Below are 144,179 nucleotides of genomic sequence, written 5' to 3' on the forward strand. Positions count from 1 at the left end.
CCTCTGAGCTATGTTTCTGCCTTAAAGATAAATCATTTTTTACATTAAAAATAAATTAATTAATTTAAAAGAAGCTCCTTTGAATTAATTGCTTTCCTTTACTTGTGAAGATCTGTTCAGAAGGAATTACTTTATAACCCCAGAATAAATGTTGAATTTTTGCATTGTCGGTAGTGATTTGGTTTTTTGGAGAGAGAACATCTTCGTGTATCACAGGTAAAATTAAACCTTGGTTTTTAAATGGAAGGAGTTATGTAGTTAGGATGATCTTTGCAGTACTCAAGTAAGGAAGTTTCATAGGAACTGCACATTTTATGATGGTTTTATTGGTTACTAATTACTGGTTATATTAACTAAGACTAAGCAATCTGATAAGTCTATGTGTGTTTTTCTAATGCAGGTTTAAGAGCTGGGTCTTTCCAACATTATACCTATTTGGGAACTATTTTGTAAGTGTGATTCTCACTTAATCTACTTTATTACAGCACCCAGAGAATGACTACCCGTATGGGTCAAGTCCACCTGGTCCAGATGCTGCTCTATACAATAACTGAAGAGAGTCTTCCAATTTGAAAATGTATTTGGTTGAGAATAATTAAACCTAATGATTTTATCACAGATATAGGCAGCAAGTTACAAATAATTGAAATCCAAGTCCAGCCTGGGTGTGGGATTATCTACTCATCTGTTCTCTCTTGGTGAAGACCCTGGCCAAGAGCAGTACAGCCAGAGTCATGACCTCACTGCTCCTATTTCGTTTTCTATTCCTGCTTCTCCATCCTCAACTCACATTCTTTAATCACGTGCTTCTTACTGGGGAGTGCTGGTTAGGTGGCTTTCTGGAACTGTCATTTACATGTCATTGCAAAGAGTTCTGTCTCATTATCTTCAATTGCCCAAAGTTTAGCCCTGAGAGTAAAATCTTTTGTCTTCAGAGTTCTTTCTATTACTAATGACTGCTGCACAAATCTCCACAATGTAGAAACTGCAGAAGTTGTGGCTTTTCTCAGGCCTTTCCAGCAAAAAAACAATGTAGTGTCACGTTTAAAAGACCTCTGTTTATGAAAATTTTTAACAGTTACTCTCTGTGTGATTTTGCATAAGTTATATAATCTCTCAGAACCTCAGGAATGTGAAGTCTGTTCCTGTGACTGCCACCCAATAAAGCACTCACGGAATGGTAACTGTTCCTATTACTTCTTCAGAGCGTCCCCTCCTGGAGAGGTGGGAGCAGGTTCATGGAAATGTTAACGGCTTAGTTGAAAAATAAATATTGCCCAGTTGAATTGTTGCCTAAAGAATCTTTCTTATTACCCCAAACCCTTTTTCTTAATGGTTTTCTGAGTCCACTGTAAATATCTTCTGTACCCACTCTTCCCATGCAAAGGAATTATTTGCTTCCAAGACTGGGACTCAGTAGGTTATATAAAAATATATGTTATATTGGGCTTCCCTGGTGGCCCAGTGGTTGAGAGTCTGCCTGCCGATGCAGGGGACACGGGTTCGTGCCCCGGTCCGGGAAGATCCCACATGCCGCGGAGCGGCTGGGCCCGTGAGCCATGGCCGCTGAGCCTGTGTGTCCGGAGCCTGTGCTCCACAATGGGAGAGGCCACAGCAGTGGGAGGCCCGTGTACCCCCCCAAAAAATATGTATATCTATATATATATATATATGTGTGTGTGTGTTATTTACTATTTATGTATCATATGAACAGTGGGAATTTGAAAATTCAAGTATAGTTAATTATAAGTTGTTTATTCAATAGCATTCACTACTTGAAAGGTTCTAGGTAGTTCTGTGTTGCAAAGTCACTGACAAATCACAGCAGTTCCTCCAAGTAGCCTACTTGAACCCACAGGACCTTACAGATGAAGGCCCAGCAGACCTATCATATGGATGATGCCATGGTTGCAATTGTGCAAGTTAAAGTGCATCCTGGGCCTTACTTACTAAGAGATCTGTTTCTAAAACACTGACAGCTAAGACATGGAAGCAACCTGAATGTCTATCGACAGATGAATGGATAAGGAAGATGTGGTACATATGTACAATGAAATATTATGCAGCCATAAAAAAGAATGAAATAATGCCATTTGCAGCCACATGGATGGACCTAGAGATTATCCTACTAAGTGAAGTAAGTCAGACAGAGAAAGACATATATCATATAATATCACATATGTGGAACCTAAAATACAATACAAATAAACTTATTTACAAAACAGAAACAGATTCACAGACTTAGAAAACAAATTTATGGTTGCCAAAGGTGAAAGGTGGGGGTGGAGGATAAATTAGGAGGTTATGATTAACGTATATACAGTACTATATATAAAATAGATAATCAACAAGGACCTACTGTATAGCACGGCGAACTCTACTCAATACTCTGTAATAACCTAAATGGGAAAAGAATCTGAAAAAGGATAGATACATGTATATGTATAACTGAATCAATTTGCTGTACACCTGAAACTAACACAACATTGTAAATCAACTTACTTCAATATAAAATAAAAACTTTTAAAAACCACTGACGAATCTGTGTTTGGTTTAAAAAAAGGGTGGGGGTGGTGGGAGGATGAAGAAAAGTGCCTACCAATAAAAAAGAAAATTGTGTAAGCACTTTGAGGGAAATGGACAGTAAAGAACTCTGTTAAAGAAAGTGCCTTTTTTGAAGCATAAAATTGGTGTCAAAATGAGGAATAAGGAGCAGCGTAGGAACCAGAGATGCGTTTGAAGGGAGCATGGGTCAGAGTCTCAAGTACATAACTTAGTGACAGTGAATCCGTTGTCAGTGAACATGTAATTAAAAGGTGTTCATTTGGGTGAAGGTTGATGGCAAAACTTATAATGGAGACATTAACCTAATACCACCTCCCCACCCCACCCAGTCTCCGCGTGACTAAAATAACTGGGACGACCGTCACCTTGTGACATGACACCCGAGGGAGCACCATACACCACCTGGGAAGGAATTGCGTCTAAAATATTCAACCTGAATCTAACCAGTTTTCTAGGCCTAAATTTCAGTTATAGAAAAATATGGAGGAGAGAAGAACAAATGTGTCAACGTGATGAGGTAGCACTGACCAAGTTCACAATGTGAGACATGCTTCAGGATAAATGTTTCTCTAACAAACTAATGGCGTGAATAAATGGAGCGGGTCAGGGTGTGTGGATTAAAAAGACCTAGTGTTCATTAAATGCAGCATGGGAACCTTGTATGGAACCTGCTAATAAATAAATCAACCAATAAAATAAATCAATCAATAAAAAGACAAGTTTGAGACAATCAAGGACATTTGAATGTTGTTTTGGGTTTAAATGAAATTAAAGAAATTATTGTTGATTTTAGTATCTATGGTAATGGCATAGTAGTTACATTTCTTTTTTTAAAAATAGGGGGAGAAAGATCTTGTTCGTTAGAAATGCATACGAAAGCTTTAGGTATGAAATAACATGATGTCTGTGATTTGTTTTAAAATACTGCAGCAAAAAAATGGGTGGAGGGATGGAGGCATAATTAGCTAAATGTTGGTAATTGCTGAAGTTGGGTCTATGTGGGTTTATTATACTATACTCTCTACCTTTGAGTATATGAAAATTTACATAATAAAAACTGTAAAAAGTGTTTGCTTTCCTAATTATCTGTATATTATAAATGTGCTTAAAGCTTAAAAATTCTATTTATTCACAACATACTAGGAACTATATTTAAGCTACATCTTAGTTTGGGCTGTAATAACAAAAATACTATAAACTAGGTGGCTTATAAACAAATATTTATTTCTCACAGTTCTGGAGGGTGAGAAGTCCAAGATCACAGTACCAGTTGATTTGGTGTCTGACAAGAGCCCACGTCCTGGTTTATAGACAGTGCCTTTTTGCTGTGACCTCACATGTGGAACGGACATCTCTCTGGGATCTCTTTTATTGTTTTTCTTCCTTTTTCTTTTTTAATTTTTTTTAAGTTCTCTGGGATCTCTTTGATAAGGACACTAATCCCACCCTCGTGACCTAAGTACCTCCCAAAAGCCCCACGTCTTAACACCATCACCTTGGCAGTTAGATTTCAACATATGAATTAGTGGGGACCCAAATATTTAGTCCATAGCAAGCTAAAAGTGGAAATTTCACCTAATTGGGGGAGCCAGCAGTCTAACTTTGGAGGTAGGAAAGTTGTCAAGAGCTGTAGTTTCTTGGGCATAACTGACATACACATAGATTTTCAGCATCTCATGAAAAGAATACATATAATGAGTCTCCCTTGAAATGTCAAAGTGAACCTTTATAATCCCCTCATGATAAATGTACTCTTTGTGTCCTGGAGATTTTACTAGAAGATGGAATGGCCCTGGCAAAAAAATTGACTGGTTTTGTTACTAACATGCTATGATAAATTGGAAGCACTGATTTAATCAGAGACCGAATTGAAAAAAACATGTCTCTTTGAAAAGGAGTTATTTCCAACCCTATCTGCCCCAGTATTATCCCTGATACCAGTGAAAGAGGAGGCTCGGCTGTAGCACTTGGTTTAATACGTTAAATACTTAAAAGATTCAAAAGTCTAAGGAGAAAAAGTAATCCCTGTCAAAAAAATAAGAATACCTTTGTCAGCTGGGCAGGGCATATGAAGAGAAAATGATCAAACAAGTTTCTGAATGACGCCTTTACAGTGAGGACATGGAATCTGTCGCATCCAGGATATTAGGGGACAAGGAGCATTCCCTTTACGGGGTCAACAGAAGAGGGGTGTCCCAGCTTGACGTATACAAATGGAGGCTACCTTGGACACATATAAATGGTGTTGACGTTTCCAGAAGGAATAAGATATAAGCCTTAATATACTTGATGGCTGCTTTAAACACACACGGGGTGTTGGTGTTAGGAATGACCTCACACTCCCAAGGTCATTTTTAGTATCCCTAGAGCTCCTACTGCCTAATTCTCAGTCCAATAGAAGAAGTTCTCCCAAAGTGCTCCGCTTCAGGGACAGTTCTAACAACCTCATTTCAAGATCATTATAAACCAGTACTAAGACCTTCTGTTAACTGGAGGCCCACAGTTGACAGTCCTTAAATTTTAAGACAGAGAAATGAGGTTCCACCATTCACGGCCCAAGCCACATCAGGAAATCTAAGTTATCCCACAGCGATTTTCTATCACTTAGAATTTCTACCTAATATTTTATACTTAGTAGGAACACAGTATTTTTAGAAAGAATGAATTTTCACACTTTCATAAAAAGTTTTGTTTGTTCTTGATAGCACATCCCATCCTGTTCCTACTGGTCATGACATATACCAGTCTCTCTAGTCTTTTCTTTCAATCAGTCAGACACCCCCATCACCTCCAAAAAAAGCACCGGGCCATAGTCATCATCTCTTTCATCATCAAGCATCTCCTCTTATGGAGATGCCCAGCAGGATCTTAGGTTTAGGAAGGTTTGGATGCGGAGAAGGATGAAGTATATGCTCTACCACATGAGGAGTTGGCAGGGACTGTCCTCCTGCCTCTGAAAAGCTTTACATCTTGTCAAATCGTAACAGTATAGGCTTTGCATTTAAATAGTTACTGACAATGATACATTTCAAAGCGCTTCTTTGTTAAACTGATGTGGACATTCACTGGTGACATCTGTCACTTGGAATTTTTCCCTTAATAAAATTGACTGTGGAGACTTCCCTGGTGGTGCAGTGGTTGGGAATCCATCTGCCAGTGCAGGGGACATGGGTTCAAGCCCTGGTCCGGGAAAATCCCACATGCCGCGGAGCAACTAGGCCTGTGCGCCACAACTGCTGAGCCTGAGCTCTAGAGTCTGCGAGCCACAACTACTGAGCCCGCAAGCCACAACCACTGAGCCCGCGTGCCACAACTACTGAAGCCCGTGCGCTTAGAGCCTGTGCTCTGCAAGAAGAGAAGCCACCGCGATGAGAAGCCCATGCACTTCAACGAAGAGTAGCCCCCGCTCGCCGCAACTAGAGAAAGCCCACACGCAGCAAAGAAGACCCAATGCAGCCAAAAATGCATAAGTAAATAAATAAATTTAAAAAAAAGAAAATTGATTGTGAACAAGTAACAAAGAGCGACTGCTTCAGGACACCTGGCATGTGAAAATGGGCCCTATGCAAAGAACTGGATGTTAACGTGTTTTCATTAAAACGGTACCTTACCTGAGCTACACAAGTGTTAACAGAGTAGAAGAATTTTTCTGCTGTCTAAACAAAGTCGCTATGTACAGTTCATGGGGCACAAATGCTTCATGGGAGAATGAACAAATTATGCCTCTGAAGAGTTGGTGAATATTTATTCTGACACAGCTTCCACAGGACAACCAGCAACCTCATTTGAAGTAAATTCCTTAGTCTGGTCCAATAAGAATAATTGTGTTGGAACTGTGCTCCCTGCTCTAAAGAGGGCAAATCCATTTACTGCCACAGAAAAGTCTCTGGGATGGATCTAACCTATTTGCTTTTGTGGGTTTTGATGCTGCTGAGTAAGCCAATGATATTTCAAGCGGGTGCTGGTTTGGACACAGTCTAGAGAGCTCTGTGGAGTGTTTTTTCTTCTACCACTCAACCATGACTGCAAAAACATGATCAGTATCAGAGACATGGAGTAACTTGTCTTGACAGCAGTGAACTAATGAACATCCATCATTAGATTGTTCGAACACCTTTCACAATTGAAGAGCTGACTTTAAAAGAAATTGCAGTAAAGTCTTCAGCATTTTCATAGGATTCATTTGGAGCAATCTGTGGTGTTTATCTGTAGTTTAAATGCAAAAAGAAAAGAAAAATCACACGAATGTTTCATGCAAGGCTGCTTCTGGAACAAAATTAATAATGGCTGCAATTTGCAAAATGGTTCTGTTGCATTGTGGAGGCTAAATCTGACTAATTTAATTCCCTTGCAGTGATGGCTTAAAATATTGCAGAAGAAACAGTCAAAAAACTGTGAACATGGCACAACTACACAGTCCTCTGCTGACCGAGAGCCTTCAGAGAATGCCCGCCAAGATTATTCTTAGCTCCATGATGTGTTTGCTTTTCCTCGTAAACCTCAGAGTGTTTTTCCAGATTCATCCATTTTCATTTTGGGGGGATTCTAATTGGCTCCCAGTGAGGCTGGGCAGCCACCAAACTGATCATATGCCAGTTTAATTGACTCCAGAGATATTTAACAAATTGTTCACTATTTCACTGTGTACTGAAGGGTAGCTGTAACTATTCTTTTTTCCTGTCATAACCATTGTGCCCGTTATGACAGCCCTGCACATGATTTATTTTGTGGCATTTTCTATGCAAGGAAAATAATAACGCTTCACCACCTCCACCTCCTCCACCACTGAAAATATGATTAAGATCAAAGATGGACTCCTGCTTATACATGAAAAATAATGATTGCTAGCCTGTCAATTTGTAGAGCAAATTGTGACACAATTCCATATAACACTGGACATCTATAAAGATGTATTGCAGTGAAATCACTGGGTGATTATTCATTCCATCCTTCCAAAACGAGCGTTTCATCAGCTTACGAAAATGTAATAGACCTATTCATCAGATGTTTAATGAATGAGTTTTAAATAACAAGTGATCATAGAAAACATCTTTGAAACATTTGAATCCAAGCTTTTGTTTCTTTAAAAACAAATCCATTAGAGAAAAAAGAATTGCACTTCACCATATTGTTTATAGACTACAAAGATTTAACTTCCTTGTGGTAATTTATAAAGCAGTGAAATGAAAATATGCAAATTTTCAGGAAGCATTCAACATAAGAGGCTTTTCTTGTTTGGAAAAGTTTAGTCTGTCTGATCCTTTCAATTCAGTGAGTTAACACTGAGCACTGCAGACATGTTACATTACAGGGAGAGCTGTGAGTTCTAGCTTGAATCTGGGCAAATGCGCAAACTGGAGGGACAGACGGGGGAGAAGCAAGCAAAGATCAGGAAAGACCACTCTTAAATGAGAATATGCTATAATCAGAGGCAGGAAGATAATTCTTCTGCTGACCTATGGGGCATAACGAGCTCTGTGACCATTACATTGTAAGTGAGCCCAAAAGCCAAATGGCAGAAGGTACAGGAAGCTGTCATAAATTGTATAACCCGATCTGCTCTCCTCAAACGAGAGTTTAGTATTATGAAGCTACATTTTCATGCAACGAGCACAAAAGGGCACTTCCCCAGACCTCCAGTAACCATTCATTCATTTCTTTACTTTTTCTTCTTTTGCCAGCTCTTTTCCTTCATCAACTTCCCAAGCGTGTGCCACAACTCCACTGTTCCCTGTGTTTGCTCTGCTGGAGACCTGGTTGGACCAGGGATCTGATATGTTGCCGGAACTCAGCAGTTTGGGGCGCCTGTTCATTGTTAAATGGTAGCAACCGTAGGAAGCATGGATAGAGTCCAGGTTCCTTAACACGTCTAGTAAGATCTTTCATGATCTGGTCCCCACGGAGCATCATTTTGCTTTGATTCTCTTTGTTCTCTTCCTTTTTCCTCATCCTTGCTACACTGGGTTTGAACATACTATATAAAGCATGAACATCACTTTAACGCTTGCCTTAGTATATTTTCCAGAGAAACCTGTGCTAAGAAAATCAGAATAGGAAAATTGTTCTAGAGCAGACACACAGGATAGGATTTGGGGGTTGAATTGCCGTTCATCTAAACCACTTCCTTCTACCTCTCAGGCTGCTTTTATTCCAGCAGAAATTTAATGCTGATCTCTTCTTTTCTTTTTGTTGTTTGTTGTTTGTTTGTTTGTTTTGACCATGCAACATGTGGGATCTTAGTTCCCTGACCAGGGATTGAACCCAGGGCCTTTGGCAGTGAGAGCTCAGAGTCCTAACCACTGGAACGCCAGGGAATTCCTGTTGATCTCTTCTTATATTCTCCATATTTCCCATAAATGAGCTCATCTCTTCTTGTAGCTTTGAAGACTGTACTGATGACGATGATTCTAAAATCTTATCTCCAGCTCTGACAATTCTCCGGGGCTACAGATTTACATATCCAGCTGCCTTCCAGACTCATGAACGCTTCAAATGCAATAAGTTCTGGACTGAATTCACCACCTTCTCCCCACAGCCAATCTTCCCTTACTATCCCTTATCTCAGCAAACCTGGAGTTGTTCTTGACTCCTCATCGCCTCCGCCTTTCAGATTCATCTAGGCATCAAGTCTTATCTATTCTTCCCCATAAATACATCTGAAAACACTATTTTCTCCATTCTCACTGCGACTACCCTGATTCACCCTATCAACCCACCATCCATTCTTTTTTTGTTTTTTGGGTTTTTTTTTTTTTTGCAGTACGCAGGCCTCTCACTGTTGTGGCCTCTCCCGTTGCAGAGCACAGGCTCCGGACGCGCAGGCTCAGCGGCCATGGCTCACGGGCCCAGCCGCTCCGCGGCATGTGGGATCTTCCCGGACCGGGGCACGAACCCATGTCCCCTGCATCAGCAGGCGGACTCTCAACCACTGCGCCACCAGGGAAGCCCCCACCATCCATTCTTGCCTGCAGTAATGCCATGACCCTCTCATTGGCTTCTCTTTTTCTAATCTTTCTCCCTGCAAATCTCTTCTCCATGCTACAGCCAGAGTGATCTTTCTGAACTGCAAACCTAATCATCATTCTGCTTAAAACGCCCCAAAGTTTCCCCCGCTGTTTTTAGGAAAGAGTCCAATCTACCTAACAGGTCTGCTAAGACCCTTCATGAGGCTCCCTGCCGAGATCACCAGCCATTATCATCTTCACCTTCTATCTTAGCCCTAATGACAGTATTTCAGTGCCTTACAGGTAGCTTGTACTCTCTCTCCTCAGAGCCTTCACATAGGAAGTTCCCTCTGCCAAGAATACTTTTCTCATCTCTGCCATTCCCAACTCCATCCTTCAGGTGTCAAATTTGGCATCACTTTCTCCCAGAAGCCCCCTAGACTAGATGTGACCTATGGCTCCTTGCTCTTTTCGTTCTGTAATACATCACACATGACTGTGATTGCTTGTGTAATTGTTATTTCCCCCACCAGGCTGTATCACTTGTTTGTCTCACTTACAGGCCTAATGCAGGGCACAGGGCCTGGTGCACAGGAAACATTCCATACATATTTGATAGATGAATGACCATCATTTTAAAGAGAGAGAATGGCTCCCAGGCAGGGCTAATTTCACCATGATATGATTAAATATATTGACATGTCTAAATAAAGAATGTATCAATCATTAAAAGGAGCTGGTCAGTTAGGAAATACAGAACAAGGTGAGTCACTGAGGTAGATGTTAGAATGCCTATCCAAGCACATCTAGGGATGAAGGAGTATTAGCTAATGGACTTCAAATACTGTGGTCCCATTGGTAAGAACATCCCTTTTATGAAATGGATACATCCAGCTCTTTCAGCCTGATGCTATTAACTCCCCACTTTCTAATTCCATACACATGTAGCAATTTTATAATTATTATTTGGCTTCCCGTGTAAGTCTGTTTATAGGGAGAAAGACATGCAGATTCTGAGTATTTCAGGTCTCTGTGACAGTGATTTCTCACTGTGAATTAATGAATTCCCTTATGACTGTGGTGTGCACAGATAATGAGCAGACCAGGATGGGGTCCCATCCTCTCTTTGCTCTGTGGACATTTCAACGGCTCTTACTTCACTTCTCAGTTTCAGTGGCCAACAGTTGCAGGAGCAAAAGTCCCTGGAAGCCCACAACAGAGGGTGGAAGGAGCTAGACCAGGGGCAGGGGTCATGCTCTATAACTGTCAGTTCTTTTCAGCCAGGACTCTTTGCCAAGAACCACAGCACACAAGCAGGCAGTTTTTGTAACATTTTGTTCTTTGGTACATAGAGTGGGTTATCTTAAAAATTTCAAACTCCTGAAGCCCGCGTGCCTAGAGCCCGTGCTCGGTAACAAGAGAAGCCACTGCAATGAGAAGCCCGCGCACCGCTACAAAGAGTAGCCCCCTCTGGCCACAATGAGAGAAAGCCCACACGCAGCAATGAAGACCCAATGCAGCCAATAATAAATAAAATAAAAGAAATTTAAAAATTTTTAAAAAGGGGCTTCCCTGGTGGCGCAGTGGTTGAGAGTCCACCTGCCGATGCAGGGGACACGGGTTCGTGCCCGGTCCAGGAAGATCCCACATGCCACGGAGCAGCTGGGCCCGTGAGCCATGGCCGCTGAGACTGCGTGGCCAGAGCCTGTGCTCCGCAACGGGAGAGGCCACAACAGTGAGAGGCCCGCGTACCACAAAAAAAAAAAAAAAAAAAAAAAAAAAAAAAATTTCCTCACCAACCTGAGTAATTTCTAACTCACACTGACCAAAATCACACAAAAACGAAAGATTTTTCAAAGCAATTTGTTTGAAAGTGACCACGTGAAGATCACAAGCAATATAGGCTCTTGGATCTGACTCTCCAGAGCAAGGTTTTGGGTACATTTAAAATCACAGAAATGGGAGTTCATACCAAGAGAAAATAGATGGTCTTCCCTTGTTGGCTGGAAAAAAGAGAAGCAGAAAAAAATCCCAAGAACACTTACTCATAATCATTCTGTATGATAAGAGATGGTTTGACAAGTAAAATACAATTTATCAGGTTTCCATATATTTTCAATATATATTTCCATATATATTCAATTTTCATAAAATGAATGAAAGTAGCTGCATCAATTTAGTAAAAGGACTAATGCAAGTAAGCCAGGTACAAAATTGTACAATTGATGCAGGAACCATGTAGAAATATATGCATTATACCTCACGTGCACTCTCCAGCAGCACGTAAAAATGTCAGCAATTAATGCTCTATTTCCTACAGGAAGGTACAACTCCTCATTTAGAGTTTCATCCTTTAAAACCAAAAAGGACATGGGATAATTGGAAACAGTCTTGAAATCACGTTACTTATGAATTTTTCTGAGAGTGGGTATTGGTCTATGGCCTTATTTCTATTCTCATATCAGAGAAGTGGGTCCAGTTCAATTAACGCAAAGTACAAGCATGTTTAGCATTAAATTATTCCTTTCAGGGCCTCCCTGGTGGCGCAGTGGTTGAGAGTCCGCCTGCTGATGCAGGGGATACGGGTTCGTGCCCCGGTCTGGGAGGATCCCATATGCCGCGGAGCGGCTGGGCCCGTGAGCCATGGCCGCTGAGCCTGCGAGTCCGGAGCCTGTGCTCCACAACGGGAGAGGACACAGCAGTGAGAGGCCCGCGTACCGCAAAAAAAAAAAAATTATTCCTTTCATTTCTCTGGTGACTTGAGCAAAACATGAGTTTCCTTTAATTAAATTGTGCATGGGGAATGCTAATGAAAATTTTGCTAAGATTACAATAACTTTCGAAAACAAATCTAATCATACACTTCCAAGAGACAGAAAAGAGGAGAAATAGAAAAGAGAAGAAAGGCAAAAAATTTTAACTTAATCAAAAAGTCAGTGACTTTCTTCAATCTCTTGACATTTGGCACCCCAAAAATTACAGCTTAGTGTTTCAAGAAGAGAAGACAGGGGCAAATACCCTGAGAAAACCATAATTCAAAGAGTCATGTACCAAAATGTTCACTGCAGCACTATTTACAATAGCCAGGACATGGAAGCAACCTAGGTGTCCGTCGACATATGAATGGATAAAGAAGATGTTGCACATATATACAATGAAATATTACTCAGTCATAAAAAGAAACGAAAGTGAGTTATTTATAGTGAGGTGGATGGACCTAGAGTCTGTCATACAGAGTGAAGTTAAGTCAGAAAGAGAAAAACAAATACCGTATGCTTAACACATATATATGGAATCTAAAAAAAAATGGTTCTGAAGAACCTAGGGGCAGGACAGGAATAAAAATGAAGATGTAGAGAATGGACCTGAGGACACAGGGAGTGGGGAGGGTAAGCTGGGACGAAGTGAGAGAGTAGCGCTGACATATATACACTACCAAATGTAAAATAGATAGCTAGTGGGAAGCAGCTGCATAGCACAGGGAGATAAGTTCGGTGCTTTGTGACCACCTAGAGGGGTGGGATAGGGAGGGTGGGAGGGAGACGCAAAAGGGAGGGAATATGGGGATATATGAATACGTATAGCTGATTCACCTTGTTATACAGCAGAAACTTAACACACCGTCGTAAAGCATTTATACTCCAATAAAGATGTTTTAAAAAAAAAAAAAAAAGAAGACAGGGAATTCCCTGGTGGCTCAGGGGTTAAGAATCCACCTGCCAATGCAGGAGACATGGGTTTGAGCCCTGGTCCAGGAAGATCCCACATGCTGAGAAGCAACTAAGCCCGTGTGCCACAACTACGGAGCCTGTGCTCTAGAGCCCGTGAGCCACAACTACTGAAGCCCGAGTGTCCTAGAGCCCGTGCTCCGCAACAAGAGAAGCCACTGCAGTGAGAAGCCCGTGCACTGCAACAAAAACTAGCCCTCACTCGCTGCAACTAGAGAAAGCCTGCATGTAGCAACGAAAACGCAACATAGCCAAAAACAAGACAATGGAATGAAGATTTTTCTTGAATTTTATATTATTTATTTTTTTATATAGCAGGTTCTTATTAATTATCCATTTTAAACATATTAGTGTATATATATCAATCTCAATCTCCCAATTAATCACACAACCACGACACCCCCGCCACTTTCCCCCCTTGGTGTCCATACATTTGTTCTCTACATCTGTGTCTCAATTTCTGCCCTGCAAACTGGTTCATCTGTAACATTTTTCTAGGTTCCACATATATGCGCTAACATACAATATTTGTTTTTCTCTTTCTGACTTACTTCACTCTGTATGACAGTCTCTAGATCCATCCACATCCCTACAAATGACTCAATTTCTTTCCTTTTTATGGCTGAGTAATATTCCATTGTATATATGTGCCACATCTTCTTTATCCATTTGTCTGTCAGTGGGCATTTAGGTTGCTTCCATGACCTGGCTATTGTAAATAGTGCTGCAATGAACATTGGGGTGCATGTGTCTTTTTGAATTATGGTTTTCTCTGGGTATATGCCCAGTAGTGGGACTGCTGGGTCATATTGTAGTTATATTTTTAGTTTTTTAAGGAACCTCCATACTGTTCTCCATAGTGGCTGTATCAATTTACATTCCCACCAACAGTGCAAGAGGGTTCCCTTTTCTCCACACCCTCTCCAGCATTTGTTGTTTGTAGATTTTCTGATGATGCCCATTCTAACTGGTGTGAGGTGATACCTCATTGTAGTTTTGATTTGCATTTCTCTAATAATTAGTGATGTTGAGCAGCTTTTCATGTGCTTCTTGGCCATCTGTATGTCTTCTTGGAGACATGTCTATTTAGGTCTTCTGCCCATTTTTTGATTGAGTTGTTTTTTTGATATTGAGCTGCATGATCTGTTTGTATATTTTGGAGATTAATCTTTTGTCTGTTGATTCATTTGCAAATATTTTCTCCCATTCTGAGGGTTGTCTTCTCATCTTGTTTATGGTTTCCTTTGCTGTGCAAAAGCTTTTAAGTTTCATTAGGTCTCATTTGTTTATTTTTCTTTTTATTTCCATTACTCTAGGAGGTGGGTCAAAAAAGATCTTGCTGTGATTTATGTCAAAGAGTGTTCTTCCTATGTTTTCCTCTAAGAGTTTTATACTGTCTGGTCTTACATTTAGGTCTTTAATCCATTTTGAGTTTATTTTTGTGTATGGTGTCAGGGAGTGTTCTAATTTCATTCTTTTACGTGTAGCTGTCCAATTTTCCCCACACCACTTATTGAAGAGACTATCTTTTCTCCATTGTATATCCTTGCCTCCTTTGTCATGGATTAGTTGACTGTAGGTGCATGGCTTTATCTCTGGCCTTTCTATCCTGTTCCATTGTTCTATATTTCTGTTTTTATGCCAGTGCCATATTGTCTTCATTACTGTAGCTTTGTAGTATAGCCTGAAGTCAGGGAGACTGATTCCTCCAGCTCCATTTTTTTTCTCAAGATTGCTTTGGCTATTCAGGGTCGTTTGTGTTTCCATACAAATTGTGAACATTTTTGTTCTAGTTCTGTGAAAAATGCCAGTGGTAGTTTGCTAGGGATTGCACTGAATGTGTAGATTGCTTTGGGTAGTATAGTCATTTTCACAATGTTGATTCTTCCAATACAAATTATGGTATACCTCTCCATCTGTTTGCATCTTTAATTTATTTTATCAGTATCTTATACTTTTCTGCATACAGGTCTTTTGTCTCCTTAGGTATGTTTATTCCTAGGTATTTTATTCATTTGGTTGCAATGGTAAATCGGAGTGTTTCCTTAATTTCTCTTTCAGATATTTCATCATTAGTGTATAGGAATGCAAGAGATTTCTGTGCATTAATTTTGTATCCTGCTACTTTACCAAATTCATTGATTAGTTCTAGTAGTTTCCTGGTAGCGTCTTTAGGATTCTCTATTATAGTATCATGTCATCTGCAGTGACAGCTTTACTTCTTCTTTTCCAAGTTGGATTTGTTTTATTTCTTTTTCTTCTCTCATTGCTGTGGCTAAAACTTCCAAAACTATGTTGAATAAGAGTGGTGAGAGTGGGCAACCCTGTCTTGTTCCTGATCTTAGTGGAAATGGTTTCAGTTTTTCACCATTGAGAACAATGTTGGCTGTGGGTTTGTCATATATGGCCTGTATTATGTTGAGGTAAGTTCCCTCTGTGCCTACTTTCTGGAAGGTTTTTATCATAAATGGGTGTTGAACTTTGTTAAAAGCTTTATCTGCACCTCTTGAGATGATCATATGGTTTTTCTCCTTCAATTTGTTAATATGGTGTTTCACATTCATTGATTTGTGTATATTGAAGAATCCTTGCATTCCTGGGAAAAACTCCACTTGATCATGGTGTATGATCCTTTTAATGTGCTGTTGGATTCTGTTTGCTAGTATTTTGTTGAGGATTTTTTTTTTTTTTTTTTTTTTTTTTTGCAGTACGCGGGCCTCTCACTGTTGTGGCCTCTCCCGTTGCAAAGCACAGGCTCCAGATGCGCAGGCTCAGTGGCCATGGCTCACAGGTCCAGCCGCTCCGCGGCATGTGGGATCTTCCCAGACCAAGTCACGAACCCGTGTCCCCTGCATCAGCAAGCAGACTCTCAACCACTGCACCACCAGGGAAGCCCTGTTGAGGATTTTTAAATCTATGTTCATCAGTGATATTGGCCTGTAGTTTTCTTTCTTTGTGACATCTTTGTCTGGTTTTGGTATCAGGGTGATGGTGGCCTCGTAGAATGAGTTTGGGAGTGCTCCTCCCTCTGCTATATTTTGGAAGAGTTTGAGAAGGAGGGGTGTTAGCTCCTCTCTAAATGTTTGATAGAATTTGCCTGTGAAGCCATCTGGTCCTGAGCTTTTGTTTGTTGGAAGATTTTTAATCACATTATCAATTTCAGTGCTTGTGATTGGCCTGTTCATATTTTCTATTTCTTCCTGGTTCACTCTCAGAAGGTTGTGCTTTTCTAAGAATTTGTCCATTTCTTCCAGGTTGTCCATTTTATTGGCATATAGTTGCTTGTAGCAATCTCTCATGATCCTTTGTATTTCTGCAGTGTCAGTTGTTACTTCTCCTTTTTCATTTCTAATTCTATTGATTTGAGTCTTCTCCCTTTTTTTCCTGATGAGTCTGGCTAATGGTTTATCAATTTTGTTTATCTTCTCAAAGAACCAGCTTTTAGTTTTATTGATCTTTGATATCATTACCTTCATTTCTTTTTCATTTATTTCTGATCTGATCTTGATGATTTCTTTCCTTCTGCTAACTTTGGGGGTTTTTTGTTCTTCTTTCTCTAATTGCTTTAAGCGTAAGTTTAGGTTGTTTATTTGAGATGTTTCTTGTTTCTTGAGGTAGGATTGTGTTGCTATAAACTTCCCTCTTAGAACTGCTTTTGCTGCATCCCATAAGTTTTGGATCATCGTGTTTTCATTGTAATTTGTCTCTAGGTATTTTTTGATTTCCTCTTTGATTTCTTCAGTGATCTCTTGGTTATTTAGTAATGTATTGTTTAGCCTCCATGTGGTAGTGTTTTTTATGTTGTTTTTCCTGTAATTGATTTCTAATCTCATAGCATTGTGGTCAGAAAAGATGCTTGATATGATTTCAATTTTCTTAAATTTACTGAGGCTTGATATGTGACCCAAGATGTGATCTATCCTGGAGAATATTCTGTGTGCACTTGAGAAGAAAGTGTAATCTGCTGTTTTTGGATGGAATGTCCTATAAATATCAATTAAATCTCTCTGTTCTACTGTGCCATTTAAAGCTTGTGTTTCCTTATTAATTTTCTGTTTGGATGATCTGTCCATTGGTGTAAGTGAGGTGTTAAAGTCCCCCACTATTATTTTGTCACTGTCAACTTCCTCTTCTATAGCTGTTAGCAGTTGCCTTATGTATTGAGGTGCTCCTATGTTGGGTGCATATATATTTATAATTCTTATATCTTCTTCTTGGATTGATCCCTTGATCATTATGTAGTGTTTCCTTGTCTTTTGTAATATTCTTTATTTTAAAGTCTATTTTATCTGATATGAGTATAGCTACTCCAGGTTTCTTTTGATTTCCATTTGCATGGAATATGTTTTTCCATCCCCTCACTTTCAGTCTGTATGTGTCCCTAGGTCTGAAGTGGGTCTCTTGTAGACAGGATATATATGGGCCTTGTTTTTGTATCCATTGAGCAAGCCTGTGTCTTTTGGTTGGAGCATTTAATCCATTCACGTTTAAGGTAATTATTGATATGTATGTTCCTATTACCATTTTCTTAATTGTTATGGGTTTGTTTTTGTAGGTCTTTTTCTTCTCTTATGTTTCCCACTTAGAGAAATTCCTTTAGCATTGTTGTAGAGCTGGTTTGGTGGTGTTGAATTCTCTTAGCTTTTGCTTGTCTGTAAAGCTTTTGATTTCTCCATCGAATCTGAATGAGATCCTTGTTGGGTAGAATAATCTTGGTTGTAGGTTCTTCCCTTTCATCACTTTAAATATATCATGCCACTCCCTTTTGGCTTGTAGAGTTTCCCCTGCGAAATCAGCAGTTAACCTTACGGGAGTCCCGTTTTATGTTATTTTTCATTTTTCCCTTGCTGCTTTCAATAATTTTTCTTTGTCTTTAATTTTTGTTAATTTGATTACTATGTGTCTTGGTGTGTTTCTCCTTGGGTTCCTCCTGTATGGGACTCTCTGCGCTTCCTGGACTTGGGTGGCTACTTCCTTTCCCATGTTAGGGAAGTTTTTGACTATAATCTCTTCAAATATTTTCTCGGGTCCTTTCTCTCTTTCTTCTCCTTCTGGGACTCATATAATGCAAATGTTGTTGCGTTTAATGTTATCCCAGAGGTCTCTTAGGCTGTCTTCATTTCTTTTCTTTCTTTTTTCTTTATTCTGTTCCACAGCAGTGAATTCCACCATTCTGTCTTCCAGGTCACTTATCCGTTCTTCTGTCTCAGTTATTCTGCTGTTGATTCCTTCTCACGTATTTTTCATTTCAGTTATTGTATTGTTCATCTCTATTTGTTTGTTCTTTAATTCTCCTAGGTCTTTATTAAACATTTCTTGCATCTTCTTGATCTTTACCTCTATTCTTTTTCCCAGGTCCTGGATCATCTTCACTATCATTATTCTGAATTCTTTTTCTGGAAGGTTGCCTATCTCCACTTCATTTAGTTGTTTTTCTGGAGTTTATCTTGTTCCTTCATTTGGTACATAGCCCTCTGTCTTTTCACCTTGTCTATCTTTCTGTGAATGTGGTTTCTGTTCCACAGGCTGCAGGACTGTAGTTCTTCTCGCTTCTGCTGTCTGCCCTCTGGTGGATGAGGCTATTTAAGAGGCTTGTGCAAGTTTCCTGATGGGAGGGACTGGTGGTGGGTAGAGGTGGGTGTTGCTCTGGTGGGCAGAGCTCAGTAAAACTTTAATCTGCTTGTCTGCTGATGGGTGGGACTGGGTTCCCTCCCTGTTGGTTGTTTGGCCTGAGGCGACCCAACACTGGAGCCTACCTGGGCTTTCTGGTGGGGCTGATGGTGGACTCTGGGAGGGCTCAGGCCAAGGAGTACTTCCTAGAACTTCTGCTGCCAATGTCCTTGTCCCCTTGGTGAGCCATAACCACCCCCCACCTCTGCAGGAGACCCTCCAACACTAGCAGGTAGGTCTGGTACAGTCTCCTATGGGGTCACTGCTCCTTCCTCTGCATCCCGATGCACACTACTTTGTGTGTGTCCTCCAATAGTGGAGTCTCTGTCTCCCCCAGTCCTGTCGAAATCCTGCAATCAAATCTCTCTAGCCTCAAAGTCTGATTCTCTAGCAATTCCTCCTCCCGTTGCTGGACCCCCAGGTTGGGAAGCCTGACATGGGGCTCAGAACCTTCACTCCAGTGGGTGGACTTCTGTGGTATAAGTGTTCTCCGGTTTGTGAGTCCCCACCCAGCAGTTATGGGATTTGATTTTATTGTGATTGCACCCCTCCTACCATCTCATTGTGGCTTCTCCTTTATCTTTGGATGTGGGGTATCTTTTTTGGTGAGTTCCAGTGTCTTCCTGTGGATGACTGTTCAGCAGTTAGTTGTGATGCCAGTGCTCTCGTGAGAGGGAATGAGCGCACATCCTTCTACTCTTCCATCTTGAACCAATCCCCGGAATGAAGATTTTTACTTGTTAATAAAAACAGGTAAAAATTATTGTTACAGGAAATCTGAGAAAGCAAGCAAAATGTATCAGCATTTAATCAATATATGAATAGTGTGGTAGAAGTTTGCTTGTTAATGTACATGGAGATGAACATAAGATTGCAACTTTTATTATTCCTTTTATATCTTTTGTAATTTTCTTACCTCCTAATTATCAATCTTCATGAAATCTTTAGTTAAAATGTGGGATCACTCACTGCTCTTTCCTTTAGTATGGTAGATACCATTACATAACCTTTCTCTTTCAAACACATCTGCATCCACCTGCTCACTCTTGTCACCTGAATACAGAATGAGTGGCACCCAGGAAAGACTTGTGGGATGGCTATTAGTGATAGAAAGAACTATATTTGGCTTTCCTGGTGGCACAGTGGCTGAGAGTCCACCTGCTGATGCAGGGGACATGGGTTCGTGCCCCAGTCAGGGAAGATACTACATGCCACAGAGTGGCTGGGTTCATGAGCCATGGCCGCTGAGCCTGCATGTCCGGAACCTGTGCTCCGCAACGGGAGAGGCCACAACAGTGAGAGGCCTGTGTACCGCAAAAAAAAATAAAAAAATAAAAATAAAGAACTATATTACCCAACTTTCATTTTGAAGGTTAAAAAAAAAAAACAGGAGACCAGAGAGAGGATTCAGGGTACCCATTGCCATGCAGATGCTTAGTGGCTGAGGTGGGGTGGAAACTCACGGGTCCTAAGTCCTACATCCCACATTCCCTCCAGCATACATGCTCCTCCAACCCTAACGGAGTACAGAGAAATAACACTGACCAGCGACCCCTGGACTTGAGATCAGCCATAGGTGCTCATCAGATGTGTGACTGGAGGCAAATCCAGAAAGCCTTGGAGGAACAGTTCCCCAACCTTTCAAACATGGGGTGGAACTCGATGTCTCTAGCTTCACTTCCACTTCTACATTAATCTTAAACTGTAGCAATCCTCCAGTTGAGAATAATCTTCTATGTCCTCTCTTTTTTTAAATCTCTGTTTTAATGAACGTAAATTGGATTTATGTAATAAAGGAAGCTTCTGGTTGATAGAGTTATAGAACCATTTTTACTACTGCTCTTCACCAGTGACTCATTCTCCTTGCGTGGCCCCGGCCACACCCAGAAGAAGACTTCATCTTTACACTATGCATCTGAATCTGGTGAGAGGCTGGGACACCACACTCTACCTCAGGAAGTCCTCCCTGGGAGGTCCACCTGGAATGTTTCATTCTGAGCTGTGAGTTAGGGACCATGGACTAGACAGGAGCCCCGAGTTCACTCTGGAGCAGACTCAAAGTGCCCAGGAAAACCTTGAACGTTGCTGTTTTCCAGAGGTGATTTAGGACAACCAATCTAAGGTAACCTTCATCCAAACTGAAATCTCCACTGCTGCCCATGCTGGGGCCAATGAGCCGACTTTCCAAGAGAGATACATGTCTTTAGTCTTCCTCAAGGGACTCTGCAAAGGGGCTGGAAATATCCCATTGAAGGGAAAATGAATGGACACGTAGTTTACCATATGGCTCAGAAGAGTAACACCCAGACAAGAAATATTATCAAATGATTTCTGTTATGGGCTGAATTGTGTTTCCCCCCCATTCATATGTTGAAGCCCTAACCTCCAGTACCTCAGAATGTGACTGAATTTGGAGGCAGGATCTTTAAAATTTAATTAAGTTAAATGACTTCACTAGAGTGGGCTCTAATCCAATATGACTTGGTGTCCTTATAAGAAGAGGAAATTTAGACACAGTTACAGAGGGAAGACCATGTGAAGACATAGAGAGAAGATAGCCAACTGCATGCCAAAGAGAGGGACCTCAGAGTGAAACCAACCTTGATCTTGGACATCTAGCCTCTAGGACTGCAAGAAAATAAATTTCTGTTGTTTAAGTCACTCAATTTGTGGTACCTGGTTATGGTAAGTACCGATTCCTCTGTTGATGGACACTTAGGTTGCTTCCATACCTTGGCAATTGTAAATAATGCTGCTATGAACATTGGGGGGGGCATGTATCTTTTTGAATTAGTGTTTTTGGACAAACTGTAATTTTTAACTATTCCCTTACTTTTAGACATTTTAATTGTTTCCATTTTTATCATTATAAAAAAGACCATGAAGGATATCCTTGTAAACGTATCATTATGCCTTGTTTCCTAAGAATGAATTTCTAGAAGTGGAATGGCTAAGTCAAATGTATACACATCATTAAGGTTTTAACATATATGTCAAATATTCATTCTTAAAGGTTTTACCAGTTTATACTCCCCTTTCAGTGTATTAGGATTCTAGCTTCCAATAATAATTACTATTATTCTAATATTAATTGGGTATTTACTATGTGCCAGATGATATATTCAACACTTTATTTCACTAATTCCCTCAAAAACCCTGTGAGGTGGTTACTAATATTAGCTACATTTTACAGATGACAAAACCAGTCTTCAAGACAATAAATGAAATGCCCAAGTTCCCTTTGTTAGTAAGAGGAAGAGCTAGGAAACAAAACCAGTCTATCTGGCTCTAGTAAATCCCCTTTATCCTTTGCCAATCTTGGGTATTATGATTTCTTATATCTTTGCAAATGTGATAGGCAAAAAATCTATTTTTAATTTGGATTTCTAGCCTTATTAATTAGTTTCAACCTCCCTTTTTCTGTGTTTTGGCCATTTTGTTGCCTTGCTTTTCCAGGGTGAATTGCCTGTTTCTGTTGTCTTTTCTGCTATTAGTGTGCAACCTCTCAGCAACTAAATGTGGAAGTTGCCACACACTTGTGGTACTCAGGCAGACTCCCTGAAACCTCGTCTCACTAAGAATTGGAACAGACACTTCTGATGACTCACTGCAGCCAAATTTTCAGGGTAGTCTCATCATCTTGCAAGCAAAACGTGTTTGGAGATAACCCACCCAGCTGCTCACTCCTTTGGTAGACTGTAAACTATTTTGATTGAGTGGTTTCCTAATTTTTCAATGAAATCCAACTTTATGGTTTTTAACAAATTTGACGCCTTTCCCTCAAATTTTGAAAAGAAAGGAAAAAAGGGGGGAAGCACCACCAACACTTCCTCAGGCTAGCTTTGCTTTTGTGTAATCACCAAAAATGTTACAGCACACCTGAAACTAACCTAATATTGTAAATCAACTGTATGTCAATTTTTAAAAAATATTTATTTATTTAGGCCGCCCCGGGTCTTAGTTGCGGCACGCAGGCTCTTAGTTGCAGCATGCATGAGGGATCTAGTTCCCTGACCAGGAATTGAACCCGGGCCCCCTACACTGGGAGCGTGGAGTCTTACCCACTGGACCACGAGGTAAGTCCCTATATTTCAATTTTTTAAAAATGTTACAGCAGCCCAGCCCAACCACCGGAGCAAGGATGCACGACTTGCCTGATGGTGGTAACAGGGAGCCGGTGGGGAGAGGAGGACTTATTGTTTGTACCTGTTTTGTGCTACAATCAGTGGTTAGCCTTGCAGAAACATTTACCTTGGAGATAGGTTCAATGTGTGGGATGGATAATTACACATTGAGGAGCTTAATTTTGGATAAGAGAAGCCACTAATTCATGGCAGTCACACAAGACTCCAGTGAGGCTCTGTGCTGTTGGGTCCAAGTGCTCCGTGGTGTGGGACGAAGTCAGGGTTCCATTAACCAAGTATAGATGAAGGTGGCAAAGAGACTCAAACAGCAGCTTGAGTCTGGGTGGTAATTAACAGCTGCTTCCCTGTTCAATATTTTAAATTCCAAATTTAGAATCAAAATATAGGGAAACCCCTTTAGCTCCCCTTAACAATTGCTTTGTTTGTTTCTTTTTGCTATATTTAAAGAGAAAGGGAAAGCTTCCCTCTCTGAAATCCCGTTGATTGGTCCTCAGTTCAGAGGATGTGTGCATTAAGACGTGTTGATCCTTTAATAATTAAGAGCAGTCTTGGGATTGTTGACCTCCAGCCTTATTCAGCTTATCAGCAATCACAGTCAGCAGTATCTGTGGGAAAACCAAGCTGAAGGGAGTTGAATTGTTTAGCCGGCAGCATCAGTGCCGACGTTGGCAAGTCCCCTGGCGCGGCTCCCTCACCTGCTCACAAGCTGCCATTCACGACAGCCAGGTGGCCGATAAAGCACACGCATGGGAGTCATTCAGTGCCAACGTTCCCCTTGGGTCACTGGAGGAATCGTGTCACGCTGGGAGCTTTAGTTTACATTACTCTGTAACCACTATCAAATCATACAAAAATTGGAGTTGAAGTTGCTTTCATCAAATTCCAAAGGAAATACCATTAATATGCAGCTGTGAGCCAAAGAATATGTAATTAGTCTCTTTAAAAGGCTTTATAATCAAAAATAGCCAATTAAGATGACCTTAAAGTAGTCGTAGAAAGCGGTTCATACTCATCATTAGTGCCTCCAAAAGAGAGCTTACAAAAGAACGTGGCTGACAGAATGAACACTGTCAAAAGTGCAGCAATGTTCTCATCCTATTGGCCTTCCTGGCAGGCCAGGGAAAGAAGGATGCCTACTGCACCCCATCAGGGTGCCCTGGTGCTTCTGCTCTTCTCAGCAAGGGCTCAGGGAGCCACACAGCTGTCCAGATACTCAGAGAAGGATCAGCTAAAGCCCTGCTCAGCCCGGCTTTGCCGTTGACCTGGATAAATCCAGATAATCACTTTATTTTCCCTAAGGGGATAAAGGGAGACCTGCTCACACACTAGATGAATGCTATAGTCCACAAATATAATGTTTTACTGGGGTCTGTGAACACAGGTGGACAGGGACACTGCACTGTTTCTTTTCCAGACACCAGATATGGTGTAACTGGGATTCGAAAAAGAGATTAATCTAACAAATGGATCCAAAAGGCCAACTCACTCAAATGTCTCTCCAAAGAGAAGGTTACTATGTCCTAAATTAATATCAATTTTATCTAGCAAATAATTTATCAAGAAACATTATTTTTTAATGCAATCAATGTGTTATCAGTAATCTTTCATAAGCAAAAACAGCTTTATATTTTAAGACAAAATGGAACACTATTTCCCTCAGAAGATACAACCACTATAAATTTGGATAGCCTGTTCTGTAACTGCTTGGAAATTATAAATATATCTAGGTTTAACTAGGATATTCTTTATCCAAAAGTATATCAAGTATGAAAACTGTGACTAACCTCTAATTACCAAGAAAAGATAATTACATGTAAAACAAATAAAACTAATCAAAATCATTAGCAGAACTTGCTAATCAATCACTGAAATCCGATTTGGCCATCCAGAAGCCCAAGAGTGTGTAGAGCAGGGAGGATGGGGCATTAATTAAAAGGACACCTCTGAGAATCCCAGAGATTGACAAAGGGGTGACAATATCCATGAATAATATTTGCAAAAGTGAAATTAGAGATACAGGTATCAGCTGGGAACATGCTACTTTCTAAAATATCATGAACAAGGCCAGCCATTTCCTGATGGTTCTTTAATATGCTCCTAGCAAAGTTTATCTATTTATAGCTTCTGACTGCCACCATACCACCCAAGTGGCTGAGACAAGGAAATATGGTCCAAAATAGTTTTGCACTATCTCCTTTCCTCAGAGGAAATGGGTTTTAGTCTTCAAAGTCAGCCCCTCAGCTCATGTCTCCTATTGACCCTTCCCCTGTCAGCTTGGGATGCCCTGTTCCACTCACTGGGAGAAATCTCAGCTCAGGAAGCACTGACTTGCATTCTCAGCACTTCAACTTAACCCCCTTATTTTAAAAGTGAAATGTTCTGAAAAGAGCACACACAATACAAACAAACCTTCAAAAGGAATAGACAATGAGAAGCAAGGATAAGAGGAGGCGAATTGTGATAAACAGTAGGAGGAGCAGAAATAAAGATGAGAGAAAATAGTAGCTGCATGCAAGAAAATTCATCATGGGTGAAGAAAAAGCATCTAGGCAGTTGCCAGACTCAGAGAGGGGAAGATACTTACTGTCAATAAAAGAATCAATCAGCAGGGAAATGATAGAAATGGAAAACTAAAAAGTTCATTAAGGAAATTTAGTCACATCCATTTCCTAGCTATAAGGAAGATTTTTTAGAAACATGTGAATATACCCCACTGAGGCAATTTCAGAGAAGGCCTAGTGGACAGTCAAAAATTTCACTATGGCCCAGTGGTAACAAGGCCAACCCCACTGCAGTATCTCTGGAGAGCTGGAACTCCCATCCCTGCCTAGGTGCAACTAGGAGCCTCCCTGCTCTGGTGTCAACAGATGCCAAATGGGGAATCTGGACCACCCAGGTTCCCCTGGCAGTAATAAGGGTCCCCTCTCCCTGTGAGAGCACTGTCAGAAACTTCCAGCTAAAAACAGAAGATTTATATAAGATCTAGAGTCTCCTAATACAATATGAAAATGTCCAAATTTTAATAAAAAGTCAATGGATACTAATCTCGAGAGACAGAGATGTTGGAATTATCTAACAAATATTTCAAAGCAGCCATGATAAAAATGCTTTCAAGACCAATTGTGTACATATTTGAAACAAATGTAAAAACAGAAAGCCTTAGTACAAAAAATTGTCTCCAAGAAGAATTAGAAGATAATGAAGAAAAAACAAATGGAAATTTTAGAACTGAAAAGCACAATAACAAAACAAAAACAAAACACAATAACTGACATTAAAAGACCAGGGACTTCCCTAGTGGTCCAGTGGTTAAGACTTCGCCTTCCAATGTAGGGGGTGCGGGTTCAATCCCTGGTTGGGGAGCTAAGATCCCTCATGCCTCGTGGCCAAAAATCCGAAACATGAAACAGAAGCAATATTGTAACAAATTCAATAAAGACTTTAAAAATGGTCCACATCAAAAAAAAAATCTTAAAAAAAAAAAAGCCCATTGGGTGGATTCAATAGCAGAATGGAGAAGAGAGGGGAAAGAATTAGTGAACTGGCAGACAGAATAATAGAAATTATTCAACCTTAACAACAGAGAAAAAAATGAAGAGAGACTCAGGGACCTCTAGAACTATAAGAAAATATTTAATATGTATGTCATCAATTCCCAAAAAGAGAAGAGAGATTCTTCTTACTTTATTCTCATTTTTTAAAATTATTTTAGCTATGAGTTCCTTCACCTTTTCATATAAATTTTGGCATAATCTTATGTATGTTTGCAAAAAACTCACTGGAATTTTGATAGGATATATAGTAAATCTGTATATCAATTTGGGGAGAATTGACATCTTTACTATGTTGAGTCTTCTAATCCATGAACACAGTATCTCTCTCCCCTTATTTACATCCTCTTTGATTTCTTTCATCAGTGTTATGTAGTCTTTTTCATAGAAGTCCCATACATGTTTTGTTAGCTTTACACCTAAGTATTTATTTTTTTGAATGATTGTGAACGGTACTGTATTTTTAATTTAGGTATACATGTGTTCTGTCTACCTGATTTCAGGATGTACTATAGTAATCTATACTATCTGTACTGTACTACAGTAAATCAAAACTGTATGATATTGGTGAAGTAATAAACACATAGGTCAATGGAACAGAATAGAGAACCCAGGAAGAGACCCTCACAAATAATGCCCAACTGATTTTTTTTTTTTTTTTTTTTTTTACGGTATGCGGGCCTCTCACTGCTGTGGCCTCTCCCACTGTGGAGCACAGGCTCTGGACGCGCAGGCTCAGCGGCCATGGCCCACGGGCCCAGCCGCTCCGCGGCAGGCGGGATCCTCCCCGACCGGGGCACAAACCCGTGTCCCCTGCATCGGCAGGCAGACTCCCAACCACTGCGCCACCAGGGAAGCCCGCCCAACTGATTTTTGACAAAGGTGCAAAAGCAATACAATGGAGAAAAGATAGCTTTTTCAACAAATGGTACTGGAGCAATTGGACATCCATAGGCAAAAAAATAAAAAATAAACTTCAATCTGTCTCACACTTTATACAAAAATTAACTTAAAATGTATCACAAACTTAACTGTAAAGTTATGAAACTTTTAGAAAAAATAGGAGAAATTCTTCAGGATCTAGGCAGACTTCTTAGACTTGACATTGAAAGCACAATCCACAAGTAAAAGTTGATAATTTGGACTGCATAAAAATTATAAACTTTTACTCTGTGAAAGACTCTACTAAGAGAATCAAAAAACTAGCTACAGACTGGGGAACAAAAATATTTGCAAACCACATATTAGACACAGGACTACTATCTAGGCTATATAAAGAACTCTCTAAATTGTTCAACAGTAAAAAAAAAAAAAAGAAAAAAATTAAAAACAGAATTAGAACACGGGCAAAAGACATGAAGAGACATTTCACCGAAGAAGCTATAAAAATGGCAAATAAGCATATAAGAAGATGTTCAACATCATTAACCATTAGAGAAATGCAAATTAAAATCATAATGAGATACCCCTACACACATATCAGAATGGCTAAAATAAAAAATAGTAACAGAGACTTCCCTGGTGGTCCAGTGGTTAAGACTCTGCACTCCCAGTGCAGGGGGCCCGGGTTCAATCGCTGCTCAGGGAACCAGATCTCCCATGTCACAGTTAAGACCTGGTGCAGCCAAATAAATAAATAAATATTTTTTAAATAAAATAAAAAATAATGACAACACCTAATGCTGCCAAGAAAGCTGAGAAACTGGATCACTCATACATCGTTAGTGGGAATGTAAAACAGTACATCCATTCTGGAAAAGTGAGGTAGTTTCTTAAAACAAACAAACAAAAAAACTAAACATGCAACTACCATACAACCCAGCAATCACACTCCAAACATTTATCCCAAAGAAAAGAAGACTTATGTTCATACCAAAACCTACACACGAATGTTTATAGTATATTTATTTGTAATAGCCCCAAATTGGAAATGGGTGAATGGTTAAACAAACCACAGTACATCCATACCATAGCAATAAAAAGGAATGGACTGGGACTTCCCTAGTGGCACAGTGGTTAAGAATCCGCCTGCCAGTGCAGGGGACATCGGTTTGATCCCTGGTCCAGGAAGATCACACATGCCGCGGAGCAACTAAGCCCGTGCGCCACAACTACTGAGCCTGCGTGCCACAACTACTGAAGCCCGTGTGCCTAGATCCCGTGCTCTGTAGCAAGAGAAGCCACCACAATGAGAAGCCTGTGCACAGCAAGGAAGAGTAGCCCCTGCTCGCCACAACTAGAGAAAGCCCACACGCAGCAACGCAGACCCAATGCAGCCGAAAATAAATAATTTAATTAATTAATTTTTTAAAAAAAGGGAATGGACTATGAATACATGCAACCACCTGGATGGATCTCCAGAGAATTACTTTGAAAAAAAGCCAATCCCAAAAGGTTACAAGACTGTATGATTTCATCTATGTAACATTCTTGAAACGACAAAATTATAGAAATGAAGCCCAGATTAGTTGTTTCCAGGGATTAAAAAGAGAGTGAGCAGGAGGAAAGTAGATGTGGTTATAAATGAGCAATATGAGGGGCCCTGGTGGTGATGGAAATACTTTGCATCTTGGCTGTATCGACGTCAATATCCCATGCGGTACTGTTTTGTACTTTTGCAAGATGTTACCATTGGGTGAAACTGCCTAAAGGGCACATGGGAACTCTCTGTAGTAATTCTTACAACTGCATGTAAGTCTACAACTACCTCAAGATAAAAATTCTAATTATCGGGACTTCCTTGGTGGTCCAGTGGTTAAAAATCCACCTTCCAATGCAGGGGATGAGGGTTCGATCCCTGGGGATCGATCGGGGAACTAAGATCCCACATGCTGGGGGGCGACTAAGCCCATGTGCCACAACTAGAGAAGCCCGCATGCCACAGCGAAACATCCCTCATGCCGCAGCAAAGATCCCGCATGCCGCAACTAAGACCTGATGCAGCCATAAATAAATAAATAAACTAAAAAAAAATTTTTTTATTATAAAAAGTATCAGGATATACTCTTCCCTCATGGGAAAATAAGGAGAAAGCATCAGTGCAATCCATTCCAATGAAAGAAGCATTGAGATGAATTTTTCTGTAATATGAAATCATTCCTATATTCCAGAGCAAATATTAAAAGTTGTTCATGGCAACAAAATTGTACTCACCAGATGCTTGCTGTTGTCCCCTGCAGTATCTGTCTTGGGTACCACTCTATTCTCAGCCTTGGGGTATGGTGGTGTGTTCAATATCTGTTTGCCTTTATTAGTGAATTACTTTTTGTACTGTAATGTGAACTTAAGGATAGAGTACTCTGTAACCATGGTGATCCCTGAGTGTTTCTTGTTCACATGATATTAGAATGAAGTGGTGGATTTCTTCCTGGTCACTCTGAGCACTGTCAACTGGATGCCAGGTGTTCAGTGAGAAGGAAAAAGCAGAGACGGTCACATGTCTCACGTAGGAGGTGAGCCTGCTAGGACGTACTGGAGATCATGGTCATAAAGATCAAAAGGCAGGGGTAGACAGACCCAAAGCTGGGTAGAAATAGACAAGACTTCACAGAAGCGTAGTTTACATGAAGCAACACATGGAAATAGAATTCTGAAGTTCAACCTTAGTCGAAGAAAAACAAATTTTCTTCAATGTCTTTTCATTCCACTTTGCATATCCCCTTTACTTCCATTGACTTATTCATTCAACAGCAATTTATTGAATACCTACTACATGCAAGGATGGCTCTGAGGAAAAGTCACAAGTATGAAAGGGAAGCTCTCTTCCCTTGAAGATATTATAACTTAGTGGGAATGACAGGAATATGAAAACAGGAATGTTCAAACAAGGCATCATTGACCCAAATACCAATAGAAATGTAAGCAGAATGCTCTCATAGCTCAGGGTAATAAATACCCCCCACCAGTCATTGCTCAGCCCCTGTAGATGACCCACTTCTTCCCAGGGGTCTGAGTCTCCCATCATGACTTGTTTTTCTCCAACACAACTTACCCCAGGACTCTAATCTTTGCTAGGGTTAGCCAGATAAATTAATGCCAATGAAGGTATCAATGCCTGATTCTGGCTTAATCTATGATTCTTCCAGATAACATAATTCATGGAAATAGGTAGATGAGAGCTTCAGTCATCTCATAGTTACATCACAGTAGGAAGCAGAAAGTACAGGGTGTTTGAGGATTGGACAGGTTCTTGAGAACCCTGAACCTCCACAAAACAGGGGGCTGCCCCCAAATGACCTCATCTCTGAGAGGAAAGTTCTGGGTGAAGTTCAATTCACTAGAACAGATTTTGAATTTAATGCTGTTGTTGCACAAATATTATTAAATCAACTCTAGCTAAAAGCCAGAACATATCCATTTGTCATTAGCTTGAGTCGATTGTATAATGTGACTCATTAATCTTTTTCACCGAACTAATCTTAGGTTGCAAAATAATTCATTCTCCTTGGTATCAGTCCAATCTTCAGGCTGTAACTAGATTTCTAAAGACTTCCTTGATTGTAATGAACTTTCCTTGCTGATGTCACCAGTTACATAAGCAGCAAGATCAATACAAAATAGTGACTTAGATGTTGGGCACATTTGAAAATAACATATAGGTCAAGTGCATTTGTTGAATACATAATGTATTCAACAGCCCTGTTTACATCTATCATTTCATTTAACTCATATTAACTACCTGCTGAGATAGACATCTGAGCTCTACTTTAGAGTTGCAGAAAGAGAAATTCAGAGAGGTTGAATGACTTTTCCAAGGTCACACAGCTAGGAAGTGGTGAAGCCAGGATTTAAATTCAAGTCTGTCTGACATCAAAGCTTATGTACTTTCTGTGGCAGGTCCTAACCCCCAGTACTTATGAATGTGATCTCATTTGGAAATGATGTAATTCCATTAAGGATCTCATGATGAGATCATCCTGGACTTAGGTTGGACCCTAAATCCAATGACAAGTTTCTTTATAAGAGACAAAAAGGAGAAGGCACAGAGACATAGAGTCCAGGTAAAGATGAAGACAAAGATTTAAGTTATGCAGCTAAAGCCAAGGAACACCAAGAATTGCCAACAGCCACTACAAACTAGGTGAGAAACATGGAATGGATGCTGTCTCAGAGCTTCCAGACAGTACCAACCACGCTACCACCTTCATTTTTTACTTCTGTGCTCCAGAACTGTGAAAGAACAAATTTCTGTTGTTTAAAAGAAAAAAAAAGTTTATGTACTTTCCTTTATATCCCTTTCCACATGCAATTTGGAGCCAGAAAGACCGAATAACTATTTGTCATTTTCACTAAAGATGGAACAGGAATACGTGGCTTACATTTCAAAAGGTGGAAAATTTTTCCTAAATAATAATGCTGGTGAGCCATGGGGCTATGTAACCACAGGCTGTCCTTTGAAATACTGTTAGAATAGATTGAACAATGGACTGGAAGTTCTGTCTAAAAGAAGAGTTTGAGTTAGAACAGCATGCTTCTAAAGTTCACGTCTCAGATCCACCTTTCTATCTATACAGACTGTTGGAAAACTTTAACATTGTCAAGGTGGTACTCTCTAAAATTAACTTCTCTGTGTTTCCAATAGCTCAAATCAATCAAAAGCAGAGAAGTCATAATGAGTGTCCTCCACAGCAGGTCCTGAAGACTTGGTCAAGCTGAGGTCACCAAACCTCTTTATCCCTTTGAAGTGAAGAAAAGGACAAACACAGCGGAAGTAGTTCCCAATACTCACTACTAGGTGAAAGGAAGAATGGCCATCCAGGCATTCTCTCTGACAACTTCCAGCCACTCCCAATCAAAAAAAAAAAAAAAAAGTGACGAGCAAGATATAATCTGGTTTTTTTGTGCATGGCCACAATTTTCTCCATGCTCCATCCATTCCTGCCTTCATACTCATTCTTTTGGTCTGAGCATCAGATCATAAATATAACTTAAATAGTATTTCATTGTACATTTAGTCACATGCTATAACATTTCCTTAGTTTTAAACAATGTTATCATTTTCACCATTAAAAGAAGACAATAAGGTTTAATAGCAAAAGCCATATGCCCAAAACCACAATTTGTCTCTTTTCTTACAAGTATGAGCAGATGGCTACAGGCCTATTAGGATGATTCAAACTTAATACATGATTCAGAATCATTTCCTTAGATGAGCAGAAGGGGGTTCCAGCCTGAACCTAAACTGTCGTCATCCTAGGATTCAGACTTTCTCATCATTTCTGGACAGGCCCAGTGATGGGACACCAAAAATCTATGGAACCAAGACTGAAGAGACTGGTAGTCAGGCACACAAGCTTGGTTCAAGGTCAGGGGCCCACACCCAGCTGGACAACTGGAGAGGCAGGAGATGCTGAGCACAGTGCAGTCACTCGGCACAGCCAGCTACCCCGTCCCATGAAGACAGGTGTTTGTTGAGAGCCCAAGACAGTTCCCCTCTGGCCAGGTGAGAATGTTACATGAGGTTTAGAGACAGGGAAGAGTCTCCCCACTTTACTAGAGAATACAGCAGGGCTTTTGTGCATCTGCTACCGCATTTTTGACACAGCATGCAGAATGTCAGTTGTGGCCCAACTGAAAGGCAGCATGACCCTGTGCTTGACGTGGCCACGTGTCACCCCCCACCTCCAGTGTCTTGGTGGACATCAGAGAACAGGCATCAAGTCACCATGGAGGAGGCCCAGCAGTAGAGGGGGAAAAGTCAGACTCTGTGAGGAACCTAAGAGGACCATGCTTGGAAATCCACCAAGATGCCCCGGAGGGTTTCTTGAGATATGTGAGGAGGACTTCAAACTGAGAAATTAGGGATCTTACAAGAGTTGCTGTGTACAAGGAAGAGGAATATCACTGGCTACTGTTATCATCACCTTCATTTTAATCACTTAGGTTGCCTAGGAAACCCAGATTACAACCTGCTGTGCTGAAACCTGGGGTAATGGAAAAATACAACTGCAACCAGACCTTGGAGAAAGGGGAAGGCTGTAGGGAGCTTGACCAGCTATGAGTTCAAGAATTATTTATTCCAGTAGCTTCTTCATGAGGTAAGTCAAATCAAACAGTTAGTGGTGTTTTGTTTCCCCTTTATTAAAAAAAGAAATTTGCAACTATGTGAGAAGCTATGGGACTTGTTTTCAAATCCAATAATTTCATTTTGGGTTTCAACATCATATTCTTCTTCAAAAGATCTTATGGGCCATTTGCCTTTCCATTGCCATTCTAAAAACATCACCAAAATTAGGGGTACAATATTTGGTGTATACATCTCTGTCTTCATTTCTCATCAATAGCTCAGGCACAATGCATCTAAGCAGATCTCATTAGCTTTCTATCCAACTCTACTCCTCCCTGTGCAGTTTCTACCTCAGTAAGTGACCTTCCTATACATCAATAACCAATTAGAAAGCTAATTCCAGGGCTTCCCTGGTGGCGCAGTGGTTGAGAGTCCGCCTGCCGATGCAGGGGACACGGGTTCGTGACCCGGTCCGGGAAGATCCCACATGCCGCGGAGCGGCTGGGCCCGTGAGCCATGGGCGCTGAGCCTGCGCGTCCGGAGCCTGTGCTCCGCAACGGGAGAGGCCGCAACAGTGAGAGGCCCGCGTACTGCAAAAAAAAAAAAAAAAAGCTAATTCCAGTTGGAATATCTACCCTCCCTCTAATGAATTAAACATATAGCCATAAATTCAATTAAAATATTGGAAAACCCAATATTATAAAGTTAAAAATTCTTCAAAAATTAATCTACAATTTCAACAAAGTTCCAATAAAAATTTAAACAATGTTTTGATGAAACTTGACAAGCCAATTCTAAAATTCAAAGGGAAGGGAAAATGTGAAAGAATCACCAAGAAAACTGTAGGAAAAGGAAAAACAGGGAAGACTTGCGCTACTATATAGCAAAACTATACTATCAGGCTACAGTCCTCACCATCGTGTGATGGCAGCACAAGAATAAACAAACCAAGTTCAGACACAGGTCCATCTGTATAGATGAGGGAGAAAGATTACTGGGAAAAGGATGGCCGGAATCTTAAGTAAATAGTACTGATACATGGAGAACAGTATGGAGGTTCCTTAAAAAACTAAAAATAGAACTACCATATGATCCAGCAATCCTACTCCTGGTCATATATCCGGAAAAAAACATAATTTGAAAAGATACATGCACTCCAATGTTCACTGCAGCACTATTTACAAAAGCCAGGACCTGGAAGCAACCTAAATGTCCATCAACAGAGGAATGGATAAAGAAGATGTGGTACATATATACAATGGAATATTACTCAACAATTAAAAAGAACAAAATAATGCCATTTGCAGCAACGTGGATGGACCTAGAGATTGTTATACTGAGTGAAGTAAGTCAGACAGAGAAAGACAAATAGCATGTGATATAACTTATATGTGGAATCTAAAAAAATGGTACAAATGGACTTATTTACAAAACAGAAATAGAGTCACAGATGTAGAAATCAAACATAGGGTTACCAGGAGAGAAAGCGGGGGAGGGATAAATTGGGAGATTGGGATTGACATATACCCACTACTATATATAAAATAGATAACTAATAAGGACCTACTGTACAGCACAGGGAACTCTTCTCAATACTTTGTAATGGCCTATATGGGAAAAGAATCTAAAGAAGAGTGGATATATGTATATGTATAACTGATTCACTTTGTTGTACACCTGAAACTAACACAACGTTGTAAATCAATTATACTCCTATAAAAGTTTTTTAAAAATCAGCATTTGCTGATCCATCAAATTGGCAAAAATGATTTTACACTGATAGTATCCTATTGGCAAGGGTGTGGAAAAATGAGTATTTTCATATATTGTTGTAGGGGTAGAAATTTGTGAGAGTTGTTGGAGGGTAACTGTGTGGCAATTTATTAAAGCTTTATTTGTGCATATCATTTGGTCCAGCAATTCCACTCTAGCTATCTGTTCTGAAGACATATTCCTACATGTAGATAACAAGCATGGATAAGGATTTTATCTGGAGTATCACTTGCAAAAGTGAAAATTTGGAAACATTTTAAATACCCATATTTTTGAACGTGGTTAAATCATGATATGCCTATATAAGTAGCTTCAAAAGATGGGATAGATTTACATTTACTAATAGAGAAACTAATACCAGTGGTTGGTTGGTTGGTTGTTTTTGAGGAGATTGATGTTGATATCTTGCTATATCTGTGTAGATTTTTTACCCAAAATTATGTATAACTTATCTAATTAAAAATAAGTGGAAACAATAAGGTATGATATATTAGTGAGGAACATTTTGAGAAAAATATCAAAACCAGACTTTGCATTGGTCTCCAGCAGAGATTTTTAAATGGACTAATGTAGTTAAAATAAGAGTGTTTAAGGATCCCGTGATCCCACTTCTTGAAATTTACCTTGAGGAGAAAAATGCACATGTGCGCCCTCCCCCAAAAGTACGCATAAGGATATCCATTCCAGAATTTTTTAGTTAAAAAAATGGACACAAATTAAAGGTTCACACATCAGGGGACGGCTATATAAATTATGATGGGCACATCAAATAAAATTCACTATAGCCATTTGAAAAGATGCTGTAGATTTTTTTGACTTGGAAAATGTCTTACAACATATACTTAAGTGAATAAATCAGACAATAGGATAGAATATATAGCTTGATCCCATTTACATAAAAAATGGTTTCCATAGCCTTGTGAATTCACATACATAGAGAAGTATCTCGAGGGATATTTAATGAAATATTGATATGGTAAATTAAAATTATAAAAATCATTTATCTAACTTTTTGTTTAAAACTTAATATGTACTGAGACTATGTTAAGTAACATATACTCATTATTTCATTTGATCTTCATTATACTATAAATTGAGAACTATTATTATCTCCATTTTTTTAGGTTTGAAATTGAAGATAAAAAACTTATACAAGACCCTCCAGCTGGTAAGTGATGTGGTTGAAATCTGTCTTTCTAACTCTGAAGCCCATGCTTCTAACCACTAGTTATTCTACTTCTGTACTCCACACATTTTCTTACACGTATTTAAGTAATTTATTAATTGATGGTTACTGTGTTGTTTCTAAGCCTAACAGTTGCCAAACAGTAGGGAGTTACTGAGAACTGTACACAAGGGATAGTCATAAAGACTAGAAAGAAGTGGTCTGAGGCTCAGGCACTTGTCCTTCCCTTGCTCCTGGCAGACCCTGTTCCCAGCAAGGCCTGGCGAGAGTCTAACACTATGCTTGGAAATGCAGCCCATACGGTGCTGGACACACAACCCACAAACGCACACAGTGGCATTTTGTATGACATTTTGTGACCTCTCTCTTTCTACCCTTTGAGAATCCATGACTTCTTTAAGAAAAAGCTGGACTAGATACTCTCTCTCAAATACCCTATAACTGTTCTTTTAAAAAAAAAATCTGTGGCAGAAGTCTTTAGCTGACATTAAGAATATATTTGGGGGTCTACTTAAAAATTCAAATTGTGGGAAATTCCCTGATGGTCCAGTGGTTAGGACTCCATGCTCTCACTGCTGAGGGCCCAGGTTCAATCCCTTGATGGGGAACTAAGATCCCGCAAGCTGCTCAGCACAGCCAAAAACCAAAAATTGCAATTTAACAGATTCCTTATAAATATATTGCCCATCCACCCTGGTACTGTTGGATAAATGCCTGGCAAGTTACCTGTAGTTCCTGTGGCTAGGGTGGGCCCTACGGATGCAATATATCTGGATTTTAATAAAACATCTCATTTAAAAGCTCAAATAGGGCTTCCCTGGTGGCGCAGTGGTTGAGAGTCCGCCTGCCGATGCAGGGGACGTGGGTTCATGTCCTGGTCCGGGAAGATCCCGCATGCCGCGGAGCGGCTGGGCCCGTGAGCCATGGCCGCTGAGCCTGCGCGTCTGGAGCCTGTGCTCCGCAACGGGAGAGGCCACAACAGTGAGAGGCCCGCGTACCGCAAAAAATTTAAAAAAGCTCAAATAATTAGACATGCAACGTACATGGTTCCTACCAAGTTCAAAGCTGATTGAAATCCTCTCCTCACCCTCCCCCAAAAAGAATGCAGATAATTATCTGACATTAGGAACAAAAGTATAGAGAGGGAGAGAATCATAGATAATACAAATACATAGAGAGATGGAATAATAAAATGAATGCTGCTAGAAGGACTATTAGGTTCATTTCAACTAAAGCACTAAGTACACAAATATTATCTTAGGAAAGAGAATTTAACATGCATGCGTTTGTAACTAATACGATACATATTCCTTTGGGCTCATCTCATCCCAGGGTAGGAAAAGGCCATTCATAGGAGAGACATCCTGTTGTTATAGTGATGACTTTGGGGGTCACTGAGAGATGGCAGTGGCAGACAAGGAAAGAGAGCCCAAGGCTATCTGTCCCCATGTAGTGCTCACCTCATGGTCAGTGGGCAACCATTTTGAGTAACAGTGATAATAACCCCATGGATGCCTGTAATTTGTACCCTGCTTGAAAGATTAACTCAGGCCAATGTGTCAAAAGTCCACAAGGAATATAGAAATTAATGACAACAGTTATTTGATATTGTAATAAATATACACATTTAAATATATATAATATGTTATAAAATGAATACAATAAAACAAAAAAATATTTTATAACAGAATGAAGAAAAAAGGGAACTAATATTTGTTAAGCACCAACTATGCACCAGATACTTTATGATGACAATTGCATATCAACACTGCAAAGTATCATCAACCCCATCTTACAGACAAGGAAACTGTAGTCCAGATAAGTGACTCACACAAGTCAAAAAGGCAGGGACAGAAATAGAACTCCAACCCAGGCCAAACTGGCTCTAGAACTCATGGTTTTTTCATGCTATGGCATCACTTCCCCACATGGGGGCCTGAATTTCCCACCAAATAGACATACTTAATGTATATCAGTCTACTCGTAGTATGAACTGCTGAAAACCACTCACTGGGGTCCATCAGACAGAATCCTTGGCTGAAAAGAGGGAAGAGAATGAACATGGCAGTTTGGTCCTATTTGTTCCTTACAACACCACTAGGAATTATGCAATTATTTCTCATTACCTGGCTTTCTTTTCTGCAATGAAATTTTTATGAGTAACAAAAATAACCTCATAAAGAAATACCTTGAAGTGAGTAATTGTTGAAACAATATATGTCTTAGAATCCACATCTTAGGGCAGTGGGCAGCACCTGCATCCTTTTGCAGAGTAAGCATGCTTCAGGGCCCTCAAAAACCTCCTTTAAAAGGCCCAGATGCTAAAATTGCTCTAAAGCAGTTCTGAGCAGCCTCCAGCCTAATAATGTGTTTTAATGCTCTTGACCACCCTGCAAATTAGTGATATTATCCCCATCTTAAACATGAGGAAAGGGAGGCTCAGGGAGGCAGGACAGCCCAAGGCTTAATATCACAAATCCTCTTCCTTAACAGCTAGGGAGACAAGGCATCTATCTCAGCTTGGTTCCATCCTATGACATCTGCAACTCTTGTGCTGCTGATGGATGTGCCACTAGTAGGGTCTGACAGTTGGAGGATAAGCACTGATTGGATTTGCCTTGCGGGAAGAGGTATACTGTCTATTGGCTTGGAGAGAAGGCAGATGGTGGGGAGAATGGATGATGATGGTGTGAGTCTGTCATTTTCCAAATGGCTGCTGCCAAGAAGAGAAGAGCAGCTGATGAAAATCATGTGTGTCAAAGTAAGGAGACTGGGAAATACTTCTTTTTTTTTTTTAAAGACATTGTTTTTCTTATTTGCAATGGGAAAATCTCTTTTTCAGAAAGAATAATACCAAAATGCACTATGTAATAAGCTGCATTTTATAGTTAAGTAGCTTACAAGGTCAGTAAAAGACAAAAGAAACAAGATTCACAAATGTCTTATTTAACAACAAAAGTTATTCAAAGTCGCAGCATCATAAGATATTGTAGTGCATGCTACTATGTTGATCCTGAAATTTTAGCAAAAATTGTTAAGACTAGCAAAACAGTAACAGAGAAAAAGAGAAATGTTTCAAAATATTAACATGAAGAGCCTCCCTCCAAATGACCCAAGTGAAGATGACCCCACAATGAAGATCAAAATGAACAAGGCACATTTGCAGAGATTCTCATCAGAGTTTTAGTTCTCTAATCCTGATCATGAGAAGACAAACAAGGGCTGCCAGACATATGAGAAAACTCTCTAATGTGGAAGATAAAGATTAGAGCAAACAGAAAACAAAACAAAACGAAATACCAATTTGGAGGAAATAAACAATGCAAGGAGCAGAATGCTTTTAAAACAACTGTAATTAGTATCCTCAGAGGCACAAGGAAAATATTGCATTCCAGAAGCAAGAACAGAATCCTCCAAAAAGGAGCACTCAGAAAACAAAAAGTTTTCTTGAAATTTTAAAAAATAATAACATAAATAAAAGTTTTAATATAAGGATTACAAGACACAGAAAACTGGGGGGAAAGATAAATAGAAGGACAACTAAAGAAATAAGAAAATTAAAAAACAATTCCAGGAAGTCTGGCATCAGAATTATCAAATTACCAGAAAAAACAGAGACAACAAAGGAGAGGAAATCATAAGCAAAATTTTTTAGAACAGGCATCAGTTTCCAGATTGAAAGGCTGACTAAGTAGCCAAGACAGTGGAAGGAACTGACCCACACAAAGCACATCAATTCCGAATACAGGCATACCTCAGAGATACTGTGGGTTTGGTTCCAGACCACCACAACAAAGTGAATATCGTAATAAAGCAAGTCACTCGAAATTTTTGGTTTCCCAGTACACATGTACTGGGAAAGTTATGTTTACACTATATTATAGTCTGTTAAGTGTGCAATAGCATTATGTCTAAAAAACCATGTACATACCTTAATTTAAAAATACTTTGTTGGGCTTCCCTGGTGGCGCAGTGGTTGAGAGTCCGCCTGCCGATGCAGGGGACACGGGTTCGCGCCCCGGTCCTGGAAGATCCCACATGCCGCAGAGCGGCTGGGCCCGTGAGCCATGGCCGCTGAGCCTGCGTGTCCGGAGCCTGAGCTCCGCAACGGGAGAGACCACAACAGTGAGAGGCCCGTGTACCGCAAAAAAAAAAAAAAAAAATACCAACCATTATCTGAGCCTTCAGTGAGTTGTCATCTTTTTGCCATAGTAACATTACAGACCACTGATCACAGCTCACCATAAGAAATACAATAATAATGAAAAAAATTGAAATATCGCGAGAATTACCAAAATGTGACAGGAGACACGAAGTGAGCAAATGCTGCTGGAAAAATGGTGCCAAGAGACATGCTCGATGCAGGGTTGCCAGAAACCTTCAATTTGTATCTGCAAACCACAATAAAGTGAAGCACAATAAAACGAGGTCTGCCTGTAGTGTGGACCAAGAAAATCTCCTGCAAGTTAGAGAGAGAGGAAAAAAATGGCCATATTCAGAGTGTCAGGATTCAGAATGGCTTTGTACTTTCCAAGACCAACACTGGAATCCAGAAGACGATAAAATAATGCCTTCAAAATTCTGAAGGAAAATTACTTCTAACTTAGAATTCAATACTCAGCCATAAATTATAGATAAGGTAAAATTAAAACACTTTTAGAAATGTAAGGTCTCAAAAAACTTGCTTTTCTGTACACTTTCTCAGGAAGCTATTGAAGATGCCTTCACCAGGTGAGGGACTAAAAGGAGAAGGAATACGTAGGATTCAGGGAAGAGGTGATTCAAAACAGGAGAGAGGGGCTTCCCTGGTGGCGCAGTGGTTGAGAGTCCGCCTGCCGATGCAGGGGACACGGGTTCGTGCCCCGATCCCGGAAGATCCCACATGCCGCGAAGCGGCTGGGCCCGCGAGCCATGGCCGCGGAGCCTGTGCGTCCGGAGCCTGTGCTCCGCAACGGGAGAGGCCACAGCAGTGAGAGGCCCGCGTACCGCAAAAAAAAAAAAAAAAAAAACAGGAGAGAGAAAAAGGGGAATTTTCAAGATGATAGTGAAGAAAAAGTCCTAATAATAACTGGGCACTAGGTATACAGATGAATGAAATAATGTGATTCAAGAGAATGGCATGGCAATGGCTGCCACCCTGATTTCCTCTGCTATAATATCCACTAAGAGAAACAAAAAACAAGATGAGTTCAGAAAGCTCACCCAGTCCTGGAATGGGCCCAAAAGTAATCAAAGATGATCACTGTCCAGCCAGCCTAGGAAGATCTCTAGGGACAGTGTCTCAAAAATGTATATATAAGAACTGATAGATTAGCTGTTGTGATAAACTTTGTGGAAAGTTTTACTAAAAGGTCATTAGAAGAAATGGAAATAAAAATAAATACAAAGAAAATTCAGCAAATGAAAAAAAAGGGATTCTTAACTTTATGAAAAATATAAAGGAAGGAAAAATAACCATATACACAGAGATGCTCAGTTATAAAGAATATAATCTTTATAATCATCATACTAATTTAACCAAAATTAGTAGTAGAACTATTTTGAGAAGATAAGAAAGGAGGAACACAATGATGACAGAATGAAGAGGTAGCTATATCTTTCATAATAATTTAATAGATAACATCTAAAATGGACAAAGAGATAGCAATATATGCATAGTTTTTAGAGCTTTGGAGATGTGTAAAGGCCAGAGGAACTGTATGTATGTATGTATGTATGTATGTATGTATGTATTTATGTACGTATGTATTTATTTATTTATTTATTGGCCGCATTGGGTCTTCGTTGCTGCACGTGCGCTTTCTCTAGTTGCAGCGAGTGGGGGCTATCCTTCGTTGCGGTGTGCGGGCTTCTCACTGCGGTGGCTTCTCCTGTTGTGGAGCACAGGCTCTAGGCGCATGGGTTTCTGTAGTTGCAGCATGCAGGCTCAGTAGTTGTGGCTCGCAGGCTCTAGAGCTCAGGCTCAGTAGTTGTGGCGCACAAGCTTTGTTGCTCTGCGGCATGTGGGATCTTCCCGGACCAGGGCTCGAACCCATGTCCCCGGCATTGGCAGGCGGATTCTTAACCACTGTGCTACCAGGAAAGCCCCCAAAGGGGCTTTACAAGAGTTAATTTTCCTCCCATAGGAATTCTCTGGTAGTCCAGGGGTTAGAACTCTGCACTGTCACTGCTGAGCGCACAGACTCCATCCCTGGTCCGGGAACGAAAATCCCGCAAGCCTTGCAGTGCGGCCAAAAATTTTTAAAAAAAGAAAAAAAAAAGTGTTGAAAGTCATTGCCTTTGGGGACTGGGACCAGGAGAAGTGAGATGGGTTGAGTCAGGAAACAAATTTTGTAATAGATCTTTTACTACTATTTGCCATTTTAAACTACATGCCTGCAAAGCTTTGATTTAAAATTTAATTTAAAAATGAAAATAAAGAAAAGAAAAATGCTGAACTTCCAGTATAAACAGGTAGGCTCTCAAGTGATTAATTTGAATATTAAAAAGAGACATGATATTATTTGAACCCCTGCCTGGGTAGGGGTATAATACAGATTACACCTGGAATAACCCAGCTCTTTTCACCTTAAATATTTTCATTTGTATTTCTGTGGTGCTTTCACCCTTTTTAATTGTTTGCATAGTCAGTGATCTAATCTTCTCCAGGATCCAGAATTTCATCCACAGGCAGAACAGGATCCGTTATTGCTCATATTATTTCTCTGAAACTCAGTGGTACAGGGAATGATTACCCTCTCCTAGGAAAGATACTCTCCACTATATATGTTACCTGCACTGCCTTGAATATTCAAAGCCCCTCAGAATTGTAAGTACTTCACACTTTTCAAAGTGCTTTCTCGTTTTTTATTTGATCTTGCAACAGCTCTGAAAGGTAGGCCAGACAGAAGCTCAGAGAGGTTAAGTGACTTCCCTAAGGTCACTCAGCTGGTCAAAGCAGAGCCACGAGTAGATTCATCTGCTTGTGACTCTCTTCACCTACCACGCTGTACAGCAGCCTTGTTTTCACATTTCATGGAGTTTAATAAGCTCCAGTTGCTGGCAGCCGAACGACCAGATGGTGGGGAAAAAAGATAGAGGGTGTGTGTGAATTTACTTCTCCAAAGTCCAGCCACTGCATCCAGACCTGGCCTAAGAAAAAATTGCCCTTTGCTCAGGAGATCAACCCCAGAACTTGTCCTGCAAACAGCACAAATTTGGGGTCTTAGGACTTTTCCACATTCAGGGTTCTCTTCTAAAAGTGGAAATGTCCCTGAAAAAGAGAGTAAGTACCTTACTACTTATCCTTCGGCAGGAATGGTTGGCAGTCAGCTGAAAATAAGCCTGAGCTATTGGAAGATGGTTAACAGAGGAAGAAAGAGGCACGGATTTATCCTAATTCCATATTGTTCCCGGGGTTAACCTTGGCCATCCTAGCCAGAATTATTTTAAAAGATTCCTTTAGCAGGAACATCATAAGGGGCCAACTCTCATTTTGTGACTATATAGAGTGATTGAAAAAAAACGACAACAACCAAAACCCAAAATTTCCCTGTGCAGTTCAGGTCACTGAGAAGCATTTAGGATAAACTGGCATTCAAATCATAAGTTATTTGTGTGTCAATTTAAAATCAGTTGGATGTTTCATCTTGTTCATCAGGAACAAGATTTTTCTCCCTATTTTTAGCAAAAATTGCAAGCTGAGCACGTGCAGTCTCGGCTAAACAGAATATGAACAAGGATTTCTTGTAGCTCCTCAAAGTATGGGGAGCATAATAAAGCTCAGAGAAGGACAGAACCAAAAACAAGCTGCGACGACCACTTGGAGATACAAGTCAAACTCAACTCTGGCTTCTGAGCTGGATATTAGTACTCTACCTTTTTAAAATTTTAATGAGTATTACACATACATTTAAATTTATGGCCTATGAGAATCCATTTGTGCCAGCTCTATGTATAGTGAGTAGCAAAGTCCATGCAAATTTAAATATAGAGTAGGGCTTCCCTGGTGGCACAGTGGTTAAGAATCCGCCTGCCAATGCAGGGAACGTGTTCAAGCCCTGGTCCGGGAAGATCCCACATGCTGCGGAGCAACTAAGCCCATGCACCACAACTACTGAGCCTGCGCTCTAGAGCCCGCAAGCCACAACTACTGAGCCTGCATGCTGCAACTACTGAAGCCTGCACGCCTAGAGCCCGTGCTCTGCAACAAGAGAAAGCCTGCGCACCGCAAGGAAGAGTAGCCCCCACTCGCCATGACTAGAGTAAGCCTGCGTGCAGCAACAAAACCCAACGCAGCCAAAACTCAATCAATCAATTAATTTTTAAAAAAATAATAATAAATATAGAGTAAAGGATACTTGTAAGATATCTCAATCAGGGATTCTGCTATTCTTCACATATTTTAAAGGCATAACACACAGAGGTTACATAACTGCCTTTACGGAAAACTGCATTCAGAGTTGTTTTTGAAGCCTGTTTGCAGCTGAGTGTTTACTAAATCAAGCACTAAAAACTAGATTTACACTGGTTGTTCGAAGCTGAAAGCCAGCTGCGGCTGCCATTAGAGCAATTCAATTTCTTTTTTATAAAGCACAAGTAAGGCTCAATTTACTAAAGTTTTATTTCCTTTTTATGCATCACATATGCTAGGGGAAAAATTAAGTTTATGAGATTAAAAATGAGTTTTATGCTAAATGTTTACAAAGTTTCAGCTGGTTGCATTTGCAAGCCCTCAAACCCACCAAGTTCAACTTCTGGTTTTTTTTCTTTTCCATTTCAACGAAAGAAGGTCTTTGGGTTTGTCAAAGGAAATTTCCCCAGCCCCCTTCTCTGTTCTCATCTAGCTCTGCCTTCCTCTTTCACATCATACAATTTTACAACAGTTGAGATAGACAGATAAATATGTTCCTTCATGATGTCAAAATCTTTAGCAGGAATGTTCTTGTATGAACTCAATTGCTTTTTTTTTTTTTAAGATTTTTTTTTGATGTGGACCATTTTTAAAGTCTTTATTGAGTTTTTTCTGTTTTCTGTTTTGGTTTTTTGGCTGCAAGGCATGTGGGATCTTAGCTCCCTGACCAGGGATCAAACCCGCACCCCCTGCATTGGAAGGTGAAGTCTTAACCACTGGACCACCAGGGAAGTCCCTCAATTGCTTTTTTAAATGGTTCTTGTTTTCCTCCATTCCCTGTCTTGATTTACCTAGTCTGGTGACGTTTTTCATTTCTGCAGTCATCTCTAAAAAAGCCACATAGCTTTCACTTGATAGAAACATCTAGATAACTAACTGCTGCGGATTTGGAGAAGAGTGCATTTCATCACTTAATTACAAACTACAGTAGCCTAGAAAAGGATGAGTGTTACATTTCTTTGCTCCAGAATTAATGGGCACAGAGAATTATTATTTTTTTAAACTGTGCATACTTAATTCAGGAGACCCCAAGATAGCCATTATAATAGATTTCACTATGCAAATTCTCCCTCCCTCTGAAATCCTTTGGCCTTTTTAAGGGTTGGTTTTGTAAATTCCTCCAGTTCAGATTAAGCTCTTGGCCAACCTGTCATCTTAAGAAACACTCATTGATGTAGAGAACAAATGTATGGACACCAAGGGGGGAAAGTGGTGGGGTGGTGGTGGTGGTGGGATGAATTGGGAGATCAGGATTGACGTATATACACTAATATGTATGAAATAGATAACTAATAAGAACCTGCTTTATAAAAAATAAAATAAAATTCAAAAAAAAAATAAAGAAACACTCATTGAAAAAGATAGGGTAGAAAAATACAAAAAGATGAAAAAGGCTTCTAGACATAAGGCCAGAGAAACCATCCAAATTATCAATGGAATAAGTCCATTTATGTTCAGTAGCTCATCCTGCCTCTACTTAGCTGTCAAAAAGTCAAGTTTCAAGCCTTCTTAGTATCAGTAAAGGAGACTCTATAGAGTCTTAAAGTATGAGATTGGGAAAAGGAAGGAGAAAAAAATCAACTTGTAGACCTCAGAGTAGATGACAGATGGGAAGCGTCCTCTGAGAACAAGTTGTCGTGCTGGCCAGGGGAGCTCAGATCTGTGCAAGCATGTTACAGAGGGTTCCATAAAGTGTTCTCAGCTGGGCAGAGCTCACAGAACCTTCAGCACCGAGATTCTTGAGCAAAGAAGAGAAAAGAAGGTCATCTCCCAGGCACTGCCCTACACGAGGGAAGAGTTGACATGGATCAACTTAAGCCAGAAACACTAGCTAGGGGCCAGTAGACTAGAATTCTCCAGGGATGTGAACCAAATAATCTCATTCCAAAAGGCAACTCCTGGCAAATAGGATAGCTTACACGACAAAGAGTGAGAAGAACACCAACCACAGAGAAAGGAACAATCTCCACATAGAAATGAAAGTTGAAAGATGCCTACAGAACACCGATCAATCTCAACCTGCAGCCTACAGTAGCAAAGGTGGAGCACAGTGGAGATGACCTTGGGCACTTGATCTGAAGTGCTTCTGGCAACAAAGGAGAGCACCTGGAACTTGGCCAGGAGAGGGAGGAAACTGAAGGGTGGGGTTGCCTTGATTTTACAGTAAGGGACTTAGACCATAGATCATGTTTTACTGGCATGTTAACTGTCCCCCCCCAACCCCTACTGCTTTAATTGTACCCCTTCCAACTATTACACCTTCGAAAATGAGCATCACACCAACAAACCATCAACCACACCCTTGGAATCCTCACCCTCATTTAGGGGAGACAAGGGACATGTTGATGAAACCAATAGAAACAATAAAGACCCGATTGGTAAGGTGTTACCCACAATTCATCAGAAACTTGGGAAGACAGAGGGGCCCATGTATGTAGGAGTGGTCAGAGAAGTTTTTCCAGAAGGGATGGGCCTTGAAAGACATACAGCATTTGGACAGAAGACCAAAGGTATTTCCAGCATATGGAGGGATATGAGCTACAGCATTTGATGCAGGTATGAGAATGGCATGTTTGTAGAAAGGAGGACAGCAATAAGGCCAAGTGGAGCCCAGGGCTAGGAGAGTTACAGAAGATAACATTTGAAAAAGGGATTAGACTCAGGATTTGGAGGATTGTCAACACTAGGCTGAAGAGCAATGACAAGCCTTTGAAGGTGATGAGAAGAAAAATGGAGGGGCACCTTAGAGAGAACAGTCTGCTGATAGGGCAGCAGGATAGAGTGGACAGGAATGAAGACAGGTCACTCAGGGGACAGCGATAATGATCCAGGCATGAGGTAATGAAGCACAAGTGGGAAATTGGAAGCCACAAGGAGAAAAAAGTTGGGGTATTTATTCCCCCCACACACGACCCCACCCCATCCCATTCCTCATGAGAGTTTAGCAATGGTTGCATTCCTCTAGGAACTGGTGGGTGGTCCCCCTTCATTAGATACAGCTCTCTCTGGACTCCCATAACATTGTTTACTCCTTTTCAAGACTATGGGTGATAAGAGCACCCCAATGGTATTAGCACCTGGGAGCTTTCCCATCCCTTTATGGTTTCTTTAATTTTATCTCCGTGCCTTTTTTTTTTTTTTTTTTAATGGGCCATTTGTGTCTCTGCAGACCCTGACGAATGTAAACACCAAAAACATTTGGAAAGAAAAGTAAAGAAGTCATGAATTGGGCTGGAAGAAAAAAGAAGGCTGTTGAATACACTTTTGAGTGTGGGGACTTGGAAAACATAGCATAGAAATATAGAGCAGTGGTTAGGAGTAAAGGCTCTTGGAACAACACTGCCTGGGTGAACCTTGGTTCCTCTACTTTGTAGCTGTGTGATGTCAACCGGGGGCATATGGCTTCACATCTCTAGGCCTGAGTTCCTTCATCTGTAAAATAGGATAATAATTCCTTTAAGGACTAAATGAGTTAATACATAAAAAGTGCTTAGCATGGTGCCAGGCTTCGTGTACATGCTGCTTAAGCATTTTCCATTATTATCACAAGAACTCACATAGGGAATATTGATTATGAACTAAAATTTATACACTTTGAGCTTAATGGTAACAATATAATACTTAAATGGAAATTTACAGGAAGCACTTGGAAATAAATACTGACATTTGGGTAAGAGGAAATTACTAAGGTATAGACAGATAAACTTTGAAAATGAATGACCTTTCCAAAGGGAAGAACACATCAAAAGAACAGCCAAGTTTGGAAAAATAAGCTTTGGAGAAATGTAAAGTAGGTAGGAGGATGATGAGAGATGAAAAAAAGAATAGGAAAAAACAAGCAGAAAAGCTGGATTTCATGGTATTAGGGAAGATAAAAGAGCCAGAAACAATGAAAATGACAAGTGCCTTCTAACTTCACAGAGAGATTACCTGGGTTTTCAAGAGATAAACTTGAGGGAATGGTGTAGAAGTGGGAATGGAAGGGAGACTTAGGTCTTTAAAAAAAAAAACTAGAGGAAATAGGTACAGCCACCAGTAGATTATTCTATAGATTTTTCCCCAGGATACAACAGACATGGACATATTTAAGTGGAAAGAGGAAGAAATTAAGAGTGAGAAAAAGGGAAAATTCTAGGGAAAGAAAAAACAAGTAAGGTTGCAAAATGCTTCTGGGAAAAGAAAAGAAGCTAGGAATAGAGGGACTTCCTGGTAGTCCAGTGGTTAAGACTTGTGCTTCCAATGCAGGGGGCACAGGTTTGATCCCTGGTCAGGGAGCTAAGATCCCACATGCTGCATGGCGTGGCCAAAAAAAAAAAAAAAAAAAAAAAAAAAGCTAGGAGTAAAAATCAGATCAGAATTTCTTTGGAAAGAGAAATCAAAATTCTAAGTGTCTGCAGGGTTTTCTTACCCTAATGAAATTCTTTTCACTTACAACAAAGCTAGCTACTGAGATTTTAATTATTATGGTCCAGCTGTGAATCTGAGCAATTTTAAAACAAAACCAAAAAATGGCAACCTATACTCTTTCATTGCAAAATAACATTGTGGTTAAAAAATGGTCTCCAGAGTAAGACTGGCTGAGTTTATATCTCCAGACTTGTCACTTGGTAGCTACGTGCTTTGGGGCAAATTACTTTATCTTTCTATACCTAAATTTCCACATTTCTAAAATAGAGATAATAATAGTACAGGCTTCACTGGGCCTCTCTGAGGAATAAATAAGATAACACAAATTAATTGTTCAGAACAATACCTGGGATATAGTAAAGATTCAATAATCCTTAGTTATTATTATTCACACATATCCACCTTGTACAATAATTATATCTTAATTCTTTCTCCTAAGGGCAGTACTCTGATTTCTTTCAACTCAAAGAGAACATTAATACATAAAAATCCCATGATAATGTAAATTCAGATATAATGCAGTTGGACATTGGCAAGTATCTTCATCTGTGTTCAGCCTTGCTTTTTGAGTGGGGCAGGGCAGGCAACGTTCTCATCTTCTGGAGGGGAGACACATGCGATGAGGGGCAAGACTGGGTGGAGAAACTGTGTCACAGAAAATAGGGGTACAAAGGTAGCATCGCCACATCCCCGATAATCTGTCAGGCCAATTTCCCTCACACTGGGCTGAAGAAATGGGCATCAAGTGACCTAGAGATTTCTGGAATCCCTGCTGCTCTCCTGAAAGTCCAGCCAGACCCAAGACCCAGAATCTTCCTCATCGGTATTTAACCAGAGTGGCACCAAATTGCATGTGGGACCAGGAAGAATTTAAATGGCGTGGTCCACCAGCTGCAGAGGCTCACCTCGTTACTTGATTTATCTCACAATCCTGTTGACTCCATATTTACACTGTCGGAACTTTGGTACCCTCATTTATCAAGTTACAGTGGGGTTTTCCTATACTTCAGCTGTCTTCAGGAAATTGTTCTAGGTTGATTAATAGACTCTTAAACCTCTTAGTTTTTCTATCTGCCCTGGCCAAACTCTGATTTTCTAGAGGGCAGGGTTCATTTTAATCTAGTTGTGTTTTTTTTCCCCATCTCCCACTATGACCAGCACAATGTAGTAAGAAAATAGTTACCATGGCAACACAAGACCGGGGCTCATGGAGCTAAGGAGGGATTTAGCCTCACCCGACCATTCCATCATCTCCATATCTCCATCAACCCCTACTCATTTCCCTTTTCAAATGAATTCTGCCCCTAATTCCCTTTTTCGTAGAAATTCTGGAGCAACTTCTGAGTTGGTACTAAATAAATGTTGCTGGAATTTTCTGATTTGACCAGTACGCTGGATCCCTTTTTATGTCCCTCGAGTGTGTCTCTAGCTCCCCTTTGTGGAGAATAATGACCAGGGTACCTCCAGCAGCTAATTCAGCTGGGTCAGGGTCCCAAGAGGAAAGAGACAGAGATCCTGAGATTAATTTAGTTGACCTACACAGAAAGGCAAATGCTATTTTGATAGCTAATTGCTAACTGTTATCAAGAGAGAAACAGCCTAAATAGAGACAAAAACAGGAAACAGACTGAAAACAGGCACCTGGCCAACTACTTTGAATTGAGTGCATAAAAATCCAAATTGTATCCACTCTTCCATTTGAGTCCTCATAAGATCCCAGACAGCCCCTCTTCTCTTGAGTCTGGAAAATCCTTTTCCAGTCTTTTTTGGACAATCAAAGGCTTTTAAAGTTGCCCATTTAGACATCTGCCAGTGTTTGTTACAGCTGCTTAAAAGTTCACAACGGAGCAGTCTCCACCCAGGAATCACTCTATCAGAATGAAATGACTGCCTCGCTCCCACCCTAGCTTATGTCAGTGTCCGTTACCATCTTTCATTTCTCTCACCCACCAATCTGTTCTGCTACAAGCGGGCAGATAATGGCTCCTCCTTTGCAGTGTCTTTTATCAACACTAATATAGCACTGCCATCTTCGTTTTTCTTATTGTTTCCGAATTGATGCTGCCCAGCGTGTAAACTCCAAACGGGGTGATGAATAAATGGTGCATGGTTTGATTCATCTTTGAACGGATGGGTTGACTAAAAGACTCTCTTTGTTTATTCATTCAGTATCCAGGTGCTGGTTTTAACTTCAAGGAGTTGACAGCGCATTTGGGAAGACATAGAAGCACAGAGTAGGAAGGTTAGGAAAGGCTTTCTCAAGGACAGAGTACCTGGGACTTCCCTGGTGGTCCAATGGTTAAGACTCTGAGCTTCCACTGTAGGGGCTGCAGGTTCGATCCCTGATCAGGGAACTAAGATCCCGCATGGCCAAAAAAGCTTAAATGTGAAACGGTGCAGGCTGGAACGATGGGGACGGTATTCACAGAAGGAGCTGTGTGTGCACCAAGGCAAAAAGGAGCACAGCTCATTCAGGGAGCAATTCACGTGGCTGGAAAGTAGAGAGGTAGGAAGGGACCGGCTAAAGGTCATGTTGGAGGGAAAGAAAGCCATACAGAAGAACTTACAGTTCTTTGGCAAGGGAATTAATGAAAGGTTTTTTTAAAGTCTGAGATTCTTCAAATTCGAAAGCTAGCCCCAGAAAGGAGGATGATATTCAGTGCTGGATAACTCAAGGCTGGGAGAAAAGTTAAGAGGCTGTTAAAATAAGCCACACTAGAAATAATAAATAGATGGCGTGGAACAATCATGGAGGCTGATAAGATGTGGGGAGGTCAGAAAATGAAGGAGTCACTGACAGTTCACAGGTTTCTGGCTGAGCAACCAGGTAGATTGTGAGACCACTCTCTGACCCAGGGAATATGAAGAATTCAGGAAGAGTTTAGTTGTTAGATGCACTGACGTTGAGGTTTCCACAGGACTTTTAAGGAGAAATGTTCAATATACAATTAGATACTGAATTCAAGAAAAAATTCAATACTAGAGACATAAATTTGGGAGCCCTTAGCACAATGGTGGGAGCTAAAATTGTGAGAGTAGATAAGTTCATTCAAAGAGCCTGTGGAAAATGAGAATCAAGACCAAATTGACCACAAGCAGACCCTAGCCTTGACAGATGTCTACCACTCCACACTGAAACTGTACCCAAAGACAAATACCATATGATATCACTTACATGTGGCATCTAAAATGTGACACAGATGAACCTATCTATGAAGCAGACACAGAATCACGAACATAGAGAACAGACTGGTGGTTGCTTAGGGGGAGGGGGTTGGGGGAGGGATGAAGTAGGAGGATGGGGGTCAGCAGATGTCAGCTTTTACACATAGAATGGATAAGCAACAAGGTCCTACTGTATAGCACAGAGAACTATATTCAGTGTCCTATGATAAACCATAATGGAAAAGAATATTTAAAAAAAGAATATATATATGTGTGTATAACTGAATTACTTTGCTGTACAGCAGTAATTAACACAACATTGTAAATCAACTATACTTCAATTAAAAAAGAATTTTTTTAAATAAAAAAAAGAATGAAACTGCACCCAGAGGGAGTCTCCTGGTGGTCCAGGGGTTAGAACTCCATGATTCCACTGCAGGGGGCACGGGCTTGATCCCTGGTCGGGGAACTAAAATCCCACAAGCTGCGTGGCACGGTCAAAAAAAAAAAAAAAATTGCACCCAGAACAAAGGAAAGTCCTACTCCCCCATATTCTCTGGATCGGTTTACTTACTGTTCTATAGTCTTTCGTGGGTTTTTGAAGGTCATTCTGGAATTTGTGTAATTTCCTGAAGATTACATTTTTCAAATTTGAATTTATCTAATGAACTAAGAGTGAGGGTGGGAATGAGGATGAGGATCGGTGAGTCACCTGATAGGACTGAGGTGGGTACATTTGATAGTTTCACTCAAATAGGGTATCAGTATTGATACAGCTAGCGTCAGATCCACCCTAGAAAGTCTTATTAGGTATCTTGGTACTTCCCAGTGGTAAAAGTTAGTCATCACAAAGTATTGCTACACATTTTAATGATGAAAAAGAATATTGAGGAAAAATGTGGTCTATAAAAATTCCATATCCTTCTGCACTTCTTCAAACACCCACATGGGTAGACCTTCTCTCAGTGCCTTATGGCTATTACATGAGGTCACATATCCTGCCTTGGTCAACACCGGCTCTTGGCGGGCTCTCCTGATCATTATCTACTTGATCCTACTCTTTTCCCTCACTTTTCAGCATGTTCCATTCACCAAGACACTTGAACAAGCCACTTGGCTATGTGCAGGCGGCTTCTGCTCTGTATTAATCAGGATTATCTGGGTTGCAAGTGACAGAAACCCAAGTCAAACTAGTTGAGGCAAAAGGAGAAGTGTATTGGCTCCAAGAAGCTTGGCTCAGACATGCTCTCTGTCTGGTGTCTCTGCCCCTTTCTGCATCTTGGTTCTCACCTCTCCCCTCCTGGACTGACCTTCTCCACAGAGCAGGAGGCAGCACCACACTTCTCATCTCCTAGGATTCACTCCAGAGGAGCTCTCAGATGCATTCTCACTGGTCCTCAGTTCAAAATGCCTAAGAAATTTCTCTGATTGGCCAGCCTAGGAAACGCATCAACCTCATGACCACACATTTGTCCAGAAAGATGGTATTCCCAGAAAAAAAAAAAGGCAAAATAATAGACACTCACCATATGCTCATTGTAGAATCCTCCCTCAGTAACCTCGCTCCCCTGCAGACCTGTCTGTGTGCCTTATAGATCAGGGAGGCGTTTCCTCTTTTAAAGCCTATTTCATTTTCATTCTGCTCTATCACTCATTAAGGTCTCATCTACTCGCAGGCTGACACTCTTCACTCCTCTAAACTTGCCTAGATATCTTTCCTTCCGGGAATCACTTGTGCAACTAACTGTCTTCTGCTCACCTGATAAAAGCACAGATGAGATGGGAGGAGGTGAGAGTTCAGACAAGCAGGATTGCCAAAAAGAGAGAATATTTTCACTGCTGGTTTCATATGACAGTTTTGCAGTCCTACCAAGTAGGAAGCTTGGTGAATTCAAAGAGGAGAAATCTATCATTTCTTTGTGCTAATTCTGATTTCAAAAAAAACCTCTTTAGAGACATATGGCAACTTAAGAAAGCAGGAAACCAAAGTATGTGACGTTCTTGGATCAACGAATAAAATGAAAACCTCCTTAAAAGTTAACAAGGCAAAGATGAATGTGGATTCTAACATGTGAAGTTAGCAGTATTTAGTGATTTAGCTCTCCTGGAGGTTATTACACCACAACAGAGGCAACACGGAACTTAGTTTGCTATAGTTCCAGTAAAAGAAATCTGAAATTAACCCCGGTGTAATCGGAGTATGGAGTATTTCTAATGGGTCACTGAGCAGTTTGGTGATTACCCTTCTGTTCTTTGAAAATAAGAAAACACAAGACTGATGATTGGCTGGAAGACAGATTTGGAAAACGTGAGGACACCCAACATCATTTATCTAAGGTTACATTTGAATACAATCAGTTCTAAAATATGTTAGTCATTTTACTCCATTAAATGTTTGACAGCCATTTCTTTGTTATACATATTGAAAACTTCCATCAATTACTATCTCTTATAATTTTCATTTTCTTGGCTATGTGGCTTCTAGTAGAAGAAACAAAATAAGCAAAGATTATGTTTTTATAAGTTATTTTCCAATATTCAATCTTCTCCCAATAAATAAATATTAATTCAAAAGTCTGAATGTTATATATAATGGTTATGATTCATTCTAGTTCATTCCTAGTAATCTGAAAACTGTTAGATCTTTCACATCATTTTTCAATATAAAAAATCATGTTTCATGGATATTACCACTAGGTGGCTCAAATGGCTGAAATATTAATTCAATATATGAGCAGGAAAAAAAAACTTTAAAGATTTATACTTTTTCTGTAATTATATGCTTTATACATTAATTTCTACAAACTTATATACTACTTACAGATTATCACTATAATACTACACATGGGAGACAATTACATTAATATAGGTCATCATCATGTATGCCATTTTTATGAAGGAGAGAGGATTAATGGACAAAATGAATGAGTTATGTTACATTTTGTCATAAAAATTTAATAATAAAATAAATTAAAATCTTGCCAGCTGACAGAGAACACAGTATTCAGTGGAGTCTAAATCGTCGGAGTCTCGGGTTATATTTCATTTAAATTTATTCAGGCATTTGTAGAGATTACCTGCTATACTTCCTGGCAATTGTGGTTATTTATGTCTCTTAGAAGCAAGTGGCTCACAGCCAGAGCTCAAGCTCAGTGTAGTCCAGGGACCTTGAAAATCAAGCCATTCTTCTTTATAGTAAGTTATTGAAATGCAGGATGCTCAGGATACTGCATCCATTACATTAGATAGCTTGGGACCCTCTACTCTTTCTGATACAAAGAAAACAAATGCAGGAAATGATTATTTCTTCCCAACTTTAATGAGCATCTTATAATTCTATTGGACTGTTCAGGATAGAGTACCAGGAGGTAAAGGAAAAATGGGTTCTCTCCAAGCTGGAAAGGAAAGAATTAAGCCTTTTGATTCTGTCAGAGAAAAGAAAGCACAACAGGGACTTTGGAATAAGGAGGACGTATGTGTTTCCTAACCAAGAAGAATCAACATGCCCTCCCATTATTCTGGAGATACCTGGTTCTCTAGGCTTTCTTAGTACTAACAGAATCTCTGCCCTAAGTTTAAAGTTTGGGACCATTGAAATCTTAAAGAAACTCTCCTTCAAGATGCTGGTTTTATCTCTGGATTATTTGTCTTTATCCTTGAATTATTTGTCTTTGTAATCACCAACTATCCGAATCTTCCACTCTAAAAGTTATTTAATGGGCTTTACTTTAGGGAAGAAACAAGATCCTCTATAGGAGGAGCTTAAGGGATGATTTTTCCAACTCTAATAACAGACAAGTAGCATGTTTTTCCCCTAATTTTAAAATATTTTCCTTGGCTATTTATTATTTGTCTTTTGGAAGTACATGTAAGAATCTGAGTTTGGCTTAAAAGAAAAGTACTGATTCTCCCTAAGGGAGGCATAATTTAGGTTCAGCTGCAGTACAGCAACAGCAGGTCCTGGTATTTTTACATTCGTGTTCAAGAACCTGACATTTAGGTTTTATTTGAATATAGAATTGTAAATATAACATGAACCAGTTATCACATAGCTCTTAAATATTGAGATCTAATTAATTCTCTCCAAGTTTAACAACTCTAGTTGGTCAAAGTTCTAACCAGTTAGCTTTTGAGAAAGAGATAGAATCTTATCTTCCCAAATTATGGCCATGAATAGTTTCCACTGAGTGACGAAAAAATAAAACAAAACAAAACAAATAAAACCATTCAAAGTGGCTTAAACGATCAAAAAGAGATACAGTGGCTTACACGACTGAATCCTAAAGGTGGAATTGCTTCTCCATGTCATCCAAGACCAGGTTTACTTCTGCAGCCGTCTGCCCTTGGCAATGTCAGCTTCACTTCTGGTTCTCCTGTTTGTCCGTTCGCAACAGCCTGGGCTATACTTCCATTCATATCTAAGGACAGAGAAAGAAGGTGGTTACTCAAAGTTTTTCCAGAAGAGAGGACACTTCTCTCCCAGAAATTCCTCAGCAAGCATGGCCTGCAGGTTTACTGCCTTCCCCTGATGCAATAGCTGTGGCCAGTGAATGGGAGCCCAGCGTTAGTGTCGACCCAGTCCACATGCCCCAGGTCAGTAGCCAGCAATGAAATCTGCTCCCCCCCCACCCAGTAAATGGGTTACATGCAGGACGCTTAGATATCAGTGTAAACATCAGAGCTATCCAGGGGAAGGGAGACAAAGTGGGGGAATGGGGAGGGGCAAAGGAGGGGTATATACTAATTCATACACCTGACTATATAGGTGGAACTCAAACCAAACTGCCTGAGTTTGAATCCAGGCCCTACCACTTGTTGGCTGTATGACCGTGGGCAAGTCACCTGACCTCTCTTGTCGAGTGACAGGTAGGTCAATGATTTGCTAAATTGCTTATATCACAGGGCTTTTCTAAAATCCATGGCACTAAACCAAGCATTTATTACACTCTTCTTTGTGCAAGGCATGTGGAATTGGGAAGAACACGAAAGGGAGCAAAATGATGCTCTGCTTTCAAAGAGCCAGCAATTCAGGAGAGGAAGTGAGAGCTCGGAGTTGGTGGTAAAAATAGATGGGATAAGTTAAACAGAAAAGATGTTTCCTAAAATGGCTTTTTTTTTCTAATTAAATATTCTTTAGTAGCGACCACATTATCTAGTGTTTTTCAAATCCTTTGTGAAGTCGATATGATTTTTCTGGATAGTCATTTATTAATAATAAATATCAACAATAATTAATAGTTAGTCAATAAAACTACTAGAAAAAAGAGTAACTGCAACTATAAAATGTGTAAAGTGTAATGTTCTTAATTGTCTAATGTTTAAGATAATGGAGAGGAACAGAGGTGAGGGCCATTCAAAAATCACTGAAAGTTTTTCCTTGGAGGCATTTTTGTGCTTTCAGTGAAGTATGTGACAATGGATATTCTGAACCTATTACCCAGGTCACAGAACAAATCTCACTGTGGACACCTGGGACGTTGTCATTTCCCAGACCACTAGTTCCTTCCTAAAGTTGGGAATAGACAGATTTCCTTTGTTCTAAATAGAGTTTATTCTCGGAGGGGAAGTGCAGCAGGTCAGCAAAGTAATTGAATAACTACCACCCCTAGAGGGAGCTATGGTGCCTTTTAAGTCACCGAAGTCGACTTCTCCCTCCCTTCCTCTCAGAGACCACAGCTGGTCCACTGGTGCCTGGGCATGCCTTCCTTCCAACTCTGAGTCCTCAGAATTTTGAACATCCTGCTTTTTACTTAGCGTTTTGGCCATTGTTTAAAAATATTGTCACAGTAAGATAACAACTCTGCAAAATGGCAGTAGCCCAACCACATTAATCCCAGACAGAAGGTACATACTGTCTTTTCATCAAAGAAACAGATGAAATACCACCATTGGTATTTATAACTACTGATAACTTCCTTATATCCTTTTGCAAATGCATAAATAAAATTCTCAGGATGGCAGAGAGAGGGAATGTTGATGAGTGCCTGGGGTGTTTAAGATGGAATCTTCAGGAAAGGAGCTCGCTGTCATTTCTACCCAGCTTTGTGGGGCTTGGGGACAGAGCCCTGTCCTTTCCTGTCTGTGTCCCCAGTGCGTGGCTCAGATTTACATACAATAAATGTATGCCGAGTCGATTTCAATTTTTTTCAAGAACGCTTGTAAACCAACCCAGCTTAGATATGAATAGAAAACAATGATATGTGCCTAGTGGTGCGGTGGTTGAGAGCCCACCTGCCGATGCAGGGGACACGGGTTCGTGCCCCGGTCCGGGAAGATCCCACATGCCATGGAGCGGCTAGGCCCGTAAGCCATGGCTGCTGAGCCTGCGCGTCCGGAGCCTGTGCTCCGCAACGGGAGAGGCCACAGCAGTGAGAGGCCCAAGTACTGCAAAAAAAAAAAAAGAAAGAAAGAAAAAAAAAAAGAAAACAATGATATGAAAGAGAAAAACCACAGGACTGGGGTGGAGACTGGGGAAGATTGCAACGAAAATATTATGTCAAGAGAAGGGAGCGGCTGGGTAGGGCTCACTTAGAGCTGCAAGAACAACCGGTACTGGAAAAAGAAAAAGTCCACAACATTCCAGGAGTGATGGAGCTGGGAAAGATCATTAGGTGCTCTTGAGCCAGTCCCACTATTTTACAGATGAGAAGAGAGGTCCACGGCAGGAAGTAACTTGCCCATGGGCTCTCAGCAGATCAGAGGCAAAGGTGAGACCATGAATGATTTCATCCACCAGGTGAGTCCCAGCTGCACCACATGCTGGTGGCCACTTCACCCATCCCAGACATTCAGAATAGAACTGGCTGGTCAAGAAGACATGGTTTCTTGAAAAACCAGGTGCCACCTCAGAGTTTCTGTCAAAGCTTCAGTGAGTATTTCCAGGGCTGAGCCGAGTGGCTTACGGTTCACCATCAGTTAGAAGTAAGGAAGCGGTGAGGCTCTTGCCACTCACATTTTGCCTTGACCGTCCGAGTCCAATACAGGGGATCACAGTCCTGAGCAAAGGATGGTCAAGAAAGGGCCCAATTCTTCAAAACTCTTCAGAAGGTCTTTGAGGATTCTTGACCCCAGAGTTTCCAAAAGACCTAGATTACTTAGAAATACTTTGCTGGTGTGATGCAAGTTCAAATCTGAAGGTGTACAAGGAGAGATGTCTCCATGCACACGTATAAGGTACAACCAAATCCTGGAGTGAAGCAGGAGCCAATGGTCCTAGCAAACCCCCTAGGCCTGTGGTTTTCTCCCACACTAGCTCAAAAGTGTACTTTAAACACCTGCAAACACCTGAGCTGCACAGTAGCTACAACCTCCAAGATGGTCATTTTTTTAATAGATGCTAAAACAAGTAAATGAGTGGGTACTGCTTCCGTTCAATCAGTCATTCCATCCTGCAAGGTCTGGAAGTGGCAGCGTGGGGAAGGAAAAGGAGGATGCCTATGCCACCTCTGCATCCCAGGGGATAGAAGCTGCGGGAAGAAAACAGCATCCTTTGAAAGGTCTACTGGGAAAGCAATGGCTTCCGGGAAGAGCTAGGCTTCACTTAGAGCAAGAAGATGGAAGAAAGGATTAAAGAAGAATTTGCAAATATAGAGAAGTGTGCTGCTGCATGTGCAGGCCATGAATTTGAAAGCACTGTAGGAGAGTCAGGGTTTGGTGGGGCATAGGTGTTGGGGACAGAAAAGGGCGTGTTCAGAGCCGCATGGAGATGAGAATCCAGGGGATGGGGAAGTGCTGGGAGCCCAGAGTCCTGCACTTCTAGGGGTGCTTGGAGTAGATGGGGCTGCGATGCTCTTCCCAGATCTGTGCAGGTTCCTGCTGCAATTGCACTGCCTCCGCCCCATCCCACTGCCTCCCCTTCCCCCGCGGCTGGTGATGCTGAGAGAACTCACCAGGGGAACCACCTGTGTGCAAATCTCCTGCACAGGGAACTCCATCTGTGACACACAGGATGTGGTGAGATGAACCCTGAGACTCTCAAAGCAAATGGTGAAGGGAGACTGTGGGTGAGAGCTGGGATGGGTTAGGGCCAGGTGGGGAGTCTTGCCAGGGATCCACAAGCTCTGAGGTTCCCTTTTCACCCCCAGAACACAGCATTCTGAGGCTGTACTCACTGTAGGACTCATACTGTTTGATATGCTTCAAGGGAAGGGAAGAGACAAAAATGATTAGCCTTCTGCCCGAAGACCTTGTAGAAGTTTTCACTTCTATGTTGAACCCTTAACAAAAGCTCAGATAGCCACTGTAGTAGCCTGGATTATTATCAAAGTTTTCTCAGCACTATTCCACACTGGGGCTGCTCCTTCAGCCTGCATCCTGGAGTGAAATACCAAAACTTACCCTCAAAGATTGTATCATAAGAGTGAGAAATACCCCTTTGTCGGAAACCACTGAGATTTTCAATCATTTGCTACTGCAGCATGATTTAGCCTCACTGGATTAATATAGACTCCGAGAACAGGGGTCAGCAAACTGTAAAGAGCCAGAAAGTAAATATTTTAGGCTTTGCAGGCCATCCAGTCTCTGTCAAGACTACTTAAGTCTACCATTGTCATGCAAAGCGCTCATAGACTATAGGTAAGCAAATGAGCATGGCAATGTTCCAGTAAAACTTTATTTACAAAAACAAACAGCAGCCCAGATTTGACCCTTGGGAAATAGTTGGCTGATCCCTCATGTAGATCCTCCTGGGGATGTCACTGACGTAGTTTAGCCACTGGCTGAAAATCCTACAGGTAATTGCCTAAAATCACATCTTTGCGAATTTTACCCACCCAGTGTTGTTTTGGTATGTTTTATATTAAAGAATATGTTCTTAGATTCCATGTATTTAGTAAGGCTTAAAGGGATGAAAAGGCAAAGGATGGCAGATTTAATATTTCTTGATGGGAGAGGAGGGTATCTTTGCCAGTACGAAGCCTTCAAAAACAACTGGGATGACCTGGAGAAAAAGAATTGGAGAGGAGAGATAGATGGCTGAATTAGGGATAAAAAGAAGGGATATGGAAACATGAAGAGAAATAATACAAAGGTGAGAGAAAATGGAGTGAAGCTAGAATTCCTTACTTGGCTTTTTTCAGTCCCAGGACCAGACAGAATGTTTATTCCTCTACTGCCACCTTCAGTTCTTTAAAGATCCTGACTCTCATTTGCAATTTCCACTATGGGGCTAAACCACCCAGGATGCAACTCCTATAGGTGCTTTTTCCATTTTTTATTTTAGCTACAACTTGTTGAAATCCACAGGGGTTCATAAATGGTAGAACTTGAGTAAATGATTTTTGAATGGAGGGAAGAGGACAAGATCAAGGATTGCGGATAAATATGGACCAAGATTAATGTCGGGATGGGATGGGAGAAACATGAAGCAGAGTCGGGGGTCCAGGGACAGAGGAACCTTGGAGACAGAGCCTAATTCTATAAGTTAGAGAAGCGAGTTTGCATGCATTTGGGCAATTCCACAAAAGTGGTACAGTAAATTGATATCAATAGATTATTAATTATGACTGGGATCTGGAGGTGTGAATTGCAAGCAGAATTATGGAAGGAAAAATAGCTCTGGGTATATCTGGGATAGAAAATCAGGGCTTAACTATCTCCTCTGCACTTTGTCATGCCTGGTCAGGGAATCAGTGGTAATAAGATCACGGGGATATAATCTTTTTACAAATTAACCAAATCTACTCTAACATTGCGTTATGGCTATCTGTTTAAGAGTCCGTCTACATTGTAAGTAACGTGAGGCAGAAACAAGTCTTTTTCATCACTGTAAACCCAGCATTCACTATAGCAACTGTCCAAAAGTTAGCAGTCAATGAATTCGTGTTGAATTAAATTGTTTCCTTTCAATGATAAAATGCAGAATTTTGAAAATTTCTTGTGGGAAATTATCAATTCATCAGAACGGAGATGGAGAATGCTTTGTCCCTGGAACCTCTAAGAATTTGCCATCTGTTTCCATGCCTCCATCCTAAAGCTACCCTTCTTCATTCAATTCATTGTTTGCATAGAGTCCAAAGCAAATGGTCGTATCTTTGCTCTAATAACTGCAGTTATAAGGGGCATTTAGTTTCACAGTGGCCCCAGGCTGGGACTCAGGCTGCAGCCACTCTTAAGTCTCTCCCAGAGATGTGCAGCCTGAGAAGAGAAAGACTGAACAGGAAATGTCCATTGTCACCCTCTCAGGGCATCTCTGGCAAGTCAGTCAACCCTGGTCCAGCAGTGGATGATGGAGCATGCACTGTCTAGGAGCCCATTATGATATAAAACAGCCAAGCTATTCAGAAGGTGATATGCATTTGCTTCTGAAAATAACTTCACATAATAGTAGAGGTTCAGTTACCAAGATAATCAAAACAAAACTAGGATAATCAAATGGGGCATCGTACCTCAAGAAATAGCCATACCTGCTGTGTTCTTAACCAAGGGGCACTTGAGTTTTGCTTTTCTCTTATGGTTGAGGACGCTTCCCTTGGTAAATGTGCATGCAACTCTCTTCTTACTCAGGTCCGAGGTCACTTCCTTTGGGAATCCCTTCCTGACCCTCTCCCCCACGCTCCACTATTGGATCTGTGCCCCTCCTCCGCTCACATTACTCTCATCATATCATATTGAAATGGTTTAGGGAACCCTCTGCCTCCAGTGAATTCCTTTAGGTCAGGAACCATTTCTTAATTGCCTCTGTCACTTCAACCCAAGCGTCTAGTGGAGTCTCATTAAGTGTTTTTAAATGAATCATTCATTCATTCATGGTTTAGGGAGTCAAAGAAATCACAAATTGAATTCTAGGGATCATGGCAGCTTCTCAGCCTTGCTAAGCAACTCAGTCATGCAAGAAGCAAAATAATCTCACAGAATTTTCCATCACACTTGGCTGTTGGGGTCCCATGGACATCTCAGGGACTGGTGAGAAGATGTCAGAGATGCCCCAACAATGCAATAATGGATATTTGCCATTCTGTCTTCACTCATAGGGTGTCCTTTGTGATTTCTGAGCCACCTCACAATAGTTTTGGGCCATGGGAAGAGCCATGTGGAGACTGCTTGTGCTTCAGCTTGCTTCAAGGTCCAAGTGACCTTGAAACAGACTTCCTGTTGATCTTTATACCTAGAGGTCCCTTAACCATTTAAAGGCATAGGAACTTTCTATTAAGATTTGAATTATCTTTCAGTTCTGATTAGTTCTTCTCAAAAGAACACTTTGCTTCAGAATCCATTGCAGTGTCCTTTCAGGAGAGGTGTAGCTAGATGAAGGTCAATACCCACACTGTACTCGTGCTTTATCTCTCAGCCAAATTAATAGATGTAAATGGGTGTCCATATGCATTCTCTGGCCAAGTAAACCATACGTGCAAAACTGGAAAAGTTCATTTTCTAGAAAACTGCTACAAATAACTGGATTCTGTTTCTAAGGGAGCACATATGTATAATTGTAGATATATCTACTGAGTCTTCCCTTGGGTCATAATTACTTGCAAAAAAGAGATCAGATCAGATTCAGACTGTGAGCCTTTTGAGCTCCATTAAGTTGCACGTCCACTTAATAAGAACAATGGGCTACTCAGATTCCCCATTTGTAAAGTCAGGTATTGGGGGTGGGACCAGGTGAGCCCCCAGAGTCCTTCCAGTTCGAAGGAAACTCTAAATAAACATGTATGCCCTCAAGATCAAGAAACATCTCATTCCATCACCAGACATATTAAAGACCACCTTGAGGCAGGAGATAGATGGGCTGCAGGCTAGACATTTACAACTGGCCTCCTGTTCACACTACCTGGACAGAGAAGAAGATGGGCTCCAGGCCGGACATTCATTACCAGCCCCCTGTTTACATTTTCTGAGGCAAGAGACAAACGGGCTCCAGGACGGAGCCCGTTTTTATGAACGGACTCCTCTCTGTATTTTGATATCTGCACTTCGATATAAGAAACAGCAACAGGAATAGGGCAAATAACCAGACACTGGACACTTTTATGGCAGGGACAGAGAGGGGCTAAACCCTGTTAAAAGGGTTTATCAAGAGGTCATACATTTCCCATCCTTGGGGCAAGGGAAACATTGCACATGTGCAGAAAGGCTCCTTGGGGGTCAAAAGGAGGGGGCACCACCCCATAATATGTGATGCTAAGGCCATCCCATAGGCTGAAATCCATCTTGGAAAAAAGTTGTGTACACAGGTTGGGGAGGGTCTTAGGGCAGGGCAGGTGCAGAAAAAGAAACCAGATAAGTGGCCAAAGGTAAACAAAGATCTGGAAGAACTATATGAATGATTTAACCACCTCTTTACTGAGCGTCCTCATTAGGGAGGATGCCCACACACTTCCTCTCCAGGTGTGCATCTCTGCCTTGCTTCTGTCTTAACTAAACAGTTTCTCTGTGTGCTCTCCCACTTGTTGTTGAGCTGTCTCTAATAATAAACTTTGTACCTGTTTTTACAGTTTTTGCCTCTGTGAGAAATGCATTTTTCACTGGGAGCAAGAGCCAGGGGGTGTGGTGGCCTGGATTTCTGGTTTTCAACCAGGCTCCCCAGGTTCAATTCCTGGGCGGGGAATTAAGATCTCCCTTCACGCCACCACTCACTGCTGCCTCTCTGAGATCAACCTGACCCAACATGGTCTTATTTCTAACTTGCAGTCACTTCATTTTCAGACCACTCACAGTGAAAATGCAGATTGTTTCAATTACCCACATGGATTAAGAAGACCACTGACGAGAAAGGAAGAGATTAGCCTGAAATATCCTTTAGGTTCGAGTGCATAATCCAAATTCCTAGGATATTTTACTACCTCAACTGTCTATGCTAGGTAGCTTCAGTTCTAGGCAGGCAAAGGCACAATACCAACTTTTAAAGTAAACACATATATATTATGCTCTGTGACTGGCTCTATAACTGTTAAAATCATTTCCTTTCTAACCCAAGACTCTTAGCTGAATAGCCTAAGCTTTGAGAGTTAAGCAGAAAGACTTCCCTTTCTGGCAGTTCGGGATTTGGGAAAAACTAAAAATGCTCCTTCTATAAAACTAAAGATAATAAGGCAAGAGAAATACACAGTGGCCAAAAATGACTGAGAAACTTAAATTAGAAAGATAAGAATAAGCTGGTAATATTAGACAGCTCTACAGGGTTTTACATGTTTTTGCAGCCAAATGGTTAGGTTCTTAATCCTAAGTAATGATAAGACCTTGAGCCTTTTTGAGGAAAGGGAGATTGAACTGAGGCTTCTGAGTCAAGAGAGATTCCAGAAGGTTTTACCCCTCTGCAAAAAGTAAACTGTAACAACAACAAAATGCCATCCAAAAAAGGAAGACTATTTGTCTTGGCCTAGACTTTGGATGGAAAAAATAATTATCTCTCTCTAAAATGTATAATCATGAGCCTGTTCCATTGTCTGGAGATGTTTGAGCCCCAAAGCTAACCACCACAGCAACAAAAAGTCCTGCCAACCTGGAAATCTCCTTAGCAGAGGAAGTTAAAAACTGCTCTGGAGATTGTACAAGATTCCCACCACTTAAGATGAGTTCACAATCCAAAATTTACAAATAAACAAGTCAACCAAATTGAAAATCAAACTACTCAACACATGGTGGAAGAACTTCAAATAACGAAATTTTCAGAGACAAGAAGCAAGTATAAATATAATAGACATATATGTATTAATAAGTATAATAAAGACAAAAAATTGAACACATGAAAGAATAAGACACTGCAAAAAAATAAGGTAGATTTGAAAAAAAATAAAGTATAAGTTATATAAATGAAAAAGAGTCTCTGAAATTAAAACTTAATGAAAATGTTAAACAGCATATTAGACACAGCTGCAGAAAAAAATTAGTAAGAGGGAACTTAAATCTGAGGAAATTGCCAGAAGGCAAGACAGAGAATGAAGGATGTGAAAAATATGAAATAGAAGTTAAAAAACGTGGTAGATAGAATTAGAAGGTCCAACATAGTTATGAATTCCAGAAAAAGAAAATAAAAAGAATGCAGGAAAGACAATATTCAAAGAGATAATGTCTTAAGTTTTCCCAGATACTGATAATAACCTGATCCCTTAATTTCAGGAAACTAAACAAACCCATATGGGATTAATAAAAATTCCCAGCATAGAAAATTCCATTCAATAACTTATGCTAGACTAACTGGTTATTTATATGAAAAAATCAAATAAAATTAGATCCCTATCCCACACAATTTATAAAATTCAATTGCAGATAAATTAAAAGCTAAATGGGAGGGGAAAACACTTTAAAACACTTAGGGAAAAAATGTGGAAACTAACTATGATCCCAGGGTATGTAAAACATTATTAAACAGAATTTTAAAAAAAATAATTAACAAATGATTTGTTAATTAAAAGATATTTAAAAATCAGAAGCCATAGACTGAGAGAAAAAATATTAGTGACCAAATATTATAAAGAACTCCTATAGATCACTAAGGAGATAAACAACCTCAAAAATGAGAAAAAAATATATAATAATATAATTCTCAGAACAGGAAACCAGAATGGCAGATAAGCATATAAAAAGATGCTTGACTTTAGTAGCAGTCAGGGAAATTCCTATTAAAACAATAAAGTATATTATTTACACTCATCAGATTGGTAAAAATGAAAAATTCTGACCGTAAGAGTTAGTAAGAATGTGGAGCAACAGGAACACTGTTCAGGGAAACTGTCAATTGGCACAGACTTTAGAGAATGATTTGGCCAGAGCTGGTCTAGGTAAAGATGTGTGTACCCTAGCACCCAGCAATTCCACTCCCACGTGTGTATCCCTAAAGAGATTCTTGCATAAGAGATGGAGAAAAGTTAAAGAATGTTTAATACACTATTTATTGACACTGAGAAAAGTCTGAAACAGCTGATCAATGGGAGAACAGCTAAAAAAATTATTTTGTCTATTCACCTAATAAAATGCCATATATGAGTAAAAGTGAACAAAATAGAGCTACATCCATCAACATGGTTAAATCTCAAAAATATATTGTTAAACACTGTACACCTGAAACTAACACAATATTGTAAATCAACAATACTTCAATTTTAAAAATTAATAAATAAAAGACCATGATAAAAATATATATATATATTGTTAAACAAACTGAAAAAAAGGGTTTTATGAAGGATACACACAGTGCAATACAATCTATATAAAAATTAAAGACATGCCCCAAAATACCATAATATTTAAGGCTACATATGTATAGTAAAAGTAGAAAAACTGGGGAGGGTGGGCAAGAATGATAGGGTTTTGTGGGGGCTTCAGCTGTGTTTGTGATCTTAAACCAGGTGATCAGTATGTTGAGTGTGCATTATACTATCATCTGTTCTTCTTATAGGTCTACAGCATCTCGTAATTTTAAGAAATAACAAAAAAGAGATGCAAACTCCCGCACTCTGAGATGAAACAGTGAAACAATTTCTGTTTCATGCTGAGGAGTGGGCTGGTGTTTATTCCTGGGCCTTGTAAAGCTATCAGGAAAAGACAAGAAGGCACATCTGCAGAGGCTTGGGTTAGTGGTAAAGGAAGCTTTACTAACTTTACATCATTTTACATGTTTTATGAAAGATTTTAGATGTTAGTATCCCTGTTAAAGCTCCCTGACAGCATTCAAGTCTAAGAAAAACAGGGAAAAGATATTAACTGCATTAGGAAAATTCCTTATTTTATGCATTTTGATCGCCCATAAATCGTCCAAGCCCCCAGACCAGAATGATAAAATGAAAATAGAACATTTTTAACTAATGTGCCAAGTACCTATAAGCTTCTCTCACGAACAAGGAGACCACATTTTCACTTAAAATATTTATCGAACACACTATGCAATTTATTTATATATATAGTTACTTCCTCTCTGCATCTCAAAAAGCATTTAAAGCAGTTAAACCTCTATTATAAATAAAATAGATTCAGGTGCTTGGAGTAAGACAAAGTATAAGTATTAGACAATCCCTACCCACGAGAAGCTTGCAAAATAATTTATAAAACCTTTGATCCAAACCTTACAAGTTCATGTTCTCCGTATGTAGACTATCCTCACACTTAAACAGCCAAGTGCTAGAAATATGCAGGGAGCTAATCCCATCAGTGTTGGACATAATATCCATAGCTCATTTATATTCGCCCTAGACTTTCCTAGTCACTGATGGAGTTGGCATTAATCTTTCTTGCCAGTCATTTAGTGAGTGATCCCTTTTAAAACACATAAAAAATCCAATTTCGCAACCTCATAGTCCCATATTAGTAATTTTCATCGCATGCCCTCTCTCCACGGTTGCTAACTGTCTAGAAAAATGTTATCATGATCATGTTTGGAAAATGAACCTATTCAAAGTATTATTGGACAATTATTGCATCAGCAACTGCCAACAATAGAAAGGTCCTAGACAACACTTATTTAAAACAGTCTCACCCTGGTCAGACGAGTCCTGCATAGGCTGGAATTAAAACCTTTCACTCCCATGGAGTTTTGTGAGCCCGGGAATTTTTCTGATGGACTGGTTTTAACACTGAGAGCCTCCGGGAAATAATAACAGTAAAGCCTGCTTCGAGTAAACTGCGGGTGGGGTGGTCAGACTAGAGGACTGGATCCCAAGGGGAACTCAGCTGTCACAGTGGCGTCTGAGTCACTAGATGCATCTCTTTGAGACTGTTATGAGTAGGAGTGGTTTCCGTCGAATTGCTTTTGTGATCGGTACATAAGAAATCTATGAGCAGCCCTAGAGCTAGTCAACTTCTTCATGACTGGGGTCACATCTATCAAACATGATGTCAGAGCTCAAAGGGATTCTCAGTCCACCCGGCACCCTCATTTTACCAAAAGAGGAAATGGAGTCTTGGGGAGGCCAATTGTTTGCCCAATTATAGTAAAATCATAAAACAAGTAGCAAGGCTGCTGATAGCAATCTCAGGCTCTTCCCCAACATGGTGCTATACGGCTATTGGAAGAGTCTCACCTGCATGCTGAAATAACCACACGACAGATGCCCAAACGGGAAACAGTGACCATGGCGACATTTCTAAATATACATCTGGAGGAGGCTTTGTGCTTCCTTGATCAGAGAGGAATGTTCAGAAAAGTATCTGTCCATACAAACAACGTGCTTTTTCTGCCATACAGAGATGAGAGAAGGGAGCATGGGAAAGAAGTAGCACCTTTTCTCCTACTAGGTGGACCCTGAGTATTTGAAAGTAGCATCCCTCAAGGGTTGTCCAAGCTGGAGATAGTGCTCAGAGATGACCACAGTCAGAAAGCAAACACGTAGCTCCCATAACGGGAATTTAGACAAATTGCTTCTGCTTCCGCCAGCCATCCACTGGGAAACACTGTCCCAAGGAGTGCCCACCTCGCCACCCCCAGCTTCCCCCCAGCCCCCCACAGCTGAGCAAATAGGATGGATCTCAGGCATGACATGCCCTCCTGGGCAGCTTCTTCTGCACCAGTGCCATCCAATTTCCCTCTTCACTGCCAAACTTACCTGGTTAGAACCCCCTCTACCTTTCAGTCACTCATTGCTGACAATTGCAGGGAAGATGACTTATTCCATTTTCCCTTCTAGGTAATATATGTAATTCTGTAATTGGGGGCTTATGCTACGGCAGGCATAGTTCTAAGGTCTTTACATGCATTCATATTTCATCATCATAACAACTCTGTAAGGTGGGTACTATTATCCCCATTTTACAGATGAGCAAACTGAGACACAGAAAGGTGATGGTAACATAAATTACTAGTACTTTCAGGTGGTCCAGGGGGTAATTTACCTACTCGGTGTGTAACCCAAAGCCATGTTCTTTTTATTTTAATGCATATTTATTGAATGAAACTTGAAAGAATAAACAACTTAGCATCATCAATTACCAAACTCAGAATTATTTAGCTCTCCCATAAGTTCCTTTTTATAGGCTGATTTTAAATTTCATTAATAACATACAGGTTGGGTTCTAAATAAACTACAGCATACCTCAGAAACATGATCTAATTTTCATTGGCTTTCACCTGCATCCCGGGAACTTAGCCTGGGAAAAATGTCATCAACTCAGTCACATCTGTGGAGCCAGCAAAAGCTATGCAAAGAATAACTAGCTATCAATACATAAAATGTATGTGATGATTTCCCAAAGCTATATTCTAATATTTGGGATATCTTTCAGGTGACTCAAAAGGGGAAGGATAGTGTCACCATTGGCCTATAAAAGCCCATATATATGTATGTGTATATATATAATCTCTAATCTTGTGTGGATGGCTCTTAACTTTCGCCTACACACAGGGCTGACTTTTGGGGAAGTCTGAGTGTCTGTCTACCCTTGAGTCTTCCTATTGCTAAAGAATAAGAGCATGGTTTCACACAATCTTCATCTTTACTCTCAGGAAGAAGACCTAGCAGTTTTGAAAACTTAGCTAGGGTATGCTTCAGACAAAATAAAAACCCATACATCATTTTAAAAACTTATTCCAAGTCACAGAAATCACGTGATATCAGTAATATCATCTCCCTTTGACACTAAATAGGATCTTTATAATGTATTCATTATTTTATATTCTGCCAAGTTCTAAAAATAATTTGAGCCACTCTTGTTTCATGTTTAATATGTTGTTCACTCTCTTGGCTCTACCTGTTAAGTACTTGGGAGTTCAGTAGTAAATCAACTAAGAATCTTTTTAGTCATGCTGCAGAGAAGAAAAATCTGTAGTCATAAGTTATCTCCACTACAACTTCAAAACCAAAAGATAAAATAATTTCATAGCAGAAATGAAATAACATTTTACACTATCTTTTATGGGAATGGACTGACCCATGTGAATCAATAACTTGAGATTTCATTTATTTTGGAAAGTTCTCTAAGAACTTCAAAGACTTAAATATAATAGAGTTGATTTTCTTAGGGTTAAGTGTTAAGAGTTTTAGCTCATCAAATCGAAAGCTCAAACTAAAACTGAAAGTCATTCAAGCAGTGCTTTTATCTTTTTAATTTTTTTAACATCTTTTTTGGAGTATAATTGCTTTCCAATGGTGTGTTAGTTTCTGCTGTATAACAAAGTGAATCAGCCATACATATACATATATCTCCAAATCTCCTCCCTCTTGCATCTCCCTCCCACCCTCCCTATCCCAACCCTCTAGATGGACTCAAAGCACTGAGCTATTCTCCCTGTGCTATGCAGCTGCTTCCCACTACCTAGCTATTTTACATTTGGTAGTGTATATATGTCCATGTCACTCTCTCACTTCATCCCAGCTTACCCTTCCCCCTCCCCGTGTACTCAAGTCCCTTCTCTATGTCTGCTTCTTTATTCCTGTCCTGCCTCTAGGTTCTTCAGAACCTTTTCCTTTGTTTTTTAGATTCCATATATATGTGTTAGCATACGGTATTTGTTTTTCTCTTTCTGACTTACTTCACTCTGTATGACAGTCTCTAGGTCCATCCACCTCACTCAAATAACTCAATTTCATTTCTTTTTATGGCTGAGCAGTATTCCATTGTATATATGTGCTACACATTCTTTATCCATTCTTCTGTCAATGGAAACTTAGGTTGCTTCCATGTCCTGGCTATTGTTAATAGTGCTGCAATGAACATTGTGGTACATGACTCTTTTTGAATCATGGTTTTCTCAGGGTATATGCCCAGTAATGGGATTGCTGGGTCGAATGGAAGTTCTATTTTTAGTTTTTTAAGGAACTTCCATACTGTTCTCCATAGTGGCTGTATCAATTTACATTCCCACCAACAGTGCAAGAGGGTTCCCTTTTCTCCACACCCTCTCCAGCATTTATTGTTTGTAGATTTTTTGATGATGGCCATTCTGACCAGTGTGAGGTGATACTTCATTGTAGCTTTGATTTGCATTTCTCTAATGATTAGTGATGATGAGCATCCTTTCATGTGTTTGTTGGCAATTGGTATATCTTCTTTGGAGAAATGTCTATTTAGGTCTTCTGCCCATTTTTGGACTGGGTTGTTTGTTTTTTTAATATTGAGCTGCATGAGCTGTTTATATATTTTGGAGATTAATCCTTTATCCATTGATTCGTTTGCAAATATTTTCTCCCATTCGAAAGGTTGTCTTTTCGTCTTGTTTGTAGTTTCCTTTGCTGTGCAAAAGCTTTGAAGTTTCATTAGGTCCCATTTGTTTGTTTTTCTTTTTCTTTCCATTACTCTAGGAGGTGGATCAAAAAAGATCCTGCTGTGATTTATGTCACACAGTGTTCTTCCTATGTTTTCCTCTTAGAGTTTTACAGTGTCTGGTCTTACATTTAGGTCTCTAATCCATTTTGAGTTTATTTTTTTGTATGGTGTCATGGAGTGTTCTAATTTCATTCTTTTACGTGTAGCTGTCCAGTTTTCCCAGCACCACTTACTGAAGAGACTGTCTTTTCTCCATTGTATATCCTTGCCTCCTTTGTCATAGATTAGTTGACCATAGGTGCATGGGTTTATCTCTGGTCTTTCTATCCTGTTCCATTGGTCTATATTTCTGTTTTTGTGCCAGTACCATACTGTCTTGATTACCGTAGCTTGTAGTATAGTCTTAAGTGAATGAGTCTGATTCCTCCAGCTCTGTTTTTTTCCCTCAAGACTGCTTTGGTTATTCTGGGTCTTTTGTGTCTCCATACAACTTTTAAGATTTCTTGTTCTAGTTCTGTAAAAAATGCCATTGGTAATTTGATAGGGGTTGCATTGAATCTGTAGATTGCTTTGAGTAGTTTAGTCATTTTCACAATACTGTTTCTTCCAGTCCAAGAACATGTTATATCTCTCCATCTGTTTGGATCATCTTTAATTTCTTTCCTCAGTGTCTTATAGTTTTCTGCATTATAGTGTCTTATACATTTTCTGGGGAATGTTCCATGAGCACTTGAGAAGAAAATATATTCTGTTGTTTTTGGATGGAATGTCCTATAAATATCAATTAAGTCCATCTTGTTTAATGTATCATTTAAAGCTTGTCTTTCCTTATTTATTTTCATTTTGGATGATCTGTCCATTGGTGAAAGTGGGGTGTTAATGTCCTCTACTATGATTGTGTTACTGTCAATTTCCCCTTTAATGGCTGTTAATATTTTTCTTATGTATTGAGGTGCTCCTATGTTGGGTGCATAAATATTTACAATTGTTATATCTTCTACTTGGATTGATCCATTGATCATTATGTAGTGTCCTTCTTTGTCTCTTGTAATAGTCTTTTTTTAAAGTCTCTTTTGTCTGATATGAGAATTGCTTATCCAGCTTTCTTTTGATTTCCATTTGCATGGAATATCTTTTTCCATCCCCTCACTGTCAGTCTGTATGTGTCCCTAGGTCTGAAGTGGGTCTCTTGTAGACAGCATGTATACGGGTCTTGTTTTTGTATCCATTCAGCCAGTCTATGTCTTTTGGTTGGATCATTTAATCCATTTACATTTAAGGTAGTTATCGATAAGTATGTTCCTATTACCATTTTCTCAATTGTTTTGGGTTTGTTATTGTAGGTCTTTTCCTTCTCTTGTGTTTCCTGCCTAGAGAAGTTCCTTTAGCATTTGTTGTAAAGCTGGTTTGGTGGTGCTGAATTCTCTTACCTTTTGCTGGTCTCTAAAGGTTTTAATTTCTCCATCGAATCTGAATGAGATCCTTGCTGGGTAGAGTAATCTTGGTTGTAGTTTTTTCCTTTTTATCACTTTAAATATGTCCTGCCACTCCCTTCTGGCTTGCAGAGTTTCTGCTGAAAGGTCAGCTGTAACTTTATGGGGATTCCCTTGTATGTTATTTGTTGCTTTTCCCTTGCTGCTTTTAATATTTTTTGTTTGTGTTTAATTTTTGATAGTTTAATTAATATGTGTCTTGGCGTGTTTCTCCTTGGATTTATCCTGTATGTGACTCTCTGCACTTCCTGGACTTGATTTCCTTACCCATATTAGGGAAGTTTTCAACAATAATCTCTTCAAATATTTTTTCAGTCCCTTTGTTTTTCTCTTCATCTTCTGGGACCCTTATAATTCATATGTTGGTGCATTTAATGTTGTCCCAAAGGTCTCTGAGACTGTCCTCAATTCTTTTCATTCTTTTTTCTTTTTTCTGCTCTGTGGTAGTTATTTCCACTATTTTATCCTCCAGGTCACTTATCCATTCTTCTGCCTCAGTTATTCTGCTATTGATTCCTTCTAGACAATTTTTAATTTCATTTATTGTGTTGTTCATCATTGTTTGTTTGCTCTTTAGTTCTTCTAGGTCCTTGTTAAAAGTTTCTTGTATTTTCTCCATTCTGTTTCCAAGATTTTGGTCATCTTTATTATCATTACTCTGAATTCGTTTTCAGGTAGACTGCCTATTTCCTCTTCATTTGTTTGGTCTGGTGGGTTTTTGCGTTGCTCCTTCATCTGCTGTGTATTCCTTTGTCTTCTCATTTTGCTTAACTTACTGTGTTTGGTGTTTCCTTTTCACAGGCTGTAGGTTCGTAGATCCCGTTGTTTTTGGTGTCTGCCTCCAGTGGGTAAGGTTGTTTCAGTGGCTTGTGTAGGCTTCCTGGTGGAGGGGACTGGTGCCTGTGTTCTGGTTGGTGGGGCTGGATCTTGTCTTTCTGATGGGCAGGGCTGCATCCGGTGGTGTGTTTTCGGGTGTCTGTGAACTTATGATTTTTGGCAGCCTCTCTGCTAATGGATGGGTTCGTGTTCCTGTCTTGCTAGTTGTTTGGCATAGGGTGTCCAGCCCTATAGCTTGCTGGTCATTGAGTGGAGCTGGGTCTTAGCGTTGAGATGGAGATCTCTGGGAGAGCTTTCGTCATTTAATATTACATGGAGCCGGGAGGTCTCTGGTGGACCAATGTCCTGAACTCAGCTCTCCCACCTTAGAGGCTCAGGCCTGACAACCGGCTGGAGCACCAAGACCCTGTCAGCCACATGGCTCAGAAGAAAAGGGAGAAAAAGAAAGAAAGAAAGAAAAAATAAATAAATAAAATAAAATAAAGTTATTGAAATTAAAAATTAAAAAATATTATTAAAAATTAAAAAGTAATAAAAAATAAGAAAGAAAGAAGAGAGCAATGAAACCAAAACACAAGTTCACCAATGATAACAAGTCCTAAATTCTATACTAATAAAAAATAAAAACGGACAGACAGAACCCTAGGACAAGTGGTAAAAGCAAAGTTATACAGACACACAAAGGAGCATACACATACACACTCACAAAAAGAGAAATAGTAAAAATATATATATATATTTAAAAAAGGAAAAGAGCAACCAAATCAATAAACAAATCTACCAATTATACTAAGCTCTAAACACTAAACTAAGGTAAACAAAAAACCAGAAACAAATTAGATGCAGAAAGCAAACCCCAGGGCTACAGTTGCTCCCAAAGTCCACCACCTCAATTTTGGGATGATTCATTGTCTATTCAGGTATTCCACAGATGCAGGGTACATCAAGTTGACTGTGGAGATTTAATCCACTGCTCCTGAGGCTGCTGGGAGAGATTTCCCTTTCTCTTCTTTGTTCTCACAGCTCCTGGGGTTCAGCTTTGGATTTGGCCCCGCCTCTGCATGTAGGTCGCCTGAGGGCGTCTCTTCCCCCTCAGACAGGACGGGGTTAAAGGAGCAGCTGATTAGGGGGCTCTGGCTCACTCAGGCCAGGGGGAGGGAGGGTATGGAATGTGGGGCAAGCCTGGGGCAGCAGAGGCCAGCGTGACGTTGCACCAGCCTGAGGCGTGCTGTGTGTTCTCCCGGGGAAGTTGTCCCTGGATCACGGGACCCTGGCAGTGGTGGGCTGCACAGGCTCCTGGGTGGGGAAGTGTGGATAGTGACCTGTGCTTGCACACAGGCTTCTTGGTGGCGGCAGCAGCAGCCTTAGCATCTCATGCCCGTCTCTGGGGCCCGCGCTGATAGCCGCGGCTCATGTCCGTCTCTGGAGCTCGTTTAGGTGGCGCTCTGAATCCCCTCTCCTTGCACACCCTGAAACAGTGGTCTCTTTGGCAGGTCCAGGCTTTTTCCCAGACTCCCTCCCGGCTAGCTGTGGCGCATTAGCCCCTTCAGGCTGTGTTCACGCCACCAACCCCCGTCTTCTTTCTGGGATCCGAACTCCGAAGCCGGAGCCTCAGCTCCCAGCCCCCGCCCGCCCCAGCGAGTGAGCAGACAAGCCTCTCAGGCTGGTGAGTGCTGGTCGGCACCAATCCTCTGTGCGGTAATCTCTCTGTTTGCCCTCTGCACCCCTGTTGCTGCGCTGTCCTCCGTGGCTCCAAAGCTCTCCCCTCCGCCACCCGCAGTCTCCGCCCGCGAAGGGGCTTCCTAGTGTGTGGAAACCTTTCCTCCTTCACAGCTCCCTCCCACTGGTGCAGGTCCTGTCCCTATTCTTTTGTCTCTGTTTGTTCTTTTTTCTTTTGCCCTACCCAGGTACGTGGGGAGTTTCTTGCCTTTTGGGAGGTCTGAGGTCTTCTGCCAGCATTCAGTAGGTGTTCTGTAGGAGTTGTTCCACATGTAGATGTATTTGTGGGGAGGAAGGTCATCTCCACGTCTTACTCTTCCGCCATCTTGAAGCTCCTCCCCTACCACCAACTTCTGAACTCAACACATGAAACTACCTAGATAGAAGGCTTCAGGCTTTTGTCCATTCTATACTTCTATTAATGTTTTAATAGACTTCATCTTCCAGAGCAGTTTTAGTTTCGCAGAAAAATTGAGCAGCAACTACAGAGATTTTCCGAATATCTGCTGCCCCCATGTGTGCCTACCCTCCCCCACTTCTATACCCGCATGGTCCCTGCATTACAGTCAATGAATATACGTTGACACAGCATCATCACCCAAGGTCCATAGTTTATGTTACAGTTCACTCTTGGTGTTGTGCACTTTATGGGTTTCAACAAATGTATTATGACATATATCCACCTATATTAGAGTATCATCCAGAATAGTCTCACTGCCTTAACGTCTATTAATTCTTTTTTTTTTTTTTTTGTGGCTGTGTTGGGTCTTCTTTGCTACATGTGGGCTTTCTCTAGTTGTGCCAAGCAGGGGCTACTCTTTGTTGCAGTGCGCGGGTTTCTTATTGCAGTGGCTTCTCTTGTTACGGAGCACGGGCTCTAGGTGCATGGGCTTCAGTAGTTGTGGCACACAGGCTTAGGTGCTCCACAGCATGTGGGATCTTCCTGGACCAGGGATCGAAACCGTGTCCCCTGCATTGGCAGGCAGATTCTTAACCACTGTGCCACCAGGGAAGTCCCTTTATTAATTCTTAAGTTAGAAAACTTTACCAATCAAATTTAATTAAAAGAAGAGACACCTGGATAATAATAAAAATAAATGCTTAGGCCACTACCAAATGAAACAGAGGTGGTTAAACAATGTAAAATCAAAACGTCTTTGTTGGCTTAACTAATATCAAATTATTCTTTGTAGGTAATATAGTTATGTAGGTGGTTTACAAGGCCTTATCTAAAGTTCAGCTGCTAGCAAATTGCTTATAGCAGAGCAATGACCCCAGACTGTTTAGAATGAAAAAAAAAAAAAGGAAGTACCACAGGTGAAAATTAAGAGCACAAATCAGAGAGTTTCATATATTTTAAGGGCATGGCCTCTCCAAAACATTCGCATAATGCCTCCAGTCTATGGGGATTTCACGGATCAGCAGAAATTTCTTTGAAATAACACTTTCCTTGTTCAGCCTACACTTGACAATACATACCCACTCAGTGTCTTTCCTTATCATTACAAATAGAGGCGTCGAATATGCTTTTGACCGTTCTAGTCACTGTTCCCTGATTCTTGAACCTGGGATGTTTCTCTGCAAACCCTCCCCACACCTGAAGGCCAATTTCCATTGTCACCTCCCACCTGAGCCTCAACTTCATCATCTGTAGCTGGGTTAATAGTATTTCCCTTTTAAGGTGTGTGTTGAAGCATTAAAATAAATAACCCACATCCCTGTTGCCTAACAGGGAATCTTTCATGAACGGTGGATATTTGTATTATCTTCTGAACTTCCTAACTTATCTGTACATGACTGTGGCATGTTTTTCTTTGCTCGTATTATATTTATTTATGTAAATAGATATTTTCCCCTACCATTAGATTGTAAATTTCTTGAGGCCAGAATCCGCTTTATTCATCTTGGTATCCCATGAAAACATAGCAAGTTTAAGCACAAAAGTAAATGTATAAACACAGCTTTCAGGAACTAAGTCAGAGTATCAATTCTAACTGTAGCAAAGAGAAGTGAACTGACTTAACCGGGACAGAGAATGTGCCAATTATGTATAAATCCAGTCCAAACCCAGTGGCTTGTTCGTACTAAGAGTAATTTCCTGCAAGGTTCCGATAGTCTCAATTTTACAACACGGGACTAAACACAGTTACTGATCTAAGGAGAATGAACTCCAGAAATCCCCCAAAGAATGGAAGATCAGGTTTTAAAATGCATGAACCCTTTCTTGCTCACATAGTGATGTGGCTGAAGTTCATTCATAACAGTCTGTAAAGCTGCAATTGTGTGGAGGAAAGAGGCTGAGACTTAGAATCTGATGGCTTAAATTTCAGTACCAACTCTGTCATTATCTGTTTTATAACTTGGTACAGATGACAATCTCTCTCAAAGCCACAGTTTTCTCATTTCCAATATGGGAGTAAACATTAGCAATTCAAAGATTATGATGAGAATTAAATGAGATGATACAAGAGAATGTACTTTTTTAAAATTCCCAGATATTGTTAATATTTATGTAACATGGGATCATAATTCTCACCTAGATAAGTGTATCTTTATTTAATTTAAATATTCTCTTAAATGAAGTAATATGATGTCTGAGACTTGCTTTATAATAGAGATGGGGCTGAAGACAGAGGCTACAGAGAAACTAAGATCAGCCGTGTGTTGACGATCCTTGAAGCTGAGGGGTGGGTACGTGAGGGTTCACTATACAGTTCTTTAACTCATGAAGTTTTCCATAATTAAAAAAAAAAGTAATTCCTTACTTTGGTTATTTACTATTTAATTTTACTTAAAATAGTTTTGTGTAGTGGAGAGTGCAGGCTCTTGAATCCCAGAATTTGGGTTCCAGTCCTGTTTCTCCATCTGCAAAACAGAGATGATAGTTTTAATTCCTATCACGTAAAAGCTGTTGTCAAACTTGGATGAGAAAAGCCTCATAAAGCCTCATGTAGCATACACAGGGCCAGAAATCTAGTAAGAGCTTAATATATTACATTATGGAACCACATAAAAACAAACCAGTGTACTTAATTATAGGCATTCTTTCCGTTTAGCTCTTGGAGTGACTAAATGCTTTTAACTAAAATGAGATAACACCAAGTTAAACCCTGCTTGAAAGTATTCAAGAGGTATATGTAAACTTACCCAAAAACTTAGCTAGCAAACTTCCATTAAACTGACATGTTCAGTGCCAATTTCCCCAAATCTTATAAAATTTCTACTTAAAGGTCCACCTAGTATTTCAGAATTTTTCTCATCACTATTTGTGGTCAAATTGTTGCCATTAATGGTGTTATAATTTATTAACAGTATCTAAAACAGGGTTTCCCTTATATGAATAGAGAAAAGTACCCTATCTTTTAAAACTTATCTAAGCAATATAGAAAAACTCAAAGAAAGGAAAAAATGATCCCAATTTCTCTACTCAGAAAAAAACGCTCTTCATATTTTAAAAACTCAATCTTTTCTTCCATATCACCAAATATTGTATGTAGTTTTGATTGTATTTGACAAGCCAAGAACCATAGCCACAAAGTACCATACATTTACTGAAACAAATTAGATATCTTTCTCTTTCAACTGGGGGCATTTCCATATGCTTCAGTGCAAAGCTCTTGAAATCTATATAGTTCCACTAAATTAAAACAAGAAAAAACAGGGCAAGCGTCAGTCATATTCTAGTATTGCGCTTGTTTCCTTGGTGTTTGTTTTATTTAACGTTCCAAAAAAATGGAATTAGGCAATGGCATGTAAGTTTCACATGCCAGTTAAGAATTAATTTTAATATAATTTGAGAAGCAAACTTTAGCTGCTGGAATGCTGCAAAAGAAGATTATTTTAGAAGGTCAGGGAAGCTTTAGAAAAACTGATGAAATGTACACACACACACAAAAATTTTGCCACCTTTTTTTAGAGGGGTCTCCAGCATCCTGCAGTCCAGCCAAAGATTCCCCTAAGGTCCATGGACTCTAGTCAAGAGCCTTGCTCTGGTAAGCCAATTTTTAAATTTTAGGATAAAACACTGCTGTTCTGAGAGACCTTTGGTCCAATGCTCCTGTATGAGCCTAGGAACCCTGATATTCACCGGTTATTTTTTCCCTCTTTCTTAGGGAGAAAAAAAAAATGGAATTAACAGACCATGACTCCTATTAAGCAACTTACCACAAGGCAATGCAAGCTCTTCCCCAGAAGACAAATATTGCAACAAGGGAAGACTATGTTATGTTTGCAAAATGCTGGTAAGAATTTTCTCTCAGTTCAAAATGTGTGTACCCTTGCCAGTTAGGGTAAATATTACGGAAAAACTGCCCAGTGAACATGCCCCCAGCGGGAGGAGAGTGGTGGCTGGCTGTCTTCTCACTGACATTTTCTATTCTAGAGGAGATGGTAAGGGGAGAACACTGCCACTCTTTAGAGGAGAAGCTCGCTCAGCTGGGTCACAGAGCCCCTCTGTGTGCTGTAGGCAAATCCCTTTGTATTCACTTTTGCCGGAGTAAATAAGAGTCTAAGACTGTTTAAAGATTTTACGAAGAAATATCTCATTTGTAGATGCCTGAAAATCAGTGAGCGTACTATCTGGGTACAGCTTAACATAGTTGCGGGTAGAAAACAAAGAGGACAGTTGAAAAACCTTTTGACTAAATCACTAACTTTTGGTGCCCGTGAAGTCCCGCTCCCTGTTAACCCTAGAGAATCAAAAGTATGCTTTTTAAGAGAAGTTCTTTATCCCTGATTTTGGCAAGGTCCTAAAGCAATTACCTTTTAAGCTCCGACTGCTTTACAAAAACATGCACATAGGGCTTCCCTGGTGGCGCAGTGATTGAGAGTCCGCCTGCCGATGCAGGCGACACGGGTTCGTGCCGCGGTCCGGGAAGATCCCACATGCCACGGAGCGGCTGGGCCCGTGAGCCACGGCCGCTGAGCCTGTGCGTCCGGAGCCTGTGCTCGGCAACAGGAGAGGCCACAGCAGTGAGAGGCCCGCGTACCGCAAAAAAAAAAAAAAAATGCACATAACCAACCTGCAATGCTGTTACACGCATTTAGCTAAATCCTGCATTCTGCGTTTCTTGAATTGATTTAATGTCAGTGAAATGAATAGAGAAGCCAAAATACCATGATTTGCCAAACACTGCGGAGTGGTGCCAGACACAAATTAATGTATGAGAATGTATCGTGCGAATTTAACTATAAGCCTTTGGTATTGAGTAAAAATGGGAAGAGGAGGATGAAGAAGCAGAGGGGTGACAAGGAAGAAGGAGCGGGGGAGGGGCAAAAGGGAGGAAGAGAAAACAATTTAAATCATGCTGGTGATCTGCTACAGATGGATGCTTGAGCGTGTGCCCAGGAGGTCAAGCAGAACCCAAGCAGCTGGTCGCCCTGCATCCACAAATTCACAAATAGCTCATTGGAGAAATTATGTTTGCAAACATAACTTTCACTAAGTGCTGCCATTAGAACATGCAAAACACTTTACGATTTAAATTAAACTTAGTGACAGTATCTTACACTACTTCCTAAATTGTACTACTCAGTGCCAAGAAAATATGCTTATTTAAGAACAATTAGGAACCTTTTTGCCACAAGATGATAGACAATCAACAAATTTAAAATACCCTTCAACATGTTTACCACATTTAAAATGCAACTCCTGGGGCTTCCCTGGTGACGCAGTGGTTGAGAGTCCGCCTGCCGATGCGGGGGACACGGGTTCGTGCCCCGGTCCGGGAGGATCCCACATGCCGCGGAGCGGCTGGGCCCGTGAGCCATGGCCGCTGGGCCTGCGCGTCCGGAGCCTGTGCTCCGCAGCGGGAGAGGCCACAACAGTGAGAGGCCCGCGTACCGCAAAAAAAAAAAAAAAAAAAAACAACTCCTGGACTTCCCTGGTGGTCCAGTGGTTAAGACTTCACGCTTCCAATGCAGGGGGAACGGGTTCGATCCCTGTCGGGAAACTAAGATCCCACATGCCGTGTGGCATGGCCAAAAAAAAAATAATAATAATAAAATAAAATAAAATGCAACTCCTGCTGAAATTACCATTTTACAAGCATATACAAATTTTGAAATGCCAAACACTCAAGAAACAAGCTCCTCTGGTCTGTGAAGCATACTCGTAGGTCACAAATCAAAGCTTACTTGGAGGTCTTAATTGGTCCCTTGGCTTTTCTTGAATTATTATGGAAGAGGAGGGAAACAGAAAGTTGGTTATTATTGCCCTAAAACAAATAGACTGCCAGTTATTTCTCCAGCAAAAATGGGCTTACTTGGGCTTCCCTGGTGGCGCAGTGGCTGAGAGTCCGTATGCCGATGCAGGGGGCGCGGGTTCGTGCCCCGGTCTGGGAGGATCCCACATGCCGCGGAGCGGCTGGGCCCGTGAGTCATGGCCGCTGAGCCTGCGCGTCCGGAGGCTGTGCTCCGCAGCGGGAGGGGCCACAACGGTGAGAGGCCCGCGTACCGCAAAAAAAAAAAAAAGGGCGGCTTACTTGAGATCGACAAAGAATTGCAAATGTAGTCGATAACCATGCTGAACCACTGTGCAAGCAGAGAACTCTTTTAAAGCAAGCACAGCAAGCAGAGAACTCTTTCAAAGAGGAGAAAAGAAAGTCAGAAGTGCTCTAGTAAACAGAGTCCATTGGAGGAAATGAGAGTTCAAAGTATAGTGGCTTTTCATTGGCTGAGTTGTGGCAGTCTCTCATTGGCTGAGCTCTTGCCAGGTGAGAAAAACAAGTCTTCTTTATACCTGGTGGGCTCTACTATTGTCGCAGGGCATGAGAGGTCCCCCTCCTGGCCTCCCGACTCTTCTGAGCTTTTGGTTTATTAATCTTTACATTATAAAGTCTGTTTTCTCTCTACTCTGATTAACCTGTTCTAATTCAGTTAAAACGAACAGTGGTACTTGGAGCAACCAGTGACATATCTAGTACATCTAGCATATTGAACAATCAGAGTGGATCTTTTTTTTTTTAGTGGAACTTTTTTTTTTCTTTTGCGGTATGCGGGCCTCTCACCGTTGTGGCCTCTCCCACTGAAGAGCAGAGGCTCTGGACGCGCAGGCTCAGCGGCCATGGCTCACAGGCCCAGCCGCTCCGCGGCATGTGAGATCCTCCCGGACCGGGGCTCGAACCGTGCCCCCTGCATGGGCAGGCGGACTCTCAACCACTGTGCCACCAGGGAAGGCCTAAGTGGATCATTTTTAACATCCCCTTCTATAAGCCAAAAAGTAATAATCGTGCAGTAATCACTAGTAATCATTATTTTCTCCTTCTTTACTTTTAAAACAAATAATTTATGCTCAAAATAAAAAAGCAATTTCAATTTTGAAGACATTATTCAAATTTAATAAAATATCTCACATATGAGCTGAAATTTGCATTTAACAAATAAAAATATTACAGGCGTATCTCACAGATATTACGAGTTCAGTTCCAGATTACTGCAATAAATCAAGTCACACAAATTTTTTAGTTTCCCAGTGCATATAAAAGTTGTGTTTATACTGCACTGTAATCTATTAAATGTGCAAGTGTTATGTCTCTTCATCTGTTAAAGTTTTATCAAGAGATTGTAGCTGTTCAGTCACATCTTCAGGTTCCACTTCTAATTCCAGTTTTCTTGCTATTTCTACCACATCTGCAGTTACTTCCTCCACTGAAGGCTTGAGCCCCTCAAAGTATTCCATGAGTGTTAGAACCAACTTCTTCCAAACTCCTGTTAACGTTGAAATTTTTTCCTCTTCCTGGGAATCACAAACGTTCTTAACGGCATCTAGAATGGTGAATCCTTTCCAGAAGGTTTTCCAGTTACTTTGTCCAGATCCATCAGAAGAATCACTGTTGATGGCAGCTGTAGCCTTACAAAATGTATTTCTTAAATAATAAACCTGGAAAGTCAAAATTATTTCTTCATCCATGGGCTCCAGAATGGATGTTGTGTTAGTAGGCATGAAAACAACATTAATCTCATTGTACATCTCCACCAGAGCTCTTGGGTGACTAGGTGCATTGCCCAAGAGCAGTAATATTTTGAAAGGATCTTTTTTTCTGAGCAGTAGGTCTCAACAGTGGGCTTAAAATATTCAATAAACCATGCTGTAAACAGATGTGCTGACATCCAGGCTTTGTTTTTCCATTTAGAGGACACAGGCAGAGTAGATTTAGCATAATTCTTAAGGGCCCCAGGATTTTCAGAATGGTAAGTGAGCATTGGCTTCAACTTAAAGTCACGAGCTGCATTAGCCCCTGAGAGAGTTAGCCGGCCTTTTGAAGCTTTGAAATCAGGCACTGACCTCTCCTCGATAACTATGAAAGTCCTAAATGGCATCTTCTTCCAACAGAAGGTTGTTTCATCTACATTAAAAATCTGTTGTTTAGTGTAGCCACTTTCATTAATTATCTTCTGCATAACTTGAGGCAGCTTCTCTGTCAGCACTTGCTGCTTCCCCTTGCACTGTTATGTTATGGAGATGGCTTCTTTCCTCAAACCTCATGAACCAACCTCTCCTAGCTTCAAACTTTTCTTCTGTAGCTTCCTCGCCTCTCTCAGACTTCATAAAATTGAAGAGAGTCAGGGCCTTGCTCTGGATTAGGATTTGACTTAAGGGAATGTTATGGCTGGTCTGATCTTCTATTCAGACTGATAAAACTTTCTCCATATCAGCAATTATGCTGTTGCACTTTCTTATCATCCATGTGTTCACTGGAGGAGCACTTTCAATTTCCTTTAAGAACTTTTTCTGGGGCTTCCCTGGTGGTGCAGTGGTTGAGAGTCCGCCTGCCGATGCAGGGTACACGGGTTCGTGCCCCGGTCTGGGAGGATCCCACATGCCGCGGAGCGGCTGGGCCCGTGAGCCATGGCTGCTGAGCCTGCGCGTCCGGAGCCTGTGCTCCGCAACGGGAGAGGCCACAACAGTGAGAGGCCCCGCGTACTGCAAAAAAAAAAAAAAGAACTTTTCCTTTGCATCCACAACTTGGCTAACTCTTTGGCACAAGAGGCCTAGCTTTTGGCCTGTCTCAGCTTTTGACATGCCTTCCTCACTAAATTAATCATGTCTAGATTTTATTTAAAGTGAGACATGGGGACTTCCCCAGTAGCGCAGTGGTTGAGAATCCGCCTGCCAATGCCGGGGACACGGGTTCGAGCCCTTGTCCAGGAAGATCCCGCATGCCGTGGAGCAACTAAGCCCGTGCGCCACAACCACTGAGCCTGCACTCTAGAGCCCGTGAGCCACAACTACTGAGCCCACGTGCCACAACTACTGAGCCCGCGCGCCTAGTGCCCGCGAGCCACAACAAGAGAAGCCACCGCATGAGAAGCCTGCACACCGTAACAAAGAGTAGCCCCCGCTCACCGCAACTAGAGAAAGCCCGCGTGCAGCAACAAAGACCCAACGCAGCCAAAAAATAAATAAATATTTATTTATTTATTTAAAAAAATAAATAAAGTGAGACACGTGCAACTCTTCCTTTTACTTGAACACTTAAGAGGCCATTGTAGGGTTATTAGCTGGTTTAATTTCAATATTTGTTGTGTCTCAGGAAATAGGGAGGCCTGAGGAGAGGGAGAGAGATGGGGAAATGGCCAGTTGGTGGAGCAGTCAGAACGCACATAACATTTACAATTAATTTCACCATCTTACATGGGTGTGGTTTATGGTGCCCCCAAACGATTACAGTATTTACAATAGTAACATCAAAGATCACTGATCACAGATCACCGTAACAAACATAATAAAAATGATGAAAAAGTTTGAAATATTTCAAGGATTACCAAAAGGTGACACAGAGACCTGAGGTGAGCAAAGGCTGTTGGAAAAAAATACACAGACAGGACAGAGTATGCTGGGTATGCCACAGACCTTCAATTCTGTAGTAAAGAAGACACCTATTGTCCACAGACCTTCAATTAAAGACACAACTCAACCAAAATGAGGTACGCCTGTACACTTTGCAATTTAAAGTATAGTTGATTTACAATGTTGTGTTAGTTTCAGGTGTACAGCACAGTAGACACATATCCATTCTTTTTCAGATTCTTTTCCTACATAGGTTATTACAGAATACTGAGTAGTTTCCTGTGCAATACAGTAGGTCCTTGTTGATTATTTTATATATAGTAGTGTGTATGCAATTCACACTCTTTTCCACTCTTTTAAATTAAACACAAATAGAAATCCAAGGGGTCACAGAGAATAACGGATCTAAAGTAATTCAAATCATTTCTTGTCGACATATTCTTTCATAAGGCACATTAATACCAATCAAGCTGCTTTGCTCTGGGGTAGAGTCTAATAGGTCCCAAATCAGTATGCACAACAGACTTGCCTGGGAAACGTAAAATATACAGATGCTCAGGACCCACCCCAAATCTACTGATTAAACATTTCAGCAGGATAAACCTGGAAATCTGAATTTTAAGACACCACCTACCTCCCTTTTCCCCAACCTCCCACCCCATAATTTTGATATTTGCACCAAGAAATAAAGTTTGGGAATAGTTTACAAGACATCAGTAAATCACTTTAGGGGCACATTTATTTTCAGTGGGAAAAACCCATTTGCATCATTATTAGTATCAGAATTACCCTGGACTCTGGTAAACATGCAGATTCTTCACTCCTACCCAGGACTCTAAGGGTGGAGTACCCAGATGACTCTGAAGTACCCAAACCTTGAGAACCATTGCTTTAAGGTAGTCTTTCCTTTTTTTAAATTGAGGTATAATTGACATATAACATTATATTAGCTTCAGGTATACAACATAACGATTCAATATTTGTATATACTGCATAATGATCACAGTAAATTGTAGGGAAGGAAAAAAATGTGATCTATCTTCTAGGTTCTTTGGCTGGTCTAATAATTAAGTTGAATAAGACAGATTAACAGGAGAAAAACAAATTTAATTTGGGAATCCCAAAGATATGAGATCCAAGGGCAGGCAAATCAGGCAGTCAAGGCTTATATGCCATCCTGAGCTAAAGAATGGGATAGGGGCCTGGGGCTTCAAAGGGAAGGAGGATCATTCACAGGACAATAAGAGCAGGTGTTTGGTTGTTAGATGTTTGTTCTGCCATCAGGTAGGTCATTCCAATAAAAGTTATCTCTGGTAATAGCACTCTCTCTGAGCCAGGCCCCCTATCTAAATTCTTTTAGGTAGTTAAGGGTGAGATTAAAAGCTCTTCCTGAGTCTTTGGGGGACCTTGATTGTCTTCACCTCAAAACAATCCACATGCCAAAGTGACACATTTTAGGGAGGCCTATTCTGAACCCCTTCAAAGTCTAGTTAACATCCATCACCACACATAGTTATAAATTTTTTTTTCTTGTGCTGAGAGCTTTTAAGATCCACTCTCTTAACAATTCTCTTAGCAACTTTCAAATATAGAGTACAGTATTATTAACTATAGTCACCATGTTGTACATTGCATCCCCAGGTCTTATTTACTTTATAGCTGGAAGTTTGTACCTTTTGACTAAGGTGGTGTTTTCTAAACTCGAAAAATCTAAAGAATTCTGAGACATTTGTTAAGTGTAAGGATTACATTTCCCACACCCTGTTCAGGACAACTGAAATAGAATTATTTTCTGGGAGGGGCTTGCTAATCTTTAAATGTAACAAATCCCTCCAAGCAATTTTTATCACTAGGCAAATTAGGAAACACTGCTTGAAGTCAGCAGCAGCTCGCATTTATTGAACACACACTGCATGCAGGTACAGTTCTAAGTGCTTTGAGCGTATTTGCTCATTTGCCCCTAACAGCAGCTCCATGCAATATTGTCTCAGCTTCATTTCGCAGAGTAAGTGCCCCTCTTCACCAATCCACGAAAGGTGGATTTTACCATTTGAATCTCAGGGCGATCTCATTTTACATATTCATAGTTTCTTAGATTAGATTCTGAGTTCTCTAATGCCTTTGAGATTAAACACCGATTCAGTTTTCTTTAGAAAGCACACAGTAAACTTCTTTGCATAACATAGGAGCTCCATACACAGCATTGCTTCTAAGACATCAAAGGGTCATTCTGCTTTTTGTCCAGTGCCTTTGGCAGTGGAAAAGCCTACCTTGATTTTGCAGATGTGGAGACAGAAGTTGGCAGTGGAACCCGCTGCTGAAAGCAGAGACCTTTTGAGTTACTCTGGCTGAGACTCAGAGTCCTTCAGAAACTGAACCAGGAAAAGGAAAACAGAAAGATCATCTGGTTTGGCTTGCTCTCCTAGCCCGGATCCTGGCCGGGGAAGAGAATTTCAGTGGAGAAGAGAAAGGTAATAGATATTTCCAGTTTCCTGTCACACCCCTTCTCCCACAGGCTTATCCACATTCTAATCAACCTTCTGAGACTAATAGTTTCCTATTTACTAAAAGCTCGTACTCATCGTTCCCTTTCTAATTCCTTTTACACTTGCCTGATTTGCACATTTTATGCTTTCCTAGTCTGATTATTCAGTAAGCAAAAACGAACACGTCTAAACTTTGTGCCATACATCTCCAACCTCGAGGCAATTGGAACAAATGGGTGTGCTATTTCCTTATCAACTGTTACCCTAACTCCTTCAATGTAAGGAAGCTTTCCTTGCTCTGAAATCAAAATCACTCTCTTGAAACTTAAAAACGTACTTTAAGTACCTTTTATTGTTCAAGTTTTCTTTTAATTTCCATTCAGGTTTTTCTATTTAATCTTAACAGACTGGGGGAGAAAAGGTATCCACATCTCCATTTCTTCCCTCAGGTAAAGCTAAAAGAGAAAGACTCATGAGGTTAATCATTTACATTTTAATTTAATCTAAAATCACGCACCTGGTAGGAGAAAGAAGCAAGATTTGAAAGCTATTGTGTCTGATTTTGAAGTCCGTGCTTTTTCCACCATATTGTGATACTCAGTGTTCAAGCTATTTTGTTCATTGTTTCCCATGTGTATGAATTATCTCCTCAAATAGATAAAAAATACATGCTTAAACATGGAATGCTAAGCAGGCAGCAGGAATGCCATGAAAGAAGTGATGACTTCTCTCCTCAGCCACACCAACCTCATCTGAAATCGCCAAATCAAAAAACTCAACCAGATTGACTTCTCAGAATTCCTATACCAGAATGAGAAATCCTTTGGTGATGTTCCCGGAATATAGGACCGCTGCTCGGGCAATCTTACCATTTGTTCCTGGAGGTTTCATACCCTGTGTGACCTCCTTGTGTGATACAGCTCCACTCAGTAGAAAAATTGACCGCAGCAACACAGGAACTGTATCCTGTATTATTCACTTGGAACTTGAAAAAGTTAAGGCAGGACATCATGTTTAATATTTAGTGAGTCTATAGGTTCTGTTGTCTGTTTTGCATACCCAGTAGTATACTTCTGTTCAGTACCTTACTATAGATAGATGAGATGGCAATGATGTATAGATCTCTTCCAAAACTTCAGGTGAAAAATAAAAGAGGGTAAAGATCACCTTTCACCTGAGAAAAATATCTCTAGGTATTGGGTGGAGCTCAGATTCTCTGTTCACCCACTACCAGTTTCTGTACCTATACAACCTGAGTCAGCCAGCTTCTCTCCGTGGTCATTGCCCCTCACCTGATTCACGCTACCAGCCTTCTTGCCCTGACTATCGCAATAGCCCCTTCCTCTTACCTTACTGAAGTTTATTCTCTACTCAGCACAGTGATATTTCTAAACACTAAGTCAAAGGTCTTATTTTTTACTGTCCTATAAAATCCTTCAACTTCTTGGAGGGAGCCCTGAGGGAGGGGTGGAGAGAGGAGCCCTGAGTGATGGAGGAAAAATAAAATATAAAATCCTTCAACTTCTTCCTGATTTGCTGATTATAAAGTCCTAACTCCTTGCCATAGCCTACAAGACCCTATATGGCCTGTCCTCTGGCAACATCTCCACTCACATAATATCTCATTGCATAAATATCTGTTGAATAAATGAATGAATAACACTTTAACTTTTCAGATAGAAATCAGTTTCCCAAAAACCATAGTGCCAGAACATAACAAATTAATTTTCATGTGTTCATCTGGATGGCTACTAGTTGGTCGTCGGTGCAGGTAAACATGTCTATTATTCATCTTTATCTCTGTTGTGTTCAAGCAAAGAAAGTTCACTCCACTCCCACCCAACCCCCTTTGGTATTTTGTGAAAGACTCTTAGTTTTTCTTTTTTTGGCTGACAACTGAATGCAAAATCCTGCCATAATATCCAGAATATATTAGCCAAATAGTATACTCTATGAGGGCATCATGTTTGTACTAAGGATCATCAGTTGGCTGATATCTATTAGTTAAAATCAATCAAGTAGTAGTAGCTCTTCTGGTGATGACAGATTTGATTGTTAATTAATCATAACATCAATTAGAGGTTCTTTAAAATTCATACAAAAGGTGTTGTTTTAAAAGAATCTGCTTTTAGAATTTAAGTAAACAGTCATTGCTTGTCATTTTGCTAAGCTCACTACACTTCTGATCTACAAGTGCATTTAATGAAGTCAATAGCCAGCAGTTAGTCAGATTAAAAGACTGAGAAGTTTCAGTACAGGCATGATCTGTGAATAGCTGACAAACATTACTCAGTTACTGGATTTCAGTTGGACGATGGGCAGGCTTATTAAAGTGCCGATTCTGTTGTGGGAACCCTCATCAGAAGACACTGCTTTACCCTCAAGATGTCAAACTTGCTTCCAATGGGTAAATTTATTTTTTAATTTATTATTTATTTATTTATTTATATTTTATTTTTGGCTGCGTTGGGTGTTAGTTGCAGCATGCGGGATCTTCGCTGAGGCATGCGGGATCTTTCACTATGGTGTACAGGCCTCTCTCTAGTTTCCAGAGCGTGTGGGTTCTGTAGTGTGTGGCACGCCAGCTCTAGTTGAGGTGTGCAAGCTCAGTAGTTGTGGCGCACCGGGCTTAGTTGCCCCGCGGCATATGGGATCTTAGTTCGCTGACCAGGGATCGAACCCGTGTCCCCTGCATTGTAAGGAAGATTCTTTACCACTGGACCACCAGGGAAGTCCCCCAATGGGTAAATTATCATGATACAAAAATAGACTGCAGGGCTTCCCTGGTGGCGCAGTGGTTGAGAGTCCACCTGCTGATGCAGGGGACACGGGTTCGTGCCCCGGTCCAGGAAGATCCCACATGCCGCGGAGCGGCTGGGCCCGTGAGCCATGGCCACTGAGCCTGCGCGTCTGGAGCCTGTGCTCCGCAGCAGGAAAGGCCACAGCAGTGAGAGGCCCGCGTATCGCAAAAAAAAAAAAAAAAAAACAGAGTGCAGATAAAGCCCTCAATTTTACTTGGGTAAATCTCAGAGTAAAGTAACCCAGATTGTTACTTAAATTTACATTTAGAAAAGTAAAAGATTGCAGATAAAAATATAGGTTTAGTTTGAAAACATAGACTATTATTCTAGATTATGATTTTCTTACCTATCTCTTATTTAACTAATATTTATTTATACTTGGTTAGGCAAGTGAAAGAGCTATCTGGATTCTCAAAGGAGACTTCAAATCATGCTTAAAGGCTCAAATTGAACTCTTACCTAATCAGATCAGTGATATATTTTCATGATCCAGGATGAGGTATGATCCACAATGTCTTTCCTTCATTCCTATTTTGTTTGCCAGAGTAGCCCGAGCCTCACTCGGGCTACTCTAGGGATCTTACCAAAACATATCTAAGATATTTGTATTTTCAATAATTAGCATGTTTATTTCTATAAGAAAAAACACAAAATTATATCTTAAGCCAAGATACATCAAGGAAAATCACTCCCTGAAAAGGGAAACCTTGTATACTGTTGGTGGGATTGTAAATTGGTACAGCCACTATGGAGAACAGTATGGAGGTTCCTTTAAAAACTAAAAATAGAAATAGCACATGATCTAGCTATTCCACACCTGGGTATATGTCCAAAGCACATGAGAACACTAATTTGAAAAGATACATGCACTCCAATGCTCATAGCAGCATTATTTACAATAGCCAGGATATGGAAGCAAACTAAGTGTCCATCAACAGATGAATGGGTAAAGTAGATGTGGTATAACAATGGAATATTACTGAGCCATAAAAAGAATAAAATACTGCCATTTGCAGCAACATGGATGGACCTAGACAGTATTATGCTAAGTGAAATAAGTCAGACAAAGACAGATACTCTATGTTATCACTTATATGTGGAATTTCAAAAATAAATCTAGTGAATATAACAAAACAGAAATAGATTCACGGATACAGAAAACAAACTAGTGGTTACCAGTGAGGAGGGGGAAGAGGGGAGAAGTGAGATAGGCGTATGGAATTAAGAGACGCAATGGAATATTACCCATAAAAAAGAATGAAATAATGCCATTTGTGGCAACGTGGATGGACCTAGAGAATATCATACTAAGTGAAATAAGACAGAGGAAGACAAATATTACATGATACCACTAATATGTGGAATCTAAAAAATAATACAAATGAATCTATATGCAAAACAGAAACAGACTCACAGACACAGAAAACAAACTTATGGTTACCATAGGGAATGGGGGGAGGGATAAATTAGGAGTATGGGATTAACAGATACAAAGTATTATACATAAAATAGATAAGCAACAAGGATTTACTGTATAACACAGGGAACTATATTCAATATCTTGTAATAACTTATAATGGTAAATAATCTGAAAAAATAGACATACAACCAAATCACTTTGCTGTACACCTGAAACTAACACAACATTGTAAATCAACTATACTTCAATAAAACAAAACAAAAAAAAACCCAGCACTAAGCTAGAATCCGTGACATAGAGCTTGCAAGAATCTTTAATAGGGCTTCCCTGGTGGTGCAGTGGTTGAGAGTCCGCCTGCCGATGCGGGGGATGCGGGTTCGTGCCCCGGTCCGGGAGGATCCCACATGCCACGGAGCGGCTGGGCCCATGAGCCATGGCCGCTGGGCCTGCGCGTCCAGAGCCTGTGCTCCACAACGGGAGAAGGCCACGGAAGTGAGAGGCCCACATACAAAAAAAAAAAAAATCTTTAATATACTGAATTTACTCTGTAATTTTTATTATTTACAAATTTTTTTGTCAAATAGTTCAATAGTTTAAAATGGAAAACTGTCCCTGTTACAACCCTCCCACTCCCCAGAGGTAACTAGTTTCGCTCTTTTAACTTTATTCTGGTATTTGCCTCTGTATTTTATTTTCTGTGTGTGTGTGTGTGTGTGTGTGTGTATTTATATTTATTTATTGTTATTGGAGTATAGTTGCTTTACACTGCTGTGTCAGTTTCTGCTGTACAGCAAATTGAATCATCCATACATCTACATATATCCCCTCTTTTTTGGATTTCCTTCCCATTTAGGTCACCACAGAGTATGGAGTTCCCCGTGCTATACAATAGGTTCTCATTTGTTATTTATTTTATACATAGTAGTGTATATATGTCAATCCCAATCTCTCATTTCATCCCCAGCCCTGTTTTCCCCTTGGTGTCCATATATTTGCTCACTATGTTTGTGTCTTTATTTCTGCTTTGCAAGATCATCTGTACTATAAGATCTGTACCATTTTTCTAGATTCCACATATATGCGGTAAAATACGATATTTGTTTTTCTCTTTTGACTTACTTCACTCTGTATGACCATCTCTAGGTCCAATGACACAATTGCAAATGACACAATTTCGTTCCTTTTTATGGCTGAGTAATATTCCATTGTATATATGTACCACATCTTCTTTATCCACTCTTCTGTCGATGAACATTTAGGTTGCTTCCATGTCCTGGCTACTGTAAATAGTGCTACAGTGAACATTGCGGTGCATGTATCTTTTCGAATTATGGTTTTCTCTGGGTATATGCCTAGGAGTGGGATTCCTGGGTCATATGGTAGTTCTATTTTTAGTTTTTTAAGGAACCTCCATACTGCTCTCTATAGTGGCTGCACCAATTTACATTCCCACCAACAGTATAAGAGGGTTCCCTTTTCTCCACACCCTCCCAGCATTTATTGCTTGTAGATTTTTTGATGATGGCCATTCTGACCAGTGTGAGATGATACCTCATTGTAGTTTTGATTTACATTTCTCTAATAATTACTGATGTTGGGCATCTTTTCATGTGTTTGCTGGCCATCTGTATGTCTTCTTTGGAGAAATGTCTATTTAGGTCTTCTGCCCATTTTTGGATTGGGCTGTTTTTTTTAATATTGAGCTGCATGCATTCCTTGTATATTTTGGAGATTAATGCCTTGTCAGTTGCTTCATTTGAAAATATTTTCTCCCATTCTGAGGGTTGTCTTTTTGTCTTGTTTATTGTTTTCTTTGCTGTGCAAAAGCTTTTAAGTTTAATTAGGTCCCACTTGTTTATTTTTGTTTTTATTTCCATTACTCTAGGAGGTGGGTCATAAAAGATGTTGCTGTGATTTATGACAGAGAATGTTTCTCCTATGTTTTCCTCTAAGAGTTTTGTAGTGTCTGGCTTTACATTTAGATGTTTAATCCATTTTGAGTTTATTTTTTTGTATGGTGTTAGGGAGTGTTCTAATTTCATTCTTTTACATGTAGCTGTCCAGTTTTCCCAGCACCACTTATTGAAGAGGCTGTCTTTTTTCCACTGTATATTCTTGCCTCCTTTGTCATAGATTAGGTGAACATTGGTGTGTGGGTTTATCTCTGGGCTTTCTATCCTGTTCCATGTTTTTGTGCCAGTACCATACTGTGTTGATTACTGTAGCTTTGTAGTATAGTCTGAAGTCAGGGAGCCTGATTCCTGCATCTCCGTTTTTCTTTCTCAAGATTGCTTTGGCTATTCGGGGTCTTTTGTGTTTCCATACAGATTGTAAAATTTTCTGTGAAAAATGCCATTGGTAATTTGATAGGGATTGCACTGAATCTGTAGATCGCTTTGGGTAGTATAGTCATTTTCACAATATTGATTCTTCTTATCCAAAAACATGGTATATCTCTCCATCTGTTTGTGTCGTCTTTGATTTTTCATCAGTCTCTTATAGTTTTCTGCATACAGGTCTTTTTCTGCCTCTATATTTTAATATAATGTGCTTATGGAATTCCCTGGTGGTCCAGTGGTTAGAACGCCACACTCTCACAGCCAAGGGCCCGGGTTCGATCCCTGGTCGGGGAACTAAGATCCCGCAAGCCATACAGCAAGGCCAAAAATAAATAAATAAATAAATAAATAAATAAAACAAAATAATGTGCTTATATTATAGTCGTGTGAATTATTAATATAAATGTAATTTATATTCATATACACACATGGTACCATTAAGTTTAATAGAAATACTTAAATTCTTCTTGATTTTTACTTTTAGATATTATATTTTTATTTTCTACTATGGAAAACAAGAATTTAACTCTTACCTCACCCCACACACATACACATACTCCTCCTCCATTCTCAATATAATTATATATTTCATTTTTGCTAAATCAATATTCAGGGTGTATATGATTATGAAATTATCTTTCAGTTCAATAAACATACTTAATGGGTTTTGGTTATATTTCCTTTCCTTGTATAACTTTTTGTTTGCCCTAAAAGTAGTAATTGTCTTTTCTTCCATTTGCTTAGTTTTCTATTCCTCTCACTGGTCTATCCCAAAACTATTCAACACAGTGTCAATCTCCACCAACAACATTCACACTCGTTAGGTAAACTGCCTTCTTACAGCCAGGCCTCCTGAAGCCCAGAGTCCTCCTGCTCCAGGCTGACCAGCTGCCCAGTCTTTAACTTGAAGGTTCTTGCCACCACCATTATGGGGATTCCCTTTATCTCATCTGAGATGGATGCCTGTTTCCCAGATCCTGTGTCTTAATTTTCCTTGGTTTACAGCCTCATATAGGTAGAACTTCTTTCAGCAGATTTCTGAGAAAAGTTGAGGGGGTGGTACATTGTTTTGAGACTTGAATGTCTGAAAGTGTGTTTATTCTACCCTCATTCTTAATAGTTTCGTGCGTGTAGTAAATATTATTTTCAATACCACCCAAGATCTTTTTTTTTTTTTTTTTTTTTTTCGGTACGCGGGCCTCTCACCGTTGTGGCCTCTCCCGTTGCAGAGCACAGGCTCCAGTCGCGCAGGCTCAGCGGCCATGGCTCACGGGCCCAGCCGCTCTGCGGCATGTGGGATCCTCCTGGACCGGGGCACGAAGCTGTGTCCCCTGCATCGGCAGGCGGACTCTCAACCACTGCGCCACCAGGGAAGCCCCCAAGATCTTTTAATCACCTTCCCTTGGTAAATTTCCCACACTTTGAGTCTCACTTTTCCAAGGTAGAATCTTGAATGTGCTCTTTTGCTACTGGGGTTGGGAGAAGGAGGTATGCAGCCTAAGCTCTTCTAATGACACTATGAGACTTCAGTTCAGAAGTAAGCAACGTGAGATAGTAGTTGTTTGCAGAATCCATCTTTTTGGCAAATGATGGAAATAGAGACATCTAGTCTGGAGGGGAGGGATGGCTCAAGAGTGAAGTTTCTTCATCATGCTGCCGCTGTGCTGTCTGTGCCAGGTGTGGTAGTGGAGATGTCTTCTCAAGTGCAGCTCCTACAGTGGTCTTTGGGTGTGGACCTGGCACCTTGGTATACAAGCCTGCATTCTCTGGCTCACCAGAAATTTCCATAAACCACCTAAGCAATCTGAAGTCAATAAATTTCTTATCTGCTTAAACTAACTATATAGATTCTGCTGTTGACAATTAAGAATACTAACTGATATAGCTAGGTATAGAATTATAGCTTGGAAATAATTTTCCCTCAGAATTTGCAAAGCATTTTTCCATGGTCTTCTGTTATGATGTTTCTCTTGAGAAGTCTGATGCCATTCTTGTTCCTAAGGTTCTGGATGTGACTTATTTTTCCTCACTGAAGGATTTGAGGTTATTTTTTTATGCCTAATACTCTGAAATTTCTAGTTGAAATGCTGTGGCGTGGGTCTTTTTGCATTCATTTGATGACCACACACAGTTGTACATGCTGTGCACTGCACCAGGGAGCACTAGTCTCATCTTAATCCATAGACACACCTGTATGGCTGTCCACAAAGACCCTCTGGACACTCTGTGGGACTTTACAATCTGGAGACGACCATTCTTGAGTTCTGGGAAATCTTTTGTATAGTCTTTCTTCTCAACCATTGTCTTTGTTCTACCTCTGGAAAACCTATTAGTCAAATATTGGGCTTCCAAGATTAATCTCATTTTCTTATTTTGTCCCTATTTTCCATTGCATGTCTCCTTGCTCCGCTTTCTGAGAGATTTCCTCCAATTTATCTTCCAAACTTCACCTGTGCTATGTTAACTTCAGCTGTGCTATTTTTAATTCACAAGAGTTCTTTCTAAATATAGCAATTCCTTCTCCAGGATCTTGATCTTATCTCTCTGAAGATATCAATTATAGATTTACTTTTTTCTTACTTTAGCTTTTCTTCCATTCACTGCATTCTGTCTCCTTTGTTTTTTCTTTTCACTTGCTGTTTCTTTTTCATTTGTCAGTGTCCCTCTTTTGCTTTAGATAGGATGTAAAATGCCTCAGTTTGAACCCCAGCCAACTTGACTCCAAAGACCTTTCTTTTTTTTTTTTTTTTTTTTTGCGGTACGCGGGCCTCTCACTGCTGTGGCCTCACCCGCCGCGGAGCACAGGCTCCGGACGCGCAGGCTCAGCGGCCATGGCCCACGGACCCAGCCGCTCCGCGGCATGTGGGATCCTCCCGGACCGGGGCACGAACCCGTATCCCCTGCATCGGCAGGCGGACTCCCAACCACTGCGCCACCAGGGAAGCCCCAGAGACCTTTCTTAATGAGCAAAATAATTTGTGCAAAATACAATTATTATAGCCCTCTAGTTATTAAAGATCTACCATATAACCTATGAGTTTACACAGTACTTAGCACAGTACCTACTCCAGGCAGTCAATATTTGTTGAATGAATTTGTTGAATGAATATTTACTTCCTATTTCGAAGAACTATTTTCCTTTATTTTTCTTCTCTATTCAGCATATTAGCATGGCTTGCCCAGAGCACCTTCTCACCTCAATAAAAGTAGAGATACACTGATCCATGTATTGCCATCTGTGTTCCTTGGCTGTCTTTTCTCTAGGCATCATACAGACCACCACTCTTATCTTGTGACAGTACATTCCTGCAACAGGATGGATAGACAGACAGACATACAGATAGATAATTTAGATATAGATACTTGGGTCAGTTATGGCTTTCTTTATATCAATTACTTTTGATTACTCCTGCTAAGAATATGCTTGTAGTACAGCTGCCCTGACTTAACTGGGAGAACCACCCCATCCTGCTCAAAAAGAACTTAGTGACCATCTCTTGGGGTGAGTTATCTTTGCAATTGGCTGCTCTGACCCATGTATATGAATATTCTTATTAACCTTAACTTGAGAGGGGAAGTCTCATGCTTAAATTATAAATATGACTCTTATATGGAGCCTCTAGCCCACTAAGTACCCACTAATGGTATGTTTGTTTGTTTTCTTTTTTAGCGGCTGAGGTGAAGTTTCCTTATTTTCTTTTAAAGACCTAGTAAATTAGTGAAAATTAGGAAAGACCACCTAATTTTAAGCAGAGTAGACCACATAAAACTATTCGAAAAGAAAACCAAGCAGGACAATATAAAAGAAAAATAATTCAAAAATAGAGAAAGAGGGGGATTTCCCTGGTGGTGCAGTAGTTAAGAATCCGCCTGCCAATTCAGGGGACATGGGTTCAAACACTGGTCCAGGAAGATCCCACATGCCGCGGAGCAGCTAAGCCCATGTGCCACAACTACTGAGCCTGTGCTCTAGAGCCTGCAAGCCACAACTACTGAGCCTGCCTGCCACAACTACTGAAGCCCGCACACCTAGAGCCCATGCTCTGCAACAAGAGAGGCCACCGCAGTGAGAAGCCCACGCACCTCAACGAAGAGTAGCCCCCACTCACTGCAACTAGAGAAAGCCCGTGTGCAGCAACAGAGACCCAACACAGCCAAAAATTAATTAACTTTTTAAAAAATAGAGAAAGAGGGAAAAGTAAAACCAGCAACATCCTAAAGACGCATGATCCATAAAAACCTAAAAAGGAAAAAGTTTTATATACTTTTTTTTCTGAAGGAAACCAAGGCTTGTGTTGAAGGCCAGGTTATTGAGATATTTCTGATATACTAAAGAACAATTAAGAATAGAAATAGAAAAATAGCAGCCTTCTCAAAATATGGAAGGCTTTGCAACATGTATATATTTAATCTGTGACAAACACATTGTTGAGGAGCTGATCAGGAACCCTAAATTATGGCAACTATTAATTCTACTTTTATATCTTTGTAATGCAAAACAAGTTAATGTATATTTTATTCACTTTATTCCCAGATACTTCAATATTATAATTTTCTTCTTAAAGAATTTTCTTCTTAATTTCTTTTTATTACAACAGCTTAGCTTAACTGTTAAAATTATGCTGTCTATTCCTGTAGGGTCAAGCTGTTTTCTAAATCAGTATAGCCATCTCTTTACAAATTGCCACAATTCTGAGTAGTAGTGACATCTGCCAACAGTCAATCAATAAAATGAAAAAGTAATGAAAAATCTGTCAGAGAACTATCTTCTATGGAAAAGTTCAACATACATCTTAAGTCTCTCTCTTCATTGTCCTGGAATTCTGTATAAGCTAGAATTACTGAGGAATTCTGTATATACCTGGAATTACTGGGGTGTCTGTCTCAGGCACCTACTGTTTATAGAGACATGAGCATTGTTTAAAGTTAAAGGCATAATTGTTTACTCCCCCAGGTTTGCACTTTTCAACACGACAGCAAAGGCAGTGAAATGACAGCCAAGAATTTCCTCACTGTGTTCCTTTTCTTTCATTCCTATTACATCACCAGTATAGCTCAAATTTCACTGCAAGAAACAAAAAGTGTGAATGTTTCCTGTTTGTCACTAGAACTGAAAGCCTTATTTGAGTTTATTTTACAAACTGGCTGCACAGGTGTTCTGTGACACATTGGTATACATTCCCTCCACAATTACCTATTTTGCACACCACTTCGTTGAACCTTGATAAGCTAAGAAATGCAACCACATAGTCCATTGTTAAAATTATTCAGAGAACTTCTAAGTGGAACATTCGTTTAGACTCAATCATTACTTCAAGCAAAATCACTGAGACTGCCTCTCTACACACTGCCAATCTACTTGACATCAACACTTCCTAAAATCCTTCCAATTCAAAGTATAAAAGGCTGGACGGGAGTAGGGCAGGGAGTGGGAAGAAAGGGAGAGGGTTCTACTTTATTTGTTTTGTTTTGTTTTTTGTGGTACGCGGGCCTCTCACTGTTGTGGCCTCTCCCGCTGCGGAGCACAGGCTCCGGACGCGCAGGCTCAGCGGCCATGGCTCACGGGCCCAGCCGCTCCGCGGCATGTGGGATCTTCCCGGACCGGGGCACGAACCCGTGTCCCCTGCATCGGCAGGCGGACTCTCAACCACTGCGCCACCAGGGAAGCCCTTAACTGCTTTAACATATAAAATACACACATACCACTGGACTTTTGTCCAACTGTCATTGTCTATTTGAAAACAAACGTATGGTAACCAAATGGGAAAGGGGAGGGAAGGGATAAATTGGGAGTTTGGGATTAACACATACCCACTACTATATATAAAATAGATAGTCAACAAGGACCTACTGTCTAGCACAGAGAACTCTACTCAATATTCTGTAATAACCTACATGAGAGAAGATTCTTATATGGGAGAAGAATCTGAAAAAGAATGGATATATGTATAAGTATAAGTGCACTTGATCTTAGCCAAAAGGCCGAGAAGCGATGTAGAACTGAATCCCTTTGCTGTACGCCTGAAACTAACACAACATTGTAAATCACCTATATTCTAATATAAAATAAAAATTAAATTTTAAAAATTGTCATTCTATTGTCTATTGTCAAAAATTGTCTAAATTCTATTTGTCAGCATACTAATGCAAGATGCCTACTGAACCTGTTCAACCATTCTAATCAGTATGGGGAAAAAATTTTACTTTCAAGGAAAGGGAAGGCCAGGATGAGGAAGACTAACTTATTTACACAATGCAGACATAATATACATTTATTAAAGAAGTATTAGAGGAAATTTTTTTTTAATTCTTATCTGTACTAGACCTATGTGTACTGTGATTTGGAGTCTTCGATGAAGACCTGATATTTGAATTACTTCATCATTAGCACATCTTGGTGGACTGGAAAACTAAATACAAAAATGCATAGCATGGTAACTAATCATGGTGATCATTTTGAAAGGTACAGAAATATTAAATCACTATGTTGTGCACCAGTAACTAATATAGTGTTGTAGGTCAACTGTACTTCAAAAACAAACAAACAAACAAACTCACAGAGAAAGTGATCAGATTTGTGGGTACCAGAGGTCAGGGGTCAGGGGAGGAGGAATTGGATGAAGACAAAGGGTACAAAATTCCAGTTATAACTTAGTAGTAGGGATGTAATGTACAACATGATAAATATAATTAACACTGCTGTATGTTACACATGAAAGTTGTTGAGAGGAAATCCTAAGAGCTCTCACCACAGGGGAAAAAATTATTTTTTCTATTTCTTTAATTTTGTATCTGTCAGATGAAGGATGTTCACTAAACTTACTGTGGTAATCATTTCACGATGTATTTAAGTCAAATCATTATGTTGTACACCTTAAACTTATACAAGGCTGTATGCCAATTATATCTCAAGAAAACTGGAAGAAAAAAAAGAATCACAAAAATTCAAAAGATTTGACTATTTAAAAAGTTAAAACTTTGATATATTTTTTTAAAACACCATTAGAAAACATAAACACTATCGATAAAAATGCACAAGCAAAGGGAAGACAATGGCAGGTACATGCTATAAAGGATTCCATATGCCAGAGATGGAGCAAAATACTAACCAGGCAGTGACAAGTCAACTCCAACTTTGAGGATTAGGACAACTAACCCATGTTGTTTTGTTTTGTTTTTTTGTTTTAATGTGCCACTGCACACATTCACAAGTCCCTTAATCAGACAAATTCAGCATTTCCAGGATACCACTAAAGAATGCAAAGAAGAAGACAAAGGCAAAAAGCTCTCTGGTTGACCAAAAACTAAAGCTTAAACACATTACTCATAGCAGAGCATCCTGGTCGCGAATGAGAAACCCATTTCCTATTATCTTAAGAGTCAGTTCTGACAAGCATGTTTGATGGTGTCTCTAATTCAACATGGGAAATTATGATGGAGAATTAAGGCTGGAAAGAGACAGTGGTGAGAGGAACAATCAGAAAGTGAGGGAGGAGACAGGAAAGAATAAAACACAAAGATAAAAGTCCCAACTCTCTGAGAGCCTTTAAAGTACAAAAGGACTGTCACATCTCAGCAATCTGCCAAGGCTTCATGGCCATTGACCCATGCCATCATGAGGCCCCTCAGTCATTAAGGGAAGATTAAACTGTATTGTTATTTTACAAAGGCAAATAAGTGTACCATAGATTCCTTTTTTTTAAAAAAATTTATTGAGTATATATGGTATACTGCTATAAAGTGAATGGTGGTTTTTTAAATTTATTTATTTTTGTCTGCACTGGGTCTTTGTTGCTGCACCCAGGCTTTTCTCTAGTTGCGGCAAGCAGGGGCTACTCTCTGCTGTGGTGTGCAGGCTTCTCATTGCGGTGGCTTCTCTTGTTGCGGAGCTCAGGCTCTAGGCACATGGGCTGTAGAGCGCAGGCTCAGTAGTTGTAGCGCACGGGCTTAGTTGTTTCGCGGCATGTGGAATCTTCCCGGACTAGGGCTCGAACCCCTGTCCCCTGCATTGGCAGGTGGATTCTTAACCACTGCGCCACCAGGGAAGCCCCATAGATTACTTTTTAAAGAATTCTATCAAAAGCAGTCTTTCTGGTTTTTATTTTACACATAAATGGACTGTTCATTTATTTAGAAAATTCACTTGTGAGAAAGCAGCCTAGATAACGTTTTACTACGAATAATCTGATGACCGTGAACTCTCTGAACATTGCTCATAGAATAATCGCCACTGGCCTAATTTACAGTAGGAAGAAATACACTGATTTTTCTCCCAATAGATCTGTTTTGATCTGATTCATGCTACTTGCCCAGGCCCCATACCAATGACATAAGCATGCAGCCAGGACTATTGAACACAACAGTCCTAAAGAATGCTTGAAATTTGTGCAACACTTCTTCCCCAACCAAGCCACAGAAAGAAAACATAGCAAAACTAGGAATTGCTGTAGACTGGACTTGGGTTGGATGTTACCCCTAAAGCAAGTCAGAGCAACTCCCTTTGGATATGGACCTTCAAAATCATTTCAAATTAGTGAAGTTCTACTTTTAAATAATCTTTCTGAGCTGAGGCCTCAAGATTTGGAACATGACACAAAGATAAAATCAATAAATTCTAATTTTGGGTTCCAAAACCTATTTTTTCCCATTATAGAATTCAATACTTTAATATCCTTTTTATAATACTACTTCCGTTTAAAATGCTCAGAATTACTTTGGCAGTGATGATTCCCAGTAATTGTACAGGCAAATCATCTTTATTTAATTTTCACATCCACCAACTAAATATTCCCAAGCTCATACTTCCCTTCAATTTCTTCCTTCAGGGGCTTCCCTGGTGGCACAGTGGTTAAGAATCCGCCTGCCAATGCAGGGGACACGGGTTCGAGCCCTGGTCTGGGAAGATCCCACATGCCATGGAGCAACTAAGCCCGTGCACCACAACTACTGAGCCTGCGCCCTAGAGCCCACGAGCCACAACTACTGAGCCCATGTGCCATAACTACTGAAGCCCACGTGCCTAGAGCCTGTGGTCCCCTGAACAAGAGAAGCCACCACAATGAGAAGCCCACGCACCACAACGAAGTGTAGCCCCCGCTTGCCGCAACCAGAGAAAAGCCCGCGTGCAGCAACAAAAACCCAACGCAGCCAAAAATAAAATAAAATAAATTTATATATAAGAAAAGATATGGCCCATTCAATAAAAGGTATGCAAAGTTAAATAAAAATGAGATGCCTTATTTAAAAAAAATTTTCTTCATTCAGTGAGTATTTACTGAACATTTACTCTGCTAGGTACTGGGCTGGAACCCAGGAGACTCATGAGGGAACATAATAGAGCCCATGCCCATTGCACTTAGTACATTTGGGGAATGAAACTGAATGAAATGCCATCTAGTTTCTCAGTGCCTCTTTGAGATAGTTATAGACACTCTAGGGATGTCAAAAGAAATAAACACCAAAAAAAGAGTGGATATATGTATAACTGATTCACTTTGCTGTACACCTGAAACTAACACATTGTAAATCAACTATACGCCAATAAAAATTTAAAAATAAATGAATAATAAGGTCTGGACTTATGATCTCGTGACAAATACCTTAAATTTGAATACGTTACACATTTGAAGTATACACTCTTGAATTATTCCACTACATTTACCTACATATGAATTTATCCGATGTCCAAAGGTCTGAAATCTATTTTTATTCTCAATGCTCTTCCTTCATATGAGCACACTGAATAGCACAGTAAAATTTTAGAGTTTAAACTTTCTCATCTCTTTGGGAAAGAGGAAAAACACATAAAGTAGTGAGATTATCTCGATCCCCTTTTTTTTCAGTACAAAAATTATGACAAAAACATTGCAGTATAAGACTGTATTTACCCAAGCTGAAGATAACCAATTCTGATGTTCAAAGGATGCTAATCCATTTCCTCTCCTCTATAAAATGTGGTTTCTGAGAAAAGGCTTTGTGCCTAATGAAATGTTACTACATAAAGCATATAGACTACCAGTTTAGAGAAATGTAACTGAAGAATCACAGGTACATGCCATAGTGGTTTACTAAGTTCAATTAAAAATGCTACCATGAGTCTGTTTTATCTTAGAGAAGAATGTGAGTGTAAAATGAACAAGAGGATCAAGGAATTGGGTTTTAGGTTTTCACTGAACTCCTGACCTGCTAGGCCATTTTAGTTTTTAAATGACAGTAAGTTAAAAAAAAATCACACTAATAGTTATTTGTCTCATAGTTTTTATCTAGGTACCACTTTAATAAAAGTTTAAGTTACTAGTATGATTTTCATACTACTTTACCTGAAAACACAATTGGATTTACTTATAGATTCTATACTCCCCCATCATAATCTATGGGGGAGTAAACTCTAAAGAAACTTTAGCTCATAGCATCAACTGCTTCCTGCTTCCTTCACAAGGTTTTGAGCCTCTTAGCTGCTATATGAGTAACTGAAGGAATGAACTGTTTAATAAATCTGTCTGCTAAAAGGAAATCAGAGTCAACCACACTTCCATACCTTCCACTGTTCAAGTCCTCGGTGATCCAGAATTGCTACTACTAACAAACAAAACTGGTATGGCAGTAGAAAATAAACATGTAGCATAAGGAGTGACGAATATTACATTTCTTCCAAACAACGACGACAACGAAAAACTATAGAAAGAGGATGAGAAAAACATAAACCTTTCAGGCAAGACAACCAAAATAACACGGTGCCACGTAATACAATCTTGGGACCCACTGAATTTTATTTAAACGTATCACCCTCCTTGGGAGTCTAAATCAAGGACTTGGGATCCTAATTTGAAAATGAAACAGAACATAGAGGAAACTGTTTCCTCAAAATAGTAATGGGCTTACAGATGCCTTTTAGGAACTTATACCTAATTAAGTCTATTCATTCCTTCTGTAAACTTTAAGCAACCCCAAATTTTATATGTCTCTAAATAAGGTGGAGAAAAGGGGGGAAACCACATTTAGCTGCATAATTCAAATGAAAGTATTTCTTTCTTCCCAAGTTACATAATTAGGGAAGCCATGAAGCAAACCTTATCTTACCTAAAAACCAGCGATTCATGATCAGGTAACATTTAAACCTTTGACCAATTGCCTTTCCTTGATAACCAAGGGGATCCTTCCACTCGTCCTTGTTTATTTGTTTATTTATTTATTTATTTTTGGCCGCGTTGGGTCTTCGTTCCTGCGCATGGACTTTCTCTAGTTGCAGCGAGCGGGGGCAACTCTTCGTAGCAGTGCGCGGGCTTCTCATTGCGGTGGCTTCTCTTGTTGCAGAGCACAAGCTCTAGGCGCGTGGGCTTCAGTAGTTGTGGCTCACGGGCTTAGCTGCTCTGCGGCATGTGAGATCTTCCCGGACCAGGGCTCAAACCCATGTCCCCCGCATTGGCAAGCGGATTCTTAACCACAGCGCCACCAGGGAATTCCCTCCATTGGTCTTTGACCATCCTTCCACAGTCAAGCAAGGAACTCAAAGTCAGTTGTCTATAACCATGACATCAACTGAAAACTAAAAAATCCAAACTAGCTGTGCTTATCCTGCAATAGGCATACCAGCACTATGTATACAGACACTACCAGCATTATGTATACAGACACACTTCTCAACTAAATCTGATAACACATCTTAAAATTAATGCATTCCCTTGATCTCAAAAGGCCAGACTGGATAAAAGTTAGGCCACTGCTTTGTTTACTTTTTAACATTAAAATCTGTGCTGACAGTGAGTGGCACACAAAACTGTACTTAGACGTTGTGCTGATTAACACAATACTTGCACTTCCCTGTTCATTAGCCATTGGTACATCTATAGTCTTAGATAGGAATTATAATGAGAAATAATGAGAGCAATTTCCTGAGTTACTCCACCTTTAAATTACATTTCATTGAGACTTATCCTCTGAAATTACTGGTTGTCCTATCCTGTTTACGTGAGAACTTAAGAAACCTCTCATAATTCTGACATCTTTGCACATGAAAAAAAATTGTATACATGTAAGAAATGTTCCTACAGATGTCACTTTATCATTTAAAAATCACTTTAGGGCCTCCCTGGTGGCGCAGTGGTTGAGAGTCCGCCTGCCGATGCAGGGGACACGGGTTCGTGCCCCGGTCCGGGAAGATCCCACAAGCCGCGGAGCGGCTGGGCCCGTGAGCCATGGCCGCTGAGCCTGCGCGTCCGGAGCCTGTGCTCCGCAACGGGAGAGGCCACAACAGTGAGAGGCCCGCGCACCACAAAAAAAAAAAAAAAAAAAAAAAAAAATCACTTTAGCCAAAAAGACGTAAAAGTAAAATTACACATTTTATTCATTCATTCCATCAGCTGAGAATTGCCCAATTGTACAAATACGATATTGTACAAAAAAATCACAAAATGTTACAAAATAAAAAAGTACAAACTGCATTACTTAATAAATACGACTAAAAGTAGTTAAAGTGGAAATGAGATAGGTTTTAGGTTGGAAACATTGTTTGACCCAGCAAACCATACAAGCTCTTGTGTACAGACATTTTTATTTGTACATAATTCAGGGCAATCCTATTTTGCCTTGTGAAAGAATTTAAAAGGAAAAGACTATGAAGACAGTATTCTTCTGCTGGAAAATAACTGCCAAGGTTGGTTGGGGGCATTTATGCCATTAGTTTTTCAATCTCTCGGTTGAATCCAAGAGGCTATATATAAAGCAGGAGGCTTATCTCGTCACAAACTCTTCTATCACGTTAAAATTATTTTTTCAACAAAATGACAAATATAAATAAAAACAATTGAGAGCACCAGACAATCTACTCTAAACCTCAACCAGAGTACAGAATAATCACTCTGCCATCAGCAAATATCAGACTTTCATTCAAGTAAGAGCTGGTACTATTCTTTAAAGAAAAAAAAATTCTTCCCATAACCTCCCCTTAAGTATTTTCTCTTTAAAAGGTTGACCATTTCTAGAAAAATAATGATTTTCCAAACAACAAGTCTGTTTCATCAAAACGGAATGGGCCAATCACCTGGTAATATGAATGCTTCAATATCCATTTTAAATAATTACCTACGAACTGTAAAATTCAAATTCAACAACAAAAAATACTAAATCACAAACTCTGTTCAAAATAATAAACTTCATATAAAGCACTTCTCTGGATTTATGCCGGAAAGCTGTGTGTCAAAATGGAACACGTCATAGATGAAGATACACCAATTGTTAAAAATGTTGTGCAAAAATACATTTTTATAGAAAATAGATTACCAGGAATGAACAAAATTTACACTGAGAAATCAGCTTGCAAATTAAGCAGTGCCAACTTTATACAGCAAATGATAAATAATAGGATCACCCAAAGCTACCATGAAACATCACTTAGGTGCCCAGCAACCTTCAGCTCTGAGAAAACATTCAAAAAAAGGATTAAGGCATTACACCTACAGTAAATCTACTTGAAAGTTTAAAAGTGCTATTACCCTGATTAGAGTTCACGTGATTCTGCAAACACAAATTAGGTCTGCAATTTTCCCGGGGTGGAGGGGTTGAGACACTTCAAGAGCATGCGTTTTGTTCAATATACATTTTGGATAGGGATATGGCCATGGACTTGGCGAGTTCTTCGTCGCGTTTTCTTTGCACTTGAGTCTGCCTGCACCAAGTGTCATACTCCGGATTCGGGTAGGAGTGATCGAACACCGCGTCATAATGTCCGTTACTGAGCCAGCTGAGCCAAATGCTAGGCCTTAGGGAATCCTCTGGGCCCAAGTAGTGAATCATGGTAGACACCGTGGGGCTCTCCAGCCTCCCGCCAGTAGTTAGATGTATATTCACGTTCAGCATCTGCCCCATGGCCAGAAGTTCAGGGTACCCGGCCCACGCCCCGTCCTGAGCAGCGGCGATGATAAACTCCCCCACGTCGCCCTCAATCAGGGGGCTAAAGTGGTCGAGGTGGTCAGCGATGTAGTGCACCGTCTGCTCCCGCAGCTCCCGGTGCAGGCTCTGGTCCCCGTACACCGCCTTGCTGACCGCTCGGTAGAGGCAGTTGCCGTCGGGAATGATGTGAAATCGGTACTTGTTCCTCTGCCGCAGGTACTTGTCCTGCCTCTCCACCTCGGCCAGGTACAGGGCCAGCTTCTCGTCCTTGGGATCCGACCTGGAGACGATCGCCGCCTCGGCCGCGCCGCCCGGGACCGCCTCGCCGCTCCGCGCCGGAGGCGCCTCGGCCTCCGGGTCGGGCCGCCGCGGCTCGTCGGCGCTGGGAGGAGGGTCGCCGCGGTCGCCAGCCCTGTCCCAGCCCCGGAGGCTCCTCTCCGCCGGGCGCTCCTCGGCCCACGGGCCGGGGCCGGATTCCGGGCTCCCCGGGGGCGGCGCGGGGCCGCGGTGCTTGGCGGCGGCCAGGGCCTGGCGGTGCTCGCTCAGTCGGAAGTTTCTGTCGGGCCCCTCGCGGGCCGCGTCCAGGCCGGCGGGCTCGGAGCCGTCGGGCCTCAGCAGCTCCTCCAGGAGCCAGGCCGAGGAGCCCCGCCGCGGCGGGACCGGGGCGCCGGATGGCGGGGCCAGCAGGAGGCAGCGGCCGCGCGGGGCGGAGGACGCCGCGGCGCCGGGCTCCGGGCCGCGCAGCAGGAGCCGGTCGGCGCCCAGGGCCCGCACGGTGATCTGCGCCGTGGATGTGTAGTGCGGCGGCAGCGGCGGCTTGCAGGACCCGCCGGGCGGCCCGGCGGCGGCGGCCGAAGCGGGGGCGGCGGCCCCAGACACCACCTCGAAGCAGGAGGAGAAGGCGGGCATCTTGGCGGCGGGGGCGGCGGCGGCTTCGCGGGGCTCGGCGGCCGCGGCCGGCTGGCACTCACCGGTATCGGGCTCCGGCGCTCCGCCGGCTGGTCCCGGGGGCTGCAGCGAGACCTTGAACGGGGCGGCGGCGGCGGCGGCGGCGGCGGCGGGGGGGGGAGCGGGGGCTGCGGCCGTGGGACCAGGGCCCCCGGCTGGGTAGTGGGTGCAGACGCTGCTGTAGAGCTGCATGTCCCTGCCGGCCGCTCGGCCCCTTATAGGCGCGCCGAGCCCCGGTGAGGGGACACACCCTCCCGGCCCGGGAGAGGGGGCCGGCCGAGCGCGGTGACCCAGTGCCCCTAGAATAGCAATGACCAAAGGGCCGGCGGCGCGTCAGGAGCCGCATATAGCGCGCGAGGCCCCGCCAAATTCCTGCTGCGCCACAGCACGCGGTGGGGGCGGGGAGGGGACGCGCGCTCGACCCCTGCCGGCGCGCTCGGCCCGCAGACCCGGGACGTGTGCGCCCGCTGCCGTTGCTCCGGCCCGCGGCGGCCGCTTGGGACTCTCGGAGGAAGCCGCCCGCCCTGCTGGAGCGCGTCCCACCCGCGAAGAGCAGCGCGCGGCTCGCTAAGGGGCCAGGAGGCGGGGCCACGGTTGTTTACCTCAGGCCGCGCGGCCGCGTCACGTGCCCCCGCTGGAATGCGCGGCTCGTCGCGTCGCCCCATTCAACCGCCCGGGTTCGTCCTGCCCCTCCGGCTCGCTCCGCCCCGTTCGGCGACGTCATGGGCGTGGCCCGCGGCGCGGGCGCGCGGGTGGGAGAGCGAGGAGGCTCGGAGCTCTCTGTACGGTCAAGGGGCTCCTTGCCGCTGCACCGTCTCAGCCGCAGTTTTAGACGCCGCGCTTTTCTGGGCTGCTGCAGCGGTCGTGGCGGGATGGGCACTTCTTGGGGCGGGCTAGAATGCTGAAAGTGCGCGTTTCGGAAGAAGCTTCCGGGTTCGGTATGGAGAACGGAGAACTACCCTGAAACCTGCACGGCCTCTGCCTGGTCATAGCACCACTGCCGTCTTTTTCATTCAGTCCCTTGGGTTGTAATGTTAACGTAGCGTGATGCCTCCCTTTCTCCCCAGCACCTTGCTGCCCTGCTAAACCGAAACCAACTTTTCTGCAGCCCTAACCCGTGACGACGAGCAAATACAAGACGGGCGAAATACCAAATGCCTAACCGAGCCTTTCGAAATTAGGGGCAGCTGCTAACCATGGGTCAGAGGCAAAGTAGAGAGGGTCGTGATGCATCGCGAATGTGTTGAAATTGAATAGAATTTTGAACATAGTTCTACCCAATTGTGTTAGTTGTCCCTGTTTGTAAAGGAAAGCCGTAATACGCACATGACCAACCGTGTACTGACTGTATAGTAGTAGGCAGCTCTTGCTGTATTCTGAGCTTTGATCACATGCTAAACTAACAGGCCCTAAACGTTCAAAGGGAACCTAGGGAGCTGTCCCACCGTTTTACTGATGAGGAAATAGCCCCGAATAGTTGTGGCATACGCCTCCCCCGACCCTTCCGCTGAAACGTAAATTCCATGAATGGAAGACTTAGTCTTGGAAACAAAAGGTTTGTTAGAGTTACGAACCCTAGCACAGAGCCTGGCACGTAGTTGGAACTAATATCTACTGAATGAATGAATTAATGGAAGAGGAGTTCCCAAGACACTGGAGATGCCAGAATTACGATCCCGGTCTCCTGACCTCAGCCAGGGCTTTTAATTTGCTGTGGTGGGTGTGACTGCAGGATCCCAGCAGCGTTTGCTCGGGTCACATGAACCTGTTAGGCAAATCAACTCAGAAGGAAAAACAACCACTTAAAAGTCTAACCGTCTTTTCAGCTTCTGGTGACACCCTATTGGGAGCTTGTAGACCCCACTGGCTAATTAGAAAAGGGAAATTACTTAGATTTCATCACTGCTTTGAGGGTTATCTGTTGCTCTGTGTATTCAGCAGTTCACCCTGAGCTCTACCTGTAGTCTTTCAGTAGCTGGCGTTCTGGAACAGAAGACAAAACAATTAACAATAAAATAACCCCTAAATCCTATTTACTGAGCAACCATCGTGTGCCTAGCCGAGCTAGCAAACAGGAGCATGGAGGGAGATAAGAAAACTTAAAAAAATGCAAATCCTAAAGCAAGAATGTGTTTTGAACAGACTGGAGTAAACACAGGGGAAAAAAAAACAAACAAGGCTAGGTACACAGAAGACAGGCTAGGTCTGATGTACCAAATTAAGAATGTCAAAAAAAATTCAGTTGAGTAAATTTGATGATCTGATTGGCTTTATTAAGAGATTCGGGCTTAATTCCATCAGGCAACATCCCATCCAGCAGCTAGAAGTGTGCTTCCACCTGTTGCAGAAAATGGAAATTGTTTTTTAATAGGAAGAAGGGTGGGGTAAGGGCGTTATTAGCAAAAAAGAAGAAAATTATTTTTAGGTCAGGACTTTGGTGTGGGGTGGCGGCGTGTGAGTGTTTTATCATGCAGACTGCTTCTTCCTCTGGGGAATGGAGACGGCCTACATGACAGGTGAGCTCAATGGTGCCAATCAGAATAATTCCAAACGGTTGATTAAGATTACATTTAAAAATTTTTTTTCATAGATATTTCCTTTATTTTTTAATTTATTTATTTTGGAGTATAGTTAAGTTACAATGTGTTAGTTTCAGGTGTACAGCAAAGGGATTCAGATATATATATAGATATAGATATAGATAGATAGATACACTTTTTCAGATTGTTTTCCCATATATGATTAAGATTACATTTCAGCAGAAGGTTGAAACTGCAATTAAGTCTTGGTTTGTTGTTGTGGGGCCATTTTCGGGCCTATTTTTTCTTTATTTTTTAAAACAGGAACAAATATCAACAAAGATGTGAAGATTCAAAACTTTAATGTACGTGAAGCCTCTTTTTAAAATTTTTCCTTTTAGTCTGTGTGGGGATGGTAGACTATACCTCAATGCATATTCACTCTGAGAGTCAGTGTCCACTCTATATCTTGGTCTGGAAAATCTTCCTAGAGAAGATGGTACTTCAAGAGACTCAAAGCAGGGGTGATTGCCAGTCTTGGAAATGGGAGTTGTTTTCTGCCCTTGGAGTGGAAGAGAAGGCAAGGCCTGCAAGTGATAGCAAAGAGATTAGGGTATGAAAGAGGGGGAGGCAAGTTCAGTTCCTTGAAGTGCCATCTGAAAAGAATTCCTAATGATTGTCTTCTGGAAAATCATCTGTCTAGCATATTTTGGTGCCATGCAGAAAACTGGCAGAAGTTTAGAAAAATAGGCTTCTTGAGTAGGCTAGAAAAAACAGAAAATTTCAGCAACTAGCCACCAAAAGTTAGCAACAAGACAATCAATAGGTTAAAACAAAACAAAAAGGACAAGGCATTTAATCAATGAATATTTATTGAGCACCAGCTTTGCTCCCAGCATGGTGCCAATTACAGGGAATTCAGACACAGATTCTGTCCTGCAGCCCAGGCAGCAGAAACCTAACCACTAAAGGCATCTTTGTAAAATAGGACCCAATCCCAGCATGTTTTTTGAAGATACGTGCATGTATGTATGTATTTTAGCTGCATTCCTTTAAAGAAAAAAAATTCCTAACCTCTTCCCCTCCTACCAAAATAAAACTTTAAAAAATGCAAACAATTTGGATTTCCCTGGCGGTCCAGTGGTTAAGATCCCAGGCTTCCACTGCAGGGGGCACAGATTCGATCCCTGGTCGGGGAAATAAAGATCCCGCTTGCCACATAGTGTGGCCAAAAGAAAAAAAAAAGCTAACATTCATTCATTTAGTCACTCATTAAATCATCATTTATTTACAGACCTAATATGAAAAATCATCTTGAAAAAGAATAAAGTTGGAAGACTCGTGCTTCCCAGTTCCAGGACTTACTACAAAGCTACAGTCATCAAGACCGTGTAGTACTGGCATAAAGGTAAACATATAGATTGGTGGAATAGAACTGAGAGTCCAGAAATAAAGCCATATGTGTATGATCAATTTTCTTTGCCTGGGTGCCAAGACAATTAAATGGGAGAAAGAATAGCTTTTTCAACAAATGGTGCTGGGACAACTGGATATCTACATACAAAAGAATGAAGCTGGACCTTCAAAAAATTAACTTAAAATGGATCAAAAGTAAGAGCTAAGATTATCAAATCTGTATAAGAAATTTGAGGCAGAAATCTCAGTGCGCATGGATCAGGCAATTGTTCTTAGATGTGACACCAAAAAAAGACAAACAACAAAAGAAAAAATAGTAAGTTGGACTTCATCAAAACTAAAAACTTTGTGCTTCAGAGGACACCATAAAGTGAAAAGACAAACTGAAGCATGTGAAACTATATTTACAAGTCATACATCTGATAAGGGACTTTGAAATATATAAAGAATGTATTTAAAAGTCTTATAATTCAATAGTAGAAACACAAATAACCCAACTTTTAAATGGACACATAATTTGTATAGACATTCCTCCAAAGAAGATATACAAACAGCCAATAAGCACATGAAAAAATACTCAATATCGTTAGTCGCTAGGGAAATGCAAATCAAAACCTACAGTGAGATCTACCTCATACCCACTAGGATGGCTGAAATAAATAAAGACAGACAATAGCAAGTGTTGGTGAAAATGTGGAGAAGTTAGAACCCTTATGCATTGCTTGTAGAATTTTAAAATGGAACTTTGAAAGCAATTTGAAAAACAATTTGGCGATTCTTCAAAAGTTTACACATAGAATTACCTTATGATCTGGTAATTACACTGCTAGGCATATAACCAAGAGATGTGAAAATGTATGTCCACACAAAAATGTATATATCAGTGTTCATAGTAGCATTATTCATAATTGCCAAAAAGTGGAAACAACCCAGTTTTCCATCAGCTAATGAATGTAAGCAAAATGTGGTATATCCACACAATGAAATACTATGCAGCCATAAAAAGAATGAAGTACTGATACTTGCTGCAACACGGGTGAACCTTGAAAACATTATTGTAAGTGAAGGAAACCAGACACAAAAGGCCACATGTTGTATAATTTCATTTGTATGAAGTGTCCAGAATAGGCAAATCTATAGAGATAGGAAATAATTAGTAGTTGCCAGGAACTGGGGGGAAGGGGGAACAGGGAGTCACTACCAATGGGAATGGATTTCTTTTGGAGTGATGAAAATGTTTAAAATTAGATTATGGTGATGATTGCACAACTCTGTGAGTGCACTAGAAACCACTAAACTGAACATTTTTATTATTTTTTATTTATTTTATTTTTTTATTTTTGGCTGCTTTGGGTCTTTGTTGCTGCACAGGCTCTAGGTGCACGGGCTTCAGTAGTTGTGGCATACAGGCTTAGTTGCTCCATGGCATGTGGGATCTTCCCAGATGAGGGATCGAACCCATGTCCCCTGCATTGGCAGGTGGATTCTTAACCACTGCCCCACCAGGGAAGTCCTGAACATTTTTAAAAGATGAATTTTATGGCATGTGAATTACATCTAAATGAAACTGTTTTTAAAAGAAAAAACCTACTATGAGCAAGGTACTGTGCTAAGTGCTTGATATAAAAAGATGATTATGTATTATTTATAAATGTCTCAGCAGCAACAACACTTACTTTGTGACATTATTTCATAAATTATGGGCATTTTATGTATCTTAATGATTTTTCTAACAAATGCACAGTACTCTATATAGCACTTAAGTATAATTGTTATATGATATATAGGAGTTGAAACTTACTGAAACCAAATCAATCATTTATGCCCAAGTGAAAGGGATATTTGAAGAGCTGGGCTAGTGAAATGCTACTTGAATTTATAATTTTGTTTTTTCTTGAGTTTTTTATGTAGTCATCATGATATAAAAAACAATTTTATATTCTTTTCAATAAACATTTAATGAGCACTAATATGCATAAAGCATATGGGAATATGTCCCAGTTTAACCATATATAGAACCAACTAAACTTAAAATATATAATATGTGGGGGAAAGATTCCAAAAAGTGCCTGAGACACATCAGGCCCTTAGTAAATTTTCTCTGAATATTGTCAAATAAAATGGAACATAAGCAATAAAGGCAAGCAACTTGGGAAGTATTGTGTAGGTTGATATATATTCATGCTATTGAACTGACAATTTAAAGTGAACAAATAAATAAATAAAGGGCACCACCTCATGAAAACACCACAATATTCTTTCTCTAGCATATTTCCACTGCTGACATGTCACTGGCTGGAAGTGAAATTTTCAGGCAGAAGGGAAAGCTCCTCTCAATTATTTAAACATTATGGCTCTTCTAAAATTATATTAGTATCACTGAAAATCCTATTATCTAAAGATCTTATAACTCCAGGAAATATAAATCAATTGATGATAACTAGATCAGGTAATCAAGAAGTTTTTGCTTTTTGTAGGAAAAAAAAAATAGAACAAAGAATGGAGAAAAAGCTGGAGAGTATACCTAATCATTGACTCCTATATTTAGGCTTGGAAAATATGCAGATCCTTTTGATAAATAGCCCACAGTTCCCCTGGTGGTTAGAATATGGTTCAAGTCGCTACCTATGCAATGGCATTTTTCATCTTGTGGATTCAGTGGACTATTGAGAGAAAGGAAGTTGGAGCTGTCACTCACGTAGAGGTTCAGATCACATCATTTGCACAGAATAATCAGTTCCCACACACAGTTTTTGAATCATTCCAGCACGAAGGGGAGAAGCCCCAAACCTGAGTTGTTTCCTGAATTCCGTTCATCAGATTTGGGATTATGTTAGGAAATGGGTAGTTAGACCAGACCCAGTTTGTTCCGTACTCTGTTGCCTGCTTCTGGTTGCCTTAACCAGTATAATGATGAGATCTACTAATAATAACTAGTCCTGCTAGTTGCAGAGGGAGAATGAGAAATATAGCCTTTGGTCAATGATGTGGTTTGAATGTTTGTATCCCCCCAGAATTCATTCATGGGAATCCCTGCAAAGAAGATGGTATTAGGAAGTAGGGGCTTGAAAAGCGCTTAAATCACAAGGGTAGAGAGCTCAGCAATGGGATAAGTGTTTATAAAAGAGGCTCCAGAGGTCCCTAACGCCTCTCACCTTGTGAGGACAAAACAAGATTATCTGCAACCCAGAAGAGGGCCCTCAGGCTTCCAGCCTCCAGAACCATGAGAAATAAACGTCCGTTGTTTATAAGCTACCCAGTGGTAGCTGGGTATTTTGGTATACCAAAATTTGGTATACCAATATTTTGGTATCTGTGGTATTTTGTTATAGCAGCCCAAATGGATTAAGACAGCTCCTGTTTATAAAGCACTTAACATAAGGTAGGGAAAACAAGACACCATACACACACCAATGTTAAATAACAATGCAGTGTATGCGGTAATCTGTTGCCAAGGGTGGTTCTATTACAACCCAGTTGTCTGGTAGTTGTAGGCCAACATTTTAAATATCCACAATCTTCAATGTTTGCATAGTAGTTAAATAGCTGTAAGCAAATGAACATGATAGCGTGGCTTACCCCTCTTAGAGACGAATGGGGAGGGAGGAGGTACCTTGTCACACTGCTCTCCCTCTATATGGGTAGAAGGCCAGGCTGAGTGATACACCCTTAATGACTAAGAAGTCAATTGTAAAAATGCCCAACCATTATGTAACTATTTTGCCAAGACTTAAGAAAAGGAAAAGATGGAGGGTAGACATGAAGTTACTTCACGTTTTAATAAATCATGTTTTGTTATTCTTTCTTTCTTACATTCTTTTTTAAAATATTCTTTTCCATTATAGTTTATCAGAGGATATTGAATACAGTTCCCTGTGCTATACAGTAGGACCTTGTTGTTTATCCATCCTATATATACCAGTTTGCATCTGCTAACCCCAAACTCCCAATCCTTCCCTCCCCCACCCGCCTCCCCCTAGGCAACCACAAGTCTGTTCTCTATGTCTGTGAGTCTGTTTCTGTTTTGTAGACAAGTTCAATAGTGCCATATTTTAGATTCCACATGTAAGTGATATCATATGCTATTTGTCTTTCTCTTTTGACTTACTTCAGTTAGTGTGATAATCTCTAGTTGCATCCATGTTGCTGCAAATGGCATTATTTCGTTCTTCTTATGGCTGAGTAGTATTCCATTGTATATGTATGTTGTAAAAAAGTAACACGATGCAAACGTGTAAAAATAAAAGTGAAATTCCCTTCCATCCCATCTCCCCTATTTCACACTCCAGAGGGAAGCGCTGTTAACAATTTGTTTTAGATATTTCTGGAACTTTTATAAGCATATATAGATTGTATATCCATATACATATGTGCCTGTAAAAATTTTTCATAGTAGGATAATACTGTGCATATTTTCTCTGCCTTATGCTTTTTCCTTAACTAGTCTATACTCAACATTTTTCATGTGACAATATACAGCTCTACCTCATTCTTCTAATGTCTAGAAAAAGAATTCCAAAGTGTGGACATGTGATAATATATTTTTAATGACATTTAGATTGTTTTAACTTTGTCACTTACTAGTCAAGCAGTGTCACAGAGAACATCTTTGTACTTACATTTGCACCTTTATGTGAGGGACAATTTCTTATAAACATTTTAGAAGGTAATTCATGAGAAGGCTTACCTTCAAAACATGGGGAGGTTTTGAATGTCAATGTATCTGATTTGTTTTGGAAATTGTTGTATCGACAAAATATATTTTGTAACTCCAATTTTCTGTGAGACACAGAAAATAGCACTTACTGTATTTCTGAAGGCTCTCTCTGTATCATATGTACACTTACAGACATGGTGCTAATAAGTAGACATTTTTGAATGAATGAATGAAAGAATGAATGGAAACAAAATGAAAGAAATTATACTTGACCACAGCAATTGTACATGTGAGCTTCCTACTTGATTTTCCAGGAATATCTTTCTGCTTAAGAATCTCAGTCATCAAAGTTATAAAAATAACTGCTATGAAGCCAATACATTTTTTCAATATAAATACAGTTTTATGGGATTTTTATTATGAAAATAATACATGCTCATTACATAGAAAAATCAGAATCTTTAAACAAGTGAAAGAGATAGAAAATTAAAAAAAAAAAAGTCCATCCACTAAAGAGTCAACTCCTTAATCAGTTATATCTGTATCAGTGGTTCTCAACAGAGGTGGCTTGGCAAGATCTGGAGACATTTTTTTTTGTCACAACTGGAGAAACTGGTGTGTGTGTGTTGGGGGCTGGGCGTGGTGGTACTGCTGCTTGCATCTAGTGGGTAGAGGCCAAGGATGCTTCTACGTGTCCTATAGTGTATAGGCCAGCCTTACAACAAATAATTATCTGGCCGAAATTGTCAACAGTACCAAGACTGACGAATCCTGATACACACACACACACACACACACACACACACACACACACACCACACACACACCACACACACACTATTTTTGACAAGAATGGGATCATACCATAGATACCATGCCGTATCTATGGTATGATGACTAAAAGAAAAGTATACTATTTTTTTACTTGATATGTCAAAATATCTTTCATATTAAAAACACACTTCTACAATATTTTTCTCTAATAGCATTTTAATAAATCAGTTATCCTCGAGTCTTTTAGAAATCTTGTAACAGTCTCACATAAAGGTACTCCATAAGTGCCAAATAGTATTTGCAGCAGGTGGATTTGTTTTCTGTTATCTGCTTAATAATACCTTGGAATATGAAGACAACTAAAGCAACTAAAAAATATACACTTTAAGGTGATTATTGCTTCCTCTGACTCTATAATTGCAGTGAAAACTCTAATATTTATTCTTTACTGTGTCTCAAAGTGTGTCAATTTTAGTTACCTTGTTGATACAGCCAGTTCATCTAGTAGCTGACTGAAAAGTGGTATAAACTGCCGTGAGCTTGCATCTAGTTTTGTAGAGCTCTTTTAAGCCCTGAATTTCTCTATGCAGTGGCTTCCCCACTTTTTTTTTTCCTGCGGCCCACAACAAGAAATAGGTTTTCCACTGAGAACAAGTACACTACTATATGTATGTATAACCAAAACAAGTTTCAAAAAATAACAAGGGGAATTCCCTGGCGGCCCAGTGGTTAGGGTTCGGCTCTTTCAATCCCTAGTCGGGGAACTAAGATCCTGCAAGCTGAGTGGTGCAGTCCCCCTCCCCCTCAAAACAAACAAACAAAAAACCCCACTTCCCTTTACTAAGTATATGCACTCTATTTTATGTACTATTCTTTTCCTCCTTTTGAAGGATCATAACACCAAATTCATTTTGTGGCCCACCAATGGTTGTGACTTGGAATTGGAAAACCACAGCGTTATAGCTTCAGTTTTACTCTGATTAATCATTGTATTACAGTATAAGCCAACTCTTTTACATCAATACATTTGCTGAGCAAATGGAATCATTGAAGAACAAAGAAATTTTTCATTAAGTGAGCTAACCTATAATTTATGTTCTGAACCGGTAAACTTTTGAGAGGGAAAGGGCTTCCTCTTAATAATTATTCCAGACGTGAGGGGTAAATCAGAAGTGTCCCAGACAAAATAGCATGTGTGGTCACCCCATCAATTCTGACTGAAGAGAAAATAGTTATTTTCATATGTTTTCCTACTTTCTCCCCCAGCCCTCATTCCTCTATTATATCCATGAAAACCCAGGATCTCTGATATTTGGTGTAGGAGTCTTATAATTGCTAATAGAAGCTAGAATTGGGAGCTCTGACTTCTACTCTCAATGTCAAAACTAAATGATCGACTTGGAGCAAACCATTACATCTCCCTGGCCCTTCATTATTTCATCTATAAGATGAGGGTTTAGTGATCTCCATGATTCCTTTTGACCTTAAAATTATATGACTTTATGCCATAAGAAATGATATGAAAACAGCTTTATAAAAAGATTAAAAAGTATAAATGGGGTAACTGGTTTATGTAATACCCTAGCCTTCCCCCAAAATACAATTTCTTAGAGCATTTCAATACCAATACCTGAGTAACAATACCTGGGCTGGATTCAAAATGTGAGCAACCAAATACATAACAGAATTGGAGGCCTCAAGAGAGTTCGCTTCTTCTGTCAACCCAGCGAAAATTAAAAAAAAAAAAAAAAGATAAGGTGATTAGGTAAGAGCAAGTTTCTCAGATGAAACACAGAAAAATATATGTAGAGAGAGAGTCTGTGATTGAAGAAAATGATGCTAAGAGTTTAAGTGCGAGGTCAAACACGCTGTCAACTTCACAGTTTTGTTAAGAGCACACCCTATGTGGATTAAGAGGTACAATCACTGTGTATAAAACAAGCTGCAAGGATATATTGTACAACACAGGGAATATAGCCAATATTTTATAACTATAAATGGAGTACAATGTTTAAAAATTGTGAATCACTATACTGAACAGCTGCCAGTTATGTAATATTGTATGTCAACTATACTTCAATTTTAAAAAAAGAGCACTCCCTATTTAAAATCACAATTGCCTAATAAGCTAATAGTCATAATTGTGTGCAAGTTAAATGAGCTACAGCACACATACACTATAGAGGGCATTTGTCATATTTTTCACTGCCCAGCATCTTTCTTTAAAACACCCTCCTTTTTTTTTTGGCCACATGTGTGCCTCATGCAGGATCTTGGTTCCCCAACCAGGGAGCAAACCCATGTCCCCTACAGTGAAAGCATGGAGTCTTAACCACTGGACCACCAGGAAAGTCCCTAAATACCCTTTTCTGATATTTCCTCCCTAGCTAGAAGCCTGGATCCATTCTCCCAGCCTTCCATGAAACCGGATCCAGAATTTGACCTATGCTGCAGCATCAAACACACCCACAGGCCCAAGACTTAGGGTTACTGTTGAGCATGTGCAAGGCACTGGGCTAGGTGTTTTCTACACACTGATCATTCAATACAATTGTCTACATTTCACAAAGTTGAAACTGAGGGCTCAGAGTAGCTAAAGGTGGCAGAGTCTGCTAATTGTTCTCCAATAACCAAGTTTTTCTTTCTCCTTTTATTTTTATTTTGGTTTTGGGCCATGATGCGTGGCTTATGGGATATTAATTCCCCGACCAGGGATTGAACCCAGGCCCACGGTAGAAAGCACCAAGTCATAACCACTGGACCACCAGGGGACTCCCTCTTTCTCCTTTTAATACTAGAACCTCCATAGTTTTAGGTGAGTGCATGACTAGTCATCTAGAGATTTTGGTTCTCAGCTTCCCTTGCAGCTAGGTACGGCCAAGTGGAATAATAGCCAATGGAATGTGACTAGAATTGATGAGTGTACTTTGTAGGTCCTGCCTTTTACAGGAATACCTTCCACTGCCCTATATTCCCCCCATTCCCAGTAGGCAGGAACACAGATGTAGCGTTGAGTCAGCTTCCACAATGCAGGTAAGACCACACCTTATGGCATAGCAAAATCCTAGTCCTCCAATGACCACATGAAGCTGCCTACCAGCTTGGACTTTTAAGTGAGAGAGAAACAAAGTAATGTATTTTATTTAAGCCACTGTTATTTTGATCTCTATGGAAGCAGTTAAACCAGTATTCTAATACATTAACTTGTCGGAGATCATCCAGCAGCAAGTGATAGACCTGAAACATCCTCGCTTTCCAACTTCTACTCTTTCACCTCCTGACATACACTTTGACAAGGAAAAGGTCCTTACTAATGCAGAATGTTATTTTTGCTCTTGACATTCTTGTGTATTCTAAGAGCTCAATAAATATTTGAAAATGGGAGTTCATTCTGACAATTTTATATCCTTATTTAGTGAAGAACCGAAGCTATGTTTCCTCCAATGTTGAGTTCAATCTATCTCCATCATGATGAATGTTACGCTTTTTTTAAAAAGTTGGGCTCTGCTTATGCTCTGTTTTGAGGTTCTGACTCATTTTCTTTGGAACATAAGACTATTTGAAGGATGTTAAATTTACTGATTGTTTTCAAATGCAGTGTCCTCTGAGCACATTTTTCCTGTACTTTGTGCAGATGCTTACCATCTTGCTGTCTTTGGATAGCTCTTCTTATCATACTAAAAATAGGAACATGTACAGCTAATATTAAGCCAATACCTACTGCTGTGGTCATACTGGTTGGTAATAAAATATTGAAATAGTTCCATATTCCTTGAGAAACAGCCAACTCCCTATGACCTCCAAGGTCTCCCAGCTGCTCTAACATCTATGGTGCATTCTTCAGCCCCCCTGGATATCCGCAGCACCCAGAAACCAGCAGGGAGCCTCCAGCTCTGCGATCTGAATACTTTTTGATTAATTGGTACTTGTATCCTTTCGGTTACTAAATATTTTTATGTCATTTCTGGGAGCATGTCCAGACTATAGCTGGCAAAGTTACTTCATAATAGTTTCTATAGCTCTTCATTTCAACAATGTCTTTGAGAAACAACTCAGTATGAAGATGCTATCTTCCTGATAGTTTTATGTCTTCTCAAAACTTTATGTAGGGCTTCCCTGGTGGCGCAGTGGTTGAGAGTCCGCCTGCCGATGCAGGGGACACGGGTTCGTGCCCCGGTCCGGGAAGATCCCACATGCCGCGGAGCGGCTGGGCCCGTGAGCCATGGCCGCTGAGCCTGCGCATCCGGAGCCTGTGCTCCGCAACGGGAGAGGCCACAACAGTGAGAGGCACGCGTACCGAAAAACAAAAAAAAAACAAAAAAAAAAGTTATGTATACTTCCATCCAAGGCACACATTTGTAACATTCTTCCAAGGCCTTTCCACCAAATCCCGATTTACCACTTACCACTTACACACACACGCACACACATACACACATGCACACAGTTATTACGCTGACACAAAACTGCACTATAGGGAAATAAATTAAAAATAATTCAAACTTATTCAAAAGTACTCTATAGTTTAACCACTTTCCCCAAGTAATTCTATGTTCTCAAAATGAAAAGTATCCTGTTTGTTTACAATTTCAAATTATGTTCTCTAAAGCTAGGGTCCATTCTTCACATCAAGTCACACTCGCACTGGTGATTACTGAACAAAGCCCTACTTAAGTGAACTAAAATGTGTTTCTCCTTTCCAGTTTCTGACAATTATAACAAAATGTATATAGCTTTTAGTGCCAGCTACAGTCATCTTACTTGAAAATATATTAGAGGGACTTCCCTGGTGGTCCAGTGGTAAAGAATCCACCTTCCAATGCAGGGGACACGGGTTTGATCCCTGGTCCGGGAACTAAGATCCCACATGCCACAGGGCAACTAAGCCTGCACACCACAGTTATTGAGCTTGCATGCGCGCCTCAACTAGAGAAGCCCGCGTGCCGCAAACTACAAAGCCCACACATCCTGGGGCCCACGCGCCACAACTAGAGAGAGAAAACCCACACGCCACAGCTAGAGAGAAACCCACGCACCTCAAGGAAGAGCCTGCGCTGCAACGAAAGATCCTGCACGCCTCGACGAAGACCCCTTGCACTACAACTAAGACCTGATGCAACCAAAAAAATAAACAAATAAAATAAATATTTAAAAAATATATATATATTAGAAAGTGCATGATATAAAACATTTAGCATACTGTCTGGTATGTTAGCAACACAATAAATATTAGCAATCATTATTGTTATTATCATTACTCTTATATCTCTAAACTACAAATCTCATCCTGTTACCCTCCTCTGCTTCAGATCCTGTGTGGCTCCCCATGGCTTTTCCTAACAGTTTAGTGGGCTTGGTGGTCAGGCTCTTGGCTTCCTTTTCAGCCCTCACCTCCCAACACTCATGATTTGTCTCCCCTTTATCCTCCAGTTATAGGAAATGACATTAAGTCCCCTAACGGGACCCTGTCTCTCTAACCTCTAGGCTTTTGCACATTCTGCTCCCTTTGCTTGAACACTTCATCTGGATAACTGATTCACCCATGAGGTCTCAGTTTAGGTGATGCTTATTCCATGCAAGTCTGGGTACCATTCCGTTACTTGCCCATTTCCTGGATTACAAACAAGCTTTGTAAAGGTCAGGAAATGATCAGTTCCTTTTCCCTGTTGAATTATCACTTAGGCTCTCCATTAATACAATGATTGTTGGGCTCCCCTTGTGGCACAGTGGTTAAGAATCCACCTGCCAATGCACGGGACATGGGTTCGAGCCCTGGTCCGGGAAGATCCCACATGCTGCAGAGCAACAAAGCCTTTGTGCTGCAACTACTGAGCCTGTGCTCTAGAGCTCGTGCTCCGCAACAAGAGAAGCCACCGCAATGAGAAGCCCGCGCACCGCAACGAAGAGTAGCCCCCGCTCTCCACAACTAGAGAAAGCCCACGTGCAGCAATGAAAACCCAACACAGCCAAAAATAAATAAATATATTAATTAATAAATTAATAAAAGGCAATATTGCTGTTAAAAAAATACTATGTTTGTTGAATAAATCAATGTTTAAAGAGGAACTGGCACTTTCCTCATGAAAACAATACATCTTTTCAGTTTGAGGAAGTTCACATATACCTAAAAAGACTAAAACAAAACAAATCTGTACTTATATTTACTATGTGTACATATATAAATGCCTCTCACATCTTAGACTGCAGCCTATGCTTTCATTTCACAGCCTATAAAATGGGAAAGGATATTTACTCCATTGTATTAAACTTTGAGGACTGTGGAGCAAAGAAGAAATTATAAATACAATGTATGCTTATGATTAATTTTTAATAGTAGGTTAATAGGCATCTAGTTATATATGTCATGATTAGAGTATCTTTAATGTTGGTGTAGGTATTTTTTTTTAACCCAAGGAAACTAATCACATCTATCATGTCATAAGAGAGATATAAATATTCATATATACATTTAGAAGTAAAAGGGGTAGATGAATCTTAAACCTTAAAATAGATACTAATAATGAGTGTAATTAATTGCACTATTATAGAAGAGTCCTTAATTAGGACTCTTCTTTGAAATTACTTATATATACCATGATACCTGGTTATAGTTCTACTCTTGAGTGGTAAAACTTTTTCTTTATTTTATTTTATTTTTTGGCCAGGCCGAGAGGCTTGCAGCATCTTAGTTCCCGGGCCAGAGATCGAACCCGGGCCCCAGCAGTGAGAGCGCCGAGTCCTAACCACTGGACTGCCAGGGAATTCCCTATTCTTTATTCTTTTTTTATTTTTTATTTTTATTTTTTATTAGTCTCTGCTTTACAACAAAGTGAATCAGTCATACATATACATCTGTTCCCACATCCCCTCCCTCCTGCGTCTCCCTCCCTCCCACCCTCCCCATCGCACCCCTCCAGGCGGCCACAAAGCACCGAGCAGATCCCCCCGCGCCACGCGGCCACCCCCCACCATCCATCCACTCCGTGCCCGGCAGTGTATACACGTCCATGCCTCTCTCCCGCCCAGTCACAGCCCCCCCGATATCCCCAAGCCCACCCCCAGTAGGTCTGTGTCTCCATTCCTGTTTTACCCCTAAGTTCTTCATGACATTTTTTTTTCCTTAAATTCCATATATATGTGTTAGCATACGGTATTTGTCTTTCTCTATCTGACTTACTTCACTCTGTATGACAGACTCTAGGTCTATCCACCTCATTACAAATAGCTCAGTTTCGTTTCTTTTTATGGCTGAGTAATATTCCATTGTATATATGTGCCACATCTTCTTTATCCATTCATCTGATGATGGACACTTGGGTTGTTTCCATCTCCGGGCTATTGTGAATAGAGCTGCAATGAACATTTTGGTACATGTTTCTTTTTGAATTATGGTTTTCTCAGGGTATATGCCTAGTAGTGGGATTGCTGGGTCATATGGTAGTTCTATTTGTAGTTTTTAAAGGAACCTCCATACTGTTCTCCATAGTGGCTGTACCAATTCACATTCCCACCAGCAGTGCAAGAGTGTTCCCTTTTCTCCACACCCTCTCCAGCATTTATTGTTTCTAGATTTCTTGATGATGGCCATTCTGACCAGTGTGAGATGATATCTCACTGTAGTTTTGATTTGCATTTCTCTAATGATTAATGATGTTGAGCATTCTTTCATGTGTTTGTTGGCAGTCTGTATATCTTCTTTGGAGAAATGCCTATTTAAGTCTTCTACCCATTTTTGGATTGGGTTGTTTGTTTTTTTGCTACTGAGCTGCATGAGCTGCTTATAAATTTTGGAGATTAATCCTTTGTCAGTTGCTTCATTTGCAAATATTTTCTCCCATTCTGAGGGTTGTCTTTTGGTCTTGTTTATGGTTTCCTTTGCTGTGCAAAAGCTTTGAAGTTTCATTAGGTCCCATTTGTTAATCTTTGTTTTTATTTCCATTTCTCTAGGAGGTGGGTCCAAAAGGATCTTGCTGTGATTTATGTCATAGAGTGTTCTGCCTATGTTTTCCTCTAAGAGTTTGATAGTTTCTGGCCTTACATTTAGGTCTTTAATCCATTTTGAGCTTATTTTTGTGTATGGTGTTAGGGAATGATCTAATCTCATACTTTTACATGTCCCTGTCCAGTTTTCCCAGCACCACTTATTGAAGAGGCTATCCTTTCTCCACTGTACATTCCTGCCTCCTTTATCAAAGACAAGTTGACCATATGTGCGTGGGTTTATCCCTGGGCTTTCTATCCTGTTCCATTGATCTATCTTTCTGTTTTTGTGCCAGTACCACACTGTCTTGATTACTGTAGCTTTGTAGTATAGTCTGAAGTCAGGGAGCCTGATTTCTCCAGCTCCGTTTCTCGTTCTCAAGATTGCTTTGGCTATTTGGGGTCTTTTGTTTTTCCAAACAAATTTTGAAATTTTTTGTTCTAGTTCTGTGAAAAATGCCATTGGTAATTTGATAGGGATTGCATTAAATCTGTAGATTGCTTTGGGTAGTAGAGTCATTTTCACAATATTGATTCTTCCAATCCAGGAGCATGGTATATCTCTCCATCTATTTGAATCATCTTTAATTTCTTTCATCAGTGTCTTATAATTTTCTGCATACAGGTCTTTTGTCTCCTTAGGTAGGTTTATTCCTAGATATTTTTTTCTTTTTGTTGCAATGGTAAATCCTATTCTTTATTCTTGATGAAAACAATGTGACAAGCCTCAGATAATGACTTAGTTAAAAATTAATGCCTGAAAATGAGAAAGAGGCCTTTAGCCTTCTGAATTTTTTTTGAACCAAATGTCTAGAACACCTTCTACATTTCTTGTTACAAATAAAGGAGAGTACCTGTCTTTAGACTGTGTGTAGGCTTTCCCACGGAGATCTGAGATCACATTTTCTGAAGGAAGCCAAGGATTAAGGAGGCAAATTTACCAGAACTACTTGTTTTTGTGGAAGAAGACATATAGTGAAGTGGGAATGGATTATTAGACTGCCTGCTGAAAAAAAAAGAATAGGGAGGGTTGCAAGTAAAGATGCTCAAGTTTAAGGAGGGAGGCAGAGTCGGATCTGTTGATGTAGCCTTGAACTGGATTGAAGACTTGGAGTTTCCAGGGATACGGAGTGGTCAAAAGAACAATTACTAAGTGAAAACACAACCCACAGACTGGGAGAAATATTTGCAAATCACATATCTGATAAGGGGCTTCTCCAGAATGTGTAAAAGACCTCTTATACTCGACAATAAAAAGACAAACTAATTTTTAAAATAAGCAAAGGGTTTTAATAAACATTTCTCCAAAGGAAATGTAAGCACATGAAAAGATACTCGACACCATTGTTTTTAGGGAAATGTAAATCAAAACCGCAATTAGATATAGGAATTCCCTTGGTGTTCAGTGGTTAGGGTTCCGTGCTTCCACAGCAGGGGGCATGGGTTCAATCCCTGGTGGGGGAAATAAGGTCCCACATGCCTCGAGGCCAAAAAAAAAAAAAAAAAAAAAAAGATAAACTTCTCACCGCTGGACAATCTTTAACCAAAATAAACACAAATCTATGGAGACAGATAGTATATTCGTGGTTGCCTAGGTCTTTGGGCGGGGAAATGAGGGGGGATGGGGAAGTGGGAGTGCCTGCCAATGGGTACAAAGTTTCTTTGGGAGGTGATGAAAATGTTCTAAAATTGGATTACAGTGTTGGTTGCACAACTCTGTAAATATATTTTTAAACATTGAGTGTATGCTTTAAACTGGTGAATTGTACCGTATGTGAATTATATCTCAATAAAGCTGCTAAAAGAGAATGAATTACTAGGCATTTTATCAACACAGTTTTTATCCTTTTACTTCCTTCCTCAAAATGTGTCTCATTCCCTTAACTGACCATAATTCTTGAATAAAACATATATCCCTTGTACCTGAGTAAATTGAGTTGAACATTTTCTATTTTTCTCTTAAAAACCAAATAACTAAATAGGCGTTTTCCTTCTTCCTCTTTCTTGTGTCAGGAATTACTGTTCTAAAATTGAGAGTCTAGGAACTTCCCTGGTGGTGCAGTGGTTAAGAATCTTCCTGCCAATGCGGGGGGCATGGGTTCGAGCCCTGGTCCAGGAAGATCCCACATGCCGCGGAGCAACTAAAGCCTGGGCGCCACAACTACTGAGCCCGCATGCTGCAACTACTGAAGCCCATGTGCTTAGAGCCCGTGCTCCACAATGAGAGAAGCCACCGCAATGAGAAGCTCGCGCACCGCAACTAAGAGTAGCCCCCGCTCGCCGCATCTAGAGAAAGCCTGCACACAGCAACGAAGACCCAATGCAGCCTAAAATAAATAAAATAAATAATTTATTTTTTAAAAAATGAAATTGAGAGTCTAAAGGAAGTAATCTCCACCGAGATATTTGAGTAATCCTCCAAATAGAAAAAAGCTATTCTTGTCATTCCATAAGACTTTCTAACCTACACTATACTAAATTGGCTTGCACCACAAAACTTCGGCCGTCACTCTGGAAATCTCACTAATGTAAAGATTAATCACTCATTAAAATAGCTTCTGGTTAAATATTTTTGGATTGCTAAGTCATTTTTTTAAAAGAAATCTGAATGCAATCTCTCCTACCCATTCAGGTACTCACGAGTCTCCAGAGCTAAAAAAAACGAGGGTAGGAAAACAATCTCAAAATAGTTGGTGGAAAATAGAAACTTCTCCTTTTCTATAGGGCTTTTTTCTTCTTTTTTCCATAGAGAAATTTCCTCTATCTCTTGCTCTGTAAGTGAGATCAGAGCCTCAAAAATACCGCACTGTATCACTTACTTGGACATTTTCTCAGAGGAGGATTAAGTTTAGGAAGAGTTTGGGAGGTTACAAATGACTCAGAGAGATGCAAGATGAGTCAATAAATGTTGCTAAAACTGTGGTCCCTTCACTACAACATTAGGGATATCGAATTTCTTTGCATCTTGGCTACCATGAACATATATTGATTCATTTAATGGATTCCTTGTGAGTATGATAGCTAGACGTAGGCAGAATATTCTTACTACGTCAATAAATTCTATCAGTCATTATTTGATACTTGGGAAAAAAACCCACTAGGCTCAGGAAGCAAACTTTTAAGTACATAGCAATTTTTGCATTACTACTGAAAAGCCATCTAGGAAGAAAGGCACTCTCTGTTGGATCTCTGTTTACTCATTAATAAGCCAAGATCAAAGAACCTTTATTAAAAAAAAAATTAAAAAAAAACTTATTTGGGGAGCCCACCTCTCCTCAAGCCACTACTTGAGAAATTTTCTGATTACCTTCACATCAGGAAATGCCATTTTTTTTGTGTGTGTGTGGTATGCGGGCCTCTCACTGTTGTGACCTCTCCCGTTGGCGGAGCACAGGCTCTGGACGCGCAGGCTCAGCGGCCATGGCTCACGGGCCTAGCCGCTCCGCGGCATGTAGGATCTTCCCGGACAGGGGCACGAACCCGTGTCCCCTGAATCGGCAGGCGGACTCTCAACCACTGCGCCACCAGGGAAGCCCAGGAAATGCCATTTTTAACAGAACAATTTTGAGTAAAACCACATACTAATGACTAACATTATTGAACCCTCAGTATGTTCCAGGCACTGTTTAAGAATTTTCCATATATTAGCTCAGCTCACCCTCACAATCATTTTATGAGGTAAGCACTATTATTTATACCACTTTACAGGTGAGAAAATTAAGGTGCAGAATATACAGTAAGTGGCAAGAGAGGGGTTGAACCCTAGGCAGTGCCACTCCAGAGCACTCTATTGTTGCACCATACAACTCCCAGGTCCAAGGTCTTTCCTGGGGAGAAAGGAAATTCCATTCAGTCTCATGAGTAGATCTTTGTGATGAAGATGAGTCTAATTAGAGCAGATTCTGAAGATCTTTGGGTGCTTTTTGGAACGAAATTTCTAAGACCCATCTGAAAACCTTATGAAACTGAAATGGAGTGTGTTACTCTGTAAGTGTTGTGTTTATCTAGTTGAGTCAGATCAGCAATTAATTGAGTAAATGGAGTGATGATCTTTGACAGGAATAGAAAGGGGGCTCCTAATATACAAAGTTCTTAAATAATATCTTATTTTAAAGAGTGACTTTAAGTTTATGACAGTGATGACTGGAGTTTTGCATCCAAGACCATCCTGATAAAAACTGTAAGAACTTCAGCATCTTGGGATCCAGTTGGAAGCAATATCACTTAATTCAGATATGTTTCACAACTTCAAAGTACTTTATTATGTTTCTCCTCATTTTATAACTGATAACTAAGAGCTTTTCATATTTAAGCCTTTTTAAAACCATAGGCTAATAATAATAAAACTGAGAATAGAGATTCTGACCTACTGAGACATTGGTGTTATTATCTGAAATTTGTGACATTATCAATGGTCCCCACCAGCAGTCCAGGAACCTAATAATGGGGAATTAGCGCTATTTCTAATATTTTTTAAAGATGAGTAAAAATCATAATTTCATAAGGTTACACAAACCAGTTAAATATCAATTTCTTTGCTTTTTATTGTAATACACTGACAGTGTGGTTATTACACTGGTGATTCACTATGAGCTCTCCACAAAGGAACTGTTTCATCCATCTACCTTGGGACAGTACTCAGTACGTGCCTGGCACATGGTAGGGAGTAAACAGTTATTTAGTCGAGTGACTACATGCCAACAAAAGCTCTGATTGGCTGCTGATGACATCATAGGGATTCCTGATGGAGCAGATGGTTACTAGTGTGTTCCAACATGCTAGAGTTTTAACAATCCCAGTTTTATCAACCTAACACATAATTAACATCATGCATAAGTACAGAGGGACTGCTAAATTGTGAGCAGTAATGAGTAAATAGTGCTAAAGTGTCTGTGTATTACTTACAATATTGTTTGTTGGTATCAACTAACGTTTTTGCTTATTGACATCAGAACCACAGCACTGGTCTGTGTAGTTTTTATATTATCAACTTTTTTTTTTTTTTTAATTTTTTTGCGGTACGCAGGCCTCTCACTGTTGTGGCCTCTCCCTTTGCAGAGCACAGGCTCCAGACGCGCAGGCTCAGTGGCCATGGCTCATGGGCCCAGCCGCTCCGCGGCATGTGGGATCTTCCCAGACCAGGACACGAACCCGTGTCCCCTGCATTGGCAGGCAGACTCTCAACCACTGCGCCACCAGGGAAGCCCTATTATCAACTTTTTGATAATGATTTTTGTCTGATAAATATATGACTCGATTTTGTGAGAGAAGAAAGGAAGTACACAATTGCAATTGATGCTCTCCCAATATATGCAATTTGGTCAGATGAACTCGTTCAAAGGATTGCAATCCATCGAGGAAGATAATAAAAGGAATTATCATGGATGGAAAGGGAATGGAAAAGATAGATGATATAGATATGTATTTCTGAGCCTGCTGGTCATGGCTAACAGTTCCTGAACTGTATATAAGGCTGGCCACAAGACTTGGACTGCAGTCAGAGATAGGAAGCACCCCACACACACCACCACTTCTCCACTACCATTCCTGTCCCATCCCTACCTGTCCTCCTGCTCTATGCCTAACTACCAATGCCAGCCTAGTTTTACCCAGGTTCTCTGAAGCTCAGGAACAAATAATAAAGGGAAACTTTGTTTCCTGTGGCCATTATTCAGGGTGGGATGAGCAAGCCTAAGAGGCAGAAAGGTGATTGGCTGATTGACAGGGCAGGATGCTGGCATTCCTGAGTCCTCTTATTAATACCTTCGAAAATTCCTTTCTTAACCACCTCACATAATTTGCATTGCTCTTTAAATCTCTAAATACTTAAATATTGAGTCTCAATTTCCAAACCACGAGGTTACGTAAACTTGAATTTGGGGAAAAGGAGCCTGCTTTGAGAACAGGACATGGGTTTATTTTCTGTACTTCATATGTCTACATTTTCCACAGTTTCCAAATACTGAAACAGATAGGTATTGCTTTTGTAATTAGAGAGCAAAACAATAAAGCAATAAAGAATATAGGAGGGGGAACTAAGAAATCATCTTCACAGCTATTGATGGGAACAGCTGAAATCCAAACTTGAGGGGAATGATTTTTATTACCGCTAACAGTAATGTTAGGATAAGAGCAAGTATGGTTTATAATGTGGTTTTATGTACATTTTCCAGTGTACGTTGATAGTACTTCCTCCCCACGGGCTGACAACTACCTAATTGCTGAATTCCTCTCTTATAGGAGAGATGTGAGGAATGCAGGGAATATGAATCTACTCCCGATTCCCACCTCCTTACCCCCCCGCGCAAACCTTCTTTCACTTAGTCAGCAAATACTGAGCATCTACTATAGTCCAGATAAGGCCTAGGTACTTTGAATATAATAGAGGACAGAATAGGCATGGTCTCTGACCTCTGGAAGCCTGCGGTCTAGTTGAGGAAATGGGAGAAAAAGTATACAGATAAAATAATTAAAACATTTAGTCCACTCTATGAGGGGTCAGTTCCCTCCAGCCAAAGACCACCTGTGGCTGAACAAGTTGGTTTATTACTAGTCACAGCAAAGAGAACCCACACCATGTGGAGTTGTGGAGCATCTCCATGAGAGGGTGTTAGAAAAAATCTGGTTGGAAGAACCCAGTTGGGTGACTTGGGGAGGGTCTAAGGAAGTGGGGCTTCGCTCCACGTTGGATGCTGCCAGAAAGCGGGGGTGTTTCTCTGCCCGGGTACAGACGCAGCCATTACACATTCAGTAAGAGAGCGAATGTTTGCTATTCTGTGGCTTGTATAGTGGCCTGGCTTTGTCTGTGCTGAGACAAGATGATGAAGTGGCCTTGCCTTGTCTCATTTTATCCTGGTCTCAGAGTAGCCTGGTCTGAGCTTGATGTGCCATGAGACTGTTTATGTCTAAAAGCAGAAAAACATGGCCCAGCCGTGAATGCCTGGACAGCTTCTGAATTTTGGTGGCTCCTCTTTTTTTTTTTTCTTTCTCAAGGGAAACAGATGAGGGGCTGCAACAGCAAACCACAGGGGAGAAATCTGTATTGGGTGAGGGTGTTCAGGGACTACTAGTGTCTTCCCCCAAACTGTATCATGAGGAATGCTTAGGGGGCTTCTAGAAAGATACGTTAATTGGTAATGCAACTAGGTATCACTTTGTCTCATGTAGAAAGAGACACGTGCGTGTGTGTGTGTGTGTGTGTGTGTGTGTGTGTGTGTGTGTAGAACGTTCTGGGCCAGGTGCGTTTAGAGTCCATTTCTCTCAGCCTTTCTGCGATATTCTGTCCTGTGCCCCTGACAAGACACCACAGGCATGTTTAGTGACAGAGTAGTTATACTGCACACCTGATCAGTAAGTAGTTTTGAAGATCATCTATTTATAGTTAACAGTAACACAGGTGTAAGACACTCCAAATACACAGAGGCAAGTTCTAAGAGTTTGACTCCATCAGAGTTTGATACTGACTGTGATACTGACTGGAGTTTAAATAATGGTATCAAACATGGTAAAAAAAAAAAAAAAAAAAGGTCCAAAAAAAAAAAGAGGCTTCCCTGGTGGCGCAGTGGTTGGGAGTCGGCCTGCCAATTCAGGGGATGCAGGTTCGCACCCCGGTCTGGGAGGATCCCACATGTCGCAGAGTGGCTGGGCCAGTGAGCCATGGCCGCTGAGCCTGCGCGTCCGGAGCCTGTGCTCCGCAACGGGAGAGGCCACAGCAGTGAGAGGCCCGCGTACTGCAAAAAAAAAAAAAAAAAAAAAAAGTCCATGAAACATGGTTAATTTTTTTTTTTTTTTTTTTTTTTTTTTTTTTTTTTTTGCGTTACATGGGCTTCTCACTGTTGTGGCCTCTCCCGTTGCGGAGCACAGGCTCCGGACGCGCAGGCTCAACGGCCATGGCTCACGGGCCCAGCCGCTCCGCGGTATGTGGGATCTTCCCAGACCGGGGCACGAACCTGTGTCCCCTGCATCGGCAGGCGGACTCTCAACCACTGCGCCACCAGGGAAGCCCACATGGTTAATTTTTTCAATTCCCTCACCCTAGTTAAATGTACTGCTTTCTCAGCTTTCTATTTTTTATTAGAAAAACTATATTAGGAAGATGTTTGTGCTTTGTGAATGCCGTCTCGCGTCCCCTGGCAACCACCTGCTCTTAATCAAGCGTTTTGTCTAGATTATACATTTAGCAAAATTTTAAAATGATGCTTAAAATGACGGGCGTAGCTCAGTAATAACTTTAGACATGGAATTCTTGCTCAGAGAGCCACACAGTTCAATGTTAAGTAACAGGAGCGTGGAAGCCATGGACCTGACTGTGTCTTTCACCAACAATGGAGGACTTACAGACATTCTCCGGTAGGCAGATAAGCTTCCCATCACCACCACACCAACATCTGCAAGTACAGACAGAAATGGCAAAGGACTGGCCTCTGCATCTGGAGGTCCTGGTTCCACGCACTGGCTCAGCCACAAGCATGTGACTGAGAGCCACATGACTTAGCCTCCCCATCTGGATAGTGAAGGTCCACCAGCTTCGTGCGTCTGCGATTAGGGGGTTTTCCTTCTTGAGGCCATCCTCTCAAGAATGTTTCCCCTGTATTTCTTCTTAGACAAAGCAGTGTGAGTAAGAGTTGAAGCCTGGAATGGAAACAAACCTGACTTCAAACACTGGCTCTGCCCACTTACTTGCTATGCGTCCTTGGGAAGGGTCTTTATTTGTGAAATGGATCTTCTAATAATAGTAACCGCCTCATAGGGTTGTTGGGAGAGCTGGCATGAGTTTAATATTAGTATCTACCTCAGACGTTGTGCAGATGACATGAGACCATACACATAGACTTGCTTAGTACTGTACTGGACCCATCAAAAGCAACCAATAAACATGAACAAATATCAATAACAACCTTGAAAGGCAACTTTCCTTTTAGAGTGTCCTTAAGGCACAGTCAGCCAGGTGTGTTGAATTAAAAATACACAAACAAAAAAACAAAACTTTTAGGTGAAAGTAAGAAAGTCTTGATACAAAGTATTTGTGGAATAGTGGTGCGTATTCACATTTCTTAAACTATCTTGAAACAATTTTACATCCCTTCCTAAAGCTTACTGGTTCATACCACTAACCCCTACCAGTGGGATTATTCAGCCCTGCGTTCTGGGGTAAAATGGCTTCTGCACAGCCATCGAAAAACATCACTCTATGTGATAGTGTCCCAGATCTAAGTCTTTCCAAGCTAATTTGCCTCTGGTCAATGAATGTTTAGCTGGCAGGCTCTCCAGGTTTTACTCTATATCTTTATCTTACTGTGTAGTTTCTTTAAAAGCAGCCTTCTTTTTGTATTACTCCCCTGGCTAAGTTACCTGCACATGGGCAGAGTCATATTTGCATGTTTTGGCCTCAGTTGTATAACACCTGTCAATCGGTTATAACAGCACTGTAGGTAGATTAAACTCATTAATATCGTGATTACTTTCTTTTTTTTTTTTTCAGTACGCGGGCCTCTCACTGTTGTGGCCTCTACCGTTGCAGAGCACAGGCTCCAGACACGCAGGCTCAGCGGCCATGGTTCACGGGCCCAGGCGCTCCATGGCATGTGGGATCCTCCCAGACCGGGGCATGAACCCATGTCCCATGCATCGGCAGGTGGACTCTCAACCACTGCGCCACCAGGGAAGCCCTCGTGATTACTTTTGATCCCTCTGAATTTAAGACAATTTGTAAATCTACATGTGTATATATATTATTTTTCCAGTCACAAAATCATAAGTAATCATTAAAAATTCAAACATTACAGCATTAAAAAATAATTCATGACACTTGTTAAAGATGGTAAGGCAGACGTTTTTCAAGGGGTGGGGAGGGGCTACAACAACAGGGCTTCATAGAAGGAGAGACTCCACTCCAATGAGAACAAGTGGGAATTCACATGCAAGGAACAGGCTGGGGTGGCAGTGGACAAAAAATTACTAAGAGGAAACATCGACAGTAAGGAATTCTTACTAGACCCAACAGAATTCTTACTGAAGGCAGGCTAGAATGGTAAAATGTGGAGGGTGGGGAATGAGGAATTTGATCAGATGCCAAGGGTGGGGTATTTTCTTTAAACTGATTTAGCAGTGTTCATGCTCAAACTGGATTCTGCGAGGACAGAGAGGGAAACCCAAGATCAGGCTTAGGAGTCCAATTCAAGTTAAGTCAGGGAGAGCCCCTGTCAGTAAAATAAATATCCTAAAGTGATAATTTCCCAAAACCCCAACTGGGGACAAAGTCTCTATTAATGTAGTATACAGTCTTCTAAATTTGTTCTACGCCTTTACTAACTTCATTAGGATAAAGATTAAGCTGTTATTACAAAGGGAATAAATGACTTTAAAAACACATTTATTTTTCTCTCACCTAAAAATGCTGATGTGAGAAAAGGCAATATAACACATGACTCCAACTACATATAACATTCTGGAAAAGGCAAAACTATGGAAACAGAGAAAAAGTCAGTGGTTGCCAGGGGTTGTGGGGTTGAGGAGGGGGGCAGGTAAAGGATGAATAGGTGGAGCACGGGGCATTTTTAGGGAAATGAAACTACTCTGCATGATATCGTAATGGTAGACACTTGTCATTTTACATCTGTCAAAACTTAGAGAGTCTACAACACAAAGAGCGAACCCTAATGAATATTATGAACTTTAGTTAATAATAATCATCCCCTGCAACAAATATACTACATTAATGCGTGATGTTGATAATAGGAGAGACTGAGAGGGGGGTTGGGGGGATGATGAGTACAGACTTTCTGTTCAATTTTTCTGTAAACCTAAAACTGCTTAAGAAAGTAAAGTCTTTTAAAAAATGTTAAGGTGAAAATTCCACCTGTTAGGGAAATTTCCAGCTGTTAGGGAAATTCTACTCCATATGGTCATTTAAGGACCCAGGTTCCTTCCAAGTCATTGCTCTGTCATCCCCATGATATTGTCATAGTTAGAGACAGGCCACCATCAAGTCCAGGTTCCCGTTGGTGGAAAGGAAGAAGAGAAAGTAGAGTGCAAGACCCTAGACCCACCCACTACTCCAAGTCATATTCTATTGTGAGATTGTAGCCACTTGACCTCACCTCACTGCAAAGAAAGCTGGGAAATGTCTACACAGATGCCCAGGCAAAAGTTAAAAGCAGATTATGGTGACCATCCAGCCACAAGCAAACACACACACACACAAATATTCATATTTTATATTTTCATTATGTATTAGATACATAAAACTGTACGTTATAACTGTTTTCATTTACAAGTATAGGACAACACCACAACACATATTATTTTGCAACTTGCTTTTTCAAATTTATAATTTATCTTGGGCATATTTACATGCTTTTCAACTGTCTAACTCTTTAAGACAGCTGTATATGATTCTATTTACAGATTTGTCAAAATGGTTTAAAACTTTTAACCTTTCATGATCTTTAGTTTGTTCCAATTTTTTTTTTCCTATTTCACTTCTCCAGACTGATCCACATCTTTTAATTGCATGTTTTCATAATCATAATGGCCTGTACTCATCCTTCATTTGGGATTAAATAATATTTGATTAAATATAATTTGAATAATTTGTCATGTTTTAGATGTTGTGGGGTTTGGGGTTTTTTTTTGTAATTTTAAATTAAATGTGTAACCAAATCATGACTTATGTGACTTGTTTGATATCTGTGTTCTCTTCTGGCATATAAAATTTGTGGGAGTCCTCCATCAAAGCTGGACTACAAAGACAACCCAACCTATGTGCAGACTCCACGTGGACCCTCTGTGTCACCCCTGAGAGACTCAAGGACAAAGGGAACCAATACAAACAGGCTAAGAAGGGAATTATTGAATCACAGGTCCAACAGTTTTGGTGATGGAGAAGTGGCTTCCTGGAAGAGGCAGAACAGTAGTGGCCAGGCTGGATGGAAAGACAGAAACGCATCTGCAGTGCAGTAATGAAAGCTCTTCCCCTAGACATTTGCCCATGTTTGGGACAAGAAGAGGGGAACAAGGATCCCTACTGTCCAACTTCTTAATGAGGCTCATCAGTAAGTGTATCAGTAGTTATATCAGCTTGCTTTTCTTTAATTTCTCAATCTTATACTACCCTTACTTTTTAAATGTCTCTTTATACACAGACACTTTGTGAAGTTTTAAAATACCTAAGTATTTACTATCCAATCTTAAAATCCTTTTCTTTTACTTGGAGCATATACTCTATAATATAATAAGTTACTAATAAATTTGAAAAAAATAAAGCTGAATTACAGCTGTCCTGTTCACTAATGTATCCCCAGAACCCAGCCTCACACCTACTATGGAGTAGATACTCAATAAATATGTCAATTGCATGTTGAGTGTATGAATGACTAAATATCAAAACTGCCACAGACTTCGCAGTGTATTTCTAGAATAATTCCTAAAGCAAAGTTTCTTCATCGAATTCATGAACATCTTGTATTTTTATACATATTGCCCTGCAGAGAATATGTACCAGTTTAGTTTTTAAGACTTTTTTACAACAAAAATATGTTAGACCAAAGGGAGGAGCTATTTTAAAATTCAATTCATTACATCACTATAATTGTGAGGAGATAAGAAATGTTATTTTGGTTTTGGGGAGGGAAATTTCTAAAAGATAAAATAGAACCCCCTTTAAATGAGAGATTTAGGTCTATTGGACTTTTTGTAAAATTTTCAAACATTATTTGGTCTTTGATACAGTTCAGATATGTATTGTCTTGTGTATATGGTGTGCTGTTGCACTTGATCACATTTTTCCTCAGAAAACTGAGATTAAATAGTAAGTGTTTAAAACTGTTTGTTGAGGACTTCCCTGGCAGTCCAGTGGTTAAGACTCTGCCCTTCCACCACAGGGGGCTCAGGTTCGATCCCTGGTTGGGGGGGAGACCCTGCATGCCAGCAGGGCATGGCCAAGTAAATTAATAAATAAATAAAACTGTTTATTGAAATGTAACACAGAAAAATGCACACACAGTAAGTCTTTTGTTCAATGGATTTTCACAAACTGAACTCACTCATGTAACTAGCACAGGATCAAGAAACTGGACACTCTCAGCACCCCAGAAGCCCACTGAATAACAGTTTTAATCTATACAGGTATTTGTCCCAATTGTGTAAGCAAATTGATACTACTACATGTTGTAGTAATAGTAGTAATGTGCATTTTGTGTGAATATATTTAAAATACATTTGTATGTACCCACATATATTATTGCACAGGGGTTCACATCAAAGTTTTCTCCTGATTTTCTTTCATCCTTACACTCTGTATTTTAAAGACAGGTCACTGGAGATAAATAGAAGATCCCTCATGTCATGCATGGTTAAAATTAAAATCACCGATTACCCTGCACATTCCTGGAGGTTTCCAGATAGCACTGAGAGCCAGCCACGCAAGTCGTGGAAACAGCTGAGGACGCTGTATGACAGGCAGTGACGCAGGGGCTATTATTAGAGTGAGCAAGTGCTAGGTGTGTAAACAGACTATTAAATAGTCTCTTTGGAAGAGGAAGGAGAAAAGGAAAAGTGAATCTGATTCGCTGGCACTTTCTCTCTCCAAACTGTACTAGTCACAATCCAAATGTAGTGTCAGCCTGTGTCTGAGTAACTCTGGTTCTTGGACTTTGTGTGTCTGCGGAATTCCCATGCGCTGAGCCAAGCTCCATGGGTCTCTGTGTCCCTCTGAGTGAATTCAAGGTCACGGCTCTTCACAAAGTGCTCACAAGGAAGAAAGGAAGACATGCATGTGACTGTCAAGGAAAGTTCCAGAGACTTCAAAAAAGCACATACCTCTCTTTTTCTCAGCTCTTCTGTAACATTTTATTTTGACTTCAAATACGATCGTTATTTTCTTAGGCTTTTAAAAGGGCTGGAAGTGACACCGTATTTTATGATTTTGTTTGGGTGATAATTATCTTTCATTTGAAGGTCCAAGTATGAAAGACAAGGTTCTGTCAGCAGTATAAATGGAATCAAAAGCAGAGGATAATACAATTCTCCAGTGAAAACAAAAACAACCACATAACAACAACAACATTTAGAAAAAGTATCTGTCCTGCATTTACCGAATAATTACACACAAATTTGATTTTCATTTGGTTGACCTCACCAATATTTGGAATATCCCAGTAAATGAGAGAAATTTTCTATTGAATAAAATTCAATAGAATATTATATTGAATGCAATTCAGTATAGGTTTGAAGTATAACACTTAAAGAAAATAATCAACTTTCTGTGTGACAAGGATTTTTGCAAATTTTTCTCATTGAATCCTTATGATAGTGCAATGAATTAGTTACTATTATTAATGTCATTTTATAACTGAGGACTCTGAGTCTCAAAGAGGCTCAGTGACTTATACACCTGGCAGGGGATAGAGGGAGACCAGAACTCAGGGGATAGAGGGAGACCAGAATTCAGGTCGGTTTGAGCCCAAAGTTTGTTCTCCTAAATATTATGTTCTGCAAAACTACTACATATTCTTTCAGCTTAATTATTCTACAGTCTTAGGCCCTAAATGTGAATGGTAATGTGAAAACAGGTCAAAGACAAAAGTTGTGGATTTACAAGCCACTAGTCCCAGCACTTGCAGTGAGTACTGCTATGTAGCAGGTGCCAAAAGTACTTCATGGATGTTCCCATTTAATCCTGGGTCAGCCAGGTTCCAGACAGGCTTACAAAAGAAGCTTCCCCAAGGTCAAGTGCGTAAGGGATGCAACAGTGGGAGTTCAAATAGGGTCTGGCAGTCCAGACTCCACTGCTTCCAAAAATGGATTTTTTATGCTGATGAAGTGCATCAGAAAATTAGCACTCTAACATTTGTGCCTTTGTTATAAGTGTAATTGAAATCAAGCAGCACCCAGAGGGGTCCTCCCTGATACAAAAGCCTTGCCTTGTCCCCCGTTTCTAGTTTGTAGGAAAAGGCTTCAGGCTCCTAGACCTTCCCTGAGTTCCAAAGGGCAGATTCAAACAGTTTCCAATCAGGGAAGGGAGAGAATGCACAAACAAAGGAAAAGCAGTCAAGAAACAGTGCAGTGAGAAAACAGAGTCCTAGTTCCTCCTCAAGGAATACACATAACAATATACCTCTGAGTTCTTCTACAGGAACTAAGGCCCCCCGCCAAGCTGGAGGATGGTAACTTCAGGCTGAGCACAAGATTCTTGGAGCACAAACCTCACCGCCAACCAATCAGAAGAAAGTCACCCTGTAGCCTTCCGCCCAAAGTTTGGCTATAAAAACTCTTCCCCGAAAACCACTGGGGACTCTGGATTTTGGGAGCATGAGCTTCCTGTTCTCCTTACTTGACCCTTGCTATACTAACCTTTCTCTGCTCCAGCTCCGACGTATCAGTTTGTTTGGCCGCACTGTGGGCGCAGGAGCTTGGGTTTGACAACAGTCATAATGATTCTGGGAGAGGCACTGTTTTACGTAGTCAAGCGCATGGCTGCCCCTGTTACTTGTGGGCCAGGACATGAGTAAAATGGTAGCCCACAGGCCATATGACTAAATATTTGACTATACACCAAGCTAGCACATTGTTAAACAGATTGCATTCAATCTGTATACTTTGATGAACATACCTTTGTGATGACCTGGAAGGCGAGACTTCCATCTCAGAGGTGTCTCTGACTCCTTGGCATTAGAAGCCAAGGGTGGCTGCACAGGAACCTCGCTGGTCCTCCTCTTCCCACACAGTGAAGGCTCTTGTGCTCCTAGTGGATAAGAGCTCTGCACTAAGCATCACCCACCAGGGTCCTGGCTGCACAATCTCCTGCTGGGGAAAGAGACCCCAAATGAAGTCAGGACAAACACTGTAAATCAACCTGAGGCCATTTGGGTAGGAAAAGCTGGGGTCCTGAGTACTTTGGAGCATAATCTAGAAGGAGAAGGCATGGGTGTTGGGCAGACACATCTCTTTGGCCCCATCTCCTCACCTAGAGGTTACAGCTAGAGAAGAGCAGAGTAAGGTTCCCCAGACATAGGGCCCCGCCTTCTGGGGCTTATGGGCAGGAGGTGTTGACTGTAGTCCTCAGAGCCACTTTCAGAGAAGCAACAGCCAACATTTCCTTTTAAAATGAATTCCAGTCTTTTAACCTTGCCTAAGTTCTGAAACATTAAAAGTCCTCCAGGGAATTCCCTGGTGGTCCAGTAGTTAGGACTCCACCCTTCCACTGCAGGGGGGCCGGGTTCAATCCCTGGTCTGGGTCCTGAAGCCACACGTCATGGCCAAAAATTTTAAAAATTAAAAAAAAAAAAGGTCACCCAGTACAGAAATCCCAGCAGTAATTCATATTTATTAGTTTATTTATTTATATAGAAGTATAGTTGGTTTACAATATTGTATTCATTTCAGGTATACAGCAAAGTGATTCAGTTATATACTTTTTTTTTCAAATTCTTTTCCATTATAGGTTATTA

General features: G+C 40.6%; 1 protein-coding gene across 1 annotated transcript; it reads right to left on the reverse strand.

Moving 5' to 3' along the window:
* Positions 1-109,116: 109,116 nt before the first annotated feature.
* Positions 109,117-110,577, reverse strand: OTUD1 (OTU deubiquitinase 1; the record flags this gene model as incomplete). Its single annotated transcript, XM_079701187.1, has 1 exon — positions 109,117-110,577. One exon carries the CDS (start codon positions 110,575-110,577, stop codon positions 109,117-109,119), a length of 1,461 nt encoding a protein of 486 aa, XP_079557313.1.
* Between the last annotated feature and the right edge of the window lie 33,602 nt (positions 110,578-144,179).

Source organism: Hyperoodon ampullatus (assembly GCF_949752795.1).
Source record: "Hyperoodon ampullatus genome assembly, chromosome: 3".
In the NCBI taxonomy this organism is placed as follows: Eukaryota; Metazoa; Chordata; class Mammalia; order Artiodactyla; family Ziphiidae; genus Hyperoodon; species Hyperoodon ampullatus.